Source organism: Capricornis sumatraensis, chromosome 2 (genome assembly GCF_032405125.1).
Source record: "Capricornis sumatraensis isolate serow.1 chromosome 2, serow.2, whole genome shotgun sequence".
NCBI classification, from domain to species: Eukaryota; Metazoa; Chordata; class Mammalia; order Artiodactyla; family Bovidae; genus Capricornis; species Capricornis sumatraensis.
The window spans coordinates 76,036,824-76,168,026 of NC_091070.1; the positions used below are offsets into that span (position 1 = coordinate 76,036,824).

The 131,203-nt window shown below is 41.9% G+C and overlaps 5 protein-coding genes, 13 non-coding genes and 1 pseudogene across 18 annotated transcripts; 4 read left to right on the forward strand and 15 right to left on the reverse strand.

Moving 5' to 3' along the window:
* Window positions 1-3,892: 3,892 nt before the first annotated feature.
* Window positions 3,893-5,003, reverse strand: LOC138096845 (inactive ribonuclease-like protein 9). Its single transcript, XM_068993102.1, has 2 exons — window positions 4,971-5,003; window positions 3,893-4,540 (listed from the first exon to the last, which is right to left on the reverse strand). Exons 1-2 carry the CDS (start codon window positions 5,001-5,003, stop codon window positions 3,893-3,895), a joined length of 681 nt encoding a protein of 226 aa, XP_068849203.1.
* A 15,045-nt stretch (window positions 5,004-20,048) lies between these two features.
* LOC138071386 (inactive ribonuclease-like protein 9) lies at window positions 20,049-20,675 on the reverse strand. Its single transcript, XM_068962921.1, has one exon. It carries the CDS (start codon window positions 20,673-20,675, stop codon window positions 20,049-20,051), a length of 627 nt encoding a protein of 208 aa, XP_068819022.1.
* A 10,826-nt stretch (window positions 20,676-31,501) lies between these two features.
* LOC138096856 (V-type proton ATPase subunit e 1 pseudogene) lies at window positions 31,502-31,804 on the forward strand (annotated as a pseudogene).
* A 9,255-nt stretch (window positions 31,805-41,059) lies between these two features.
* RNASE11 (ribonuclease A family member 11 (inactive)) lies at window positions 41,060-41,656 on the reverse strand. The gene has a single exon (XM_068960882.1). It carries the CDS (start codon window positions 41,654-41,656, stop codon window positions 41,060-41,062), a length of 597 nt encoding a protein of 198 aa, XP_068816983.1.
* A 5,153-nt stretch (window positions 41,657-46,809) lies between these two features.
* RNASE12 (ribonuclease A family member 12 (inactive)) lies at window positions 46,810-47,247 on the reverse strand. The gene has a single exon (XM_068966565.1). It carries the CDS (start codon window positions 47,245-47,247, stop codon window positions 46,810-46,812), a length of 438 nt encoding a protein of 145 aa, XP_068822666.1.
* Window positions 47,248-68,521: 21,274 nt separating this feature from the next.
* On the reverse strand, window positions 68,522-68,593 carry TRNAP-AGG (transfer RNA proline (anticodon AGG)). The gene has a single exon. It is a non-coding gene; the product is annotated as a tRNA-Pro (tRNA).
* An 849-nt stretch (window positions 68,594-69,442) lies between these two features.
* On the forward strand, window positions 69,443-69,524 carry TRNAL-AAG (transfer RNA leucine (anticodon AAG)). The gene has a single exon. It is a non-coding gene; the product is annotated as a tRNA-Leu (tRNA).
* A 3,569-nt stretch (window positions 69,525-73,093) lies between these two features.
* TRNAP-AGG (transfer RNA proline (anticodon AGG)) lies at window positions 73,094-73,165 on the reverse strand. Its single transcript has one exon. It is a non-coding gene; the product is annotated as a tRNA-Pro (tRNA).
* Window positions 73,166-73,484: 319 nt separating this feature from the next.
* On the reverse strand, window positions 73,485-73,557 carry TRNAT-UGU (transfer RNA threonine (anticodon UGU)). Its single transcript has one exon. It is a non-coding gene; the product is annotated as a tRNA-Thr (tRNA).
* A 5,846-nt stretch (window positions 73,558-79,403) lies between these two features.
* On the forward strand, window positions 79,404-79,485 carry TRNAL-UAG (transfer RNA leucine (anticodon UAG)). The gene has a single exon. It is a non-coding gene; the product is annotated as a tRNA-Leu (tRNA).
* Window positions 79,486-83,181: 3,696 nt separating this feature from the next.
* Window positions 83,182-83,254, reverse strand: TRNAT-UGU (transfer RNA threonine (anticodon UGU)). Its single transcript has one exon. It is a non-coding gene; the product is annotated as a tRNA-Thr (tRNA).
* A 1,554-nt stretch (window positions 83,255-84,808) lies between these two features.
* TRNAP-UGG (transfer RNA proline (anticodon UGG)) lies at window positions 84,809-84,880 on the forward strand. Its single transcript has one exon. It is a non-coding gene; the product is annotated as a tRNA-Pro (tRNA).
* Window positions 84,881-90,199: 5,319 nt separating this feature from the next.
* Window positions 90,200-91,195, reverse strand: OR6S1 (olfactory receptor family 6 subfamily S member 1). The gene has a single exon (XM_068993123.1). It carries the CDS (start codon window positions 91,193-91,195, stop codon window positions 90,200-90,202), a length of 996 nt encoding a protein of 331 aa, XP_068849224.1.
* A 10,823-nt stretch (window positions 91,196-102,018) lies between these two features.
* Window positions 102,019-102,107, reverse strand: TRNAY-GUA (transfer RNA tyrosine (anticodon GUA)). Its single transcript is given in 2 exon segments — window positions 102,019-102,054; window positions 102,071-102,107. It is a non-coding gene; the product is annotated as a tRNA-Tyr (tRNA).
* A 1,726-nt stretch (window positions 102,108-103,833) lies between these two features.
* TRNAY-GUA (transfer RNA tyrosine (anticodon GUA)) lies at window positions 103,834-103,924 on the reverse strand. The gene is given in 2 exon segments: window positions 103,834-103,869; window positions 103,888-103,924. It is a non-coding gene; the product is annotated as a tRNA-Tyr (tRNA).
* A 2,681-nt stretch (window positions 103,925-106,605) lies between these two features.
* Window positions 106,606-106,695, reverse strand: TRNAY-GUA (transfer RNA tyrosine (anticodon GUA)). Its single transcript is given in 2 exon segments — window positions 106,606-106,641; window positions 106,659-106,695. It is a non-coding gene; the product is annotated as a tRNA-Tyr (tRNA).
* A 578-nt stretch (window positions 106,696-107,273) lies between these two features.
* On the reverse strand, window positions 107,274-107,363 carry TRNAY-GUA (transfer RNA tyrosine (anticodon GUA)). The gene is given in 2 exon segments: window positions 107,274-107,309; window positions 107,327-107,363. It is a non-coding gene; the product is annotated as a tRNA-Tyr (tRNA).
* Window positions 107,364-110,667: 3,304 nt separating this feature from the next.
* Window positions 110,668-110,749, reverse strand: TRNAL-AAG (transfer RNA leucine (anticodon AAG)). Its single transcript has one exon. It is a non-coding gene; the product is annotated as a tRNA-Leu (tRNA).
* A 1,543-nt stretch (window positions 110,750-112,292) lies between these two features.
* Window positions 112,293-112,374, reverse strand: TRNAL-UAG (transfer RNA leucine (anticodon UAG)). Its single transcript has one exon. It is a non-coding gene; the product is annotated as a tRNA-Leu (tRNA).
* Between the last annotated feature and the right edge of the window lie 18,829 nt (window positions 112,375-131,203).

A 131,203-nucleotide genomic window follows, 5' to 3' on the forward strand; every position in this document is an offset into this window, starting at 1 on the left:
TCTTTTAATTTCATGGCTGCAGTCACCATCTGCAGTGATTTTGGAGCCCAAGAAAATAAAATCTGTCACTGTTTCCATTGTTTCCCCATCTATTTGCTGTTAAGTGATGGGACTGGATGCTGTGATCTTTGTTTTTTGAATCCAACCAGAGATCAAATCTTTGTGCCCTGCATTGGCAGGCAGATTTTTAATGACTGGACCACCAGGGAAGTCCCTGCCTTGTCTTTTATATTAAATTTTTCCCATTATTTTTATTGTGGTAAAATATACATAATAAAACTTAACATTTTAAGAGTCTGTAACTATACAGTTTAGTGGCATTGAGGACATTCACATTACTGTATAACTGTCACCACTATCCATCTCTCAAATCTTTATGATCATCCCATACTGAAGCTCTGTACTGATTAAACAATAACTTCACATCCTCCCTTTTCCCCAAGTGCCTGGTAACTATTGTTCCTCTTTCCGTCTTTGTTCTTTTTGCTTTTCAATTTTAAATGCTTCTATTGAGATATGCTCAAGCTCAGAGATTCTTTCTTCAGCCATGTCCAGCCAGGATCTCAGTTTCCCAACCAGGGATTGAGTTTGGTACATAGCAGTGAAAACACGGAATCCTAACCACTTGACTACCAGAAAACTTCCAGGAATGTCTTTATTACACAGAAGAGGAGCACAGACATAAAGTAAATGATGGAAAGACTTACTTACACACAGAGACTGAATTGCATACTCATATACATGACTACAAAGAAAATCTTACCTAAAACAAATCACATAATAATAATTCCTAATGGCAAAAGACACCACAAATTTTTCAAAAACTAGCAACTTCTTATAAAAATAAATTTAAAAATATGTGAAAATGCATTTCAAACTCAGGTGCAAGAAAAGTGTGATTTTTTTTTTTTCTAAATTCAAGTGTCTGCATCAAAATTCCAGCTCTCAAGCGTGCAGCAAAACTTCCCTCAGTTCTTATTTTAGGTGTCTTCCAGCTCTTTTACATAATTAGAAAACTCAAATGATCAGAATTTGTCCTAGTAAAACAGAAAGTTCAGTTTCTTTCTGTGTGTGTGTGTGTGTGTGTGTTGCGCGCCCTGATTGGCATCATCACAGTTTCTAACCCTGTTATAATTTATCTGAATATTGAAAATAGTGTTGTTTGGTTCTCACATTTCAAACAGCTAACAAATTAAAATTTATTTGTATAAATTTTGTGCATAGATACTTGCACATCCATGTTCAAAGCAGCACTATTCACAAATGGTAGATGTGTTCACTAGTGAATGGAAGAATAAACATGTGGTATGTACCTTGAATGGCATATTATTCAGCCTTCAAAAGCAAGGAAATTCTAACATATGCTACGGTATGGGTGAAACTTGAAGACATTACTCTAAGGAAAATAATCTAGCACAAAAGGATAAATAATTGTTACCATACTTAAATAAGATGAATGTGCATTATCTCAAGGGACACCTATATAAAGAATAAATTGCGATGGGAATTTAGGAATCGATAATGCTCACCTTATTAGTTTGGTTTTATTAAAGAGAGAGTACTAATGGGCAGAGGACAATAATCTTTTACAATCTTAACATGCATAAAGCTAGAAATTACTGTTTTGACTTATTTTATGGAAGTCACTGGGTAGTGGCCGGATCTGGATTTCTTATGCAATAATAGGTAAGAGGAACAATTTGTGTAAATAATCATTGTTCTAGTTCCGTGGCTCTATTTATGGAATACATATGGATATTATCATTTATCTGGAGAAAAAGAGATATGAATACATTATGGTGATTTCAGGCCTTAATTACTATACTATACTCTCATAAATATATTTATTGTATGTTGTAGAATTCTAATATACTTGAGATGAACAGGGCCCAGATGAGATGGTCCAGAGCACATTCCTAAGCTAGTCTATGTGGAGAACTTCTTCAGCTGATGTTTAAATGGTTGGCTTTTAGAGGAAGTCATGGTGATTCTCAAAAGTTTGATGGAATCCTCATTCACTCAGATATTACAATTTTGACTGCCAGGAGTTTCCATGGGAAGAAAGGTTTCTAAAGGCTTGATTTTCTTAGTCACTGAATGGGTTCTGGCAGCCCTGGGCCCAGGGCCATATTGATAAGTGAGGACCTAGCTCTGAGTCTGAAGACAAGGAAGGGGATGGAAGACACGCATGGACTGGATTGAAATGAAATGTGCAAGAGTGACAGGCACTCCCGCTCCCATTCCCCTCTTCCATCCTCCTTATCCCATTTTCAGTAAGTTATGGGGAATAATCATCAAACAACAAGGAATTTTACAAAGAGAGATAGAAATTGTTACCAAAACTGGACAGATAGAATTCTTTTCTCACACTGGATCTCCAGACTTTTGGAAGTGGAATGTTCTCAGATGAAGCCTCAGCTACATGAAGGTGAGGAAAAGAAATGGTGAATGAAAGTGACTATGCAAGAAAGTTTGGAATTGTTTTGTGAACAGTGATAACTAAGCTAAAAAATATGTGGGAGGGATAATTTGGAAAATTGGGATTGATATATATGCATTACCATAAAAAATAGATAACTAATAAGGCCCTGTTGTATAACACAGGGAACTCTATTTAATACTCTGTAATGACCTTTATGGGAAAAGAATCTTAAAAGGAGTGGATATTATGTATAAGCATAACAGATTCATTTTTCTGTACACCTGAATCTAACATAACATTGTAAATCAACTATAATCTAATAACTAGTTTTAAAAAAACACAAAGAAAAGAGAAAAAGCCAAAAATGTGGGAATCCACAGAAGTAGCATTGGACAATTGAAAAGTACGTTGAGGAGTTTGCTATTCTGAATGTTTAGGTGTTGATGCTAAGATAGGCAAGTGAAAGTCACTCAGTCGTGTCCAACTCTTTGTGACCACATGAACTATACAGTCCGTGGAATTCTCCAGGCCAGAATACTGGAGTGGGTAGCCATCCCCTTCTCCAGGGGATATTCCCAAACCAGGGATTGAACCCAGGTCTCCCACGTTGCAGGCAGATTCTTTACCAGCTTAACTACCAGGGGATGCTAAGATGGCTCCTGTTATGTCTAAATCTTCAAGATCCCATGAGTATTGTGTTGCATGGAAAGAAGAAAACAAATGGAAATTCTATAAATACAGTACTCTAAAGATGAAGTTCATAATGTCTCAGGGCGGTCCCAATACTTCTTCTTTTTAAAAAAATAATAATTTACTTATTTATTTGGCTTCACTAGGTTTTAGTTGCAGCTCGCAGGATCTTCCATCTCTGTGGCATGCTGAATTTTTAGTTGGGGCATTTTTATGTTTATATTTGCAGCATGTAAACTCTTAGTTTTGGCATTTAGGAGCTCATTCCACAACCAGGAATGGAACCTTGGCCCCCTGCATTCGGAGCCTGGTGTCACAGGCACTGGACCACCATGGAAGTCCCTCCAATTCTTTTTGATTCAAATTGTGTCACAAGGAAGATCAGTTCAAACCCGGAAACCCCACATAAACATACCAGAGACACCTAGCTACAATGATGCACTTTATTATTTCTACTGAACCAGACATTCCATGAATACAACTTTGGAGCACACCTCAGCACCCATTTCCTAATGGCTTGCTGCTGGTCATCCTTTCCCTTCAGGCATTCATCCTCACAACACATTCAAAACGTGCTGAACTGTATGACTTGTTTGAAATCACAACTCAGAGCTATATCTTAGCCCTGCCCACCTTTCCTTTGTCTGATGCAAGAAGAAAAAGGGCAGGTGGTGAATGACTAAAGCAAATGAGGTCCAAATTTCCATCCTCAAGTTTGCTTGTAAGGATCAGTAAGGATAAGTTTCTATCTTCTAGCTCTAACGTCTTTCAGAATATACTTTAAGAATGGTGGGAGAAAGGTACTTTCCCGGTGGATGTCAACATACCAACCACAGATTCAGGGATAATTTCTCTGATATCATTTTGCCATCGACAAGTGAGAAAGACCCATCCCTTCTCATAAGAGGAAGTGTATTCACAATCTGGCATCTTGATCCCACTTGTTAAAACACAATGCACTGCTTTTATTTTTTTATGACTCGTGTAACAAGTCTCAACTTCTTCGCCACAAGACATAAACGTGTTATGACAGATCTTTTCAATGTCCTCATACGATGCTTGAAGGAAGAAATGTTCCTTAACACAATAAAGCCTACGGTGAACATTTTTTATCTTCATTTCATTGCTACAGTATGTTGGATCACGTAATGGTCTTTTACGATTAATAATGACATGGGCTTTGAATAATTCCTTGGTAGGTGCTCTGGTAGGACTTGTACCATCTAAATGCTCTTCAAATTCTTTATCTGTTAAAGAACCATCAATTATCAGCTCGAATTTCCGTGGCTTCAGGAGCAGGAAGAGCAGAAACAGGGGCAGCATGTTGATCAGAGTCCCCATATTTCCCTGAAGGGAATACAAGAGAGAAGGAGTTATGTCCACTGTGAGGCTGTGCCTTCGGTTCCTGTGTATGGGCCATTCTACCGCCTACTGCTGTTCTGAGCTCGAAGACTTTGGACAGTTTTAAAACTGACATCTCAGCTCTGTTTCGATACCAGGAAAATATTTACTCCAAAGTGGCCTTAGAGGACCTATAGTTAGTCTAGAAGAGTGTGGGTAAGAGGGAAAAGTGAAGGAAGAAGGAGAGAAAAGGAGAAAGGGGTGGAGAGAGACACGGTGAAGAGAAACAGAGAGAGAAGGTGACAAGGAAGAACTGAGGAAGAGAGCAAGAGAGAGATGAAGGCCAGGAGAGACGGGTAAATGCAGACAAGACGTCGAGAGGGCAGTGGGGCGAGAGGCAGAGAGGAGGCTCATGTGCTCGCTCTCCTTCTGGAGTAAAGAAGTTCTCTCAAGTTCTCTTCCTGGAGTTAAGAACTTGCCCTGAAAAGAGCTGCACATGATCCCCGCTTCCCCTTACCAACATCCTGCTTTTCTGAGGACCATTCTTCATCTTCTGACTTTCTCCTCTTGCTCATTTCTAAACTCCAGTGCCCTTCACAAGGGATCAAGCAAGATCCATCATGTCACGTGAGCACCATATGTGTGTGGATTGGTGTAAATACCATCACCTCATCGCCTGGAATTGTGGGTCCATGTTACAGTCTCCTCTGCCTCCTCTCCCCACTGAGAAGAACTCTTCCACTCAGGTGCATTACTGACCTTGTGAGTCTTTTTCCAATCTTTTCTTTAAAGTAGACTTCATGTTTCCTTCTCAGGTTTTCCTGTCTCTAAATTCTTCCCATCCTGTGTGCCTATCTGCCATCACGGTACCCTCACATCAGAGACTGCACAGTCACAACTTTCCCTCCACATGTGTGTGTCTCCGTGTCTATTCACCCCACTGGAGGAGCACTAATATTTCCCTAATACTTGTCATATACATGAGGAAGTGTATTTGTCACACAAATACGGGAAACTGGGTAGATGCCTTATATTTTTCAAGAATTCTACTGCTTTGAAATGAAATGGAAATATTAGTTTGGCACCTACTTCTGAGACATGTCATTATAATGCTTCATACTAATTATGTTAAGGATTTTAAGAAAAGCATTCCTTAAGGGAGCCAGGGCATTAGTGACCTGTGGCCCAGAAAACAGACCCAAGTTCTAGACACCAGGGTGCAGTTTACTATAGTGGAAAGGGTCATCATTCATAGAGGACTCCTGGGTCTATTGATCATTTTTTATTTCTATTTCAAATCTGATGGTTAAGCATTAATTCTCCTAAGAGGCTTTCTTCCCAGGGAAAGGCAAGCACTTTAGGTACACTAGGTAGCAAGCTTCTTGACCTATCTTTGCCCATGGCCTCTTTGCCTCATTGAGTCCTTGTGTAACAGGAGGGAAAAGGGCAGAGCACAACTTTTGAAAGAATGGCATAGCCCAAGGACACAATATAAACCAGTTAGAATCAAATGGGACCAAGATGGCAGGCAAGACTAGACCTTGATCTTCAATCAGCAAGTGAAATGACACACCCAGAGGTGCCACGACAGCTCCAAAGCACTGTCAAAAGACCAAGGAGTGGGCCGGTGGACAGAATCCCACCCCTTCCCCAAAATAGTTGGAATAATCCTCCTACTCATTAGCATGTGAAATTACCCAGCCTATAAAAATTAATCATGCCACATTTCACAGCCTCACTTGCCCGCTGTGATGGCCCACAATCCGTCTGTGGAGTACGCTTCTCTCTGAATCTGCATAAATCCATCTCTTACCTATCACTTTGTCTCTCACGGAATTCTTTCTGGGATGAGACATCAAGAATCTGAACTTCTTTAGGCCCTGAAACCAGGTACTGTGGGTTTTGGATGGGTTTGAGTCCCAGCACGTGAGTTCAAGTCCCAGTCTGAGGTAAACGGTTTCACTTGTATCATCAGTGCTTCAGAGAGTGGATGTGTTAAGGACTGGGCTGGAGAGATCCTGATACTGAGAATATTCACTTCCCCTGAGTGTCAGAGCTTGGAGTAGGAAAACAGAAAAGCAAGGCTGAACAGCTGAGATAAGTATATTTTTGAGGTTGCCATTAAGTAAAAATAAAAATCATAAATAACAATGGCTAAGATCACAGGCAATTATGTGCCAAGCACTAAGTTAAGCACTCTACATCCTCCTCCTCCTGGTCATCATCATCCAAGCAAGCTTATGATAAAGATATTCTTTTTAATATTGTTTTTGTTTTGATTGTATTTAGGATCTCTTTGTGAAGGGATGTTCTCTGAAATCTTACTTTAGGTCTGGCAGAATCTTTTGGTTTTTTGTTTTGTTTTTTAATTTTTATTTTGTTAACACCAAAAACATTTTGTACTGGGGTATAGCCAATTAACAATGTAGTGATAGTTTCAGGTAAAAAGCAAATAAACTTAGCTATATATATATACATAGGGCTTCCCTCATAGCTCAGTTGGTAAAGAATTTGCCTGCAAGGCAGGAGACTCAGGTTTGATTCCTGGGTTGGGAAGATCCCCTGGAGAAGGAAATGGAAACCCACTTCAGTATTCTTGGCTGGCGAATCCCATAGGCAGAGGAGCCTGGCAGGCCCCAGTCCATGTGGTTGCATGAGTTGGAAACGACTTAGCAGCTAAACCAACACCACCACCATTCTTCCCCAAACACCCCTCCCATCCAGGCTGGCACATAACATTGAACAGAGTTCCATGTGCTATACAATAGGTCTTTATTGGTTATCCATTTTAAATATAGCAGTGCGTACATGTAGGTCTGGCAGAATCTTAGTTCAAGCCCTTGTGACAAGTCAGCCTGATTTTCACATTTCTGTTCTTCAGTGCTATTCTATGGCTTCTTTCAGTCTAGTTTCCTTACCTGATGCTAGAGTGTACCTCCTTCCCTAGGCTGTCTTTGTAATCCTATGAGACTGCCAGAAACAGACAGACCACCAAAGTGACAAGTACTAAAATAATTTCTGAGCCACTAGAGAGCTGTCTATGGGGTCACACAGAGTCAGACAAGACTGAAGCGACTTAGCAGCAGAGAGCTGTTAGAAAAAAAAAACCAGATCCACTTTCCACAAGGCCTAGCTGTGCTGCTGCAGGACAGTTTTCTGTTTTTTTTTTTTTTAAACTCTACTGTTCTCTTGCTAGAAGCGAAGTCCTTCACTGGGACAACCTGAGTAATTTTCTAATATTGATAACCCAGAAACCCTGACCAAGGTGGAGATGGATATCAATATTTGACTCCAGGGTGGATCCAGTTTGTAGACATGTGAGTAGACAAGTGGTGCTACAATCAGGTCGATTTGGGGACACATATCACAAAGCATAGAGAAGAGGAAATCTGAGGATAGGAAATCAGAGAATGGGCCAAGAAAGAAACAACTGATCCTAAGTGTTGATGTGGGAGAAGGCACTCTCTGTGTGAGCATGTTCAGAAGCCATTCCTCACACCCCTGCTTTCACTCTCTCATCAGCCTCCTGAAGAAGTCCCTTCAGCAGAGTGATCCCATTGGCTCAAACCAGGGAGCTCTGCACACATTCCCAGAAAGGGGACCCTGGAGTCTCTGTGGTGTCTTGGGCTGGAGAGAGCAACGCTTTCACTCTCTCATCAGCCTCCTGAAGAAGTCCCTTCAGCAGAGTGATCCCATTGGCTCAAACCAGGGAGCTCTGCACACATTCCCAGAAAGGGGACCCTGGAGTCTCTGTGGTGTCTTGGGCTGGAGAGAGCAACGCTTTCACTCTCTCATCAGCCTCCTGAAGAAGTCCCTTCAGCAGAGTGATCCCATTGGCTCAAACCAGGGAGCTCTGCACACATTCCCAGAAAGGGGACCCTGGAGTCTCTGTGGTGTCTTGGGCTGGAGAGAGCAGGACAGGGTGAGCATAGGCAGCAGAGCTGAGGCTCCTGTAGCACCAGGGCCAGGACAGCCCTTCATTTTGTATATCCTCTAAGCTCTTCATCCTTTGTTTATGAATTCATGCTGTGGTTTCAGGCTTCTTAAAATCTTTGCTCACCCCCATGGATATGCATTTTCTCTCACTCTATCTTACTTCTTTATGGATTTTAAAAAATTTAAACCTTTCATCCATCTGGAATTTATTTTGAAGTATAATGAGAGGTGGGTTTTTTTTTCACATGGTTTCTATGTAATCTCAGCACCAGTTCTTCAGGGAATAATATTTATTGTCTCATCTCTAATTTAAAAGTTACTTATGTGTTTAATAATTCTTTTTTTCTGACTATATTGTATTTTGATCCTATGTTTACTATTCATGTGCCAACTATAAGCTTTTACTTATTATCATTAATAAAGAATGTTAATATGTAATGAAGCAATCCACGTTCATTCCTCTTCTTATTCGAAAACTTAGTACAGGGACACAGCAGAAAGTAAATCAGTGGCAGATTAGGGCTGAAGGTAGGAATAGAGATTAACTATCAATGGTCAGAGAAAGACACAGACAGATAGACAAGGACAAAGACAAACACAGAGACAGAGGGCACAGAATAGACAGTGTGACGTACACTCCAGCAATGTTTCTTAAGGTTTCTTCTGGTAACCTCACACTGCAAAATCACTTTACTTCCTGTGTAGTATATACTCGATGGTTTTTCATCCTACCTGATTAATCAGGATCTCTGTGAATGGACTCAGAAATTTGCACTTTAAACAAATTCACGAGGTGATACTCAACCCACTAGAGTTTGAGAATCGATTTCTTACTCTACATAAAAGTGTACTTATTATGAAGAAAACATCCTCCTAAAGTGGCAAAAGTGTTAGGCTTTTTCAGTAAATGTTTCTGGATAGAGATTGAGATGAATTCCTTTCACCTTTTGGCTGTTGTGAATTATGCTGCTTTGAACATGGGTGTACAAACAGCTGGTTAGACCTAACTTTTCATCTTTGTTTTTAAACTTGCTTGGGAGTGTTAAGGAAGCTTAGGTTTATAGACTGGGAAGGGCCTGAGAGAGGCTGTCTATCTAGAATGTCTCCTCCTAAAATGTGGGTACTGAGTCCCAGATCAGGACTCTTTATCCAAAATATTTTTAAAAATTGAGATGAGTCAAAGATTCCTTAGGTACATGAATATATATCTCCAAGGGATTATTCAGTGGTGTTTTCAATGTAAATCACTTTAAGAAGACAAACAGGATTTGTAAATAGAATTTAATATGAGGCATTAATAGACAGTCATCATATGATAATTATATAGCCCCAACCACAGAAGAGAAAAACTAAATTTGCATCTTTCAAACTGGTAATTATTATACTTTCAACCTCATTGCTGGTGAGAGGGTGATAAGGGGGGTAAATCCTATATTCTGGTGACATTGAAAACCTTGGCAAGTGTAATTAAAAATTTTTTAAATCTGATACTTTCCCCTCATTTTAATAGCTAGAATTCTAAGCATCATAATTTAGATAGAAATGTGGGCAGCAAGTTTTATTGCATAGGAACAAAAAGTTCAACTTTGAAAACATAAATGTCAATGAATTTAGGGAAAGTTTAAATTACCTTGGATATGTTCATGGACATGACAAAAATGCCACTACAATCATAACTATAAGGGCTAATATTTGAGATAATCCATGTTCAATATTCATTGAATCATATATTCTTAGAATGGGTTACTTATGAGAATAAGCAAATATTTTAATCAATAAAATTTTACAGATGCAGAATATTCATAATATAGCAATGGGAATGTCTGGTTACAAGTGACAGGAGTGCGGCTGTTCAAGATGGCGGAGTAAGACATGTACTCATCTCCTCCTGTGAGAGCACCAAAATTGCAACTAGCTGTTGGACAATCATTGACAGGAGGATGCTGGAACACCAAAAAAGGATAGCCCAGGTCCAAAGACAAAGAAGAGGCTGCAGCTAGATGGTAGGAGGGGTGCAATATGATAAAGTCAAATCCCATACCAGCCAGGTGAATGACCCACAAACTGGGAAACAATAATACCAAAGTTCTCCCACTGCTGTGAAGGTTCTGAGCCCCATGTCAGGCTTCCCAGTTTGAGGATCTGACAAAGAGACTGGGGATCTGGCAAAGAGACTGGGGATCCCCAGGGAATCTGGCTTTCAAGGTCAGCAGAATTTGATTATATGACTTCCACAGAACTGGGGGAAACAGAGATGCCAGTCTTGGAGGGCACAAAATAAATCTTATGAGCACCAAGACCCAGAGGAAAGGAGCAGCAACTCCACAGGAGGGTAGTAGAACCAAAACTACCTGCTGGTGTCGGAGGGCCTCCTGGGGAGGTGTGGGTTGGCAGGGGCTCAACACAGGGACAGGGGCCCTGGCAGCAGCAGGCTAGGAAGGTTCCCTTTGGTATAACAGGGACACAGTTGGGAAAATAGTGGAGAAGATTCAAGAAATGTTTATCAAAGACTTACAAGAACTAAAGAACAAGCAAATAGAGATGAATAATACACTGCTGCTGCTGCTGCTAAGTTGCTTCCATCGTGTCCGACTCTGTGCGACCCCATAGACGGCAGCCCATGAGGCTCCCCCGTCCCTGGGATTCTCCAGGCAAGAACACTAGAATGGGCTGCCATTTCCTTCTCCAATGCATGAAAGTGAAAAGTGAAAGTGAAGTCGCTCAGTCGTGTCCGACTCTTAGCAACCCATGGACTGCGGCCCACCAGGCGCCTCTGTCCATGGGATTTTCCAGGCAAGAGTGCTGGAGAGGGGTGCCATTGCCTTCTCCAGAAGGAATCAATAGCAGAATAGCTTAGGCAGAACAGATAAATGACCTGGAGGGCAGAATGGTGGAAGTCACTGTCACAGAACAGAATATAGAAAAAAAGAATGAAAAGAAACAAGAAAACCTAAGAGACTTCTGGGACAACATTAAACACACCAAACGTTCACATTATAGGCATCCCAGAAGGAGACAAGAGAAAAGACCTGAGAAAATATTTGAAGAGATAATAGCTAAAAACTTCCTTAACATGGGAAAGGAACTAGTCAACCAAGTCCAGGAAGCACGGAGAGTCCCAGGCAGGATAAACCCAAGGAGGAACACACTGAGATGCATAGTAATCAAACTGACAAAAATGTAAAACAAAGATAAAATGTTAAAAGCAACAAGGGGAAAACAAAAAACAGCATACAAGGAAACTCCTACTAGCTGATTTCTCAACAGAAACTCTCCCAGCCAGAAGCGAATGGCAGGATATATTTAAAATGATGAAAGGGAAGAAACTGCAACCAAGAATACTCTACTGAGTAAGACTCTTGCTCAGATTTGCTGGAGAAATCAAAAGCTTTCCAGACAAGCAAAAGTTAAAAGAATTCAGCACCACCAAACCAGCTTTACAACAAATGCTAACGGAACTTCTCTAGGTAGGATACACAGAGAAGGAAAAAACCTACACAAAATAAACCCAAAACAATTAAGAAAACTGTAATAGGATCATGCATATTAACAATTACCCTAAATGTAAATGGATTAAATGCACCAACCAAAAGACATAGACCAGATGGGAGGATGAAAACATGTGCGTGTACGCATTTCCACTTACCACATCACTCTGTTTGACCCCCCAAATTGTATGTAATTATTTTATACTGTTAGGTTAATCATGTTCCCATCATGGCTTGCAATTGTTATTACTTTTTATTTTTGTCTGGATATGATTGTGAAAACTGATAAACATCTTTTCCTATTGTGGTTATGTAACTACTCAGTACCATTGTATCATAACTGATCAACAGAAAAATAGTAGAACTCTATATCACCAAAACTACGATTTAACAGAAAAACCTGAAATCACTTTTTAAAATCCAGATGCATATCAGAATTATCTTGAAGTTTTTTGAAAAATACAAATGCCCAGGTGTTACTTTTTTTCCTCCAGAGCTCCAGATTAAGTGTCTAATGAGCGGTCATGTTTAAAGACAACTGGACTGACTATATGATGATCTTTTGCTTTTATCTAGTTTATTTCACTTTTTCTATTTCATATTCAGTGCTTCCATTTCATTTAGTTGATGTTTTCTAATTTCTCCAACTTGTTAAAAAAATTAATTTATTTATTTTAATTGGAAGCTAATTACTTTACAATATTGTGGTGATTTTTGCCATACATTGACATGAATCTGCCATGGGTGTACATGTGTTCCCCATCCTGAACCTCCCCTCCCACCTCCCTCCCCATCCCATCCCTCTGGGTCATCGCAGTGCACTGGCCCTGAGCACCCTGTGTCATGCATTGAACCTGGACTGGCAATCTGTTTCACATATGGTAATATACATATTTCAGTGCTATTCTCTCAAATCATCCCACCTACGCCTTCTCCCACAGAGTCCAAAAGTCTTCTTTACATCTATGTCTCTTTTGCTGTCTCATATATAGGATCATCATTGCCATCTTTCTAAATTCCATATATATGTGTCCGTATACTGTATTGGTGTTTTTACTTCTGACTTACTTCATTCTGTATAATAGGCTCCAGTTTTATCCACCTCATTAGAACTGATTCAAATGTATTCTTTTTAATAGCTAAGTAATATTCCATTGTGTATATGTAACACAGCTTTCTTATCCATTCATCTGCCGATGGACATCTAGGTTGCTTCCATGTCCTGACTATTGTAAACAGTGCTGTGATGAACACTGGGGTACACATGTCTCTTTCTTTTTTAAAAAAAGTTATTTATTTTAATTGGAGGCTAATTATTTTACAATATTGTAGTAATTTTTGCCATACATTGACATGAATCTGCCGTGGATATACATATGTTCCTCATCCTGAACTCCCCCTCCCACCTCCCTCCCCACCCCATCCCTCTGGGTCATCCCAGTGCACCAGCCCTAAGCACCCTGTGTCATGCATCGAACCTGGACTGGCAATCTGTTTCACATATGATAATATACATGTTTCAATGCTATTCTCTCAAATCATAACTTTTTTTTAATGTTCTTTCTCAAGCCTTTATGAAGAGTAGTAGAAAACTTTTGTATACATATATATAAATAATACGAACAATATATACTTTAGAAAACTTATAAATTTTTGCCTAACTAAAAATTTTATGACATTTTGATTCTACTAGTTTGACTTAGTATGAACACAAGGCCAGATTTCTAATTAAAAAAATAGATATGCAATGACCAACAAGGTTTACTGTATAGCACAGGGAACTATAGTCAATATCTTGTAATAACTTACAGTAGAAAATAATTTTTAAAATAATATATGTGTATATGTATAATCATCTTGCTGTGCACCTGAAACATTTTAAGTCAACTATGCTTCAATAAAATATATATATTAAGAGAGGGGAAAAAAAAACCCAAAAACTAGCGACAGGAGTGCCAAAGAAACTAGTGACAGGAGTGCCAGGAGGACCTGTACTGACTCACAGAAACAGATGTCTGAGACACACAGCAGGATGAAGAAATCCAATCCTTCACTCTTTGTTTTCTCTCTCATTCCACTCTGCTTTCTATGCTAGCTTCATGCACAGGCAGGGCCTCTCCACAGACTAGCAGAGACATTTATCCAACACAACAAATATCTTTCCTGATTGGCCTCATTTCTGTCACGTGCATAAATCCATGGACCTGAACGCCCCTGATTGGTCCACCTGAAGCTCAGGTCTGTCTCTGAGAAGAAAAGGCAAAACCACAAGTTAAAACCCGAGTAGAATTGCAATTGCTGACAGAAAAGCTGTTCCCCTACAAGGCAAACAAAGGAATGGACACCCAATACAAATGTAGCAAATGTCCATTTGAAAAAAGCAGGGGGAAAATCAAAACACAGAAGATATCTGCAACGTGGTCCCAAATAATGTTTGAAATAAAGACTACATGGTGAGGGAGGAGAAGCCCTAAACATAACCTTATTCAGCTGCTCTTTCTAAAGGGTTAATTTCTTGTAGTGATTTTGAAAGCTGTCAGTTTCTCAAAACTAAAATAATTCTGAGGAAGCGTCATTGAAGAAATGTATCTTTAAGAGCTGGTTTGGGCATGTTATCCAATATTAAGTGCCAATTTCTCAGAATGCCACGTTCTCGTATCAGCGAACTCCTACCCTTTATCACCATCAGGTAATGTCAGTTTCTCAGTCTGGATAGTTAAACTACAAGAGAGTGCCTAAACACTTAGTCCTTACAATTAGACTTACCTTTGTGAGTAAATTCCAGAGTATTTCTCTATTAAATTCTGGAAGAAAAATCTCACCTTAAGCAACTTTAAATTTATACTTTTTACCATCATATAGAGGCAATAATTGGAGAAGGCAATGGCACCCCACTTTAGTACTCTTGCCTGGAAAATCCCACGGACAGAGGAACCTGGTAGGCTGCAGTCCCTGGGGTTGGTAAGAGTCAGACATGACTGAGCGACTTCACTTTCACTTTTCACATTCATGCATTAGAGAAGGAAATGGCAGCCCACTCTAGTGTTCTCGCCTGGAGAATCCCACGGATGGGGGAGGCTGGTGGGCTGCCGTCTATGGGGTCGCACAGAGTCGGACATGACTGAAGCGACTTAGCAGCAGCAGCCGAGGCAATAATTATGCTTCAGACCTTCAGACCTATAACTAAACTGAAAATGGGGTCAGTTTGAGAAAACCTGGAGAACAATGTGATCCTTATGGGCCATTAGAGGATCAATGGGTTCACTGAAATGCACACCTTTTGGTGAATTCAAGACATTCCTTCCCCTTAGGGTCACTGTGATGACTTAAGTATCTGGAGCTTTCAGAAGTGCACAGAGTAGAGACACACTAAGGAAAAGTGTCTCAGCAATTGAAAATCAACCTTCAGAGCACAAATGTAGAGTAATTTTAACATCTTATGTTGCAACAATGGAGTCAAACTAGGTCTCAGATGACAGAATTCTCTCTCCATTGTAGCTTTCTGCAAATTTATACTTGCTCATGCCTTGTTTAGCCTTTTTGTATGATTTTGCAAAAATGTTTAAAGATTTGCTGCATTGATATCTAGTATATCTTCATGTAATGTCAATGTGGATTTATTTAAAGGTTTTTTAAAGATCAGATGACAAAGTAAGTATTTATTTATTTAGTTTTGGACACGCCAGGCACAGGTGGAATCCTAGATTCCTGATCAGGGATTGAACCAGTGCCCATTGGAGTGGAAGTGCTGAGTTTTAACCACTGAAAGTGAAAGTGAATTCACTGAGTTGTGTCCAACTCTTTGTGACTGTAGCCTACCTGGCTCCTCCATCCATGGGATTTTCCAGGCAAGAATTTTGGAGCGGGTTGCCATTTCCTTCTCCAGGGTATCTTCCAGACCCAGGGATCCAACCTGAGTCTCCCGCATTGCAGGCAGGCTCTTTGCTGTCTGAGCCACCAGCCTGGAGCACCTGAAATGTCCCTCAGTGTGAGTTTAGAAGGAAATGACTAAGATATCCAAGATATGGCCACTGGTTTGACTGATTTCATTATCTGGTCCTTCTGACAGATTAGGATTAGTAGAAAAATAGAAGTATGGAATATGGTGGGATAGATTATCCCATAGATTTTCTTGGGAAAAGAAACATGAATCTAGTGGGACAATTGGCTGCATATCAGTGAAAACAACAACATAGGTTCCAGTGTTCATTCCATGTAGCCCCCCCCCACACACACACACACACATTCTCTCGCTCCCCAATGTATGTTGGACTTGAGATCAAAGTAATATTTAGGAAACATTAAGGATATTGATACAAGTATAGTAGCATTTTTTTTTTCATACTTAGGATTGAATAAGATATGTTTCTCGTTTCTTTTCTTCTGGCCATGCTGCCCAGCAGGCAGGATCTCAGTATTCCAATTAGGGATTAAACCCAGGACACGGCAGTGAAAGCATGGAATCCTAGCCACTAGACTACCAGGAAACTACCAAGAATGTCTTTATTCTACAAAAGAGGCACACAGGCATAAAGAAAGACTTGCTTGAAAGACTTGAAAGACTTGCTTACACACAGAGACTGAATTACATACCCATATACACAAGCACGCAGAAAACTTTGCCTGAAACAAATCACATAATATAATAATTCCTATGGCAAAAGACACCAAAAAAATTTTTTTACAAGCCTAGTTACATCTGGTTTAAAGTAAATTACATTTAATTTAAAAACATGTGCAGTGTGAAAGTGTTTCTCAAACTCAGATGCAAGAAAACTGTGAATTTTTTTTCTTCTAAATTCAATATATCTGCATCAAAATTTCACCTCTTAAGGGTGGCAGCAAAATTTACCTTGGTTGTTATTTTAGGTTCCTTCAACCTATTTGGCTTTTCCGGTGGCTCAACTGGTAAAGAATCCACCCACAATGCAGGGGAGCTGGTTTCAATCCCTGGGTTGGGAAGATCTCCTGGAGAAGGGAAAGGCTACCCACTCCAGTATACTGGCCTGGAAAATTCCATGGACTGTATAGTCCATGGAGTCACAGAGTCAGACACGACTGAGTGACTTTCACGTTCAAACTATTTTACATAATTAAAAAAGTCAAATTATCTGAATTTGTGTTACTAAATCAGAAAGTTCAGTTTCTTTCTGTGTGTGTGTATTTTGATTGGCATCGTTACAGTTTCTCATTCAGTTATAAATTATCAGCATATTGAACATAGTGTTGTTTGACTCTCACATTTCAAACAGCTAAAAATCTAAAAATTTCACTTCCTGGTATATACTCACAAGAGTTGAAACTAAGAACTGGAACAGATATTTGTACATCTCTGTTCAAAGCAGCACTATTTACAATAGGCAAATTGTGGAAGTGTTTATCAGTAAATGGAAGAATAAACAACATGTGTTATGTACATTTAATCAAATATTATTTAGCCCTCAAAAGGAAGGAAATTCGAACATATGCTACAATGTGGATGAAAGCTGAAGTCATTATGCTAAGGAAAATAAACCATCACAAAAGGATAAATAATTTCACCACATTTAAGTAAAATTAATGTGCACCATCTCAAGGGACACTAACAAAAAGAATAAATTGTAATGGGATAATCTTCACCTTAGTAGTTTTGTTTTATTGAGAGGAGACTGTGCTAAGGGCACAGGACAATAATCTTTTGCAATCTTAATATGCATAAAGCTGGAAATTACCATTTTACCTTATCTTAATTGTATTATTAATAAAGAATGTTAATATGTAATAAAGCAATCCACATTCATTCCTCTTCTTATTCAAAGGTTTAGCACAAAGACACAGCAGAAAGTAAATGTATTCATCTGACAAACACTCATCAACTATCCTCACGAACTGCATTATCTTAGGGAATCTAGTGGGTAGCAGTCAAGATCTAGATTTGTATGTAATATTAGATGAGAGGAACAATCTGTGTAAATAATCATTGTTCTGTTTCCATGGCTTTAATTACAGAATGTGTAATGATCTGATAATTTACCTGGAGAAAAAGAAATACATTATGATGATTACATTAAAAATAAATATATTTATTGTATGTTGTAGAACCCCAAGATACTTGATGTGAACATGACGCAAATGAGATGGTCCCAGGCACATATCCAAGCTAGCCTATGTGGAGAATTTCTTCAGCTGATGTCTAGAAAGGTGGTTTTGGAAGGTATCATGGTGACCTCAAATGTTTGATGGAATCCTCATTCACTCAGAAATTACAATTAAAAGTTATGAGTGTCCATGTAAAAGTGCTGTCTAGAAGTTTGATTTTCTTAGTCACAGAATTGGGGTCTGGCAGCACTGAACCCTAGGCCCTTGTTGATAAATGAGGACCTAGCTCTGAGTCTAAAGACAAGGATAGGGAATGGGACATGGAGATGGGCATGTCCCATGGATGTCCCTGTAGAGACGGGGATGGAGGACATGTGCAGATTGGATTGCAATGAAATGTGTAAGAATGATAGGCACTCTCCCTCCCATCTTTCCCCACTCCTTTTTATTCCATTTTCAGTAAGTTATAGGGAATAATGATCAAAGGATATCAAGGAATTTTACAAAGGGAGGGAGAAGTTGTTACCAAAACTGGACAGACAGGTTTCTTTTCTCATACAGGATCTCCAGCCACTCTCGGAAGTGGAATTTTCTCAGATGAAGCCACAGCTACAGCAAGGTGAGAAAAAGAAATGGTGAATGAATGTGACTATGCCAGAAAGTTTGGATTTGTATAAACAGTGATGGCTAAGCTAAAACAAAGATGTGGGGGGGACAAATTAGAAGATTGGGGTTGGCATATACACGTTGCTATAAACAGTAGACAACTTATAAGGACCTAGTGTATAACACAAGAAACTCTACTCAATACTCTATAATGACCTATATGCAAAAAGAATCTTAAAAGGAGTGGATACTATGTATAAGCATAACAGATTTACTTTTCTGTACACCTGAAAGCAACTAACATTTATATAGTAAATCAACTATAATCTAATAAATAGTGAAAAGAAAAGAAACCAAGATGTGGGGATTCACAAAAGCAGCATTGGACAGCTGAAAAGTACTTTGGGGAGTTTGCTATTCTGAATATTAGGTATTTATGCTGAGATGGTTCTTGTTATATCTATATCTTCCTGTCCCCATGAGTATTGTATTGCATGGAAAGAAGAGAACAAGTGAAAATTCTACAAATATACCAACTAGGAATGTGAATTTCACAGTGTCACAGGGGGTTCCCAACTCTTCTTTAAAACAAATCATTTATTTACTTAATGTGCCAGGTTTTTCTTGTAGCATTCGAGGTCTTGATCTTCTTTGTGGCATCCAAATTTTTAGTTGGAGCTTGCAGCATGTTTACATTTGCGGCATGTAAACTCTTGGATTAGGCATGCGGGATCTAATTCCAACACCAGAACAGGAACCCAGGGTTCCTGTATTGGGAGCCTAGAATCTTAGCCACTGGACTACCAAGAAAGTCCCTTCAATTCTTTTTGTTTCAAGTTGTGTCACAGACGAAGGTCAGACAAACCCAAAAACCCCACATAAGCATTCCAGAGACACCCAGGTACATCGATGCACTTCTATTATTTCTACTGAACCAGAAATTCGCATGGATACAACTTTGGAGCTTCCGTTGTGGCTCAGCTGGTAAAGAATCTGCCTGCAATGTAAGAGACCTGGGTTCAATCCCTGGATTGGAAAGATCCCTTGGAGAAAAGAAAGGCTACCCACTCCAGTATTCTGGAGAATTCCATGGACTGTATAGTCCATGGGGTCACGAAGAGTCGGACACGACTGAGGGGCTTTCACTTTCACTTATCAGGAAACATTTCCTATTCCTCTTGGTGCTGGTCATCCTTTCCCTGCATGCATTCATCCACATAAAAAATTCAAAGCGTGCTAAACTCTGTGACCTGTTTGAATCCATGTCTCAGAAACTATCTCCTAATCCAGCCCACCTTTCCTTTGCCTGGTGTAAGGAGAAAAAGGGCAGGCAGTGAATGATGAAAGTAAATGGGATCAAAATTTCCATTCTCAAGTTTGACTTGTAAGGATCAGTAAGAATAGGATTCTATCTTCATGCTTTAACATCTTAGAGAATATACTTCTAGAGGGGTGGAGGGAAAGAGATTTTCCTGGTGGATGGTTCTTTATATGGCCAAAATATCAGTTACAGACACAGGGATAATTTCTCCAGTATTATCTTCCCATTGACAAGTGATAAAGACCCATCCCTCCTTGTAAGACGATATGTATTCACAAAATGGCATCATGACCCCACTTGTTAAAACACAATGCACTCCTGATATTATTTCCCGGCTCCTGTGACATTTCCTAACCCCATCTTTACATCGCACAAACATGTTATAACAGATCTTTTGAATGTCGTCATATGATGCTTGGAGGAAGAAATGCTCTTTAGCACAATAAAGCCTATTGTGAACACGTTTCATCTTCATTTCGTGATTGCAGTATTCTTGGTCAGTTAACGGCATTTCAGAATCAATAATGACACGGGTTTTGAATGTTTCCTTGGTAGGTGGTTTGGTAGGCCCTGTAGCATATAAGTCATCTAGATAGTCTTCTAATTCTTCTCGTCTTTCAGCTGATAAATAGGGATCAGTTATCCTCACAAACTGCAGTGGCTTCAGCAGCAGGAAGAGCAGAAACAGGGGCTGCTTGTTGATCAGAGTCCCCATGTTTCCCTGAAGGGAATACAAGAGAGAAGGAGTTATGTCCACTGTGAGGCTATGCCTTCTGTTCCTGTACAGGCCCATTTCTACCACCTTTTGCTGTTCTGAGCTCTAAGACTTTGGACCGTTTAAAATTTGACAACTCAGGGTCTATCTCAATACCTGTGAAATATTTACTCCAAGGTGACCTTAGGGGAGCTATATTCAATCTAAAAGACTGTGGGTAAGAGAGGGAAAGGTGAAGGAAAATGGAGAGAAAAGGAGAAAGGCAGAGAGAGACAACAGTGGAGAGAGAGAAGGAGACAAGGAAGAACTAAGCAAGAGAGCAAGAGAGAGGTGAAGGGCAGGCAGGAAGGGAAAGAGGACAAGAAGTCAAGAGGGCGCTGAGGCAGGAGGCAGAGAGGAGGCTCATGCACTCCCTCCTTCTGAAGCAAATGTATCTGTTCTCTTCCTGGAGTTAAGAACTTGTTCTAAAGAGCTGTACATGAGCCCCCTTTCCCCCTCACCAACATCTTGCTTTTCTGAGGACCATTCTTCATCTTGGGCTTCCCTCATAGCTCAGTCAGTAAAGAATCTGCCTGCAATGCAGGATACTCGGGTTTGATTCCTGGATCAGGAAGATTCCCTGGAGAAGGAAATGGCAACCCACTCCAGTATTCTTGCCTAGAGAATCCCATGGACAGAGGAGCCTGATGGGCTACAGTCCATGGGGTCGCAAGAGTTGGACACTACTCAGTGATTTCACTTCACTTCATTCTTCATCTTCTGGCTTTCTCCTCTTGCTCATTTCTGACCATCAGTACCCTTGCACAAGGGATCAAGCAAGATCCATCATGTCAAATGAGCACCAAATGTGTGTGGATTGGTCTAAATACTATTACCATCACTTCATTGCCTGGAATCGTGGGTCCAAGTTACAGTTTCCTCGGCCACCTCTCCCCACTCAGAAGAACTCTTTCACTAAGGTACATTACTGACCTTGTGAGTCTTTTTTTAAAATCTTTTCTTTAAGGAAGACTTCATGATTCCTTCTCAGATTTTCCTATCTCTAAAGTCTTCCCATCCTGGGCGCCTATGTGCCATCATGGTACCCTCATCATCAGAGACTGCACAGTCACAGCTTTCCTTCCATATATGTTCGTCACCATGTCTATTCACCCCACTGGAAGCTGCACTAATATTTCCCCAATACCTGTCATATACACGAACAACTGTCTTTACCACACAAATATGGGAAACTGGGTGGTTCCTTATATTCTTTCAAGAATTCTACTATTTAAAAAGAAATGGAAATATTTAATATAGCACCTACTTCTGAGGCACATCTTTATAATGCTTCATGCTAATCATGTTAGGGGACTTCAAGAAAAACATTCCTTAAGGAAGCCATCTTACCTGTCTCCAGAGAAACCTGGATGGGGGTCAAGAAGCAACAGTTAGAACCCTGTATGGCACAACTGACTGGTTCAAGATGGAGAAAGGAGCAAGACAGGGCTGTCTTCTGTCACTCTGTTTGTCATGAGAAATGCCAGGTTGAATGAGTTACAAGCTGAAATCAAGATAGGCGGGAGAAATAGCAACAACCTCAGATGTGCAGATGATACCACTCTAATGGCGGAAAGTGAAGAGGAACTAAAAAGAGCCTCTTGATAAGGGTAAAGGAGGAGAGTGAAAGAGCCAGCTTAAGATTCAATATTAAAACACGAGACTAAGATCATGGCACCTGGCCCCATTACTGCATGCCAAGTAGAAGGGGAAATGTGGAAGTTGATACATTTCTTCTTCTTGGACTCCAAAATCACTGTGGACAGTGACTACAGCCATGAAATCAGAAGACAGTTGCTTCTTGGCAGGAAAGCGATGACAAACTTAGACAAAAGCAGAGACATTACTCTGTTGACAAAGGTCCATATAGTCAAGGCTATGGTCTTGCCAGTAGTCACGTATGGTTGTGAGAGTTGGACCGTAAAGAAGGCAAAATGCCAAAGAGTTGATGCCTTCAAACTGTGGTGCTGGCGAAGACTCCTGCAAGTACCTTGGACAGCAAGGAGATCAAAGCAGTCAAACTTAAGGGAGATGTAGCCTGAATATTCACTGGAAGAACTGATGCTGAAGCTGAAGCTCCAGTATTTTGGTTGTCTGATGCGAACAGATGACTCATTGGGAAAGTCCCTGATGCTAGGAAAGAGTGAGAGCAGAAGAGGGTGTCAGAGGATGAGATGGGTGGACGGCATCACCAACACAATGAACATGAACTTGGGCAAACTCCAGGAGATGGTAAGGGACAGGGAGACCTGGCTTACTGCAGTCCACGGGGTCACAGAGTCGAAAATGACTGGGTGGCTAGACAACAACATCAACAACAAGGGAGCCTGAGCAGTAGTGACCTGTGGTCCAGAAAATAGGCCCAAGTGCTAGACATCAGGGCAGAGTCTACTATTTAGTGGAAAGTGTCATCATTCATAGAGGATTCTTGGGTCTATTGATCACTTTTTAGTCCCTGTCCAGATCTGACTGTTGAGCAAGAATTCTCCAAGGAATATTTCTTCCCAGGGGAAGGCAAGTACCTTAGGTACACTAGAGAGCAGGCTTCTTGGCCTATCTTTGCCCATGGTCTTTTGCCTCATTTATTCTTTGTATGGTCAAAGCTTCAGAGAGTGGATATGTTAAGGATGGGGCTGGAGATATCCTCATACTGGGAATATTGACCGCCCGCAAGAGTGGCAGTGCTTGAAACAGGAAAAGAGAAGAGCAAAGTTGAACAGCTGAATTAAGTACTTTCTTGTGGTTGCCTTAAAGTAAAAATAAAAAATTATAAATAACAATGCCTAAAATCACTTCAGACGGTGACTGCAGCCATGAAATTAAAAGATGCGTACTCCTTGGAAGAAAAGTTATGATCAACCTAGACAGCATATTCAAAAGCAGAGACATTACTTTGCCGACTAAGGTCCATCTAGTCAAGGCTATGGTTTTTCCTGTGGTCATGCATGGATGTGAGAGTTGGACTGTGAAGAAGGCTGAGCGCCGAAGAACTGATGCTTTTGAACTGTGGTGCTGGAGAAGACTCTTGAGAGTCCCTTGGACTGCAAGGAGATCCAACCAATCCATTCTGAAGGAGATCAGCCCTGGGATTTCTTTGGAAGGAATGATGCTAAAGCTGAAGCTCCAGTACTTTGGCCACCTCATGTGAAGAGTTGACTCATTGGAAAAGACTCTGATGGTGGGAGGGATTGGGGGCAGGAGGAGAAGGGGACAAAAGAGGATGAGATGGCTGGATGGCATCACTGACTCGATGGACGTGAGTCTGGGTGAACTCCGGGAGTTGGTGATGGACAGGGAGCCTGGCGTGCTGCGATTCATGGGGTCGCAAAGAGTCGGACACGACTGAGTGACGGAACTGAACTAAAGATCATAGGCAAGTATACACCAAGCCCTGAGTTCAGCACTAAACATACATCATCATCCAAACAAGCTTATGATAAAGATATTCTTATAGCTTTGTTGTTGTTTGATAGTAAACAGTATCTCTTTGTGATGGGACATTGCTTCAAATTTTACTTTAGGTCTGGCAGAATCTTGGTTCAAGCCTTTTTCACAAGTCAGTCTGATTTTCACATCTCTGTTCCTCAGTGCTATTGCATGACTTCCTTCAGTCTCGCTTCCCCACCTGAGGCTAGAATATACCTCCTTCCCTAGGTTGGCTTTGTAACTCTAGGAGAAGAGACTACCAGAAACACACAGACCACCAGAGTGGCCAGTACTAAACTCGTCTCTGAGCCACCGGAGAGCTGTAAAAAAACTTCCATTTTCCACAGAGCCTAGCTGTGCTGCTGCAGAACAGTCTTCAGTTTTTTTGTTTGTTTACTCCACTGTGCTCTTGGTAGAAGAGAAGTCTTCCAAAGGGGAAAAAACAAGTTATTTTCTAATATTGAAAATAACCCAGAGACCCTGACCAAGGTGGAGATGGATGTCAATATTTGTGGTCTCTGTGGTATCTTGGGCTGGAGGAAGCAGGACAAGGTGAGCATGGGCAGCAGAGTTGAGACTCCTGTAGCACCAGGGCCAGGACAGCCCTTCATTTGTATATCCTCTAAGTTCTTCATCCTTTGTTTATGAATTCATGCTGTGGTTTCAGGCTTCTCAAAATCTTCACTCACCCCCAAGTATATGTGTTTTCACTTACATGCTATCTTATGTCTTTATGGATTTTCAGAAAGTTTGAGCCTTTCATCCATCTGGAATTTATATTGAAGTAAAAGAGGTGGTGATTTTTTTTTCACATGGTTTATATGTAATTTCAGTACTGATTATTTGGAGAATAAAGTTCATTCACTCATCTCTAAGTTAAAAATTGACCTTATGCCCTGTAACAACCTAGACAGGTGGGATGGGGAGGGAGATGAGAGGGAGGTTCAAGCGGAAGGGGAAAAAAGTATACCTATGGCTGATTCATGTTGATATTTGGCAGAAAGTGACAAGATTCTATAAAGCAATTATCTTTCAATTAAAAAATAAATTAATTTTAAAAAGTTACCTTATGTATTTAACGGGGCTTTCCTTGTGGCTCAGATGATAAAGAACCTACCTGCAAAACAGGAGACCCAGTTTGCTCCCTGGATTGGGAAAGTCCCTGGAGAAGGGAATAGCTACCCACTTCAGAATCTTTACCTGGAGAATTCCACGGAAACAGAGCCTGGCAGTCTACAGTCCATGGGGTCACAAAGAGTCAGACAAGACTGAGCAACTAACACTTTCACTTATGTATTTGATAATTCTTTTACTGAATGATTCACAGGACTGGAAAAGGTTAGTTTTCATTCCAAACAAATGAAGGGAAATGTCAAACAATGTTCAAACTACCTTTTTTTTTTTTTCATTTTTAAATAGTAAACTTAATTTTTAAATTTTCAATTTTAACATTGAAAAATGTTCAAATTGTGCTCATTTCTCATGCTAGCAAGGTAATGCTCAAAATCCTTCAAGCTAGGCTTCAGAGTTCATGAACCGAGAATTAATCATACATAGAAGCTGGGTTTAGAAGAAGCAGAGGAACCAGAGATCAAATTGCCAACATTCATTGGATCATAGAGAAAGCAAGGGAATTCCAGAATAACATCTACTTTTGCTTCTTTGACTGCGCTAAGGCCTTTGACTGCGAAATCACAACAAAGTGGAAAATTCTTAAAGAGATGGGAATACAAGACTACCTTACCTGCCTCCTGAGAAACCTGTATGCAGGTCAGAAGCAGCAGTTAGAACCAGACGTAGAACAATGAATGGACTGGTTCAAAATTGGGAAAGGAGTATCTCCAGGGTGTATATTATCACCCTGTTTATTTAACTTCTATGCAGAGTACATCATGTGAAATGATCAGCTAGAGAAACCCAAGCTGGAATCAAGCTTGCCGAGAGAAATACCAACAATCTCAGGTATGCAGATGATACCACTCTAATGGCAGAAAGCGCAGGGGAACTAAAGAGCTTCTTTGATGAGGGTGAATGAGGAGAGTGAAAAAGCGTTTTGTTGTGTCTATGAATGGACCCAGAAATTTGCGCTTTAAACAAATTCACAAGGTTATTCCTCTTTACTTTTAAACTTGTTTGGGAGTGTTAAGGCAGCTTAGATTATAGGCTGGGAGGGGCCTGAGAGAGGCTGTCTGTCTAGAGCATTTTCTCCTAAAGTATGGGTCCTGACTTCCAGGTCAGAACACTCTATTTACAGTTTAAAAAAATTGAGACTGGTCAAAGGCTCCTTAGGTACATGAATATATATCTCTGAGGGGTCATTAAGTGTTTTCAGTGTAAATCTCTTTAAAGAAGAAAGGCAGGATTTGTAAATACAGCTTAATATGAGGCATCAATAGACAATAATCATGTAATAATTTTATAGCCCCAACCACAGAATAAAAGTGAAATTTGTATCTTTCAAACTGGTAATAACTATTAAAGTTTCCAAATTCATTGCTGGTGAGAGTGTGATAAGGGGAACAATCCTATATTTCTGGTTATAATGAAAACTTTGACAAGTGTAATAAAAATTATTTTAAAAATCTGATACTTCCCCCCAATTTCAATATCTTGAATTCTATGTACCATATTTTAGATGGCAATATGGACAGCAAGTTTTACTGCATAGGAACAAAAATTTCAACTTCAAAACAAATGTCCAAGAATTTAAGGAAAGTTTAAGTTGCCATGGATGTATTCATGGACACAACAAAAACACCACTACAATTGTAACTGTAAGAGCTAATATTTGAGATAATCAGTGTTCTATATTCATTGAATTATAGATTCTTAGAATGGATTATTTTCCAGACTATACAGATATATTAATCAATGAAATTTTACAGATGCAGAATATTCATAATATTACAGCAAGGGGAATGTCTGGTTTTAACCAGACCAGGGGCAAGAGTGCAAAAAATTAACTTAAACCCAAGAGGACCTGTACTGACTCACAGAGGCAGATGTCCAGGGCACACAGCAGGATGAAGAAATCCAGTCCTTCACTAGACTCCTGTTTTCTCTCTCACTCCACTCTGCTTTCTTTGTTAAGTTCATGTGCAGGCAGGGCCTCTCCACAGAATGGCAGGGTAAATCATTACCACCTTTATAACACTATGTAGGGTCACTGAAAGATATGCCATCCTCTCTCACATTCATCCAACAGAGAAAATAACCTTTCTGATTGGTCTTGTTTTTGTCATGTGAATAAATCCAGAAATGTGAGTTCCTCTTTTTGGTCCACCTGAAGTTCATGCTTTTTTCTGAGAAGAAAAGGCAAAATTACACAGTTAAAACCCCAGTAGAACTGCAGTTGCTGACAAAAGGCTGCTCCCCTGCAATACAAACAAAGGAATGGACACCAAATACAAAAGTAGCAAATGTCCATTTGAAAAGGCGGGGGAAAATCAAAACACAGAAGATATCTGCAACGTGGTCCCAAATAATGTTTGAAATAGGATTACATAGTGAGGGAGGGGGAGCCCCAAACATAACCTTATTCAACTGCTGTTTCTGAGCAGTTTCTTATTGTGGTCTTGAAAGTTGTCAGTTTCTCAAAGTTAAAATAAATAAATCTGAGAAAGTGTCATTGAAGAGATGTGTCTTTAAGAGCTGATTTGGGCATGTTATCCAATTTTAAGTGCCAATTTCTCAGAATGCCACATTTTCATATCAGCAAACTCCTACCCTTTATCAGCATCAGGAAATGTCAGTTCCTTAGTTTGAATGGTTGCATAAAAAGAGAGTCTAAACACTCAGTCTTTAGAATTAGACTTACCTTTGTGAGTAAATCCCAAAGTATCTCTCCATTAAATTCAGGGGGAAAAAAATCTCACCTTAGGTATATTTAAATTTATACTTTTACAAACATATGGAGGCAATATTTATGTTTCAGGCCTTCATACCCATAACTGAGCTGAGAATGGGGTCAAAATGAGAAAACCTGGAGAACAATGTGATCCTTATGGGTCATTAGAGGGTCAATGTGTGTGTGTGTGTGCTCAGTCATGTCCGACTCTTTGCAGCTGCATGGACTGTAGACTGCCAGGCTCCTCTATCCGTGGAATTTTCCAGGCACAAATGCTGAAATTGGTTGCCATTTCTTACTCCAGGGCATTATGCCAACCCAGGGACTGAACCTGTGTCTCTTAGGTCTCCTGCATTGGCAGGTGGATTCTTTACCATCAGTGCCACTTGGAAGTCCCAGAGGGTCAATGGCTCCACTGAAACACAGTTGTTGCTCAGTTCAAATCATGTCTTCCCCTTAGGGTCACTGTGATGTCCTGAGTATCGGAGCTTACAGAGGTGCACCGAATGGACAGAGACAAAGTAGAAATGAATTGTCCAAGGAGACACATGTGCTGTCAAAGCAAGAGATTTTATTGGGAAGAGGGGCCTGGATGGAGAGTAGTAGGGTAAGGAAACCCAGGAGAAATGTTCTGCGTGGGATTGCAGCGTTGGGCTTTATGGTAATTGGGTTTACCTTTGGATCCTTCCTGGTGGAACATGTGTCAGTCAAGATGGAGTCCAGCAAGGATTCTGGGAAGTTGCTGGGCCTTATGGACAGGAATCTCCTCTCTCCTTTTGATTTTTCCTGTATTCTTCTGGTTGCTGGTAGCTTGTTGGTTTTGTATTCCTTACTAGACCCTCTAGTTTAAGTTAACTCCTGTAAGTGATTACTATGATGCTGGGCCAGGGTGGGCAGTTACAGTCAGTGGTTCTGTTAGTGGTTCTAAATTGAAAGAAATTTAATTTAAAAATTCACTTCTTGATATATACCCAGAAGAATTGAAAGCAAGACCATGAACAGATATTTGTACATGCATGTTCAAAGCAGCACTATTCACAATAAACAAATGATTGAAGTGTTCATCAGTGGAAGGATGCATAAACATGTGACATACATTTAATCAAATATTCAGCTCAGTTCAGCTCAGTCGCTCAGTCATGTCCAACTCTTTGCGACCCCATGAACCGCAGCATGCCAGCCTCCCTGTCCATCACCAACTTCTGGAGTCTATCTAAACTGATGTCCATTGAGTTGGTGATATCATCCAAGCATCTCATCCTCTGTCATCCCCTTTTCCTCCTGCCCTCAATCTTTCCCAGCATCACGGTCTTCTCAAATGAGTCAGCTCTTTGCATTAGGTGGCCAAAGTATTGGAGTTTCAGCTTCAACATCAGTCCCGTCAATGAACACCCAGGACTGATCTTCTTTAGAATGGACTGGTTAGATCTCCTTGCAGTCCAAGGGACTCTCAAGAGTCTTCTCCAACACCACAGTTCAAAAGCATCAATTCTTCAGTGCTCAGTTTTCTTTATAGTCCAACTCTCGCATCCATACATGACTACTGGAAAAACCATAGCCTTGACTAGATGGCCCTTTGTTGGCAAAGTAATGTCTCTGCTTTTTAATATGCTCTCTAGGTTGGTCATAACTTTTCTTCCAAGGAGTAAGCATCTTTTTATTTCATGGGTACAGTCACCATCTGCAGTGATTTTGGAGCTCCCAAAAATAAAGTCTGCCACTGTTTCCACTGTTTTTCCATCTATTTGCCATGAAGTGATGGGACCATATGCCATGATCTTCATTTTCTGAATGTTGAGCTTTAAGCCAACTTTTTCACTCTCCTCTTTCACTTTCATCAAGAGTCTCTTTTATGTACTCTTTGTGTGTAAAAGGGATTCCCTGGTTGCTCAGATGGTAAAGAATCTGCCTGTAATGTGGGAGACCTGGGTGCGATCCCTGGGTCAGGAAGATCCTCTGGAGAAATAAATGGCAACCCACTCCAGTATTCTTGCCTGGAAAATCCCATGGATGGAGGAGCCTGGCCGACTATAGTCCATGGGTCACAAAGAGCTGGACATGACTGAGTGACTTCACTTTCACTTTTCACTTATGTGCAAAAAGTTAGATTCATGAGCAATGTAAAAACCCCAAAGACAGGACCAAGATGGCGAAGTAGGAAGACCATAAGCTTACCTTCCCACTAGAACACATCAGACCTACAACTACGTAGAGAGGCACTTTTGCTGCAAATGACTTGAAGACTAGCAGAAAGGTTCTTCTACAACCAAAGCTGTAAAGAAAGGCCTGCATGGAGTCTGGTAGGAGGAGGAAATGCAATCTGAAACCAAGTGGGACCCTGTAGAGGCCTCTTTGTCTCCCATTTCTCACAGGCAAGACTCCAGCCTCCATGGCCTTCCCTGAGTTCCAAAGGGCAGATTGCTAATCAAGAGGGAGGAGCAGCCAAGAAACCACCTGAAGACTTGAGAAACTCATCGGGATTAAAAGACCCAACCATCTGAGACCTGCACACAACCTAAGCTTGTCACCAACCCCATCCTTGGGCACTGTTGTTATAAAACTCTTCATCAACTCCTCCTGGGTAGGGACACATAGTTTCTCAAGCCAGGAGCTGTGTTCCCCTTTGCCTGGTAAAGTAATAAAGCTATCCAAAAGGCAACCAAAACTCTCTCTGAGATTTGATTTGGCACTGGTGTAGACAGAAGCTGAGCTTTCAGCACCAAATCTCATCAAGACCTGTAAGTGACACAGAATAGGAAGGAGATATCACAAACTTGAAGATCCTCTCAGAGGAGTGACAGAATGAGTCATATACTAGACACCCCAGCACTGGGGCCTGACACTGAGAAGGTTAACCCCTTTAGCTAGTTTGAAAGCCGGTGGGACTTGGTCCCCGGCTAAGAAACTGAGTTTCTACTATTGAAGAGTAAGACCAAAGAGTCTTCCCTGGTGATCCAGTAGCTAAGACTCAGCTTGCAATGTTCAAAGATTCTGAGTGTTCAAAGATTCTGAATGCTGCTATGAAGATCGAAGGTCCCGAGTGCAGCAACTAAGATCCAGTGCAGCTAAATAATTGAGTAAAGAAATGTTTTTTAAAAAAGAGTCAGAACAAAGACTTTCTTGTTTTCAGTCCCAGTGCAGAGACACCCAATTGATAACTGCCTAGTGTTCTGACAAGCCTGCCAGGACCTACCCAGTGTGCCCTCCAACACACATGGGGCTCCTGCTCTATCTCCTGCTCCAGTGCTGCTCCCCATTGCTCAGACTCACGTCCACTGAGTCAGTGATGCTATCTAACCATCTCATCTTCTGCTGCCCCCTTCTTCTTTTGCCTTCCATCTCTCTCAGCATCAGGGTCTTTTCCAATGAGTCGGCTCTTCACATCAGGTGTCCAAAATATTGGAGCTTCAGCTTCAGCATCACTTCTCCCAGTAAATACTCAAGGTTGATTTGCTGTAGAATTTACTGGCTTGTTCTCCTTGCAGCCCAAGGGACTCTCAAGAGTCCTCCCTAGCACCCCAGTTCAAAAGCATCAATTCAGGATGGGATTAAAGTGAGGTAACTTGGCAGGCAGGCACCTTCCACAGCAACCATGGTATATACTGGCCTCACCGTGTCTCTTACCATGATGAGTGTGTTCTTGGGCATCACTGGCTTTCCAGATGCTCTGATTCATCTGTAAGGATCCCAAGCAGGGAGTTGTTATCACTATGTTGGTGACCTGTTCCATTTGCTGCTATCTCTTTTGGCTGATTGCAATTCAGGCCCACCTCAACCCTCTCTTTGGACCACAGCTGAAAATGAAACATTCTGGTACCTCAAGTATCACTGGCCTTGGGGAACTGGCTTGCTCACCAGTACTGAGTCATTGAGATCATGCAGAGAACTCCTCTAGATGAAAAAACACCTCCATACCCAGACCACATCCCTTGACTGTGGCCATCTGCTGCCTTAAATTTTCACCCACATTTGAATATCATATTCTACAATGTAGTACTTTTTTCCTGTCGCCCTTTTTATGCTTTGATGAATGATGTGCCTGTTTAAACTACGCTGCCTCTGTAAAATATTTATGTATACTCTTCTGAGATCTTGCTGTTCTCCTGAGAAATAACATTACTCTCTCCTTGGAATTCTGTGGATTTGAAGATGGCTCCTGCCTGCTCACAACATGAGAATCAGGAAAATGTTTAAAAACTGTTACATGATAAAAAGTCTCCAGTGGGGCAGTCAGTAGGAGAACATGTTCAAGAGAAAATCTGTCCCACAAATTTATATCATAGTTTATTATACCAAAGTATGAGTGAATTTCAGGATAAATTCCATATTTCTGCCATTTTTTGGAATAAATTATTTTTCTGCTTTCTATGGGGGGAAAAAGCATCAGTTCTTTGGCACTCAGCGTTCTTTATTCCAACTCTAACATCTGTACATGACTTCTGGAAAAACCAGACCTTTGACTATATGGACCTTTGTTGACGAAGTGATGTCTCTGCAAGACACTGTCTAGGCTTGTCATTGCTATTGTTTCTCTTGTCTGAAGAGACTGATCCAAAAGAATATTGCAAAAGTTAACAAATGGGGCCAAATCTTAAAGTTTTTGAACTGTGAAGGAAACTGTCAACAAAATGAAAAAACAATCTATTAAATGGGAGAAGATATTTGTAAATGATATTTCTGATAAGGGATTAATACCCAAAATATATAAGGAATTCATATAACTCAATAGAAAAAACAAACAACCCAATTAAAAAAGGGGCAGGGGACCTAAATAGACATTTTTCCAAAGAAGACGTACAGGTGGCAGGATTGAACATCAACATTTTAGGAATCAGTGAGTTACAATGGATGGGAATGGGCGAATTTAATTCAGATAACCATTATATCTACTACTGTGGGCAAGAATCCCTTGGAAGAAAAGGAGTAGCCAGTAGGAATGGAAAATGGCAATTGTTTTAGAAGACATTTCACATTTCCTACAAAACCAAACATACTCATTATACTATCTGGCAGTTGTGCTCATTGGTATTTGCCCAAAGGAGATAAAAATGGATATCTACATGAAAACATGCCCACAGATATTTATAGCAGCTTCATTCACAATTGCCAAAACTTGGAAGCAATCAGGATCTTCTTCAATAGATGAATGGATAAATAAACTGTAGTTACATCGAGAAAATGGAATATTTTTCTGTACTAAAAAGAAATGAGTTAACAAGCCATGAAAAGATATTCAGGGACCTTAAATGTACCTTAAAGTCACACAACATTTTATGTCCATTATATCCAAACAAAGCTGGAAAAAATACGTGTGAATGTGTGCGTGTGTGCTGCCAGGGTGAGGGGAGGTGTAATGTACTTATAAAAGGAGATCATGAGGGATATTTGCCGTGACAGAAATGTTCTGTACCTTGACTGTGTTAATGTCAATATCCCAATTTTGATATAGTACTGCAGTTTTATATAATATTATCATTGGAGAAGTGGGTAAACAGTACATAGATTGCTCTTGATTATTTATTATGTCTGCATGTAAATCTATAATAATCCCAAAATAAAAGATTTAATTTAAAAACATAAACAGAAAGGCTACACACTATATGCATTCCTTTACCTCAAAATTAAAGAATCATAGATATGGAGAACAAATCAGTAGTTACCAAGGGTGGAAGAGTTCCTTGGTGGTAAGGGAACAGTTCTGTATTTTGACTATCATAGTGATTACATGAATCTATACACAAGATAAAATTGCATATAACTACACCCACACTCACACTTCTGTCACTCAGCTGCTCAGTCGTGCCTGACTCTTTGTGACCCCATGAACAACAGCACGCCAGGTTTCCCTGTCCTTCACCATCTCCCAGATGCCAAGTTTGCCAAGTTCATGTCCCATTGAATCAGTGAAGCCATCCATCCGTCTCATCTTCTGCTGCCCTCTTCTCCTCTTGCCTTCAGTCTTTCTCAGCATCATTTCCAATGTGTCAGCTCTTTGTATCAGGTGGCCAAAGTATTGGAGCTTCAACTTCAACATCAGTCCTTTCAATGAGTATTTAGGGTTGATCTCCTTTAGGATTGACTGGTTTGATATCCTTGCAGTCCAAGGAACTCTCAAGAGTCTTCTTCAGCACCACAGTTTGAAAGCATCAGTTCTTCGGGACTGAGCCTTCTTTATGGTCCAACTTTCACATCTGTACATGACTACTGGAAAAATCCTACCTTTGACTATACGGACGATTGTCAGGAAAGTGATGTTTTTGCTTTTTAATACACTGTCTAGGTTTGTCATAGCCTTTCTTCCAAGAAGCAAGCGTCTTCTAATTTTGTGGTTGCAGTCACCATCTGCAGTGATTTTGGAGCCCAGGAAGAGAAAATCTGTCACCGCTTCCACTTTTTCCCCTTCTGTTTGCCATGGAGTGATGGAACCAAATGCCATGATCTTAGTTTAGACCCTTACATAGAACCTTATATGGAACAACTGACTGGCTCGAAATTGGAAAAGGAGTATGACAAGGCTATATATTATCACCCTTTTATTTAACTTATATGCAGAATACATCATGCGAAATGCCAGGCTGGGTGAGTTACAAGCTGGAGTCAAGACTGCAGAAATGTTAACAACCTCAGATATGCAGATGATACCACTCTAGTGGCAGAAAGTGAAGAGGAACTCAAGAGCCTCTTGATAAGAGTGAAGGAGGAGAGTGAAAAAGCTGGCTTAAAACTTACACTGATTGCATGTAAAAACTGATGACATCTGAATGAGGCCTATAGTTTAGTTAACAGTATTGTTATTTGATATTGCACTGTAGTTACATAGCATGCTACCACTGGGGGAAGCTGGGATGAAAGGGACCTGGGATTGTGTACAATTATTTAGCTTCCTATAATGTAAAATTATTTTTAAAATGATAAGTTTAGCACAATGAATGAATAGATCTTTCCATTGATGTAGAAAGAGCACCAGGACATATTTTTTGTGGGAAAAACAAGTCTCAGAATTAAAAATGTATAATATGATCAAATTTATGCTTTAAAAAAATCTATCTGGGAGTGCACCAACCTATGTATATGTGGAAGAAAAGGCCTACGATTATACACAATAAACATATTGACCTGATTATCTCCAGAAGCAATTTTCAAAATGTTTAAAAGCTCAATGACATGAGCAGTAATCAGAAGGATTACTTTAAAATTAGACACCAGAGTGGATGTGAGAGTGAAACCGGACATTTACTTTCTCCTGCTTTGAAATTTTTACAATGAACATGCATTGTTTTATAATTTAAACTCAATAAAAATAAGCTTTAAATATAAATACATCATAAAAGGAATTAGTGTATGTCTCAGACAACTATATATTTGGGACAACTATGAAAGTTATATAAATTATGTGTAGATGTCAATTGGGTGTCAACATGGCACATAATTCAAAAGTCTCATAGATATGTTAAAAAGTAAAGTAGGGAATGGAAATTCTTTACTCTCAAAGGGGTGATTACCTAATCCTTTTTCCTTGGGAAGAAAGAACAAGAGGCTTCGCCAGCTCCTGGCCCTTCAGTGAATATTACTGTTTGATTATGGAAACAAACTGAAAAAAAAAAAAAAGATTAAAACAGAGCGTATTACAGCCAGTGTATGCATTCACTACTTCATTTTCTCACTATTGAACACTGTTCTGAATAATGAGAAGAGATGTCAAAGGTCAAGGGATACTAGTGAAGATGTGGAGCAATTGGGACATTTCTAGTAGGAATGCAAAATAATGTACCACTGTGGAAGATGGTTTGACAGTTTCTTCCAAAGCTAAAGAGAGACCCACCATACAACCCAGCATTCATGCTTCTGGGTATTTACCCAGCTGACCTGAAAAGTTATGTTCACATAACAACCTGCACATGAATGTCTGTAGCGTGAATCTGACCACATTTCAAATCTGACTGTTATGACAAAACCTCACTGAACGGGATACAGAAAAAAAGAGATCTAAATAACTTAAATCTTTATGTAACCGCCCCCCATTCATATGTTGAAATCCTAATTCCTAATATGGTGGCATTAGGAGATGGGGCCTTTGGCAAGTGATTAGGACATGAAGATGGAGCCCTCATGAATGGCGTTAGTGCCCAACACTTCAGAGACAATTTCTGTTCTTTCTTTTTTAATAATTTTTATTTATTTATTTACTGGTTGTACTAGGTCTTCGTTGCTGTGTGGGCGTCCAGTGGGGACTGCTCTCTAGCTGCAATGCTCAGGCTTATTGCAGTGGCTTCTCCTGTTGCTGAGCACAGGCTCTAGGGCACACAGGCTTCAGCAGTTACAGCACGAGGGCTCAGCAATTGTGGTTCTCAGGCTGTGCAGCACGGGCTTAATAGTTGTGGCCCACAGGCTTCGTTGTTCCCTGGCATGTGGGATCATCCTAGATCAGGGATCAAACCCTTGTCTCCTGCATTGGCAGGTGGATTCTTTACCACTGAGCCACCAGGGAAGCCCCATTCACCAGTTTTATAGATTAGGACCTGGATATCTTTGAGAGCCATTCAGCCTTCTGCAATCTTATGAGGAAAAAAAATCATTCAAGTTATTTATTCTAGCATTCATCTCTCGACAACTATATTTCCACCTACTCTTTTCATGTTTCTTCCCACTCCTGGTACTGTTTTCTCTTTATTCATTTTTTAGCTATTTTAATGGATTGTCCAACAAGTTCAAGGTTTTAAGTCTTCATTTACAAGTGCCTGCCTTGTTCACTTCAAGCAACAGAGACATGTTCCTCTCTTCAGGTACGATCTTATGAGCCTGTATCCAGTACAGGCTACACATTTCTTTCATTATGCTTTTTTCCCACAGTAGCTGGTATAATGCCTTACGTAGGAATGTTTCTCAATTGCTTGCCTGTAAATACATTTTACTCATTAACCATTCTGTTATTACTGTGCTTTCATAACAGGCCATCTCACATAATATCATCACATTTTTCCCCACTGGGCCCAAAGGTCTACTCGGCCACTCTAGGCCTGCATGAACATACCTTCACTTTTATAATTAATTTATAGGTGACTGCCTGACATGAGGACTAAAACTAGAAAATAAAAATATATATATAATGAATGTAATTTTGAACTGTGATTAAATTTACGTCAATATAATTTGCCACACATTAAGTGATGTTCATATCCATTATCATGTGTGGGTGCTCTGTTGTGTATGACTCTGCAAACCCCATGGACTATAGCCTGCCAGACTCTTCTGTCCATGGGATTTCCCAGGCAAGAATACTGGAGTGGGTTGCTCTTTCCTCCTCCAGGAGATCTTCCTCATCCAGGGACTGAAACTGCATCTCCTGTGTCTCCTGCATTGACAGGTAGATTCTTCACCACTGAGCCACCTGGGAAGCCCAGCTATTATCATCAGTTCAGTTCAGTTCAGTCACTCAGTCGTGTCCGACTCTTTGTGACCTCATGGACTGCAGCACGCCAGGCCTCCATGTCCATCACCAGCTCCCAGAGTTTACCCAAACTTGTGTCCATTGAGTTGGTGATGCCATCCAATCATCTCATCCTCTGTTGTCCCCTTCTCCTCCTGCCCTCAATCTTTCCCAGCATCAGGGTCTTTTCAAATGAGTTAGGTATTATCATAGTGCCTGGTAGATAGGCCCCAAAAGAAGCAGCTCATAAAAATGTTAACAATGAATATGATTTTTATAAAGACAGTTGAGCAATTTCAGAATTTTCTAAAGGAAGACGAGAGAATTTCCGAAGCAGACACGGGAGTGATTCGGAGGCACTCCTCTTAAAGGGCTGGATGTGTTCCCAGAGTGAGGTCAGCAATTCGTGCTGTTCTTGTCCTTTTCCACCTGGGCAACTCAGGGCTATGTGTTCCTTGAGCCTTGGATGAACAGGTTGCTCCACTGGGGTTGAAGTCAGGCCAGATTGAATATTGGCCTTTGAGTAAAAGCCTTGTGGGTGGCTGGCCTGGTTCTAGAAATCTGTCCAACTCATCACTCTTTATCTGAATAGTGACTTTGAATACAAGATACACAAAGAAGAAAACATAGAGTTAAGTGGTGCAAAGTCTGGAAGCCAAATAAGCAGAAGACACAGAGTATAAAAAGGCGACGTAAAGTTGAGGACACGATCTGATCCACAGAAGAAAACATGAAAGTCAGATGAGGAAGGGACAGAAGATGAAGGCAGCAGTAAGAGCCACTACTCTTTGTGGAGGTGTGTTTTGAGAGCTCATCTTCCCAACTTTGCTCCTCCAATACTTCCACTAACAGACTCTGCCTCCCGGGCCCAGCAGAGCTCTCAGAAGGGGCCCTGATTGTGACAGGACAAAGAGCTCAGCCCACAGTCCTGTCACGAAGAACACGGGGTTCTTGGAACAGCCTGAGCTGGGGAGACAAGGAGAGCACACGCCAGCAGCACAGCCTGCAGCTCTCACACGCCCAGGGCTCTGCCGGCTCACCTGGCCCTGCTCTCTGACCTTATGCAAGACGAGCCCCACGGCCTACTCAAACTCTCCCATGAGGTCCCACACTTAAAGTCATCAGAGCCAGCTCCAGTCTTATCTCTAATACACAGAACTCAATTGTTCTGGATTGAGGCCCAGGGATTTGTATTTAATATCAGTTCCTTAAGTTTTAAAATGTGTTCGGGTAAAGCTAAGAGGATGGAACAGAATCTCAAAGTAGAGTGGATTTTAAGATATGTTTATTTCTCTCTCGTATATCAGACCCAAGTTGAACAATCCAGGTTGGCAAAATAACTCTGCCTCACACAATTGTTTGGGCACATGGGCTTTTGCTCCCCTTTCTCTGCGGCTATTCCTTGAACAAATCATCATCTTTATCAGCAGTCTCAACCTTTTTGGTTCCAGGGACTGGTTTTGTGAAGGATAATTTTTCCACAGACAAGGGCAGGGGGCAGGGGGTGGGAGTGGAGCAGGGGCCTCTGTGGTTTGGAAGCAGAAAAGGTGAAAGTTTTCATGATGAAAGCTTACTGTTGTAGAATCTGAAATCTTCTGCCTGTTGTCACCATTAGGGATCTTCAGATGCTATCATGTTGAAGGGGTGACTGACTTTGAGGGTGAGGAGTGCTAGCACTCGGAAGGTCTAACGGTCTATGGCATCTTCACATTTGACATCTTTCAGGCTTCATAGTTTGATGATTAGGTAGATTCTGAGAGATCAAATCACCAAAGACTTGGAAGCAAGAGCTCCTGATTTCTTCTGAGAATTGGAAAGGTTTGGTCTTAATTAAGACCCTTTAGAAAATGCTCCTGACCTGGAAAGAGGTATCTGTTCTGCTGGGTCATTGTTCTTATTTCCTGATCAAGGAATAAATCTGTACTAGATTCTGAACTAGGCTGAACTTACTTTCTCTTGTTGTTGTTTAGTCGCTAAGTCATGTCCGACTCTGCGACCTCATGAACTGTAGCCTACCAGGCTCCTCTGTCCATGGGATTTCCCAGGCAAGAATACTGAAGTGGTTTGCCATTTCCTTCTCCAGGGGACCATCCCAACCCAGGGATCGATGTCTCCTGCATTGGCAGGCAGATTGTTTACCACGAAGCCACAAGAGACGCCTTACTTTTTCTTACATATTACCAAAAACCTCTCTTAGAGCTAGTATCGTTATTGTCTCTGGGGCTAGTATGCCCATCACCCAGAGCTGAACTCTATAGCAGGAAAGAAGTTACTCAAATTTGAACCAAGCTTGAGCCAAGAGGAGACCTACTAGACTGCTCCACTACGGACAGAGCCCATCTCATGCTTGGTGAGTGGGTGGTAGCACCAGCCTGGCTACATGGAACAAGCCCTAGAATGGAAACCAGTGATAGGGCTCTCTTCCAGGCCCTTGCAGTCTCCCCCCACAGAGAAGAGGATCTCAAACTCTAGGCACTTCTATAAGTTTCTTCTCCAGCTGCCAAGTGAAAAATAATTGCTGATAACATAGCTATCAATATTTGGCCAAGATCATAGTGATTGTTTATTTAAGCAGCTATCATATTGACAAGGAAATTTTCAGCTAAAAGATATAAAAACACCTGCCCTAATGTTGCATTTTGGTTGATTGTCAGAGTTTTGCAGTTTCAGTATAATGAGAATTCTGCACCAGATATGAAAAACATTAGGAACATTTATAGACAGAGTGATGTACAACATTCTATTTACATGCATTTACTTAAAATTAGGACATTGGAAATGGTTTTTTGGGTATACCAGTCTGCCGTCTTCCCAGTCTGCCAGCTTTCTGAATAAAGTCACTATTCCTTGCCTTAAAATAAAATTAGGACATTAAAAAAGGGTCTCAGGATAGAGGGAGGATGTATGATGAGGAATCGAGAACACACACACACACATTTGTGAACAAGGTAACTGTTCAATTTTACGTAGAGTGTTGAACCATAAAGATTTACAAATAGACTTGGCATAGACTTGCTATATCCCTTCTTTCTAGCTCCTTTATCCCTCCATGGCTTGCCATTCCTCTCCCAGGGCCCCTGGAAATCAAGACTATGCTTGAGTAAAAATTACAATAGGGGTTTTATTTTTTCTCTCTGTAGCAACTTGTGAAATAGGGGAAAAGATGGAGGAATGGAGATTGGATAGGGCTGGAGCTGTTGACTGAAGGCAACAGCTAAACCAAAGGATCTTTTCTTTTGGCATCTTCTAGAGACCAGGCAGATCCCATGGCTTCATAGGTGACACTCACACCTGTGTGCATGCATAAATGTACATTTTCTTTGAAGAGAAACAATGATAATAATATCCCCCTGTCATTCACTATTTCTCTGAATCATCTCAGTGGCAGTACAGTTAACTTTCAATACTCTGTACTGGTTTGGAGCCTTCTCTCCTTAATTTTGTCAAGTTGGGTAAACTCTGCTTCTTGGCTTTATAGCTGAGCTAGGATGGAATTCAGTTTGGTTCAGAGAAAGTTTGTACATGCATATGTGTATGTGGGAGAGAGAAAGAGGGAATGCACTACACTCCAGCATCAGTTACACATTTCAATTGAATTATCTACAGTTGTAGATTTGTTTCATCTCTCCAGTTGGTATAAATAATTAAGAGTTTCCTATAGTGCTGAAAGGATAGATGTGGATAATAGAAAGCAATAACCAATAATGAAAAGTTCTGTGGGATTTACATGTTAGAGACACTAACTAACCAGCTCATCAGAGAATGACTTGTCAGCACCACCAAAATTTTCTTTAATGAAGTAACACCATGGTGTTGGCAACTGGGGGATTGTTTGCCCACAGTGAATTGGCATGTGGTGGTCCTTAGTTCTGGAGTCTCAGAGCAGCTTATGCCTGAAGTCTGTCCACACTTGCAGCTGGGGGCTGTGGGGACCCCATCGACCACTTCCACGGAGCCATGGATGAAGTTATTGCTCAACTTGAATGACCCATTAGCTTCTGAAACTTTTCTCCAGACTGTAATGTCATTGCAGTAATATTTGTTATTACCTAGGTTGCGTTTGGGGGACAGGCTATAATGTAATCTTCTGAAGGTCAATAATGAGGAAGACAAATCTTTGGACATCCTGAGGCTGGTATTTTTATATGACACAGTCAAATTTATTAATACCTCGATGGTGTGTTTTTCCTGGTCACTTTTTGCCATGTCATATTTCATCTCTTTCTCTAAAAATTCTTCTTTAATTATCTCCATTATACTTTCTGAAACTCCTGCAAAAATTACCCCCAGGCCAAGTAGCAGCAGAAAGATGATCTCCATCTCAGATCTAGGGCAAACTCTTCTGCAGTAAAAACTAAAAGATAAAAATGAAGAAAATATTAAACAAGTAGCTCTCTTTTCTTTATGACATTCCCAGGGTTGATTCCTACATGTAAGCTAAGACATCTACATCTGTTAATGAAAGGATGAGATAGGAAAAAGACAATCAGCTGTGTAGTCTGAAGATCCAACTTCAAACCCCTGTTTATCCACGAATAAGCAATTTGTAACTAACTTCAGTTTCCTCTTGTGAAAAAAAAAGAAAATATGAGAATTATATAAGATAATATGTTTAAAGTACCCAGAACCAAGTAGTCATTTCTTTGCTTTCATCTCATCTATAATCTCACTGGTGAAATCTGTAATCTCTGCGGCAGGTCCCGATAATCTCACCTAACACATTCCTCACTATTGCTGTGGACCCTCTAGCCTCACACAGTACCTGGCACGTGGCAGCCACGTGAAAAGCCACCATGATATTTTCCCATCTCTCATTTCTTTTCCCACTGATTCTCCGTCGTGGAATTCCTGTCTCTACCCGTTCATTTGGCAAGTTGATCATGTGGAGAAAGATTCCAGATTGTTGCAAGGCAAGAAGTGAAATTGTCTTCATTTCCTGGGCGTTTCTCTTACTGGGTCTAGCAACGGAAGGGGGTGCAAGAAGGAGAAGGCAGAATTGTCTGAGACAGAAGGAGGAGACAGAGTGGAACCAGTGATGCTCGGAGAACTGAATGCAGTGTCCCCTTGGCTGTCAGAATCCCAGTGCCCTTGGGCAGTATCATTGCTTCTTCTCTTGTGAAATCTTCCTTGTTTATTTCTACTTCAACCCAAAGTAATTTTTGTTGTTGTTTTTGAAACCCTGCAGAATAGATAATATTGTGCTTGATTTTATACATAATTTTTTTTAATTTTTGAAGATAGTTGGTACAGTTTTTCTCCTTTTTATTAAAGCTGGAAATTTCTTGAGCCTGGAAAATAGCCTCTGCTTCTTTTCATTCTCTACAGGAAGAATGAACTACATATGTCCTAGTTTCTCATAATGTTTGCCAACAGCATAACATAGTTTGACTACTGTAGAAAAGTCCTTTACTTGAGGTCAGTGCTGGAAAATTCACAATGAGAATCCCAGAAGGAATGGTTATTTGGGGGTAATAATTCTTTCTCTTGCTCTAGAATGACATCCCCCTTTTTTCCCCTTTTTTTCTCTCCTGCCTCTAAAGCCTCCTTCCCTTCTACTTGTATCTACTGTATTACCTCCTAATCACTAGTCCTTGCCCCTCTAATTCCTTCAATACACCACTTTTCTAAAAACACACTTGCAGTGACACTATTTCAGGATCATTGAGATATTCCCCATTGTCTCTACAAAGTAATCTAATCTTCTGAGTCCACTTGGTCAAAATTCTATTTGATCTAATCCCAACCTGCCTGTCAAGGATGATCACCGATTATTTTGGTATACAGACCTGTTCCAGTCAAATCAGTGTGACCCACCCTCCTGTGAGTACACCCTATTCTGTCCTGTGCGTGAAATTAGAGCAAAGACCCAGCACCAAAAATACATGAGCCTTAGTAATTGGGTTGATTGATTATTGATAGATTATTAAGAATTCAGTGGATGTTTTCATCTGTGTGCCTTGAGCACAGACTTGGTACAGGTTGAAGGGAGGAGGGAAGAAGGATTTGAACTGCGTCCTAAATATCCTCTACCGTCACATCAATAGTGAGGTGCTAATCGGAAAACAGGAGACAACAAGGAGAAAAATAAACAAGAAGGGCAGTACAGAAACACCCAGTTTTTCTAAAACATTTTACAAGGGAAGAATTCACAGCCACCTGGGTTTGACTGGGGTTGCTGGTACCCATTTTAAAAAACTATGCCCCTGACTCCTTTCAAACTACAAATGTCACAATTCATTTGAATTGGGATTTGATCTTTGGAAAATGAAAATACTCCAAGGATAGATTCCATTTTACAGTCTCGGTTACTTACTTTAATGGGAATGCATTTATCTGCAAGATTTTGTTTTTAAATAGAAAGAAGGAGGTTAGGGGAGGAAGGGAAGGAAAAGTACTGAGAAGGAAAGAAAGGACAATTAAGCCTAGGGAGAGAGATAGAAAAAGGAATCAGAAATCAGAACATAGAAACATAGGCCTAAAGCATGTTAAAAAAACAAAAAGCAAAACCCCATTTCAGCTACATTTTCCCAGGAAATGATTCTGCTACCAGGACCCAACCTGTCACACGATAGGGGCCAGCTGCTCCTTCTCATCTTCTGTTCTGACACTGGGGGCTCTGCTTCCTTGGTGACACCGACACTTTCATAAAGACAAGGACCATGGGATTCATTACTCACAGAGAAAGGAGTAAGGGAACTCAGCTGCAAAAGGGCTACCCCAGAGTGGTAAGCCTCTACTTACAAGGTTGCCAAGTGTTCTTTACAAATGACTGTCACTCCCTGTCCTCCATAAATGTCACCAGTCTGTTAGAACTTGATGTTTACCAATGACAGAGTACCAACTAGCATAGGTTGATCCGACCTTGAATTAAGTACAAATAAATAATTGAATAGTTTGAAGTCTCTCAATTGAAAAGATAAGAACAGACCAGGCCCTCTAAAGCTTATGTATTGCTTGTGTCTGCTTTAGCTCAGTGTATGAGTGTCTGGCTCTCACAGGACTAAACTGTCATAGCTCAGATTTAGTGACCCCATAACCTGGCCCTTACTTGCCTATCACCCCTTGTTTTCTTACTACTCCCTATCTCTGACAACTCCAAAAAGATTCTAGATTCCCTAAGAAATAGAATTGTGGAGTAATAGACCTGGCTGCTGCTGCTGCTGCTGCTAAGTCGCTTCAGTTGTGTCCGACTCTATGCGACCCCATAGACGGCAGCTCACCAGGCTCCACCGTCGCTGGGACTCTCCAGGCAAGAACATTGGAGTGGGTTTCCATTTCCTTCTCCAATGCATGAAAGTGAAAAGTGAAACTGAAGTCGCTCAGTCGTGTCCGACTCTTCATGACCCCAAGGACTGCAGCCTACCAGGCTCCTCCATCCATGGGATTTTCCAGGCAAGAGTACTGGAGTGGGTTGCCCTTGCCTTCTCCGAATAGACCTGGAAAGAAGCTCAAAGATGACCTAGTTTGATCTCTTCACTTTACAGATGAGGAAACTGATATAGAGGAACAGAACTTAATAAAATCCCCAGAATTAGGAGTCTCTATTTCCCTTCCTTCTCTTCCTTTGCCCTCTCGTTCTAAAGACCCTCTGTCCATAGCAAATGAGGAGGAACTAAACAAGCAGTCCAGTTGTAAGAACTAAAAGGGGAAAGAATGATTAGTCTGAGTCAAAGTAATCTCTGTTCCTTCTGGGGACACAAAGAGGAAATAGACTGAACCCTGAGAGTCTTGATCCTTCCCTGGGAAATCTTTATCCATTTCTTTCTAGACTTTAAGGGAAATGGCTTCTGACCAATTAGGCTTCTTCTGATCTCCTTTTCCTTTTCTTTCTAGGCACAGAGGCAGCTGTTGAATAAGAGCAGGTACAGCTTGAGTTATACACGTCATCCTTAAAGAAGACCTTAAGAGATGACCCCCTACTCCCTCTACTCTTAGGATAAAGTCTAGGATGAATGTGAGATGAATGAAGTACTCACTCTGCAGGTACAAACTGTTAATAGCCCAATAATCAAGATAAACAGTATTTTATTGCAACATTAAAAAATAAATTTAATGCATATGACACAAAAGAACCTATCTATGAAAGAGAAATGGGCTTCACAGGTGGTGACAGTGGTAAGGAACCAGTCTGCCAATGCAGGAGATGTAAGGGACAAGGGTTCGATCCCTGGGTTGGGAAGTCCCCCTGGAGGAGGGCATGGCAACCCACTCCCTTTTGTTACCTGGAGAATCCTATGGACAGAGGAGCCTGGTGAGTTACAGTCCTTAGGGTCACAAAGAGCCCGAAACAACTGAAGCAATTGAGCACGCACACATGAATCAGAAACAGACTCACAACATAAAGAACAAACTTGCGGTTTGCCAGAGGGAGGGGACGAGGAAGGGATGGATTGGGAGTTTGAGGTTAGCAGTTGCAAGCTATTATATGCATTTAGAATGGATAACAACAAGGTCCTACGGTATCAGTTCAGTTGCTCAGTCATGTCTGGCTCTCTGCAACCCCATGGACTGCAGCACACCAGGCCTCCCTGTCCATTCCCAACTCCCAGAGCTTGCTCAAACTCATGTCCATCGAGTCAGTGATGCCATCCAACCATTTCATCCTCTGTTGTCCCCTTCTCCTGCCTTCAATCTTTCCCAGAATCAGGGTCTCTTCCAAGGAGTCAGTTCTTTGCATCAGGTGGCCAAAGTGTTGGAGCTTCAGCTTCGGCATCAGTACTTCCAATGAATATTCAACACTGATTTCCTTTAGGATTGACTGGTTTGATCTCCTTGCAGTCCAAGGGACTCTCCTATGGTATAGAGAACAATATTCAATATCCTAGGATAAACCTTAATGGAAAAGAATATATGTATAACTGAGTCACTTTTCTATACAGCAGAAAGGACCACAACATTGTAAATCAACTATACTCCAATAAAAACAAAGAAACTAACAAATAAATTTAATGCAAAATAAACCCTGCTGAACAAATATCAAAATTTTAACTAACAGGATCTGACCCTACACTGTTATAACTCATGTACTCCATCTCATCCTAAATCCAGCCCTGTCAGAATGGGTCTTAATTTAAAATTCAGATATTTTGCTCATCGGGGATTTTTATATTGATCCTTAAAATTTTACTTGTCTATATGACTCTGGGGATTTGGGTGTACCTCAAATTTTGGGTGTCAAATGAGTACCTTACTTCCCTTACCTAATTTCAGGCCTGCATAGGATTCACTCTGGGTTCTCACCAAATGACCCACAGAAAATGGAGAAGGAATTAAAACACATACAGAGTTTATGGTTTAATTCAGTAGATTTTTTTTATTGAAGCAAAATAAAAAGATTCCAGCTCAGCAATAGTGGAAGGATAAATGCATTTCACTCTAGCCATGACCCCATGTCCACAGGATGCAGGAAAACCAGCACCAGTGCCTCTGAGACAGGAGACGAGAGAACAGCAGACTCTGATGCTGGTCTCAGATTACTCAGTGTATCTCTGGATTTTAGCTGGCCCCATGTCATCACAAGTGACAACAATAAACCCCTCTGTGGCGAAAACACGGTAGTTGCAGGCAGGATATCTGGTGCCTTCAGTGAGCTTACAGACTGTCATTTTGAACTTGATTTCACTCAAGAAGCAGAGACTGGGGGCATGGTTTTGGCAAGTCACCCTCCTGGGAGAACTGCAAACACTATTGATGTTTCGAGGCCTCTCATGGATGAAGAAATGTTCTTTTATGCAGGTGTTGTTGGGTTCCTTGATGACTCTTTGTATGACCATGTGGTTGCAGTACCTTATCGGAATGTCACTCTGAGGGTAATCCACATGCAACTGCTCTAAAGTGGCCGCCATTGCTTCCTCATCCAGCTCATTTTCCCAGAACAGAAGCACCAGGAAGATTATCACCATTAGTATCATCAGAGGTATGAGATCTTTCACATGTTTTGGTCTAATTCCTATAGAGGAAGAGAAGACAGCAAATATCGAAGAGTGATCAGATTCCACCAGCCCCATCCACTGACTTTCTCCCCTGTGCATGTCTGCTCAATCATGTTCAACTCTTTGTGGCCCCATGGACTGTAGCCCACCAGGCTTCCGGAATTTTCCAGGCAAGAATACTGGAATAGGTTGCCATTTTCTACTCCAGGGATCTTCCTGACCCAGGGACTTTCTCCCCTAGCCTTTGATACTTTATTTCCTTCTCTCTGTTAATAAAACCATGCTAACCCAGCAATGTCCAGCTAGAGGTACAGCTCCCCAAGAAAGCCCTTTCTGACCATTTCAGCTCTCAGGCTGGCATTGAACAGTACTCTAATTATTTCTGGGTTTTGGTGGTGGTGGTGGTCTCCACAACTTCTTAATAGTTGGTATCTCATCACCTATTTCTCCTAAATCCATCAGAATGCTTAAATACAAAGCAGAACATACAGAAGCTATTAAAAGTACCCCATATCTGATTGTTTTATTCCTATTAGTAAACAACTTTCTCTCCCATAATTGTCTTAACCTTGATCCTACCCAATTCCATATGCTTTTTAGCACTGTCTACTAATCCTTCTCTCCCAACCTCTTCTTCTGTCCATCTTACTTGGCTTTGTGCTAGACCCTCTCACCTTTCCTTTTTGCTGTAACTCTCATAGACAACATATCCTTGTGATCATGAATCTCAGAAAGTCCTTTGTGTCTCACTGTTCCCAGACAACAACTGGTAGGGAGCCAGCTGAGTGTGGGCAGGTCCAAGTGGAAAGAGCAGAAAGGGAGGAGCCTGTAGGAGGGGAGTGTGCTTGGCTGCCTTTAGGAAGAGAAGTTATTTTCAGAGGGACAGTTGGGTATGGCAGGTCCTGTATGTGTCCTCATTAAACAAGCAGTGACTTTTCAAAACACTTAAAGTCCTGAGTCTAGTTATTTTCCAAATTTTCATCAGTCCTTACTACAAACCTGTGAAATAGTTGTTATCTCCATTTCGTTAATGAAGAAATAAGTTGCAGAAAGTTTCAGGCACAGACACGATATGGCAAGAATAATAAAAATCTCACCATCTCAATCCTTAAGCCTTGAATTCCAGTTTCAGCAAATTTCATTCCCACGTGGTGTCCAGAACAGGGCAGAAACAATTCCTGGACATTAACACGAGTCTTGATAAAGCCTTAGGCTCTCAGACAGCATGGCAATGATTTCCAAACTCTGCTGAACTTAGGACTCTCTGAGGCATTTTTAAATGCCACCTTGAGGCACTCTGCTTCATTTAGTGTTGGGTAAGACCTGAGTGTTGAATATATTAAAAGTTTCCCAGTAACTCTAATATGCAGCAAAATTTGAGAACCACTGATTTATAGTATACATTGGACACCTACATGGAAACTTTGCAGATAACGGTGTTAAGTAAAAGATAGTGGCTCAGGTATTGAGTCAATAGAATTATTTTTTGTTGCCAAAATCTTACAGTGTTTGATATACGAATGGGAAAATGGACTTAATTTTGCTCTTTTTTGCTCTGAAATGATTTCTCTTTTGGAAAGACAGCTACACAGTCTCCTTTGTATGTATCTGTATATGTCTTTCTAATTGTCACGTAGAAAGCTATTTGGGGGGTAAAATTTGTCTAGGAGACAGTTCTGGAAAAGTCTTCAAAGAATTTGTCTCTTTCTATTCAATAAAAATAAAAGCATAATTCCAGACCATGAAAATGAACATACAGGAGGTTTTTATTTACTTTCCCCAAATTTTCACTCTGGCTGTCCTTTCACAATTCAAACTGTCCTGTTTTTGGTGTGTGCTGCAAAAATGTCACAAAGATATAAGTGCATAATTAATTGTTGGTAAAATTTTCAATTAACAAATTTTGATTTGCACATCTTGCAAAAACATTTCTGTTGTGTAAAAAATAACTCTATGTATTGTAACTTGTTCAGTGTTTCCTGCCAAATTGCTAAAATACAGATGTGATACTAAGTTTACAGGCGAGGAATCAACTCTTGTTACAAAACTTATCCTCAACAAATGCAACTAGGCTTATCTCTTATTTCAGAGTACTACTCTTTTGCAATAGAGTTGAGACTGGGTTTAAATGTTTTATAGTGCTGGCAGCCAAATGGAGAAAACATTTGTAACGCCTAAAACCAACCAAAGATTAACACCTGAAGTGAAGTCGCTCAGTCGTGTCCGACTCTTTGCAACCCCATGGACTGTAGCCTACCAGGCTCCTCCCTCCATGTGATTCTCCAGGCAAGAGTACTGGAGTGGGTTGCCATTTCCTTCTCCAGTGATTAACACCTAGACATAAGGAATTCCTTCTTTCAGTGGTTCAGTTCAGTCGCTCAGTCATGTCCAACTCTTTGCACCCCATGGACTGCAGCACGCCAGGCTTCCCTGTCCATCAACAACTCCCAGAGCTTGCTCAAACTCATGTCCATCAAGTTGGTGATGCCATCCAATCATCTCATCCTCAGTCTTCCCCTTCTCCTCCTGCCCTCAATCTTTCCCAGCATCAGGGTCTTTTCCAATGAGTCAGTTCTTTGCATCAGGTGGCCAAAGTATTGGAGTTTCAGTTTCAGCATCAGTCCTTCCAATGTATATTCAGGACTGATTTCCTTTATATCGACAATAAAAGACACAAACACTCCAGAGGAGAAAAGATAGTCAAAAGTTATGAAAAGTCGATTTCAGAAGAGGAAGTCAATGCTTAACTGTATTGGTAATCTAATAAATGGAAATTAACATAACCAAGAGATAAGTGGTTTATAACCACCAGATTATCACCAATTAGAAAATCTAACATCAAGTGCTGGAAAAAAGGTTAGCAGGCTTGAAAAACTGGTGTAGTGATATTGGAAAGTAATCTGGAAGTATTTGGTGAAATTATGAATGGGTATAATCTGAGACCATGAGCATAGACTCCAACAGAGTTCTTCCAGATGGAATACGTGCAGGGATGTTCATCATGGCATGATAAGTGGCAGAAAAGAGCTAACGGTAACTTAAATGTTGCGCATGACAGAAATGGACAAGTAGAGATGTTTTAGATACATAAAATAAAATAGCATAAAACAGCTTCAAATAATGCACGAGTTTTACAAATAGCAACCTGTATAGAACTCAAAAACATGGTGCTGTGTGAAAAAAGAAAAGTCACTGCCAGTTGATTTACATTGAAAACATGCATGCTCCAAAATAATATATTTTCCAAGGATATACAATATCTAAATAGGACGGAAGAACATGGATTACATACTCTAAGACAGATGCCCATGAGAATGAGAGAAATAGAAGCAAGGATCAGGCATAAAAAGGAAAAATAATAAAATTGAATAAAACCAAAGAGGCTGTAATCAGAATATGATCAACTTAGTTCTGTGCACCTGAAGACAGAAGGGAGGGAAGAAGAAAAGAGGGAAAGAAGGAAGGATGGAGATGGAGGGGGAAGAGGAGAAGAAGGAAGCAGGGAGGAAGAGCAGGGGGAGAAGGAGGAGGAGGGGAGAAAGAAGGAAAGAGATTGTCAGATGAATGCATTCAACCTAAAGTTCCCACCACTCTCCCTGTGCCAAGTCTCAGGTCTGTCTCAGAAGAAGACTGCAGGAGGCAGATAGTTGCTGGAAACTAATATTAGTGCCAGGATGTAAAACAACACAAGTAATTCCTCTCATGACTCATCCTGTCAAATTAATGAGCTCTACTCCAGGACGGCTAGAAACTGACCCACGTCCCACATTGTCTGGGACAAGGCAATGGCCTCAAAGGGACAGTGGAGGAAGCAAACACTTACTGTGGATGCCTTCAGCTGCCACGTCAGAAGTTTGGCTGTGTAGAGGCCACCAGTGGAGAGAACGCATGGAGGGAGAGAAATGTGCAAAGACCTCCAGCTGCTTCAACTCCCTCAGGAAACTGTGGAGCCTATTCATGTCTCACAGATGTGGTTGGCTACCCTTGCAAGACTTCTGCAGTTGCCCAACACCTCACTCACCTTAAAGCCATGTAGCAGATTGTATTTCTCCCCAAAATGGCCACAGTATATTTCTATCCCACAGTCTCTTCTGGAATCTTACCACTCCCATCAGTTCAGTTCAGTTCAGTCACTCAGTCATGTCCGACTCTCTGTGACTCCATGAATCGCAGCACGCCAGGCCTCCCTGTCCATCACCAACTCCCGGAGTTCACTCAGACTCACGTCCATTGAGTCAGTGGTGCCATCCAGCCATCTCATTCTCTGTCGTCCCCTTCTCCTCCTGGTCCCAGTCCCTCCCAGCATCAGAGTCTTTTTCAATGAGTCAACTCTTTGCATGAGGTGGTCAAAGTACTGGAGTTTCAGCTTTAGCATCATTCCCTCCAAAGAAATCCCAGGGCTGATCTCCTTCAGAATGGACTGGTTGGATCTCCTTGCAGTCCAAGGGACTCTCAAGAGTCTTCTCCAACACCACATTTCAAAAGCATCAGTTCTTCAACACTCAGCTTTCTTCACAGTCAAACTCTCACATTCATACATGACCACTGGAAAAACCATAGCCTTGATAGATGGACCTTAGTCAGCAAAGTAATGTCTCTGCTTTTGAATATGCTATCTAGGTTGGTCATAACTTTCCTTCCAAGGAGTAAGCATCTTTTAATTTCATGGCTGCAGTCACCATCTGCAGTGATTTTGGAGCCCCCCAAAATAAAGTCTGACGCTATTTCCACTGTTTCCCCATCTACTTCCCATGATGTGATGGGACCATATGCTATGATCTTCGTTTTCTAAATGTTGAGCTTTAAGCAAACTTTTTCACTCTCCACTTTCACTTTCATCAAGAGGCTTTTTAGTTCCTCTTCACTTTCTGCCATAAGGGTGGTGTCATCTGCATATCTGAGGTTATTGATATTTCTCCCAGCAATCTTGATTCCAGCTTCTGCATCTTCCAGCCCAGCGTTTCTCATGATGTACTCTGCATAGAAGTTAAATAAGCAGAGTGACAATATACAGCCTTGACGTACTCCTTTTCCTATTTGGAACCAGTCTGTTGTTCCATGTCCAGTTCTAACTGTTGCTTCCTGACCTGCATATAGGTTTCTCTAGAGGCAGGTCAGGTGCTCTGGTATTCCTATCTCTTTCAGAATTTTCCACAGTTTATTGTGATACACACAGTCAAAGGCTTTGACCTAGTCAATAAAGCAGAAATATATGTTTTTCTGGAACTCTCTTGCTTTTTCGATGATCCAGTGGATGTTGGCAGTTTGATCTCTGGTTCCTCTGCCTTTTCTAAAAACAGCTTGAACATCTGGAAGTTCACTTAGCAAGATGCAGAGTCTCTGTCCTTTCCTGAGAACAAGGGTGGGCTTCTGTGCCTGCTCCCATCAAGTAGCATCACGTGACCTCTCAGCCGCGGTCACAAGCTTCCACTGGGCAGTGGTTCTCCTAGGACGTTGACTCTGGGTGTCCTGCAGAAAGAAGTCTGACTGTTGAGACCACATGAGGGGAGGCCATACAGCGAGGGAGATGCCCAGACTGCTCTACCCATTTCACTTCCCTGTGCATGAAACCACATACAGGACCTCAAGCAAGAACTGCCTAGTGGAGTTCAACCTCCAGATTTAGGATTGAATGAATGTTGTTGTTCTTGGCCACCACGTGGAGTGATCTGCAAAGCAGCAATCGACAGACAGACTAAAGAGCTCACCATTCTCCCAAATCTCCCCAAGCAAATCCAATTGCACCAACTTTTAGCAAACAGTATTATAGACACCGCTGAAGTTTTCTTGGATAGAGAGTATAGAGACGCCCAGGGTGTTTTCCCCGCAGGATCCAAGAACGTTCCAGACAGACCTAGGCTCACTTGCTCTCTCCTGCAGAGGAAACGTGACAGAACAGATATTTGGAGGTTGCTTTGACTTTCCCTGGGAGTGTGGGAGTCCTCCCTGGGTGCAGGGCCTCAGCTGTCACACAAACAATAACGGAAAACTAGTTTTTAAAATCTCCATCTGCTGTAAAACTCTCAAAGTTCCCTCTTAACTCCCCCATCTCTCTCCATCTCTGGCTTGAGCGCCTCCCTTCTCCATGGCGCCAGCTCTTATGTGTCTCCTGGATTCCACCTGTCCCTCTGTGCCCTCACCTTCCCATCAGTACCTTGTAACCAAAGCAAGACCCCTCCCGAGAGCGGGTTTTGGGGAAGAATGGATGCATGTATATGTATGGCTGAGTGCCTTTGCTGTTCATCTAAAACTATCACAATGCTATTAATTGGCTGTACCCCAATACAAAATTAAAAGTTTTTTTAAATAAATAAATAAAATAAAAATTTGAGGTAAGTCTGATAAATTATATTTTTTAAATCAGGTTTGCCAGGTGGCGTTAGTGGTAAAGAACCCGCCTACCACTGTTGGAGACATCAGAGACACAGGTTCCATCCCTGGAAGAAGGATATGGAAACCCACTCTAGTATTCTTGCCATAGACAGAGGAGCCTGGAGTGCTATAGCCCATAGGGTCACAAAGAGTTGGACCTGACTGAAACGACTTAGCACGCACGCATGGGCAGTTTACAATATTGTGCTAGTTAACTGATGTACAGCAAAGTGATTGAGTGATACATATGTACCCATTCCTTTTTATATTCTTTTCCATTAAGTCTGATGAATTAAATGAAAAGTTACATAATAAAGTACAAAGTATGATTTCATTTTTGTGAAAACAAATATGTTCTTGAATGTTCTTCAAAAATGTCTGGAAAGATATCAAGGGGGGAAAAAAAAGACCCTTCCTGAGAATTGATTCACTTAAAAAAATCATTGCAGTATTGTAAGTAACAAATATTTTGCTGCCTAACAGGTATAGATCTTATTCTACAAACTTAGGCAAGAAAATTTGCATCACCTTATTGCTTCTATATCAAATTAAAGCTAATTCTAGGTCTTCTGTCCTGCTAATCTGAGAGAAATTCAACGTGATCGTTATTATGGTTTTTTTCCTCCTAGGGACCCAGGGACATCTAGAAACATCTATTAGCCAATAGCACTAACCAGGAGACTAACATTCTTATCAAATTCCCTTAAAAAACTCCTTGAGTACAGGGTTCACACTCAATTCTTGACTCGTAGTTGTACTAAGACTTAGTTTCCTCTGTCACTATTTATACAGGATTTTTGTCACCTACTATAAGGAAATTTTAGAAGAAGGCAATGGGTAACCCACTCCAATACTCTTGCCTGGAAAATCCCATGGATGAAGGAGTCTGAAAGGCTGCAGTCCATGGGGTCACTGAGGATCGGACACGACTACGCTACTTCACTTTCACTTTTCACTTTCATGCATTGGAGAAGGAAATGGCAACCCACTCCATTGTTCTTGCCTGGAGAATCCCAGGGCTGGGGGAGCCTGGTGGGCTGCCGTCTATGGGGTTGCACAGAGTCGGACACAACTGAAGTGACTTAGCAGTAGCATAAGGAAATTTTATCATTCACATGTTATTTATTTACCTGTGCCAGACACTATTTTAGACACTTGGGACACATCAGTGAAAGGACAAAGATCACTATTCCCCTCTGAGTCTGAATCAATCCTCAATATGAAAATTGATAATTAAAATATAAGAGCTGCACATTTACTCTGCCTAGCCTGTGGGAATTATATTTCAGGGTAGCCAAATATCTTTCATGTGATAAAGGAAAGTTCTTCTTTAGAGAAGAATAATAACCAATACAAATCTAGACAGCATATTAAAAACCAAAGATATCTCTTTGCCAACAAAGGTCCATATAGTCAAAGCTATAGTTTTCCCAGTAGTCATGTATGGACATGAGAGTTGGACCATAAAGAAGGTTGAGCGCCAAAGACTTGATATTTTCTAATTGTAGTGCTGGAGAAGACTCTTGGCAGTCCCTTGGACTGCAAGGAGATCCAACCAGTCAATCCTAAAGGAAATCAGTCCTGAACATTCACTGGAAGGACTGATGCTGAAGCTGAAACTCCAATACTTTGGCCACATGATGGGAAGAGCTGACTCATTGGAAAAGACCCTGATGCTGGGAAAGATTGAAGGAAAAGGAGAAGAGAGCAGTAGAGGATGAAATGGTTAAATAGCATCACTGACTCAGTGGACAAAAATTTGAGCAAGCTCCGGGAGATGGTGAAGGACAGGGAAGCCTGACATGCTGCAGTTCATGGGATTCCAAAGAGTTGGACACAACTTAGTGACTAAACAAGAACAGTAACTAATAGATATGAAAAGAATGACAAAATCAGTGGGAGTTGATAAGAGCCACATTAGTGACAAGTTCGCCCCCCATCCATATCTGTTCTAGCTGTGTCTTCTGTATAGGTCGGGGGGTTCCTGCCTGCTGTGTTTGCTCGGGCCACCCCCTCCACCGGACGCCCGATGTCTGTCCCTCACAGATGCTGTGCTCGCTCACTGTCCTCCTTCAAGTCTGCCGGTGAGGCCCACGCAGACCAACCCACCTGAAATTCTAGCCCACACATTCCTGACCCGCACTTGCATGTTCTACTTTTTTCTTTTCTATTTCATTTATACCTTTTAATATATTATGTAATTTACATTTTTATTTTCATTGTTGTTATGATCTGTTTGCTGCCACTTATAAGTAGGCTCCGTGTCAAGAGTACCCTGAACAAGCTCCACTCAGGAAGGAAAACATTTCCAACTCCTTGGTCCCTTCCCTGGATTTGACTCACAACAGCTAAGAGTGTTGTGGTGAAGCACCAAGGGCTGGTGCTTAAATGCCCTCCAATTAAGAACCCAGGAAGCTTGTCTCAGGAGTGCTAAGAAACGAAGTGATGGATGAAGGAGGCATGAGGACTGGAGGGAACTTTTTGCTCACCTTACTGACTGGATGAGCTTAAGCAGCTGAGTGTATGTTCTGCACCATTCTGGACTCTGAAAGCTCAGAATTCCTGTGGATTCTGAGGAACTGTCTGTACAGAGCCGACTCATTGGAAATGATGCTGGGAAAGATTGAACAGTGGGGCCACGGGGCCAACGCCCTTGGAGACTGATTACAGTACTGTATTTGTCTTTGACAAATGAAGTTTATTGAAAGAAAAACAGTTTATTATACTCAAATACATACATATTTGTATAGAGCCCTTGGACCTACTGATAGGGGAAGGAGATCAAATATATATATGTATCAGTCCTGAATATTCATTTGAAGGACTGATGCTGAAGCTAAAATTCCAATACTTTGACTACCTGATACAAAGAACTGACCCACTGGAGATGACCCTGATGCTGGGAAAGATTGAAGGCAGGAGGAGAAGGGGACGACAGAGGATGAGCTGGTTGGATGGCATCACTGACTCGATGGACATGAGCCTGAGCAAGCTTTGGGAGTTGCTGATGGACAGGGAAGCCTGGCGTGCTGCAGTCTAGCATGCAAAGAGTAGGACATGACTGAGTGACTGAATTGAACTGAACTGAACTGAAATATATATAGAGAGAGATGTAAGCTTTAGAAGAAAATTTTTGAACAATTTATTATAATTAGTATATTTGTTAGAATATATTTATTGATTCTAAATACTCTTAATCAGCTAAGTGTTAGTGTTAGTCACTCAGTCATCCCCGACTCTTTGCAGACCCATGGACTGCAGCCCACCAGGCTCCTCTGTCCATGAGATTTTCCAGGCAAGGATACTGGAGTGGGTTGCCATTTCCTTCTCCAGGGGATCTTCCAACCCAGGGATTAAACCCAGGTCTCCTGCACTGCAGGCAGATTCTTTACCAACTGAGCTACAAGGGAAGCCCATTTAATCAGCTAAGGCCCTCTCCTATTCCAAGCATCCTTTTTGGAATATCCTTTATTATTTTTGTTAGCTTATGTGTAAATCCCTAGACTTTGTGTATGTCCTAATCTCAGCTTGTTTTGAGGTAAAAAAAAAAAAGTCTAAAAAGATCACTTTTACATGCTTCCCAAATGGCTGCTAATGATAGAAATCTCAAAGTAATAGTCTAAACAAAATGAATGTTTATTTCTTATGTAAACAAAGTGAAGTCATTCGTGTCTGACTCTTTGTGACCCATGGACTGTAGTTGGCCCAGCTCCTATAGGATTTTCCAGGCAAGATACTGGACTGGGTTGTAATTTCCTTCTCCAGGGGATCTTCCTAACCCAGGTATCAAACCCGGGTCTCCCACATTTCAGGCAGACTCTTTACCTTCTGAGCCACCAGAGAGAAACCTAAGGTAGTTAGCCTACGATTAGTGAGGTGTCCCAAGATGCTGGCTTCTTCTCTCTCATTGTGTGGTTTCTGTGTCATGGTCCAGAAGGCTGCTCTGAACACAAATTTCCAGTCTGCAGTCCAGCCAGCCGGCAGGGAGAAGAAAGGTAGGGAAAGGGCATGCACTGCCTTTTGAGGACACGTCCCAACGTCTCGCACACTATTTCCAGTTATATCTCATTGGCAATAGCTTGGTCAGACCCAACTGCAAGGGACACTGGGAAACTTGGGGTTTATTCTGGGTGGGCACGTGCCCAGCTAAAATTCTGGCTCCCTGTTACTACGAGAGAAGGAGAGAAGAAACACTGGAAGGACTTCCCTGGTGGTTCAGTGGTTAAGACTCCATGCTCACAATGCAGGGAGCATGGGTTCAGTCCCTAGTTGGAAAACTAATATCCCACATGCCACCTAGTGTGAGCAAAAAGCAAAACAAAAAACACTGGAGGGCCACCTTGCCTCAGGCAAATGTCGTTCTGTAAAATGTTAATGAGTGTAGTTTCATGACCTAAAGTTAGAAGAAACACTGTTCACTATATCCTTTCCTTTGCAGTCACAAGATTCACAGAGCGTGAGGTTCTGAGAAGCTCAGCATTAAAGAAGCTTGACCAGTTGCATTTAATTCAAGATTTTTCAAAGTGATTTGAGCTTGGAGCGTCATTTGAGGGACACCACTATTAACAGTCAAAGGAACAGGGTTCTATGAAAGATCATTTGGGAAAAAGTGCATGGGATGAGGAGACATAGATGGCAAACTAGGAGCCAGGCATCTGAGTGGTAACAAAGAAAATAATAAGCCAAAGGGAAAGTAACCTAAATAGACCCAATATTTTAGATTTGGGAGATTGCCTCCCTTGTATAACAATAATCCAAGCTCCACGCTTCATCACTATTAGAATTCTAGTGCCCTTCTGCAACTGTTCAAGAAGATCTCTGGGGAGCGCTTTAATCTCTTGTGCAAAACAGATGCTCCGATTTTCTTCTTGATTCGTCCCTGGCTTCTCACAAGTGCTTCTCCATGGGGCTGTAGCTGTTTCTGGCCTGTTTCACCCTTCTCCCAAAGCCTGGACACAGACCTGCCCTATAGTCACTAATACACACAAAACACAAGGATGTGGAGTTTAACAGACTTCCTGAACATTTTTAATTACAAAAGAGAAAAAATACCTTGACACGGATTCGTACATCTACTAGTCCTACCATCCATCAGCAGGCCCTTCACCAGGTGTCCTTTTCAAATTGTCCTTTTTCTTGGCCACTCTGATATAGGGTATGCTTACTCCCCTCATCACCCTTATATGTCTTCTTCCTTAAGTGCTGGGCCTCCATGCCCATCCACAGCGGTGACCACAGAGTTTCAAAGGAGCTCGGCCTGAGGGGTGCTCATTACTCCATAAGAAGAGGCAAGGGGCCCCCCTGAAGATGCATCTTCTGAGTACTTTACCATAAAACTGAGGAAGCACAAATTGCCCATGGCAAAGAATGGGAATGGAAGGAAGGTGGGGAGCATATTGTGGAAGGGCTGGTGACCTCACAGTCAGTCCTCAGCCACTCCTTCGTCTATCACTACCTGGCTCCCACAGATTCAAAAAAAAATGAGGTGCAGGTGGTGGTTTCTAAGGGAAATCCATCAGAGTCCCTTGGCTACTGATGAAAAATACAGAAACCTGGGCTTTACCCTAGACCCGTAGAATCAAAATCTCTGGAGATGAGGCCCTGGATTCTGCATTTGTAATTAGTAGCCCATCGCTGGTGATTATAATGCTCCCTGATATATAAGGATCTCCACACTAGATGAGCCTCGAGTTGGTAAATAGCATCATAATTTGTAGAGTGGCACCCACCCCACAACTAAGCTGAGTTTTCCATTATGATGTGGGTTACTCAACACCCTGGAGATAAACTGGAGAGATCTGAGTTCCACCAGGGAGGGAGATTGCACGGTCAGGCAGGGAGGAAGGGAGTAGTAAGAACATGTGTGTCTGCCTTGGAAGCGGGGATGACTGGCAGAGAAAGAGTTGTGAATACCTTCAATTTAGGAAGCGTGGTTAAAGCAGAAAGTACTCCTCATCCCTACCCTCCACCATTCTCTAGCTCTCTCTCCCTATTTCTTTATCATCCAGATGCCCACCTTTTAGCACTAGTCTTAAGACAGAAGGTGGGAAGTGCTTCTGAGTTGGAATCTGTTTTCTTTCTTCACTGTTCATTTTCACCAAGCAGCCCTCCCAAACCATTTTCACGTATTACTCTGATGTGGACAACAGTCAGATGATAGACAGCTCAAGCTTCTTTCTAACCTTGGAAGTGGAGCTTGCGATTTCTGCTGGTTCCCACAAATTCTCAGGCATTTGACATAAGTCCACCTATCAAGCAATATCTCTTGACTGCCAAGCAAAGGGCATGGGACTTTATCAGTTCCTCCAGGAATTTTTTGAATTAACCACTTCGTCTTATCCTTGAGTGCCATACAAAGCTTTCCTCGCCGCTTCCTGTACACAACTTAGCAGTAGTGACTACTCAGTGGTGTGGCAAAGAATGTCTTTGGCTTTCTCTCCCCGATGCAGTGTGCTTCTGTAGAGCCAGATCAATGTACTTGCTTGCTCTAGCACACTGCCTGGTACTCACAGGAGATCAAAAAAGGTTTATGGAATGGATGAAAGATTTCAAATCTTTTTCATCTTCTGGGTCGCTTCTCAGAGTCACAGTTCCTTCATCTCTAAAATAGAGGTGACAGAAAAGAATAAAGGAAGAATTTGACTATAAGATCAATAAAGGTTGTCCGGCCTCTCCAGACGTTCTTGTGCGATAAGACTCCTTCCATAAATCTCAAGCACTGTGACTTCAAAGAAGAAAGCAAGCAAAATAAATCAGGAAGGAAAGAGGCGGGTGGGGTGGTAAAGAGATACGAACAGCCTCCTCTGAACAATAAATATACGAACCACAGGCTGCGGAGGGAAGAGGAGGAGAGCGCACTATACAAAGTATATTCCTCAAGTCACCCTCCCCATCGGTCCTTGTTCTCTTAGTGGGTAGCGTGGCCGAGCGGTCTAAGGCGCTGGATTAAGGTTGCAGTCTCTTGGGGGGCGTGGGTTTGAATCCCACCGCTGCAAGCGTTCTTTCTACTTTTGCAAATAAAGGCTCTGAACTACATTTAAATGACCCCGAAAGCTATCCTCTTAAGATGAGGATTCTCTGGCCACCACTTCTATTTCCCTCCACGCTGGGGGAGCAGCCATGTGTTCTGTGCTTTCTGCCTCCCAGGCTGGGGTCAGGGCGCTACACGTGCCTGTGTGCTCAGTGTTTGACTCAACGCGCGCCTCCTCTTTCCCGTCTGGAGTCTCCTCCAGGCAAGAACACTGGAGTGGGTTGCCTTGTCTTTCTCCAGGGGATCTTCCCAATCCAGGGATCAAACCTGCATCTCTTACAGTCTCCTGCACTGGCAGGCAAGTTCTTTACCATGAGTGCCACCTGAGCAGTCAGGGTGAGCTATGCAGAAACAGGGGGCTAGAGCCCAGGCAACAGTCCCCCAAATGGGGAGCAGAACTCTGATTCAGGAGTGAGATGGAATAGCCTGTGAAACAGCTTAGAGAATTGGCATTCTGGTCACAAATATATTTCCCTAAATCAGGAAACACTATTGCAAAAAAAAAAAAACAACAACATGAAGCCACCCTATTCTGGAAGGTTTGATTGGCCACCTTCAGCAACTGCAAAGCTGTTTCCTAGACAAGCTGTTACTGGCAGGATTCATGCCAGCAGGAATACAGGAAGGCATTCATCCAATGCCTTCACAAGCCTCTGGGCCCTCTTCCAACTGCCCTCCCACTGCCTCACCTGCCTCCATCCGGGAGAGGCAGACTGGAGCTTGCCTATGTCCAAAAGCAAGCTGCTGCTGATTTGGGCAGGACGCGTTCTGAATCAGAGGCTATTAACCTCTCAGCCTTGCGGGTACAGCCCCAGGCTATGCACACAGCCAGTGGGAGGGACTGCACTCCCTTGGGGGCAAACCAGTTTTCTTTTTTTTTTTTGGTAATTTTCTTGTCTTCCTGAAATGACAGCCACCAAGTGGTAGGCCAGGGGAGGTCAGGTTGAGGGGAGATTGCCCTAACTATATCTAATAGCTACTTGGTAAGCCTTTCTGTTGCCTACTTCTGAGAAAGCTTTGAGCATAATGTACCTGACTCCTCATGTGTGTCCCAGGCCGAGCCCTGAACAGTTTCCCTTGAGTCCACATTGAGGAAGGAGCATTAACCCATCCTTCCCCTACAGCACCTCCAAGCACATTCACACCTTCCCTACCACTCCCATCTCTGCTGTCCTCTTGGGGGTCAATTCCAGTTTCCTTGAAAGTCAGATAAGATTCCTTCCAATGATGATTTCCTGATCCCAGTCATTATTAGATGCAATTTTTTAAAAAGTGAAAGTGAAGGCACTCAGTCATGTCCGACTCTTTCCGACCCCATGGACTGTAGCCTACCAGGCTCCTCCGTCCATGGGATTTTCCAGGCAAGAGTACTGCAGTGGGTTGCCATTTCCTTCTCCAAATTAAAAATAAATAAATAAATAAACAAAACCAAAAATAAAGCCCACCACCAACAAAAAGAAAAAGAAAAACACCCTCCCTCCTCAGAGGCCTCCAGCTAGAGTGAAATGAGCAGTGGCCTGGGAGTCATGGAAGCTAGGTTCCTCTCTTTACACTGGCTTTGCCACTAAATAGTTCTGTGACCCTGAGCTTAATTCCACGGGCCTCACTGACCTCTGAAGTGGCTGGGAACTGGCAGAGTTGGTGGAATGCACGAGATGAAAACAACGAACAATTTTAGAGTTGATAAAACACATTCATCCGTAAACTTCCCTGATGTGGGGCTCTGGGCTTGCTTCTTAGAAAGCTGACACAGGGGTTCTCCATGGCTTTGTTGTCAACCCTACTATGCACAGTAATCTTTGGAAAACACAAATTTAGTTCTGTGCCTGTGCTTTCCACCGCCCCCGCCCGCCCCCACACCTAAACTGTATCAGTGGCTTTTCATAAGTCTTAAAATAACGACCACAGTCCTTACCTCTTCCTACCAGGCCTTGCAAAGGAGCCTCACCCCAAACCACTCTCCCTGTCTCCCTAACCCTCCTAAAACTCTTTTCAGATCCCTGAACTCATCAGGGTTCCTGTCAACTCAAGATTTTACGTCTAGTTCCTGCGTATGTGCCTTGTCCCGTTCACCCCTCCCCTTCTACCCGCTTAAAGCCTGCGTGCCCCTCCTTTCCATGGGCCAGCCTTCCCAGAAGCCCCAGCCTAAATGGACAGTCTCTGCTCTGCTTGCAGCACACTCTGTGCTTTTCCTTCATGGCCCTTATCACTAGTATATTAAATTAACTGTGTTCCTCAGTTTTTGAAAAGTTATTTGATTGTCTCATAAGGGTAGAAACCACATCTGTCTGGTTCCCTGAAGTAACCTCTGTTCCAAGCACAGAGCCTGGAATACTGCAAACGTTCAGCAAGTGTTTGCTCAATAAATACTCTTTAAATACTGATTGAATGGAAAAATCTAACAGTGACTATCCTAAAAGAACTAGATTTCACCATTAAAAATAGTATCAAAAGCCTATCATTGGCAAAATTTAACAATCGTCTTTGATGCTTTTTGGTGGAAGCCTGTAGCCCTATATGGACATAAGATAAGAAAGATCAATAAAAGAAAAGAAAAATGTTGATTCACCTCTACCTGAAGATTTTAAATCTTTGATTGTCAGTCTGAACCTTCACTTTTAGTTAAAGAAACAACTCAAGAGTTTTGCTAATGGGTGCTAGCTCTATTTTCTGCTTTCCCTGTATATCCATGGGATGCCATGTACTTTAGTAAGTACTTCAGCTTAATCCCACACCATCTCCCTGGACAGTAATATAGCTTTTTCCCCTGTAAGACCCACCTCCATATAATGCACACGGAAGATTCAGCAAAAAGTAACGAGGTCCTTGAAAATTAGTTTTTAATCTGAAAGCTACTGTTGTTTAGTCACTGAGTCGTGTCCGACTCTTCACGACTCTGTGGGCAGCAGTGCTCCAGGCTTCCCTGCCCTTCACTATCTCCCGGAGTTTGCTCAAGCTCATGTCCATTGAGTCGGTGATGTCATCCAAACTTCTCATCCTCTGTTGCCCCCTTCTCCTCCTGCCCTCAATTTTTCCAGCATCAGGGTCTCTTCCAATGAGTCGGCTCTTCGCATAAGGTGGCCAAACTGTTGGCGCTTCAGCTTCAGCGTCAGTCCTTCCAGTGAATATTCAGAGTTGATTTCTTTTAGGATTGATTGGTTTGTGTGGATCACAAGAAACTGTGGAAAATTCTTAAAGAAATGGGAATAGCAGACCATCTTACCTGCCACCAGAGAAACCTGTGTGCAGGTCAAGAAGCAACAGTTAGAACTGGACATGGAACAGTGGACTGGTTGAAAATTTGGAAAGAAGTACAAGACTGTATACTGTCACCCTGTTTATTTAACTTATATGCAGAGTACATCATTCGAAATGCCAGGCTGGATGAATCATAAGCTGAGATCAAGATTGCAGGGAGAAATATCAACCTCAGATATGCAGATAATACCACTCTAATGGCAGAAAACAGAGAAACTAAAACTTCTCTTGATAAAGGTGAAAGAGGAGAGTGAAAAAGCTAGCTTAAAACTCAACATTCAAAAAACTAAGATCATGGCGTCTGGTCCCATCACTTCATGGGACATAGATGTGGAAAAAGTAGAAGCGGTGACAGATTTTCTTTTCTTGGTCTCCAAAATCACTGCAGACGGTGACTACAGCCATGACGTTAAAAGACGCTTGCTCCTTGGAAGGAAAACTGTGACAAACCTAGACAGCATATAAAAAGCAGAGATATCACTTCACCAATAAATGTCGGTATAGTCAAAGCTATTTTTTTTCCAGGAGTCATGTACGGATGTGAGAGCTGGACCATAAAGAAGCACCTGAAGAAAAGATATTTTCGAATTGCTGCTTTCAAACTGCGGAGAAGGCAATGGCACCCCAGTCAAGTACTCTTGCCTGGAAAATCCCATGGACGGAGGAGCCTGTAGGCTGCAGTCCATGGGGTCGCTAAGAGTCGGACACGACTGAGCGACTTCACTTTCACTTTCAGGATTTTAGACTGCAAGGGGATTAAATCAATCATCTCCAAGACCCTAATGGAAAAACTCATGGTAATATTTTGTTTGTCCACAAGGGGGCAGATTTTAACTGGTGGTCATAGCCCCTGAGAATAGAGTCACTTTGACTATTAATACCTGTCTTGTGACCATCAACAGGTTTTCACTTCTTGTTTTATATACTCCTCCCAGCATTCTCCCTACGTGTGAGCACTGTTTCTTTGACTCACAGTCACAGATCGCTTATCACGAAACCTGGTCAAGTGAAGGTGATAAAGTCCTATTGGATTATACAGCTCCTTTTCTTTCTTTCTCCTCTTCCTCTGCAGTCTCCCTTTTATGGACTTTTGTTCCTCATCTTATTAAGTCCATTATTTTACAGGCTCTAACAGAATAGCCCTGCTAAATGCAACCCTACAGTGTGACCTCAAAACACCACATGGTTCAGAATTTGCCCAAGCAACTCTGTACTTCAGCAGCTCTGCCTGGGGAGAGCTTGCTACAGAAGTCAGTGGCACTGAGGCACAATTTACAGCTGCGAGAGCCCACCTTGTGCCTTTCTTTATGTCCAGTTGGGAGAACCTTTCAACGCTTCTGTAAAGCATTTGCAGGTCCATACTGTGACCGAGGAGAGCTGCCAAAGAATATATTGCACACATGGCCCCGCTCTCAGGCTTTCTTAGAAGATGGCACACCCATAGGATACCTGACCCTGCAAGAGCCCTCTGTTCAAGCTCCAATACCTCCATGCTCCTTATTCCCTTTGGTATCCAGAATCAGGGATTCCTTTTTCTTTTTTAAATTATTTTTTAATGTGGACCATTTTTTAAGTTTTTATTGAATTTGTTATAATATCGCTTCTGTTTTATGTTTTGGGTTCTTTTTTTTTTGGCCCCGGGGCATGTGGGATCTTTGCTACCTGACCAGGGATTGGACCACCATCCCTTGCATTGGGGCAGCAAGGTCTTAACCAGGGACTGTCAGGGAAGTCCCCAGGGATTCCTTTTTGATTTAAAATAATTCACACAGGGGATTCCCTGGTGATCTGGCAGTTAGGACCTTGCTCTGTGGTTAAAAATAAATAAAATAAAACAATCCACACAGTTTATTAAACAAATATTTCTTGAGTATCTATTAGGTGCTAAGAACTGTTCCAGCCTCTGAAATAGACTTTGGCAGTGAAAACAACAATTACAATGCCCTGTCCTCACGGAGCTTCCATTCTAGTGGCTGAGGAGGGAGAATTAAACAACAGCAGGAGCGCCAGCAAAAGTTAGGTGCTGGTCCATGCAAAGAATGTAATTAAAGTAGAGACGGAGGAGCAGAGAGCAAAGGGGGTGGGTGCTATTTCATACAGAGTTCACTCTGATAACATCTGAGCAGAGATCTTAAAAGCAGGATTGGCTCAGTAAGATTGGCTCAGGTAAGATTCAAAGCAGAGAGAAGAGCACGTGCAAAGGCACTGAGGTGGGCATTTCTGAGAACGACCATAGGCTAATGTAGTAGTGAGAGGAGTCTAAGAAATGGCAGAGTCATGTAGAGATTTTTGAAGTCATGGCAAGAAGTTTGATAAAATATGAAATGAAACAGAGATGTATCAAAGGATTTTCAGCAGAGCAATGATCTGCTCTCTCCTAGGGTTTAATCCCCTCCATGGATCACAGCCGTCTCATGGTGAAGGGGCTTGCATAACTTGATAAAGCTATGAACCATGCCGTGAAGGACCACCCAAGATGGACGGGTCATAGTGAAGAGTTTCAACAAATCATGGTCCACTGGGGGAGGAAATGGCAACCCACTCCAGTATTCTTGCCTGGAGATCTACATGAACAGTTTGAAAAGGCAAAAAGATATGACAGCAGAAGATGAGCCCCCCAGGTTGGAAGGTGTCCAATACGCTACTGGAATGAGATGGTTAAATAGCATCACCAACTCAATGGATATGAATTGGAGCAAACTCCAGGGGATAGTAGAGGACAGAGGAGCCTGGCTTGCTGCAGTCCAAGGGGTCACAAAGAGTCAGACATAACATAGCAACTGAACAACAACAAAGGTTTTAATAGGATCGTTCTCTCTGTTAACACAAGTTTGTGTGCCTGACTCACCGTGAGGTGAAACAAACTGAAATGTTGGAGTTTGGAGCAAGAAAAAAGTTTATTGGAGGGCCATGGAAGGAGATGAGGTGGCTCATACTCTAAATTGTCTAAGCTCCCGAAGGGTTTCAGGAAAGCATTTTTGTTTTTGTCCGCATAGTGCAGTATATGGGATCTTAGTTCCCTGACCAGGGGCTGAACCGTGTCCCCTGAGTGGAAGCATGGAATCTTAACTACTGGACCAGGAGGGAAGTTCCTAAACAAAGCATTTTTAAAAGCCAGGTGAGGGAAAGGGTCACAGGGTATGCGATCAGCTCATGCACACTTCTCTGACTGGCTGATGGTGAGGGAACAGGCACTGTCACAGGGGTTAACAGTATCAGTTCTTAGGCTCTGGAGGCTGGGGACTATGTGCTCATGGTCATCAAGTAGTTAACATCTTCCATTTGGTGGGGGGTTTTAATATCTCTAAAACAACTCTGAAAATACTATGCATCAAATACTGTTATCTAGGTACTTCAGCAGAGAAGGCAATGGCACCCTACTCCAGTACTCTTGCCTGGAAAATCCCATGGGCGGAGGAGCCTGATGGGCTGCAGTCCATGGGGCTGAGAAGAGTCGGATGTGACTGAGCGACTGAACTGAACTGACTGAACTGAAAAATTACTTGTGGTTTCTAGGTCTTGTTCATCAGGTGAGTCAGAGTGCATCTGACTGAAATAAGGGGGTGTGAACACTGCATATCCAGCAGGCAGGGAGCGAGTAGGGTGAAGGTCACGAACTGAGAGTCTAGCCCTTGTGTAGAGGATGAGAGTTACCACTCCTCCCACCCCATATCCCAGAGAAAAGATTGTACTCAGAACTAAACTTAAGGAGTGAAGAGGAAGTACCAGCTGGAAGCGGGTGATTCTGAGGCAGGTGGAATGGGATGCAGGATGTCTAGTTGCTGGGATACTGGGTGTGGTCTCCAGCTGTGGCCTGTAGAGCAACTAGGTAGCATCTGTAACTCCCAGGCCAACCTTAATTACATTTGAAGATCTGTTATGAAATGACCATCCTCAAAGACTTTGGTTTAATTGGTTTGGGGTTGGACCCCCAGTGAATGGTTAAACAGATTTACAGGTTGAGGCTAATTTGCAGGCATGTATGAGCACCCCTGTTAAGAAGTTCTTTCCCAGGGTGCTACTCTACAAGAAACTCCCACACCCCTACTAACACACCCAAGGGCCCTGGAATGTTAGGTTTGAATGAGGGAGGGAGTCCAGGCTTTCTGTGACAAGACATGTGGTCACACTTGTTGACTTGTGGAGGTCCCAGTAACCCAGTATGGGCCACAGGCTTACTGCAGAGGAAAATTTCCATCTCCCTAAGTTCTGAAAGAACACTTCCTGATTAATAACAAGAAACTACAAAAGAGAAATGATACTTGACTTTAGAAATAATGATTTTGTAGAAGAAATTTTATATGAAATATGCTTAATAACATCTGGCATTTATCCTCGTGATTTAAGAATACAACAAGGAGTATTTGTCTAAAGATATGTTTAAATCTGTAATAGTGGAGTATAAAATGGTGCTCCTTACTGTACTATTAGCTACATAGGGTGCTTGTTTAACGTGATGGTGTTTAACATCAACAAATCAGAGGCTTTATGGGAGGCAGGCAAGGGAAAGACAGCTGACTAGGAAACATCAACAAGTCACAGGCTTTATGGAAGGCAAGGGAAAGACAGCTGACTAGAAAAGGAAAAGAGATAGGGCTCGTCCGGGATTTGAACCCGGGACCTCTCGCACCCTAAGCGAGAATCATACCCCTAGACCAACGAGCCACACAAGTCATTTCTCTTTTTCAAACTTTAGTAAAAAAAACTTTCAGCCACGTCTACAGTTGGTTGTAAAATTTTTTGCTATGTACGTGGGTGACACCTAGTGGAAGAATAAATCACTGCACTCTCGTCCACATTACGGATTGCTATTCCACAGATCTTTTTTAAGAAAAAAATTCAGGATCAACAAAAAATAATTGCGCCGCATGTTTTCGCTTCTGAGTGAGCCAAAGACGCTGCGGGAACGAAGGCAGGCAGTTGCATTAGGGACAGTCACACGCCGAGGGGTGATCCTGTGATACTGGGGAGGGGAGTGGACCCGTGTTGCTGACAGAACATCTGTTTTCGGTCCTCTGCGGGCTGGACACTGGGGCCCAAGTGGGAGGCTTCTTCAGGCTTCGGCACATTACTGACTGGTTCCTGGGCTCGGTCAGGCTGGAACTTTTCTGGCTCTCCCTTGTAAGCTATAGAACTCATCGCCTGGCGAGGTTCTGCGTCTCCAAGAACCAAAGGCTCTTGCCATGTGGCGCCTTCCACGAAAAGCAACCCCAAGACCCGGAAGGGCCGACTCTCCCGGGCGACCAGACTGTGCCGGGCCCAGGCAGGCGCTCGGTACCCGTTAGAGCTAACAAAGATTGTCCAGCCTCTCGAGACGCTCTTGTGCAACAAGACTGTTCCCATAAATCTCAAGCACTGTGGCTTCAAAGAAGAAAGAGAGCAAATCATATCAGGAAGAAGGAGAGGTTAGATACGAAGAGCCTCCCCCAAGCGATAAATATATAAACCACTGAGTGTGGAGGGACTGAGAGGAGAGAGAATCATATACAGTATGTTTCCGACCTGCCCCCGATGGGTAGCGTGGCCGAGCGGTCTAAGGCGCTGGATTAAGGCTCCAGTCTCTTCGGGGGCGTGGGTTCGAATCCCACCGCTGCCAGGTGGTTTTTGAAACTATGCGAATCAAAAATCGTTGACTCCGCTGATCCTGCCACGTTAATACAGTTTCTTGACTTTCCTCTCGCGATAGACAATCTGGACTTGTCTAGTTTTGCGACTTCCCCAGTTTCTGTTCGTTGGAAAAGACCCTGTTGCTGGGATTGAAGGAAGAATGAGATGGTTAAGTGGCATCATGCAAGCTCCGGGAGACTGTGAAGGACGGAAACCCGGCGTGCCACTGTCCACGGAGTCGCAGAGTCGGACACGGCTGAGCGCCTGAACAACAATCATTTCAGTTTCTCCGCTAGAGATGACCTTACCCTAGATGAGTGTTTGGTTTTTTGTTTTTGTTTTTGTTTTTTTAATTTTGGTTTTTGTTTGTTTGCTTGCTTGTTTTTTAACAGGCAGTGTGGAGTAGGAGAAAGAGAAAAAAAATACAGACACCACAGTATGTGATACTGCATAAAAACTCTTTTAAAGGATAATATATCACACACCCTTAAAATGGTGATTATGTTAGTACATTTCAGACCCGCGTTCCTTCAAGGGCGGGAAAAGCAGTTTGTATTTAGCTCTATTTGAAGTTTCCAGGCAGTTTTGTTACAGCCAAACGCTCTGGGAAGCAAACTCACTCAGAAAAACAGCCTGTATAGTTGAGTGCAGTTTATTACACACCAGTCCCAGGCAGAGTTTCCTCCTTAGCCAAGGACCCCTATTGACTTGGTGACAACCTTTTATACAAAGTGTACATGCCCAAGCCCACACCTCCAAATTCTCTAAAATCCACTCTGGACAATGTTAGTAAGAGATACAATCAGGTTACAGCCATAAATTTACATTCTAAAGCTATCTGGACATAGAGTTTCAGTTCAGTTCAGTTCAGTCGCTCAGTCCTGTCGGACTCTTTGCGACCCCGTGAATCGCAGCACACCAGGCCTCCCTGTCCATCACCAGCTCCCAGAGTTCACTCAGACTCACGTCCATCGAGGCAGTGATGCCACCCCTTTAGTCCACATCAATAAGTATTATTAAGATTACATAGTGGACATTGCATTCCTTCTGGCTCCAGGAGGTAGAGGTACCGGGTCTGCATGGTCTGGTTTTTATTCTCCAGGGAGGCCTGCTTGGCTGTTGGTATTTTATCTCTATGGCTTCCCAGGTATGCAGTCCAAAGTTCGCCGAGAGTGTAACATGGAGTTTCTCTTCTTTTAAAAAATGGAGTCACTCATTTGGTATGTTAAAAGTACAGGGGAAAGAAGTCAAAGTGTTAGTCGCTCAGTCGTGCCTGACTTTTTGCAACCCCATGGATTCTAGTTCCCCAGGTTCCTCTATCCATGGAATTCTCCAGTCAAGAATATTGATGTTGAACCTTGGGTTTCCTGCTTGGCAGCAGATTCTTTGCCATCTGAACCAGCAGGGAAGTCAAAGTCTTTCATGTAGATGCTCACAGTGTTCCAAATTCTACGGGATGATGGTATAACTGTTATTCAGGCCTGAATCCAAGCAGCAGAAGTCTATCCAGATTCCAGTGACTTAAAAGGTTTGACTCTGTGGGCACACCAGAAATGTGGCCATCTGGGAGAAAAAGCAACATACAGACTATTCTTCAACTAAGCCTGTAATGAGGATTGTCATTCACACCTCAACCTTCAAGGATAGGCTACAATTAAAAGACAAATATGAAGGAAGCTATTGGGGAATCTTCAGGCTGGAGAAACATGAGCCAGATACAAACTCAGGATAACTTCTCCTGCCCTGCCAACAAGGTCTGTCCTTTCTTAACTTTGACTGTCTATGGACAAAATTTACCTGTTTTCTAGATTATAAAGCACTGCTAAAGATACAGCTCAAGCCTTGAATACAAAAATTATGTGCCAATTTCATGTGCTACTTTAATAACTGTACCCACTTACTGATAGACTGTGGCAAAGCTACCTAAGGACTGCTACGGGGACCAACTTCTCACATTTGAGGAATCATGCTTATTGGAGTACTCCACCAACTATTGTGAATGGACTATCTTCCCCAAATCCTTTAATATGTTTTTTGAAATAGCCCCTCAGTTTATAGGTATTGTAACCAATGATGTAGAAACTACTTCTATGTATCAGTTAGGAACCCCTTTTTCCAGAAGCCTAACACATGTTGATCATTTATATTGAAACAGGACCACCTATTATTTTCCTCCTATGAGAACTTTTTATTAAGGACTCAGATGTTATTTCCTACTTTGTCTATTCCTAATATTAGATTTTCCTTAGAACCTGTATGTAAAATTTTGCAAGGAACCAAAGAGTTACAAAATTCCATAGATAACTGCAATTGTGCCTTGATAGAACATTCTATCATTACCACTATTGCTGCCAATAAGATAATGGAAGTAAGAGTTGATGTATGAAACCATACTTCTCATTTATGTTGAAACTTTGTCTTTACTAAATCCTCTACTGCTCAAAAATTGTTCTCTGCAATGTTTAACCCATTACTTGTGTCTTTGGTCACTTTATTTCTGTTGACTATCTGCAATTGTTACTTGACTTATAGAATTAAGAAGACTGGTTGTATTCTTTTGCCTTATTTCTATGCTCTCCAACCTAAATAATCCTGAGGTCAACTTTTAGGGAAATTAAAATGGAAGAAGTCTTGTTCAAGCTTCAGAAGCAGGAGAACAAGCCTCCGACCTTGTTTCTGACCTGCCTGGACACTGCCCAGATTCTGTACCTTTCCTCAAGCACAGGAAGTAGGCAGTGCTTTAGATAAGAAAGAGAGTAGATCTTGGAATCCTTGAGCCCCTGAGAGTACGGCCAAACCTCTGAGGTCTAACGGAATCCTGTGACTCACAAGGGGAAACAAACAGCATCGTAAAAAGGTGAAAGTCAAACCAGAGCTGCATTTGGGGACACAAACCGATGATGATATCACTTTGCGGCCTGGGATTATAAGTAGGAACCCCCAAAATAACAATTTGAAGTCTCACCTGTGGCATGGACACGCTGCCTGAGACCTTTTCCCATTTGGGACTCCCGATTGCAGTTACTCAGGACTTCCCAGCACACTGTTTAAGTCTAGGTGTTGGCTGGCCCAGTTTGTTGATGTATATGTATTGTTCCTATTTCTCTTTTCTTTTAATGATTGCATATTGAAATTAAGTTGAAGAATCCTCTAATAAATATTGAAATGGTTGTGTGTAGAAAAAAAAAAAAAAAAAAGGAGTCAGTCCCGTCAGGGCAAGCTGTTCCTTCCTTTCTGCAGTTTCCCATACACTGTTTTATTTTACTGAACGGGATCCCTGGCGCTAGGCAGGGAAAGGGAACGTGCAACCATTTCCCTTTCACAGCAGATGCACTGAGAGGTCTAGAGACAAGCGCTCGGAGCTGCCACGTCAGCCTGCCAGCCAGGAGAGTGAGGAATGGATCATCTGACAGAACTCAAAACTAACTCGTAGTTCTCCGTAACTTTACCATTTCTCATCCCTAGGGGTCCTCTGCCGCAACTTTTCAAAGCAGAGTGGAGAGAACAAAATACGACAGCACATGTATTTTAAATAAATTACCGGAAGCAAACAAAGAAGGGCTCGTCCGGGGTTTGAACCCGGGACCTCTCGCACCCTAAGCGAGAATCATACCCCTAGACCAACGAGCCACAGTAAGACGGCCTTTTATTTCCGCCTCAAGGCTCACGCACGTCACTAGGCCACGTCACTAGGCGTTTCTCAAAGAAATACGAGTTTGAGTGCCTTCTACCGGCAGAAATGCGTGTGTTTCCCCAGCGAGCGTGTGCCTGACGCAGCGGAGGATTTATCAGCTGTGATCCAGACCAGGACAGCAGCAGGGGAACTACGTCCACTTGGCCTGAAAGTCTTATCACGCTCTGCCGAAGACAGGGGAGATCTGCCGGAACAGCCGCATGGGTACCCTTGTCCTGCAGCCACTGCTTAGGAGGGGGGAAAAAAACGAGTATTAGGCCCCAGCGAGATTTGAACTCGCGACCCCTGGTTTACAAGACCAGTGCTCTAACCCCTGAGCTATGGAGCCCTCGCGTGTATGCTGGTTCTCTATCTTCCCTGTTATACGTGTTTTCAGTAAGTTTACTGTGTTAAATGGGATTTTGACCCAAGCAAAAATCCAAGGTATGCTGCAAAATTGAAAACTTTCTGCGTCGTGTCAACCACTCGAAAAGACTCTGCTTTGAGCAGAGTCGCTACTAGACTGTCTTCTAGTCCCTTACCTTGATAGTCGGCTGAGACATTGCCTTCTGTTCCTCTGCTGCCCAGAAAGGATGCATATTACAGAACTCCAGATACCTGGGCACTCCAGAGACCCACCTGAGAATAAAAAGGCGCATATCCGACAGGCAGGGAGGTTATGGTGCACTCCCTTTATGTGGCGGTGAAATCCACAGAGAGAGTGAGAAGAGGTTTACAACGCGGTTTTTTGTATTTTCTGAAGCAAGAGCCCCTAACTCTTGCTTGTATGCTGGAATTATTGCCTCTCAAAGGTCCAGGGTTAGGAGTAAGCAGGGAAAAGAGGTGCTAGAGAGGAAAATTTTAATATTTCCTTAAAGACATACGGATTTGCATGTATCCTTGGTATGAATAATACAATTTTTTTAAAGGATTTTGTTTTCACTTTTTAGAGATCCTGTTTTTCTAAGCTAGTGAACAGGAACTAAAATTGTATTTAACTACAAAAAATCTTGTACTTATTTCTTACTGCAAATATAGCCATAGACTAGAACTTTGGGGAGGAAAAGGACTGATTCATGCAAGCCCAAGAAGTGAACCACTTTTATTTAGTAAGGTTTAGATTCTCTCACTATAGGCCTGCTCGTGTACTCATTAATTTTTAATGTCATTTGCCCAAGATCATTAAATCTGCAAGAAATCTGAAAGTTACTGTAACCTTTAAATTCCATACCTAAATACTTAACAGACATCTCCTAAAAATAAGAACTAAGAATAAAAGCATAACTTCAGTACCATGTTAGACCTAACAACATTTATAATAACTCCGTAATTTAATAGTCCATATTTTCAAATTTCCCCAACTGGCTCCCTCCAATTTTTTTTTTAAACTAGATTCAAACAATGTTTCTCACTGCTTTTAATTTTAATGTTTCTTTCAATTCTTTCTTTTCAATTTGAAAATTCCCCTCCTTTCAGCCTTTCTTTTTTCATAGCAGCTCTCAGAAGTCTCACATTCTGCATGCTAAGTCGTTCCAGTCGTGTCCAACTCTTTTCGATCCCATGGACTGTAGCCCACCAAGCTCCTCTGTCCATGGGATTCTCCAGGCAAGAATACAGGAGGGGATTCAGTACTCCAACTGGATTCAGCCTATATATTTTTGTCAGGAACACTACCTCACAGCTTTTTAATACCCTAAGGAACCAAATAATTTTCCAGAACATATTGTCTAGGCTGTAGACAAAAATAAATTTCTAAGTGCCCAAGCAGAAAAATATGAGGTCAAATAAGATCATTTTATCTACTTGCATGAAAATGCATTGTGTGCCATTCAAGGAGCTTTTTTTTCTCCCACAAAAGAGACTTCCTTGATATCCTTGGCTGAAGACCCTGCATTTTCACTGACCTTAAAGTACCTTAAAAGGTCAAGAATTTATATAGAAAAGTAGGCACAATTAAGAGAATCCAATCAATTATTCATCTTAGTAGCATCCAAGTACATCTATGGATAGATAGACTTGTTTCTAAGGTACATAGATTATTTATCCAGAATATCAAGGAGCAAGGCTTTGCAAAATTTTAGCCAAAAAAAAAAGTTGTACTAGCCTCAACGTATGCTTTCTTAAATTTATTTTCTTTAGTTTCCCTACACTTCTGACCCTTGGGAAATTGAGGCTGCACTCACTCTAGCATATCAGTTACTACTCGTGTTACCACCTAATGGTGGTGCGTATGTGGGTATTCATTCTTCTAGATTTATATTGTATGTATGACAGAAAACATCTTCTTTCACTCAACTGCAAGCATGCTACAACAGGGATAATAACCTTATTTATTTTCTGCACCTCCTCTAACCTGACCAAATGGAGAGCACAGATTTATCTGGTGGATGTGGGGTCGGTTGTAATATACCTTGAAGAACCAAAAGAAGATTCTTTCTCAATTTTCACAGTGCTTCTTGGTTCGTGTTCCCTATTACCTAATCCTAAGTGCCTAAATCCATTATAATTACTCTTGTGTGTTCATCAAGAAGCTGCCCTCTGAGTACTTGGATACTCTGGAACCGGAGTCAGAAGCTAGACAAGGTAGTAGAGAAATCAAAGAAGAAAATGAAGTGTACGTCAGATTTTATCTTCTTAAACCCAAAGCATGCTTGCCAAGTCTCTTCAGTTGTGTTCAACTCTTTGCAACCCTATGGACTGTATTCCACCCAGCTCCTCTGTCCATGGGATTCTCCAGGCAAGAATACTGGAATGGGTTGCCGTGACTTCCTCCAGGGGATCTTCCCAAAACCCAAAGTAGCCAGACTATTACAATATTTTGTAGTGACTGAGTTTGGGGGGGTTGGGTGGAGGAGAAGGAGGTTATTACTTCCAGCGGGATGAATAGAAACAAAGAAAAAAGAATGTCTCATAAGTTTCCTCTTTCCCTTTGGCTGAGCATGTTCAGGGTTACATTTCTTTTCACCTGAAGCTTGCAGAGGCAGTCAGCCTGGTGAGATTGTTCCCTTTTGTCCCACTTCTTCCATAAACTTCAGTAAACATTATAAAGACAAATACAAATTTAAAATAAGAGGCTTAATTCTTCCTATTGAAAATAAGGGGAAAGATTTCCCTTTCCCTTCTCTCCTTTTTCTTCAAATAGTTATTTTAGAAAAGTTGTAGGTATAAATACATCACAGTATTTTGTATTACTCTGATGGTCAATGTACTAAACACACGAGACCATGAAAAAGCTACTAAATATTTAAGTAGGGACTCAATAAATGCTGAAGAGACTATCTGATACATTCATCAAAAGGAACACACTATTTACCAGTATTTAATTTTTAGTAAGATTTTTGTGGGCTTTCCTGGTGGCTCAGATGGTAAAGGATCTGCCTGCAGTGCAGGAGACCAGGGTTTGATCTCCTGGAGAAGAGAATGGCTACCCACTCCAGTATTCTTGTCTGGAGAATTCTATGGAATTCTGTAGCTTGGTGGGCTACAGTCCACGGGGTCATAAAGAACTTTTAGTGAGATTTTTATAGCGCATGCAGATGGGAGCCAAGCCAGTAATTGGATGGCTCTCTACTGGAGCTAGGGTGAGAGACTTACATTGAAATGTAGTGCAAGTCTGGTGGGAACTTTAAAATGCCCTAAATAGAGAATAGAACAGTTGAAGCATAGATTGGAAAGTAGAGTACTTGTAACAATTCTCTAACTTTGGAGGAATTTATTAGGATTCCAATTCATGGGCCTGAGATTGTGCATTCCTAATAAATTACCAGGAGATGCTGATGCTGCTGGTTCTTAGACTGTACCTTGAGCATCAAGGTCTTAAAGTAAATTTCCCACTTGTGTGTAAATTTTCATCATTTACACTATTGACAAGGTATGGATAGCAGGAAATCCAATGTTAAATTCTCCTATAATGTTGCAGAATGTTAGAGCCTAAAATACTAGTACCCAACACTGAAAACGGAAAGAATAGGCATGTGCCAGACAAACATCACACTTACCTCTATCAGGCATTTTTCCAAAGGGCTTCAGATGTTTGTCAATTAAGTATTTGGCAAGGCTGGCATTCCACTAGGAAACCTAAGACTTCTGATTTCAGGTCTCTATCAGTCTAACAGATGATCCACTTCGGTGATGAACAGATCAAAATACTTTCCCCATTGAAGAATCCTGTGAGTTTAAGGAGACAATGAGTGCTCGAGCAATAACAGGTGATTGAATAGGGGAGGCCAGGCACACTGGTTAGTAAAGGAAATTCAGAATGGCAGGTGAGACTGTGGTACTTTGTCCTGATAAGAAAATGCTTTGAAGCTTGTCAGTTTGTGGAGCCTGAACATGCAGTCCCTTAGAATCAAAGGGACCTCTGCTGTAATGATCAAGTGCTTTCTTGTCAGCTGGTTCCTTTCACTGCCCTGACCTAGAACTAAAAAATAAATAAATAATCAAGGGTTCAGGTCACTTCCAGGTCACTTCCATCTTACCAGAATCTCTGTACTTTTTTTGGAATCCATATTTGTAAAAAAAAAAAAAAAAGTCAAAACATTTACAGAAGCTGTGGTTTATTTAAATGTGTATGTTTACCAAATTAGCACTGAGACCTAAATATGATCTCACTTAATCTTCTAATCAAAAGCCTCCATGTGAGATTTCCCAGGACCAATCCATAGACCCTGAGTTTCTCACCTGGTTCACTACTAGACAAAATAATTTGATAAATATGGCCACGCTCGTGACTCCGGTACCTTCTGGAGAGAAAGAACTAGGTGGGAGCCCACAGGTTGACACCCAGTTCCACCCTGGGAGCTCAGATTGCCTGTCAACTGGGAGCAGAGGGAGGGAACGAGAGAGCGAAAAAGAGCGATCAGGAAGCATCTAACCCAGTGTGGGAGAGGGGTGAGATGAGGTGGGGGGTGGAGGGGACTTGACCCAGAGGCACCGGGATTGGCGGCAGTAGGGAGCTGATGGGGAGTGCGAGGAGAGCCCGCCTCTGGCCTTGAACTCTTCCTAAAGTGGCCCCAGCTTTTCCCATTTCCTGCTTCCCCGTCTTGGTTCTACGTTCATCCGGTGCTTCCTGAGCCCTATTTCCAATCAGCTTTTTTAGAAGTTCTTCCGTGTTCCTCGCTCCCCACCCCACCCCGCTTCCTGGCATCGAAGATGGGAACCAGCAAGACCTTCGTCCCAAGAAAATACAGAGAAGCACGCCTGACCCTGACCGCGAACCCTCAGGCCGCCGAGAAAGGACCTCCGAGGCTCTGGGGCAAGGGCAGGCAAGAGCAGGGTGTGGTTTTTTGGAGTGATGGAGGAGGGGAGTAAGAGGAAGTTAGGAAACTTTAATGAGACTCCTAGGAGAGTTTCTGCTTCCAGAGACCCAGAAATGGTCAATCAGAAAGAGCAATGAATAAGGTGGCTTGTAATCCAGGGTTTACCGCGGAGCACAGATCGACAGGTATGCGATTCCACTGGGGTGCTGAAGATCCCTGGCTGGGAGCATTCCTGAAACTTTTCCTTTCCCTCTACTCCATTCGAAAGAAAAGATCTGAAGCTTAGCTGCTCGGGAACCCATGGAAACTCGGACACACCCCTCCCCGGTGTGAGAAAGTTCTTGGATGTAACCACCCTCTGGGAGTCAGTCACCCTGGTCCCTCTGTAAGGGAAATTGTTCAGAGGCTACAGCAGTGCGCGTGTGCGTGGGTCTATCCCAGAGTGCTACTTTCAGGAAAAGTAGACCAATCTCTCTCTCTGACCGAACCTGCAGGGAATGCGACCAAGGATTTTCCTGTCTATCGGCGACAGGCTTGCCAGATCTGTCAACGGAAGCGAACCTGTTGTTTGATCTGATCTCCGACCTGATTCTCTCTGTGAGTTTCACAGCCATAGACCAACGACCCCACAGAGGGGAGTTTCTTAGTCTTCTGAAACCACTTGCAATAAGTCTCCAGTGAGATTTCCCCCCCCACCTTTCTGCGTGGTATTGCCTCGGTTAAAGAAAAGGTCTTTCAAGGAAATTTGCGCTAATAATCATTGACAACTTTCTCAGGCCTGTGAGAATACAATGGGTTCTCCTCTCTCCGAGTTTGCTCAGGTCCTTAGGGATAAATGAAAACACTGAGGGAAATTCCACCTACTCAAGAAAATTCAAAATTATGAGCACGGGTACTGTAGTAAACAGCTCAGGGATGAGGTATCTGCACCACCCGTGGTAGTGTGGCCGAGCGGTCTAAGGCGCTGGATTTAGGCTCCAGTCTCTTTGGGGGCGTGGGTTCGAATCCCACCACTGCCAACGGTGTGTTTTAGTATAGCCGTAAATCAGAAGTAGTATAATTCAAGCTGAATCCATGAAAACCTCTCTCTGGCAAGAATTTCCAGGAAACCTTTCAATCCTGCTCTGAAATACTTATTTCAAACCAGGTTAGCTCGGTTTCTTCTCAATAACTTGTGCTTAAACTAGTTGTTTGCACCTCACTTTGCTTGTATCTAAACTTTTGCATTCTCACAAGGGGGAATTCTTTCTGTCCTCCTCTTATAAAATCCACACTCACACCGAATCATTCTCATGACCTGGCTTAGGCACCATCCAGTAGGAAAGACTTCCTAGATAGTGCCCCATAGCCCCCATCAGCCCTGGTTTGGGAGCCAACACTGGTTTAGGAGCTGCAGCTCTGTGCTCTGGAAAGAACCTGCACAGACTTGATTTGGTTTTAATCACATTACTCTTATAACTGAAGATGATGAATGAATGCATCCATGCAGAAAGCCATTTCCTTCCAGGCTTCCAGCTCTCAGTCAGGCATCATTGCCTTAAGGGTTGGGGCAGGGCAGGTAAATGGTTCTTTTGAATTTGACTTTGCAGTTGGGTTTGTGATTCCAAAACTCTTAAAAGCTGATTTTTGGCTGACTCCGGGTGTCAAGCCCAGTGGAGTGTTCTGTGAATGTTGGCTTAGCCACTGCTTTGCCCCTTCTAAGTGAATTCACTTACCTTGGAGACTGTCCCGGTCTCTGAATCACCCAGTTTCAATGCCTGTTGAGAACCTAACTCAGTGTGGGAAAGAGGAAGGGATACACTCAGGGTCTATTTAGTAGTGCCCTATCAGAATGGTTGTCCCATTGCCCTTCTCAGCCGTTTCAGCCCGTGTTATCCCACAGGCTGTACAGCTCTCTCAAAGAGGTAGAGTATTTCCCTGCAGCGCCTTGAAGAATGAAAGGTACAGAGCAGACAATGAGGATTCTGCACAGGAACCAAAGTCTTGGGATTTTTGGTGACACATTGATTCTGCCTTCCTTTTTATGTCATTCCCTCTCCTCAATCAAAATTATCTTCTGTGTCCTCACAGGTCATCTTCTTTGATGACTCCTCCAGATCAGTGCCTTTCCTTTCAATCCACCTCTCACTAAGAAAAATCTTAAGACACCGATGTTCTTCACACACACATATACACAATGATCATATTTTTGTGCTTTGTGAAGAGGGGGGAAAATCCTCTAAAATCTTTAGTTTACACTACGGTTTACTCTTAGTGTGGCACATTTTATGGGTTTTGACAAAATGCACAATGATATATATCTACCATCATTAAAGTATCATACAGAATAATTTCACTGCCCTAAAAATACTCAGGGCTTCCCCAATGCATTCCTCCCTCCCCTATAACCTCTGACAACCACTGACCCTTTTATCATCTCCATAGTTTTGCATTTTCCAGAATGTTGAGTATTTGTGGTGGTTGTTGTTTAGTCGCTAAGTCATGTCGGACTGTTTGTGACCCCCATGGACTGTAGCCTTCCAGGCTCCTCCGTTCAAGGGCTTCTCCGGGCGTGAATATTGGAGTGGGTTGCCATTTCCTTCTCCAGCTGAATAGTTGGAATCATACAGTATGTAGCCTTTTCAGATTGGCTTCTTTCACTTATACACATTTAAAGTTCTTCCATACCATTTCATGGCTTGATACCTCATTTCTTCCTGGTGCTGAATAGTATTTCATTGTATGGATGTACCACAGTTTTGTTTATTTACTTATTGAAGGACAGCTTTACCGTTTCCCAGTTTTGAAGATAATACACATATAAAGCTGGTTCATGGGCAGGTTTTTGTGTGGATATCAGTTTTCAACTCATTTGAGTAAGTACTTAGGAATGTGATTGCTGGATTGTATGGAAAGAATATATTTAGTTTCGTATTCTTCCACTGTGGCATGGTGTATTTTTAAACATCATTTATAAGGTTAAAGCTCTGTTTTTTTAAAAAATGTCCTTTGCATTATGTAGCATATTTTTAAAAAATACTTATTTATACAGAACACAATTTACCCACAGATAAACATCTTTTGCCATATTTCCTTTTTTCCAAAAATGAATGATAAATTTCTAGGAGTAGGAAAAGAATACTTGATGAAACACGATGTTCACTTTTTTTTTTCTAAAACACAATGTCTTTTTAAGATTCCTGATTTATTACACCCGATTGTACTACTCCAGAAAGTAGTGACAATTTTATGAGAAAGTCTTTGTCACTGTACCCTGGCCAGTATTAAACAGTAAACACTGTGTAATTTGGTGGTAAAACGAAATCCTCTAGTTTGAATTAGTATTTATTTCTTATTATTGAAAGAACATTCCCACATGCATATTTTGCTTTTTTGCATTGCTTATTCTCTACATTGTTTGTTCACACTCTTTTGAAGGACAGATATTTCTACAGTATTTCTCTTTAAACTCTGAATTGCTTAGTATAAATTATTCATAGTAAGGGAATATTGTAGGGCTGGGGGAAGAGATTGAGGGATATTACCCAATATTCAGTTAAGACTAGCTGGTCTTCAAGATTAGGAGATACCATTCAAATCTTAAAAGGGTACCGTTATTTCATGCTGCTGCTACTGCTAAATCGCTTCAGTCGTGTCCGACTGTGTGCGACCCCATAGACGGCAGCCCACCAGGCTCCTCCATCCCTGGGATTCTTCAGGCAAGAATACTGGAGTGGGTTGCCATTTCCTTCTCCAATGCATGCATGCATGCTAAGTCTCTTCAGTCGTGTCCGACTCTGTGCGACCCCATGGACAGCAGCCCACCAGGCTCCTCTGTCCACGGAATTCTCTAGGCAAGAATACTGGGGTGGGTTGCCATTTCCTTCTCCAACCGTTATTTCATATCTCCTCAGTAAACCGAATCACCTATAATGCATGATCACAGAGAGGACATATAACATTAAGTTTTATGGTCGGCAAAAAGTTGTTCTTTTGTTGCCTGAAAATCAAATTAAACATTCCACAGTACTGATTTAGGAGATAAAACCTAGTTGAATAGGAGACTGCAACGAAAAATTAGGCACTTCTCTTGGCGGAACCGAACCAGCGATCTAAGGAAAACAGAAGCTTAATCACCAATACAGTCCTCCCCTCTGCCAGCTGAGCTACCAAAGGGTACGTCTAGTGTGATAAAGTGTCGACTACTGAGGATTATAGTAACAGCCAGTGAGTGGCCTAGCTTCTTTGTATTTGAAGTTCGGGCTTAAAGTGGAGGTCAAGAAATCTCCAGAGTTGAATCTAGGGTAGACTGAATCCTGGAGTAGCCTGGGGCAGGACACAGAGGCTGAGTCGGAGGAAGTAAAAGAGCAGAAACCGTCCGGATTGGGGTGTATCTGCATAGCTTCTGGGCTGAGCTGTTCCAGAGTAATCGGAAAATCAGTTCTCGCTCCAGAAACAAAGGAAAAACTGGGAAGTCAGGCAGGCTGCAAGTGGGAAAATGCGCAGGACTCCACGCTCCGGTGGCAGCCGGAGGATCAACCTGTTGGCCGAGGTTGATTTATTCTTGACCTTAAACGTAGTTATGTGGACTCCGCCAATCCTATTATCTTTCCTCTCAAATCTTCAGAAGATAATTTTCCCTGAAACTTCACACACTGCTTCCTTTATTTTCAAGAGTCAGTGTAAGAAAGAAAAGCGCAGGAAGCACCACCCTCATTAGGAAAGGTACTCTCTCTAGGCCCCAGCGAGATTTGAACTCGCGACCCCTGGTTTACAAGACCAGTGCTCTAACCCCTGAGCTATGGAGCCGACGCGCAATGCGTTTTTTACCATCGACTTCCCTAAGTTTTGAAACCTGCAACTAGATGACATTTAAATAAAATGTAATAGATATTTAAAAATTAAAAGAAATTTCTTTGGAAGGAAGCGCTTCTTTATATACGAAGAATAAATATGTTCTTGACTAGGCCCAAACGGGAATGTAAGTCACTGGAAGAGCACTGGTAGCGCCCACACTGCGTGCTCCTCAGGCTCAGGCCTGACAAGTCCCTGAACTTGGGCAACACAAGAGCCACCAGCGCGGCCCTGGGATAAAGTGGGGTAGGTGAGGGTGCGAGACACGGCATCACGTCATTGTCTCCTATCTGCTTGGATTCTTGTAAAAGTAACTGCTACAGCTCTCGTAGACTAATACTAGGCTTTGTTCTTGTTTAAAGAAAGGCGGACTTCTCAAAGCCCAGAGCGTGCCCGAGGTGAAGACATTCAAGGGTCTAGGCCGTCCCCACCACGATCTATCCGTGGAACCAGGTTCAGTCTTAGTCAGCCTGGGTCTGCGATTCCTCCAGGTTTCCTGAAGCAGAAATAGACTAGAAGAGGAGTAACCTTTCCCTCGGTCCTTTAACACTCTTTGCCAACAGCTCGGAGTCTGAGCGGCAGCTGCTTCTCCCTCGGTCTCAGAGCTCTTCTAAATAACCAACCTGAATTCTAGAATCAACAGAGAGTGGCGATGCAGAGAATGGTTGGGAAGGGGGCGGTCCCCTTCTTTTCTCTCACATCTTAGCCCGCCCAGCAATCTGGCGCGGATATTGAGCTCTGCGTTCGTTGTTTATCAAGTTTGTGCCCTGAGCCAGGAATATGCTCGGTGCGCGGTGCACCGTGTGACCAAGGCAGACAAGCTAGAGCCCAACAGCTTCGTTCCCCAAGTAGAAGAGACTGCGGAGTAAGGACAACGCTCTCCCTTCCCATTCCACCCACCACCTTCTGGGTGCTGGAGAAGCGGGCCAGAGTAGGCTTCTAAAGAAGACGGTATTGGAAATGGTCGACTCTTCCCGACGTTTGCCGCCTTCCGCGCTCCCTTGAAGAGCGCCTTAAATCTAGATCTATAGTACAAAGTTCATTAAATTAAGCTGAAAGAAAACAGCAAGAGCATGATACAGGGCGTTGACATAGTGGGCAGGCTGAGGCAGTGGTTCCAGTATTTGACCTCCGCAGGGGCGTGGTATCGAGTTCCTCAGCTCTAGACGCTGGGCGGGAGGGCTTTCGATGAAATCAATGTGGTTTTTTGTCTTTACCTGTCCTCTAACTCCAGGCCACCTGCAGGGAAGTTTGTCCTAACTCTGTAAGAACTCAGACCCTCGCAAGAGGGTCCACAGGTGGACTAGTAGCTCAACCTGAGTCCCTTACTGAACAGATCTGCCTCTGGAACGCTGTGGCTCAGGTTTCCCTGAATCCGCACGCTGATGCTCCTAAGTCTGGAGAAAATCGCTGGGCTTAGGAGAGGAATCAAAAATGGTCTTCATACAACGTGATGCAGCGAACAGAATAAATGAATAATCTTAAATAGGAAGACAAACCGGAGAGCTTGGCTCGTTGGTCTAGTGGTATGATTCTCGCTTTGGGTGCGAGAGGTCCCGGGTTCAAATCCCGGACGAGCCCTGGTGCTTGTTCTTTTTTTTTTTTTTCCTTTTCCCCGTCTAAAGCTAAATGAAGCCAACACCACTAAGCCTAGATCCACTTAGGCGAAGTCCCTTTCAACCTTGACCTGACTCAAGGACTTCGTTGTAAACAGAGGCCCCGCTAGATATTTTGTCAGGAATATCTTGCTCAGGCAGATGTTACGTCGGCACTTCGAGCGGGAGAGAAAACTAGTGCGCTTTTCATTCGGCATTCACACGGAGTAGAGTGGTACCCGGAGGTGTGCTGGGGCTGCAACTCCTGACAGAACTCTCTTCCTGAGGCCCTAGTCTGTCTTCCCCAGAGTCGCAAGTGCTGTACGCGGTCTTCCCAATGCTAGTTAGGAGCTCCGGGAACCCTTGGGCTCAAGGGGTTCAGGCATCCACGCCGTCCAAAGGGAGTACAATTGAATCATTTTAAGGCATTATTTTCCAAAACACAGTATAACATAGTGACAATTGTCTTGCCGTTTCTGGCAAGAATCCACCAGACTCCACCAGACTCTTCACTTTGATTGCTCACTTGGAAAACCAGTGTCTACTTGTGACCTTAGGGTATGGTTAATCCCGATTTGTGGAAGTCGCTCAGACTTAGAAACCACTGGTATGATAAGCCTTCAGACTTGCCTGTCTTCCTTAACTGCTTCCAAACAAGGGGGATGTTTGACAAGATTTCTGTCTGACTTGATCGTATTTGTCCTTTGCAAGTTTCTTCTCTTAGAAAGGTTTTGTGACCAGGCAAGAATAAAGAGTTTTGTGATTGGTGATTGGAGGGAGGGGAGAAAGTAGAATCTGCCAGGACGTCCTGACAGATTGACCCTCCACTGAGAAAGGTGACTGTCTAGCCTGGGCTTTAATGTGTTTGCTGAATGACTACCGGTGGAGATGCACAGTGAGAATTTGGATATAAAGTCCTTAGATTCAAGAGAAAGATCCGGAAAGGAATTTTACAAATAAAAAACATAGAGCAGTTAACAGTGATGTGGGTAAGAACCAACAGGGAAGAGCGATTATATAGAGAAGAAGAATTTAAGGACAGGCCCTGGTGATCATTAATGTTTAAAAATGTGAAAACAAAATACCCATGAGTGAAGAAACTAGAGAAGGAAGGCTCATGACAGTCACTTGCTCCGATGGCTTCTTTATTTGCTTAGGGCCCACTAACAATCTTTACCAGCATTTAAAGCAAAAAGTTTAGGGAAGATGACTGTGCTGCATGGAATGAAGAATGAGGGGAAGGTGTGGACAGATAAGTAAATCTTTCTTCTTAGTATCTTGAGTGAGAAGGGGAGGACCTAGACAGTTCACACATTTAGCTTGGAGGACTTGGGAGAGCTTCACAATTATTTAATTGTCCACTCAAGGACAATCAGTGGATCTTTTGCTGCCCTGACCTGAAACCTGGGCAAAGGTATCTTGGGGTTGCCAAAAGTGCACTCCTTGACCTTGGTATGTTCTGACTCTTAAGGGTTTTTATCTGGAGCACACATGAAAGTGGCATCTGTGCCACTTTCCTTCCATTATCCTCCTTCCATCCTCCTTCCATTATCATGGTAAGAAGCAGAAATACTGGCTACAGTCAAGACAAGGAACTCTTTAGCACTTGAAAAAAAGGCTTGAAGGAGCAAATTAAAGAATACCCAGGCAGCTTGAAGGGGGAGATAAAGGAAAATTAGTTCTGAAAAGCAGAAATAGTTTAAGATGATCTTATGTGGGAGAGATGTGGGGATTTCTTATCTCAAATAAGATCTTTTGATCTTTGAGAAAGTAATGTCCATTGGGAATCAGAAACAGAGCACCTGGCTAAAGATTCAGTAGGTACTTTTTTCTATAGTGGTGGAAATTGGGACTTTATCTTCTGGGTTCTACTTGAGAGGAGCAGCACCAGCTTCTACAGCTAAGAGTCTGAGTTCAGAGTTTATTTTACTGATGACACTTCCAACAAGTAATTTTGTTGCTTGTTGGTGTTGAGACCCACTATGTCATCCTCACTGCTTGGGGAATGTTAGGAGTCACAGAGAACATCTGGAAAACTTGTCAAAGTCTTTACTGCTAAAATCTTTTCTGTATTGGCAGATCTTGAAATAGTTCCTATAGCCGCAATGCTTTTTTTTTTTTTTTTTTAAGATGGGGAATCCAGGGGAAATATCCATATGCAAAACTTCACAAAATCATGGTTTTCCTGGAATGAGGATCTTTAAGGAAGGTCTTGACTATGTATGTATAGCTACTGAACTCATCTGCTCCAAGGCCCACTCAGGAGCTCAGCCATAGACTCAGGGCCTGTACAATCTTAGAGCTACTAAACTGTCTTCCTCACCTCCTATGGTGCCTATAACTATGTTACTCCTATGCCAATATGGGCCTTTAATAACCTATTGTCAGCATGATCCCCTTTGAATTATACAAAAGTGTCCCCAGCAAATCACTATTGAGCATACTTATTTGACACTTTTTCATTCCTTATGTAATTTTTCCCTACAAGAAACAAAAAAGTAATGAGACTTTGCTGTGTTCCAAATTACCAGGTACTCTTCTGGATGGCATGGAAACAAATTCAGATATGATCCAGTCTCTGTCTTTAAGAAGTTTGAAAAATAATGGGAAACAGGAGAAATGCTGCAGCTTATTATTGCAAAAAAAAATTGTATCATTTAGGATTCAATCAAAGTGGAAGCACTGTAAGTAGTGATGAATAAGAGATTTATTACAATTCTGGGAACTGATGAAAAAGTTTATATCAAGCTCTTGCTTATGTGACAAGTGTTGGGCCTGAATCTGTAACCCTGGGGGTGAACAGGTAAGGACAAATGGGCATTGAAGTGAGGGGAGAATGATTCAAACTTACACCATGAAATCCATAAAGACAAAATGAAATAAAAAGGGAAAACTGGGACCTACATCCGTCTCTCACTGTCTCCAACCTTGTTGATATGGGAGATCTGCAGGAGAAGCTGGCTGCCTTCATCATAGAACTACGCATGCACTTGGCCCAAGAGATGGAGGAGGAGATTCATTTGTGCTAGAGGAGTTGTGGGTCCAACAGAAGCCCATACCAAGGAGTAAAAAGCAGACTAGCAGAATAGCATCTCTGTTGCATCGACAAGTGCAAGCTGCAACAAAGCCTGGCATTCTATGCCAATCTTCAGAACACAGTGGTTGTTGTGTGTGACATTTTCATCTTCTAAATCTCACTGAAAATTTCACCACATCCATATAGAAATTTAGATCCATATAGAAAGGAAAATTCCAGATAATGTAGTTCCTGCTTAGACAGACACGGTACAAAGTCAACTTTCTTGGGCACCTCCTAGGTACCAGGCTGTGTTCTGTGTGTTTGGAACACATTCTTATTTTTAGCTTCCTCTTATTTTGTGATCTCTGGGATTGACTTCCGGTTTTTATGCTCCATGAAATTAGGTAGCTTTTAAGGCAATATCTCTTCTGCTCTCTGGGCAACACTTCTAGATCATTCCAGAAGAATTCTTTTTCCCCTCTCAAATTAGTGCTTATTCTTATTCTTTCCACTCGTCTAGTTCTCAATCAGGAATCTTTCAGGATCGAAATATTTAGTGTGTGTGTTTGTGTATTACTAATAGAACCAGATAAAAGCATCACTATTTCTAGTGACCATTGAAACTTTATGGCTATTTCTTTGCATATTAATGCTCAGTTTGCCAATTTTGCAACATTATTTTGAGGTTAATGTCCTGTCCATATTTTGATACTTATTTTTTCTAAGCATTATGTCTATGTATACAAATGCACTCCAACATGGAGTTAATTCCCATGTAGTGAACGATAGCTTCCGAAAGCTTCTCTAACAAGAAAATACTTAACAGGATAAATCAGTTTTCATATGACCTCCAATGTTATTTTGTAAACCTCCTTATCATCCCCTGTCTTTGAATTATTATTTGTCTCTTAGTCTTCCCCTTTAAGATCAAAGTCGCTTGAGGTTAGGAACCATTGCTTATTCTTCTTCTTATATATAATAAAGACACTATATATAATAACATATATTACTGTATCACAGTATCCAACAAAGATGCTTAAAAAACCTTTGTTGAATGATTGAATACATACATACATATATACATACATAAACATTTGTCCAAGATTTCAAGGTCACCACAAATAAGAACCTCCATTTCCTTTCAAATATACAATGAAGTAGATAAAATGTAACACAAAATCTGATTCTTGGTAGGTACAACAGTAGCTGATATTCTTAATTTTTTTTATATTGAAAGTCCTCATTCCATCCTCATTTTACTAAAAATAAAAGATGAATGAGGACAACAGATATTCAAATGTAATAAAAAGATGGACAAATGAAAGCAACACAATCTACTGATACAGGAGATCTTTCCAACCCAGGGATCAAACCCAGGTCTCCTGTATTGTAGGCAGACGCTTTACCATCTGAGCCACCAGGGAAGTCCACAGCTGATATTCTTAATAGTTTTATATTGAAAGTCCTCATTCCATCCCCATTTTACTAAAAATAAAAGATGAATGAGGACAACAGATATTCAAATGTAATAAAAATATGGACAAATTAAAGCAACATAATCCACTGAAAAAATGAATGAATATATCTTTAATTCACCTTTATAATACAGTGTAAATTAGGAAACCACATTAAATGCTACTATGCATAAGCTTCCTTTTTGATCTGCTTTTCCAAAGGCATCTGAAATTGCCATGAAGAGGAAAATAAGTCCCTTCTCTTTTCCACCTAACAGTGAATGCAATATTTTTCAGAAAGTATGTACAAAAATATACAGTTAATCTATTTATTTCTATGATTATAGGACATTTTTCTTAAGATTCTTGATTTTCATAAATAATTTAAAGACTCTAATGAGAATTAGTTTTTAACTTTTGGTGACAATCCTACATGAACTCTTTAGGAATTGAATTAAAGCTATATATCCTCTTCCCAGACAAGCGCATATAGGCTCAGATATATATGTTTGCATAATAATAGTGCTTATACACTTTCTGAAGCTCATTCTTAGATTCTCTGGTGACTATGGACCCATAGGTTAAGATTGCACAGGTTGGAGGTTCTTATAACGGTATTGACTACAATAAATCAATAATAATGTGAATTTATATGAGATAGAATCAAGGATTTTTGCCTGAAAGAGAAGAAGGATGGATTTGATGCCTTTGTAGTTCTTTAGTGGTTCCAAAATTTGGTCATGTGGTAATATCCATGATGAGGAGACAATGAGAAGATAACAAAGAAGGCTTGGACTTAGGACATCCCTTAAGTGATGACGTCCCTTCACTTTCACCTCACTATTTTCTTGTTGAAACTCTTTGCAAGTGAAAGATGCCACCAAAATCCTGCTATTACCTTCTTAAACGTGTCCTTCAAAGCTTGTCTTACTCGCTCGTTCCGTAAGGCATAGATGAATGGGTTCAGCAGCGGTGTCACAAAGGTTGTTACCACTGTCACTGCCCAGTTGGTATCCACAGAGCCACTCTGTGATGGCCGCACGTATAGGAAAATGGCACTTCCATAGAAGAGGGTCACCACCATCAAGTGGGAGGTACAGGTAGAGAAAGCCTTCTGCCGGCCTGAAGCTGAGGGGATGCGCAGGACAGCTAGGACTATGTGACCGTAGGACACGGCAGTAATCATCAGTGAGGCTATGATGACAAGAGAAGCTAAGACAAAGTCCGTTTCCTCCAGCTCCTTGGTGTTGGTGCATGCCAGGCGGAGCAGAGGGCCACTGTCACAGAAGAAGTGCTGCACCACAGCATCCTGTTCACAGAAAGGAAGCAAGGCCACAGCCACTGTGGGGCCAAGCACTGCAAGGAGCCCCCCGACCCAGCAGGCCAAGGCCACTCGGAAGCACACAGCCCCGTTCATGAGCAAGGGGTAGCGCAGAGGATGACAGACGGCCAGGTAGCAATCCACTGACATGACAGCCAACAGTAGGAACTCAGAGGCCCCAAGAAAGAAGTAGAGATAGAACTGGGTAATACATGCAGCAGAGGAAATAGTGTTTTGCCTTGAGAGGAAATTGCTCAGCATCTTGGGAATAATGACAGAAGTGAGCAGAATCTCTAGGCAGGACAAGTTGCCTAGAAAGAAGTACATGGGAGTCTGCAGGTGAGTATCAGCTCCTACCACCCCGACGATCAACACATTACCTGTTAGAGTCAGCAGATAAACAAGAAGGAAGACAGAAAACAGTTCTGCTTTTGTGCTATTGAGATTTGGGAAACCCGCCAGGATGAACTCGGTTATACCACTGCTATGGTTTCCACCAGGAGCCATTATCTTTCCCATCTGTGCAATAGCATGAACACAGTCCTGGTGAGGATTCTCCAAACAATCCTAAAATTTATTTTATCATGATATGGCACACGAAGCTCCACTTTCTCTAGTCACAGATCCTATTAATACTTGAAGAACCTAAATGTCCATCAACAGACAAATGGATAAAGAAGATGTGACTCATATATGCAATGCAAAATTACTCAGTCACAAAGAAGAATGAAATAATGCCATTTGCAGCGACGCGGGTGGACCTAGAGAGTGTCATACTGGTGAAGTAAACCAGAGAAAGAGAAACGTTGTATGCTATGACTTAAATGTGCATTCTAAAAAAATAAAATGGGTATGATGAATGAATTTATCTATAAAACAGAACTATAGTTGCAGATGTAAAACAAAAAACCTTATGGTTATGAAGGAGTCGGGGGAGGGATAAATTGGGAGATTGGGATTGACATATACACACTACTATATATAAAATAGATAACTAATAAGGACCTACTATATAGCACAGGGAACTCTACTCAATACTCTGTAATGGCCTAACTGGGAAAAAATCTAAAAGGAGTGGATATATGTACACGTATAACTGATTCAGTTTGCTGTACAGCTGAAACTAACACAACATTGTAAATCAACTATACTCCAATAAAAATTTTTTTAAATGATTTGAAGGACCTGAGGTCCTCATCTAATTGATTTTTAGAGCTGAGGAAGATTTCCTATAAATGGTAGCTAAAACTAAGGTGTGAAGATGACAGGAGGTTCCATCTTCGCATCTACTATTCTAAGATCCCAAATGGTGATATCTCATTATTATAATAACAATATCCATTGAGCTGGACAAAAATTAAGAAAAATGATTTTGTGAAGAATGTGATTCCCATTCAACCAGAACTTAAGCCAGACTGCCTGGCTTTGAATCCCAGCATCTACACTTACTAGCAGAGTAGCCTTGGAAAAGTTACTTAACATTTCTGCGCAACTCAATTGTAAAATGCTGTAAGGAGCAAATGAATTCATAATGCAAAGAGTTGCCAGCACTTAGCTGACAAACGATGTGATAGAGAAAGCTCTGGACTCTAAGTTAGGGCACCAGAGTCTACGTTTGTCTTGCCACTTCCCTTGGAAGATAGTCAATTAATCCAGCCTTGTTTGTCTTTCATCTGCTCAGCTGTAGAATGAGTCACAGGAATCTAGGCCATTAGTACATTTATTATACAATATTACCTTTTCATGGAGACTTTCTCCTGCAACCCAACGGTCTAACAGAACTCAGTTTGTCACGAAGTGCTTGCCTATTTAAAGCAAGTTATATTTAAAAGGGAAAATAGGGATAAACCACACTGATTCAATCAGTCAGTTATCCGCATATTTTAATTTAGTGCCAACTTCAAGCCAAATATTCTGGGGAATGTTAAGATGAGTTTCTCAAGCTTTTTCAGTCCATAATACCAAGCTAAGTCTCTTCAAACTTGGGCCCTATTAGATGACTTGCCAGAGACAAAATTAGGAATTCCTGAATTTCTAATAAATTCAGAAATTAAGTCCTTACCAACTGATTCTCGTAATTCCAATTCTGAAGACTAACGCCAATTATAAGAACAAATCAATGATATTCTGAAATTTGTTTTTAAAGCCTCAGTTACTAGGAGAAAACTGATCACCATTAGCCATGCAAAGCATGAGAAATGACCTTAAGTCCTTGGTTCTCTGTCAGCCCTACATTCCTCTAGCACACCCAGCAGTCTTCATTTGCAATAAAGTTTGTGTGTTAAGTTGCTTCAGTCGAGTATGAGTCTTTGTAACCCCATGGACATGACTCTTTGTGACCCCCATGGACTAAAGCCCGCCAGGCTCCTCTGTCCACGAGCTGGAGTAGATTGCCATTTCCTTCTCCAGGGTATCTTTCTGACCCAGGGATCAAACTCATATTTCTTACGTCTCCTGCATTTGCAGGCAGGTTCTTTACCACTAGTGCCACCTCTCTACTTACAATCTCTCACCTGTGGCTCCCACCCAAGCAGGAAAACTTTTGTACGTTTTGTTTAGGATAAAGCAATTCTGTGGTCTTTTCCTCTAGAGATTTCATTCAACATCTCATCTCCCTGTAGCCTCTATAGAGATTACCTTATTAGCAGTAAAACCATTCAGCTTTTGTTCTAGGTTGATTATGTCTCAGGTGCTAGGTTCGTTGATCCGAAGGTAAGGCAATATTGTCACTACCCTCATGCAGCTCACTGCCTGATGAGAATGACAGAAAAGGTAAAATGTGTCACACGTGAAGTGTCACAGGTAAGCCCAGGGGACTTGAGGGGGCACATGGGAAGGAATCCGAGCTGAAACTTAGACAGAAACTATTCTGGAGAAAGGTGATACCTAAAATAAATACTAAAAATAAGTATAGATTTGATAGGAGAGACAGGAGGTTTTTAATGGAAAAGAGCAGTATGTGAGCATAGTACGTGGCAGTTGAAGCACAGAAAATAAGTAATGGAGTGAAATGCAATAGGACTGGTCCCCTCATAGAGGATTCTTTGTGGCTGTCTGAAATACTGAAACTGATTATCCCTTAAGTGAGAAGAAGATGAGCCCCAAACCAAAATATAGAAAGGATTCTTCCTACCTGCCCCTAAAATTCTTGATATCTCCATGAAGGTGAGGATCACCCTGCAAGCATTTTCTTTCCCTTTTTATGACTGAAATGTCCTGCTCCATCCTGGAGTCCTTCCCATGACTTCTACTGTGAGGCTGACAATAGCCTGGCACACTTGGAGTTCCTGAGGATGGGCAAAGCACTTGGGAAAAGAGGCTGCAGGTGGATAATCTGCTGCTTCTTTTGTGCGTTCCTCTTGGGTATAATTCTTCAAAGCTTTTCTTCTGCCTCGTAAATAAAGGGACTTTCTGATCCTAAGGAGGTCGCATCACATTGTCCCTTCTTGTGGCCGTGGCCAGGTCAACCGTTAGGGTCCACCCTCTCCTCCCTGTATAAGGAGTTTCTTCCACAATCTGATCACTGCCTGAGGTTTGAACAGGTACACTTCAAGTGAAATACAATGATCTCATAGTGCTCCAAGGTATGTCACTAAAAAAATAGCATGAGGCTTGAAGGCAAGGAGTGGATATGGAGGGTTTAAACCACTCATCTATCTATGAAAAGACTTCATGCACTTACCTATAGCTCCTTTCGTCTCTAATGGTTGAAAAATGTTCCATTTAAATCCAGATATTCACCTTTTTTGCTGGTGAGTTTTATGTACAAACTATCAGTTTTTCTGTTTGAGACCCTGTCCTCCCTGGCTCCTGGCATGAGCCTGAGTGCAGGGAAGAAGACTGAAGAAGTGGTTGATTTCTAACCAGTCCATCTATTGACAAGTAGGATCCTTCATGCAAAACTTGAGTTTCAGCGCGGGAAGGAGAAAGTGAAAGAAAAGTGAAATTGCTCAGTTGTGGCCGACTGTTTGCCACCCCATGGACTGTAACCTACCAGAGGAACCTGGTATGGGATTTTCCAGGCAGGAGTACTGGAGTGGATTGCCGTTTCCTTCTCCAGCAGGAAGGAGAGGTTAGGACAAATGCAGAAAGTAGCAATGACACCTATACATGATCATGTATAAAATAGATAATTAGCGGGAAGCTGTTGTATAACACATGGAGCCCAGCATGGAACTCTGACAACCTAGAAGGGTGGAATGGGTGACAGAGGGAGGGGATATATATAATATATGTATAATATATTACATATATTGTATATAATTATGACTAATTCGCATACAGCAGAGACCACCGTAACACTATAAAGCAGTTATCCTCCAATTAAAAAAACTTGAGTTTCCAGTGGTGATGCCCCAAAATGAGGATTTACTGAACCAAACATTAGAAGCCCAACTAGCAGCAGTGCCTGCTAAAGAAAAGAGATCCAATTGGTGAGGAAATAAAGCCATAAGAAAGAGAGAAAATAATTCCTTGAAGACACAAGAGAGATTTGCAATTCAACAGAAGTTTCTCAGACTTCATGCTTGATGAAAAGGAGGCTGATCTTTAACAAAGGTTGAGTGGGAATGCTTCTGCTTTCATCTGTCACTCATCCCAAACCAGCAGCTGCGAAAGTACTGGGCAATACAGTACAGTAATGAGAGAAAGAATGGAGTTTGACCAGTTGTGGAGGACCATAGCCAACATCCGTCTTTCTCCTGCACAGCACTCATGGGAAATATTTATATCCCAATAACAGAAGCATTGTGTTTTCTCCCTGAGGATTTACACTGGTATTGAGAATCCCTCCCCTGGCCTTTGGGTTGGGAAGCAATAGTAGCCCCAAGGGTGGGATAAGAGAAACTTTCCTGCACCATCCCTAGCTTTTACTGCTTCTCCCAGCCTTGGACCTTATCTTCTAATAAATAACACACACACCTAAAACACTGTTCAGAATTCTGAACCACTCTTCACATTTTTCTATCTGTGTCCACTTTATGTCCTTGAATAAAGACTTGACAAATTCCTGTTCATGTTCTAGAACTCAGTTTACTCTGACACACATCAGCTTCTTTTCTGAGAAGCTTAACCCCACCTCCTGCCCACTCTCCAACCTGATCCATGGCTGGTTCTGCTAAACTAAGTCTCAATACCTAATTGGAACTCTACTTTCTCATTTGTGTCTCATGCCAGATTCTGAACTTGTAGGACAGGAATTATATTTTAGTATAATAACAACCACCAAACATAGTGCCTGGAACACATTAGGTGCTCAATAAATAAGTGAATTAAACTACTCTGAACCCTAGGCTTGAGGAGCAGCTGGTATTGTGAGATGAAAACCAGTTAAGTCAAGCTGAGAGGAAGAAGAGTAGAGTTGTCTCTTATTATCTCCATCAGATTGGTTCCAGAACCCCCTGGGGATATCAAAAAAACTATGAGTGTTCAAGCCCCTTGATTAGAATGGAATAGTATTTGAATATAACCTGCACATATCTTCCATATAAAGTTGACTCTTGAAAAATGCAGTGGGAGGGAGGTTTAGGAATGCCAATTCCTGTGTAGTTGAAAACCCACATACTGATATTTCTGCCTCAAAAACAGAGGAATTCATAAATGACTTACCCAAGAGCAGAAACCTGAAACAGTTTGGTCAGAATCAGTACTCAAATCCTTTTGATTTATTTTGATTCCACATATTGTGATCTTTAAGAGAAAAGAAACTTACTCTCATAGCTAGTTAATTTAAGGATATGTAAAATGAAAAAGTAGGTACTATATTTATTGGAAAAATCCACAAGTAAGTGGACTCATTCAGTTCAGACCCATGTTGTTCAAGGGTAAGCTATACTTTAAATCATTTCTAGATTACTTATAATACCTAATGCAATGTAATGCAGTAGGAAATGGCAACCCTCTCCAGTATTCTTGCCTGGAGAAATTCCATGGATGGAGGAGCCTGACGGGCTATAGTCCATGGGATTGCAAGAAGTTAGACACGACTGAGTGGCTAACACACACACACACACACACACACAACACAATGTAAATGCTATGTAAATAGTTGTTGGTATAGCAAATTTGCTTTGCATTTTGAAACTTTCTGGATTTTTTTTTCCTGATTATTTTAAATCCACGGTTGGTTGAGTTCCCAGATGCAGAACCCATGAGTATGGAGGATTGGTTGTACAGAGGTCCCCCTGAGACTCAGTTTGACTGAATTCCATTCTTCTGGACATATTCTTTTTTAGAGAAAAGAAAATACCTAACTGGAAACATGAATGAGGCATGAGAAGTTTCCTCACTTTAGATTCTGAGGAAATAGTGAGATCACAAACAGGTAGACCTGGTTGAGGTAAGCTGAACAAAACTAAACGAGAAACTGAGGCTCCTGTTTGTTGAGCTGCAAGGAAGACAGGTCGAAGTGAAGAGAGACGCATGAAATCTGAGCGCTAGTAAAGCACACTTAAGCCATATATGTTTTTAACATTTAATTAAACTATGAAACTTAAGGCTCTAACTATAAAGTCAGGCAATTTTTAAAAAAACGACATAGCTATCTGTCCAATTAACAATGATCTTGGTATTGTTATAATACTTTCAAACTGACTTGATCATAGGAATATCCTAGTTTTTGCATGAGATAGTACATTCTAGAAGAAAAGATCATATTTATTTTAAAAATATAAAACATACTCAAATGGCTTAAAAATACAACAATGTATAGATTTTTAAAGTTCTAATTCTCCTCCTCCCTCCACCCATCCTATATCCCTTCCCTAATTAACCATTTTCATTATTTTATTGCACAACTTTCTACTGTTGTTTTGTGTATATGTAAGCAAATGTCAAAATGCTTAATTCTTTACCTGTGACTTTCTTACTCTGTTCTGTACCTTATTACTCACTTTTAAGATACCCTGGAAAACTTTCCCTGACATTATATGGAGAACAGAAGGAAAATATTTAAACTAAGGAGACTACTAGCTTGACAACTCTGTTGAATGATGGAATTTCAATATTCTCGAATTATACTTCTATTTTAATCATCTTTTAATATCACTTTGACTTTAGTTTTCCTCATCAGTAAAATTCCTGTTGTGGTAACTGTATAGAAAATAATTTATAGCAAAATGATATGATACTTGGGATGTGCTTCCAAAAAAATGAGTGGAGGTATAGATGAAATTAGCATGGCCATGATTCGGTAATTCATGGAACTATGAGTTTGTTACACCGTTATTCATTATACCATTTTCTCTATTTTTAGAATGTTTGAAATTTTTCATAATGAAAAAGTGTCAGAAATATGTAGCAACAATCAGGTATATATTTCGAGAAAACTCAAAGTTTTTAGATTAAATACAAAATGTCTGCAGTTAAAAATTAATGAATGTCAGAAATATTTCCCTAAAGATGGCAACTCAATTTCCACAAAATTAGCCAACCAACCACTGGGGAATGTCAGATACCATGTGGCCTACTCTGAGCCAGGAAATGTAAAACTCTAATGAACTATCAACTCCAGGAGGAATTCAAGCTTCCCAGAAACAACTTGCTTTCTGACCCAAAAGTAGTGGAGGCAATATAGAAATACCGCTATTCACACGGAATCACAGTTCAGAATGGGGAGATAGGATTTAAAGAAAATATTGAATACAGAAGATTGTCTTTTTCATTTATGATAAAATTTCTTAAAATAAAGATTGCTTTTCTCTCCCTTCTTCTTTCTCCTTTTCATATTTTAAAAGGGTAAGTAAATAACATAGGAAAACAAGATTGAGTTCCATTATTAAATTTTACATAAGAGGAACTTCCAGGAGAAAAAATAGCACATAGAATTGAATAAAAAGGACAAGAAATACGATACAAATCTAAAATATGAATGGGAGATTATTCTGTAGTCCTTAATTCATATATGTTAACTCATACCTATGTATAATCTGGCCTTGAGTATAATAACCACAGTGTGAAAAGAAGGATAAAACAGGACAAGCAACCTTAGAGAAAACAGGTACTTCAGGATTGGCTGAAGACTATCTTAAAGAACATAGAACTAAGAGACAAAATATATGAGAGAAATGTTAGGTGACATAAGGGCAGACAAATATCTATGAAACAGAATGGTGCAGAAATAGACCCACACATGTATGGCCACTTGATTTTCAATGAGAAAAGGAAATTCAGCGGAAAAAGTATAGTCTTTTCAACAAATATCGAAAGAACAGTTGGATATTCATATGATAAAATGGACTTTAATCTACATCTTAGACTTATAAAAACTAAGTAAAAAATGATTCATAGACTTAAATGCAAAACTATAGCAATTTTAATTTCTAAAAGTACAAAATAAGATATAACCTCTGTGACTTTGATTTAGGCAGATTTAAGAGAAACTAAATCAAAAGCACAGTTCATAAAAGAAAAATTGATAAATTGAACTTCATCAAAATTACAAGTTTTCTTTTTCAAAAAAATACTATTAAGACAACACATAAACAAATTATAAGTTGGGAAAATTATATATATTAAAATCACATATCTAACAAAGGTAAAATAGTATCCAGCTATATTAAGAACTTGCAAAACTTGTTAATAAGAAAACCTACCTCTAATTTTTTAAATGAAAAAAAGATTTGAACAGCCCTACAATGATAGTTGGAGACTTCGACACCCCAGTGTAAACAATGGAGACTAGACAAAAGATAAATAAGGAAATAGAAGACTTCAACACGGTAAGCTGACCTAACAGTGCAGATCTCAGAGACCACACATAGAACATTTCACCCAATGACAACAGAATATATCTCCCTCAGAAATACAGATGGAACATTCTCCAAGACAGACTTTGGGCCACGAAACTAGTCACAATAAAATTAAACTGTTGAAATTACACAAGTGCCTTTTCTGATCTCCATGTAATGAAACTACAAATCAATAGCAGAAAGAACTTAGACCACACAGTTTTGAGCAACAAGTGTGTCAAATTAGCTAACACAAGAGAAATTAGAAAATACTTAGAGATAAGTGAAAAGAAAGTCACAACATACCAAAACTTAAAGGATGCAGCAAAAGCAATGTTCAGAAGGAAATTTAGCGCCATGCTGCTGCTGCTGCTGCTAAGTCGCTTCAGTCGTGTTCGACTCTGAGACCCCACAGACGGCAGCCCACCAGGCTCCCCCATCCCTGGGATTCTCCAGGCAAGAACACTGGAGTGGGTTGCCATTTCCTTCTCCAGTTCATGAAAGTGAAAAGTGAAAGTGAAGTCACTGAGTCGTGTCCAAGTGTCCAACTCTCAGCGACCCCATGGACTGCAGCCTACCAGGCTCCTCCATCCATGGGATTTTCCAGGCAAGAGTACTGGAGTGGGGTGCCATTGCCTTCTCCATAAATGCACATTAAAAAAAAATCTCAAATCAATAACCTAACCTTCAATCTGAAGGTTGAAAAAAATGTTTAAGAAGAAAAGTTTTAAGAAAAAAGAAGAGCAAACTAAACACAAACAAAGCAAGCAGATGGAAGGAATAATAAAGATTAGAGGAGCGATAATGAAAAATAATTTAAAAAACCAAAATCAACAAAACCAAAAGTTGATTTTTGAAAACGTGAAAAAAAAAATGACAAATCTTTAGCTTGACTGACAAAGGAAAAAAACAAAAGAAAAAAAACCCATCAGATTACTGAAATCAGGAATTAAAGTGGAGATGTTACTACTGACCTTATAGAAATAAAAAATACTGTAAGAGAATACTATTAACACCTATATGCCAACAAATTAGATAACCGAGATGAAATGGAAAAATTTCTAGAAACACACAAACTATCAAAACTCACTCAAAAGTTTCTTTGAAAAATAGAAAATCTGAACAGATCTATAGCAAATAAAGAAATTAAAGAAATAATTGAAAACCTATCGAAGAAAAATTCAGGATCAGATGGCTTTATTAGTGAATTCTACCAAACATTTAAAGAAAAATTAACTCCAATCCTTCTCAAACTCTTCCAAAAGGCAGAGGAGGGAATGCTTCCAAACTTGTTCTATGAGGCCAGTACTAGCCTCATATGAAATTTAGAAGAAAAATAAAAAGAAGAAAAGAAAATGATACACCATTGTACCACATGAATGCAAATACAAAAATCCTCAACCAAATACCAGTAAACCTAATCCAGCAGCATAGTCAAAAGATTATACACTAAAACCAATTGGGGTATACCCCAAGAATGTAAGAGTGGTTCAACATATGAAAATGAATATAATATGCCATGTTAACAAAATAGAGGGGGAAAACACATCATCATTCCAATTGATAAAGGAAAAGCATTAGACAAACTTGATATCCTTTCCTGATAAGAATACTCAGCAAACTAGGAATACAAGGGAACGTCTTCAATACGATAAAGGACACCTATGAAAAATCTGCAGCTAATATCAGTCTTAGTGGTGAAACACTGAAAACGTTCTCCCTAAATTCAGGAACAAGAGTGGACAACCACTATTCAACACAAGGAAGTTCTAGCTAAGGAATTCAGGCAAATAGAATGGAATGGAATAAAACAAAATGAAACAAAACAAAATGATATATAGTATATACCATACTATACAGTATAATCAGAGAAGGCACTGGCGCCCCACTCCAGTACTCTTGCCTGGAAAATCCCATGGACGGAGGAGCCTGGTAGGCTGCAGTCCTTGGGGTCGCTGAGGGTCGGACAGGACTGAGCGACTTCACCTTCACTTTTCACTTTCATGCACTGGAGGAAATGGCAACCCACTCCAGTGTTCTTGCCTGGAGAATCCCAGGGATGGGGAAGCCTGGTGGGCTGCCGTCTATGGCGTCGCACAGAGTCGGACACGACTGAAGCGACTTAGCAGCAGTAGCAGCAGCATACAATATAATGCATCCAAATTGGAAAGGAAGAAATAAAACTATCTCTGCTAGGAGATTTTATGATTTTTATATGTAGAAAATCCTAAAGAATCCATCCGCCCTAAAAAACTATTGTAGCAAACGAATTCAGAAATGTGGGTATCAAAGACAGCACTGTGCTAGGCAGAAGATGCAAAAGCAAAAGGGCTCGAAGGTTGGGGTACTGTCCCCTTAAGTGGGAGCGATGGTTGGGGGACCAGGGGCTGTTGTTTTGCGCTGAACGCCGTGGACTTGAGAAGAAGCAAATGTATTCCTTGGCGCCAGTTCACAGGACGCCGTGAGGGTGGCTGCAGAAGGGCTTTCCTGCCCCTATTCTGTGAGAGTTCAGATGCTAACCTGCTTTGCAAGGGTAAATTTGCGCTGTTGGGCTCCCGGGGGTGGCGGCGGCCTTCACGACGGAGCAAAATCACCAACTGCACTTCCTTCGAGCCGGAATCGAACCAGCGACCTAAGGATGTCTACAGCTTTGTATCTACAGTCCTCCGCTCTACCAGCTGAGCTATCGAAGGGCGCACACGCGTTCGTGCTGGGTCTTTCCTTTTTGGAGAAATGGCAAAAGCCAAAAGGCTTTAACAGGCTCCGGGTACAACATACTCTGGGTTGGCTGGAAGTCCTTTGGCAAAGAGCCGTGCACACGCCGGGGATCCGTGGTGGCCAGGCATCCCGGAGAAGCGATTTTCAGAATCTGAGCCCAGCCCGCCACTTGTTGACTCATTTTCTCTCCCTTGGGCTCTTTCTTCAGAGAGAACAGGAGAGCACCCCTCTGTGGCCAGAAAACTGGAAAGAGGGTGAGGAGAAAGGGGCGTTACTGAAACCCAAATGGATGCGTAGGTGAGGTGGGAGCCGGCTCGCGGAGGAAAGCAGAGGATCCTACCACCCAGGTAGGATCCGCTGAGGGGCCCTCGAGGAGTGTCTGAGCGTCTCCCCCAGCCCTTACCCAAACCCAGACCTGCCCTCTGGTGCTGACCTGACCCTGTTGCCACCACGAGCTGGGCTCACTTTTCCTCACGGTGAGGTTTCCTGGGAAGTGATGGGGAAGGATGTCGGGCTAGACGGGGAGACCACACCCTTAGGCACCCAGAAGCCTGGTTATGCTGCTGCCAGTCTGGGGACTTGGCTCCCCTTCTCTGCCCACAGACCCATATCTCTTTGGCAAGAGCCGGCTGCTCCCTTATGTAGCTCCAGATTCTGAGGGCTTCCTGGCAGGCACAGCAGATGAAGGGAGGACCAGAGCACCCCAGTGTCAGGCTTGGACCTCTTGCCTTTGCTCCGCGTCTTGGACAAATGTTTAAGATCCCGTCTGGTGTGAGCCTGCCACCCCGACAGTGCTTGGTCACCCACCCAGCTCATGTCGCACAGAAGTATGGCAAGCCACACCCAAGTGTGGCCTCCAGTGCCAGTGTGGCCTCTCCTGATCCAGATATCCGCAGGTTTTCACCTGCAAGGACGAGGTCCATGTTCTCGAAGGTCTGCTACTGCTCGCTGTAAGTTCCCAGACAGGAGGAGTGGGGTCATGGCAGGGCTCACTCTGGAGTGTCCAAGTCACCAGCGTCCACCTCCCAACCATGGTCACACTCTCATTCTGTTATACCCCCAAATATCAAAGCTAGTTCCCCCAAACCTGGTAACCTTCTCTCCCTTTCTGGAGAGTGAGGAAGAGAGAGAGCTAGAGAGAGAAAGAGAAAGTTGGAAAGAGAGAGATGGACAGAGAAACAGAGACAGCCGTTGGGCTAGACGGAAGAGAAAAGCTAAGGACCATTCTAGCACTAGGCCAAGCAGAAAAGGGAAATTGAATGGGAGGATTTTCAAGAAGAACGCCTTGGTTGTCCCTGACCCATGTGATGGCAGGGGTGCTTGTCAGGCTCCAGGGCTTGTGGTGGGTAGCTCCTCTGTGGCCACTTATCTGTCACGGATCTGTCCATGTTGAGTAAGTGGTAGCGGAAGAGCAAGTGCAGCTTTCCCTGGGGAGAGATATATGAATAAAAGTTTAAAGGGTTTGGGAGGTTGAGAGGGTGGCTAACTAGCCTGCTAAGGCAGGAGCAAAGGGGTGTTGTTAGGCTGAGGGGCATTTGTCCGTGGATTTCAGGAAGGAGAGGTAGGTAATTGGCTTCAGAAGGGCTCTGTCCTGTGAAAGTGGGGGTCATCTACTGATGAAAGGGCCAAGGCCAATATACAGGGCAGAGGTAGAGGGCGCTAGCGGTCTTCGTGACGGATAAAAAAACAAACCCAAGCACTTCCTTCGAGCCGGAATCGAACCAGCGACCTAAGGATGTCTATATTCATGAAATACTACAGTCCTCCGCTCTACCAGCTGAGCTATCGAAGGGTGCACACCTAGGTACTTCCACTGACAAGTACTGGGGCTTTCCTTTTGCAGAAATGAAGGCGGTCAAGAAAATGGAGCTTCACTGCTTGTTAAAGAGGAGCATGGGCCTCCATGGGTGTTCCTTCCCCCTTTCCATCTATCTCATCCCCAACCCCCATCCCTGGTTCTTATCTCCTTTACCTGTTACTCACTCCAGAGAGGGGCCTCGGTGCCCACCTAGATCTAGTCTTGCTTTTCCGTGCAGTGAGGCTTCCTGGGAAGTGATGCAGAAAGATGTTGATTGGGCTAGCCCAGTCTGGGGCCTTGGTGACCCTCCTTTGCCCACAGACCCGGGATTCCTTTGGCAGAGGCGGCTGCTCCCTGAAGTAGCTCAAGATTCTGTGGGCTTCCTGGATAGGCATGGGAGACGAAGGGAGGAGCCAGAGCACCCTGCTGTCCGACTTGGACCTCTTGCCCCCACTTGGAGTCTTTGAAAAACCTTTCAGATCCTATCTGGTGTGGGCTCGCCACCCCAGCAGTGCATGGTCACCCACGCAGCACAGGTAGAACAGAGGTGTTGCAAGCCACACCCAAGTCACCTGCCCTCCAATGCCTGTGTCACCACCCCTGATCGAAAGACCCACAGGTCTGCTCCTGTGAGGATGAGGGCCATGTCCATCGAGGTCCCCTACTGCTCACTGTGAGGCTCCAGATAGGAGGATTTGACCATGCTAGGGCTCACCCTAGAGTATCCAAGTCATTAGAGTCCATCTCCCAGCTATGGGTACTCCCCTGCCCCTGCTACATCCCCCAAACATCAAAGTTAGTTCCCCCAAACCTGGGAACCTCCAATTCCCATGGAGAGGGGGAGGGAGAGGAGGTAGGGGTGTCTGTGGACATATCCAACGAAAGCCGTAGCATCTCTTTTTGGTCCCTGCCCTCTGGACTCTGCAGAAGGTCACATTCGAGGCTGGGGACTCTTTGTGGCCACAGAGCAATAAAACCTTTCTCCTGAAGGTCTCCTGTGGGACAGCAGTGGCACCACCCCCATGGAGACACCACAGCCCTGGGCTCAGCCCCTTTTAGTCAGCAGTGGGACATGGGAAGTCCTGGGGCAGCTCATCTGGAGAGGAAAATGTGTGGGGAAATGCAGTCTGAATGCAGAGGCAGAACCTAACTGAAAAGGAGTTTGTGGGCTCAGGGGTCAGGGGAGGCCAGCAGCTGGGCCCCAGGACTGCAGAGTCACAAGCCCATCACCGTTGTAGTCTCCCATGACAGTTCTCTTTCCCATGCTTTCCAAACATATCTCCCACCTTCAGAAGTTTCCCTCCCACAGAGGGGTAAGAGCAAGGGCCACACCTTGGCTTTCCTCTCTGCACCCACAAGCCTTGACAACCCTCCCCCCGCCACCACCGCCTCTTCAGCCTGGCTCGGTGGGGATGGATGGAGGTTGGTGGGAAGGCCCAGCGTATGTAGCCTTAGGGCCCAGCCCTTAAGTAAGCCAGCTGGTCAGAAAGCACAGGCCACTGATCTGTGTAAGGAGAACAGCTGGTGTATCCCTCGAGACCACACATCCAGCCATCAAACCCTGGCCCCTTCTGCTAGCTGCTTTCAGCCACCACTGTCTGCCCTCCCCTCCACCCCCACTTTTCCTACTCTCGGGGCTCTCTCAACTCTAAATCTTTCCTTTTGCTCACAAACTCTGCTCCTCTCTCTTTATCTCCCCCTCCGCTTGCAGTCAATCACCCTTGGTCTCTTTCTGTCTCTGTCTTTATCTCCATCTCTATTTCTATGTCTTCCATCAGAAGCAGCAGGGGAGTCCGTGCACGTGTTTTTCCCACCATTGTACAGAGTAGGAGCAATCATTAGTCTTTCAGAAGGAACTCAAAGCTTCCTATAGCAACCAGAAAAGCTGTGAAGTTTCAAGGAATTTGAAGTTTTCCCATGGCCTCAGCCTCGTTCTCTGACAGGAGATGTGAATCGGGCCTCTGAAGTTTTCATCATGACTTCAAGCCTTCTCCCCCATCCTGAGAGCCCTGGTGTCTTTTGCTGCTGCCAATGCCAGTGGCTCTCAATGCAGGTGTACAGTTGGCAGTGGCTTGGTAAATCTCAGAGTGGCAGTCCTGTCCCACAGTATATAAAACGAATAGTGATGGAGGTTTTCAGTCTCCCTATGTCTATATATTTATGGATTATTCGAAGGAAACACAGAAAGAGAGAACAAACATGAGAATGAGGGAGAAAGAGAAAGAGAGAGAGTCAGAGAGAAAGTTGGAGAAATGGACAAGGACACACAGAGATTGCCGTTGGGCTAGACAGAAGAGAGAAGCAAGGGACCACCCTAGGACTAGGCCGAGTAGGAGAGAGAAATTGAATGGGAGGATTTTCAAGAAGAATGCCTTCACTGTCCATGGCCCATTTCACGGCCTAGTGCTTGTCTGGCTCCAGGGCTTGTGGCGGGCAGGTACTGTGTGGCTGGGTCTATCCATGTTGAGTAAGTGGTGCTAGCAGAGCAGGTGCTGCTGTCCCTGGGGAGAAGTGGGTGAATAAAAGTTTAAAGGGCTTGGGGGGGTCAACAGGGTGCCTTGTTGGGGCAGCCTCCTAAGGCAGGAGAAAAGGGGTATTTGGGGCTAGGGGGGCATATGTCAGTGGACACATTTCACTAGTGGCCCTTATGATCGGGCAAAAGTAACCAGTGCACCTCCTTCGAGCTGGAATTGAACCAGCGACCTAAGGATGTCTACATTTATCAAGTCTACAGTCCTCCGCTCTACCAGCTGAGCTATCGAAGGGTGCCTATCTATGTTCTCCACTGACAAGCACTAGGTCCTTTGTTTTTGCAAAAATGAGAGGGGCTAAGGAACGGGAACCTCACTGCTCCTCAAAGGAACACCACCTCTAAGCGCCTCCTTCCATCCCACCCGCTAGGAAACTGAGTGGGAGGATTTTCAAGAAGAATGCCTTGGTTTTCCATGAACTATGAGATGACCCAAGTGCTTGTTGGGCTCCAGGGCTTTCAGTGGGCAGCTCCTGTGCGGACACGTGTTTGTCAGGAATCTGTCCCTGTTGAGCAAAGTGGTAGTGGGAGAGGGGGCACTTGTCTCCCCAGGAAGAGGTGCGTGAATAAAAGCTTAAAGGACTTGGGATGCTGAAGTAGTTGGGGCAGTCTACTTAGGTTGCTTTTGGATGAAGGGCATGTGTCCTTGGATTTGGGGAAGGGACAAGAGACTCTGGAAGGGCTTTATTGGCTTTGTCCAGTGAGAATGAAGATGCTCTTGTAGTGCACGGGCAAGGGCCAGTTTGCAGGGCAGAGGCACTAGGTGCCAGGAGGTGGTGGCATTTATGATGAGGCAAAAGCAAGTGAGGCACTTCCTTCGAGCCGGAGTCGAACCAGCGACCTAAGGATGACCACATGTAGTAGACCTACAGTCCTCCGCTCTACCAGCTGAGCTATCGAAGGGTGCGCATGGACTCATGCCAGGTCCTTCCTCTTTGCAGGAAGGACAGAGGCCAACACTCTGGATGACCCTGGGTACATCAAGCCTCTGGTTAGTTGCAAGCCCTCTTGTCAAAGAAAGATATACATGCTAGCTCCGTGATTGTCAGGCACCCCGGGTGGCTATTTTCAGAATGTCTGGTCCTGGACAGTCACTCGTTGACTCATTTTCTCTCCCCTGCTCCTTTCTACATGGAGTGGTGGGATACCGGCCATCCTAGGTCCGAAACTCTGTAAGAGGTGAGGGTAAAGGGGGCGTCAGCCAAACGGAAGCGTGGGTTGGTTGGTGGCGGGCTTGCGGAGGAGTGGAGAGCAGAAGAAAGCATCCTGCAGGGTCGATGAAGACCTTTTGAGGAGAATCACTGCCTCTAACTGCCTCTCCCCATCCCACTCAACTGCCGCCCCAGGTTCGGTACTCACCTCGCCTCAACACTCACTCCAGACCGGGACTGCGCTGCTCTCCTAGACCTAGTCTGACTTTCTGCGCTCATGACTCTTCCTGCGAAGGGATGGAGAAAGTGACGTTCGGTTCTGCGGGGACGACCACGCCCGTCGATACTCTTCTGCCCTGCTCGCTGAGGCCAATCTAGGGACTTGGATCTTCTTTTCTGCCCACAGACCCGAAATTTTTGTCAGTAGCTGTTTCTCCAGCGTCTATCTCCCACTCCCTGCACCTCTCAGTTCCCTTGCTTCAGTCCTCTTTATTTTCCCCACCACCTTCCTACTACCAGATGTATTTCTGATCCCTTTTTGATCCCTAAGTTCGTGCTTTTCTCTTAAACTTTCCCCCTTCTTGAATTGCTGTATTTGTTTCTCATTTTCTTTCTGTCTCGCAGACTGTCTAGCCCTCTTGGTCTGATTTTTCTCTGTAACTTTTTTTTCCACTGTTTTCTTCCTTGTTTCTATGTCTCTTTCTCTTGCTTTTGGTCTCTCTCTGTTTTTTTTTTTTTTCTTTTTCTGTCTTTCTCTATTTCTATTTCTATATGTCAGAACTTGCAGTATATTTGTTCCTAATTCTCCAAGTTTCAGCACTCATTGCTCTTACAGATGAAACTAACACTTTCTGGGTGCGAGGAGAGCAGCGTATAGGGTAACAGATATTTGTCTAAAATGCAGGCTGAGACAAGCCAGTGGGAAAATAAAGTAAGTGTTCCTAAAGTTCAGGATAGTTATCCAGGGTGTGTTTATAATTAGGCATGCTCAGATTCTCTTGGACTTTCATTGCAAGACTCTTTTACTCTCCAGGTCTGAAGAAATCTTTAATGGCAAACAAAGAAATTTTGCTAGGATGATGCCTGGATTTAATTATTAACAAAATGGTACAATTGGTTCACCAAATGTAACAAAATGTATTATACCAATGCAATTTGTCATTAGAAGGGAAAATACTGGAAGAGGAGCACTGAGAGCATATATATGAGAACTTTCTTTACATCGTGCTCAGTTTTCTTTTAAATAAAACTGCCTCCAAACAGAAAAAAGTATTAATTGAAAAATTCATGAATTGATTTTTTCCATGTATATCCATTTACATGTATACAGCTACTAGAAAGAATGTTCTTGGGTAAGCAATAAAGGATGGCTTCTAGGGTGCAGTTAGAGCGGATGGTCTTAGCTAGGTCTTAGCTAGGTCATCCACAGTAACAGGAGGAATGAAAGTCCTCAGATGCCTGTGGATGGGTACCTTGTAGTACTGTGCATGCTGACATTCTCCTGTGAATGCTTCTGTCTCCTTAGTGAAATAGAAAGCTGAGAGTGAGAATGGATGCTGAGGTATTGCTATTTTAAAGACACTATAGAAGGAATGAAAGATTAGCCTTTAAGAATGATACAGTGAAGCGACTGAGAAAAATAGTAAGATTATTATGCAGATGCACTTGAGATCATTGTCATGAATTTAAATTGAGACCGTTTGAACTTTACTGGGTTTCTCTTCATTCTAGTTCAGCTCGGTGAGTGCAGGGGTGCAATGTTTATGTTAAACAAAGACTGCAATTTTGTTATGTGAGTTTTCTAAGCAAAAGAGGAATAATCATATGCAGACCCTTAGACTGAGAATTCAGCCAGGAACTGGAAACTTCTCTTGATGTTTCTTTTAAGGACATGGGCCATCTTTGTCCTTTCACCACCTCCTGAAGGTGTTCTCTCCTTTGCCTAAGGGTGCTCTCTCCTGCAAAATGGGTCTCTCCAAAGACAGTAAGAAAGGTGTAACATTTTAATTCAACCTGGATTGCAGTGGACACCAAATTCCATCCATACACTCTCCTGGACCCCTGAAATGTGGGCAAAGATTCAAAGTTCACTGTATTCACAGTTCAAGAGGTGAAAATGTCTAACAGGCGTTCAGATTATGGGTTAAAACATTTTCGGACTTTTTGAAAGCAAGCTGTAGGGGCAGTGAGATAATTTTCTAAGTTAGTTGTCCAAGATCCTTGATTCAGGTCTACAAGAATTTAAACACCTCCCTCCTCCGGTGGACATTGCCTTTTTGTTGAGTCACACTCCAGACAGTCTCCCTCAGACCCTCCCTGTTCTTCTCGCTTCCTGGTAGAGAAAGATGCAGAGTCTGCATCAGGAGACCAGAAATGGGGCTTGGGCGTGGGGAGGCAGATGCGTCCCGAGCAAACAGACCAACGGAGAGTTGAGGACCTGAGGAACTGACTCTAAAGTCACCGCTGTACTCTGACGACAGTATGGACCCAACGGCTACAACCTGCACTTTTGCCAAAAGAGTTGCCTCTTGAATTTCGGTTTTACACTGCCCGCGACGCCTCGGTGAATTTCCCTCTGTGAAAATGTGTGTGTGGGGGGGGGGAGGGGGGGAAGGGGGGAGGGGGGAGGGGGGAAGGGGGGAGGGGGGAAGGGGGGAGGGGGGAGGGGGGAGGAGGGGAGGGGGGAGGGGGGAGGGGGGAGGGGGGAGGGGGAGGGGGGAGGGGGAGGGGGGGACACCACTCCCCCTTTCCCCTGCCCTTTATCAGTCCCTTGTCGAATGTGACAGCTTCCTCCTCCGGAGTTGCGTTTGAACCTAAAGCTTCCGTTTGAAGGTTTTAAAACTTGTTTCTGATGACCCCTATGCCCTTGGTGAAATCAATTTTTGAAGACTAATCAAAATGTTACTAATTAGCAAAACGTTCTCGCCAGAAAACGGGTTTGACTAGTCTTAACTGGCCCTCGCTCCCACAAGTTCCGTTTCTCGCCTCTAACCTAGTAGGTGCAGCGTCTGTCTCATTTTAGATCTCAGTCTTCTGCAACTGGCAAAACCTTTCCTTGGCAGCGGTGGGATTCGAACCCACGCCCCCGAAGAGACTGGAGCCTTAATCCAGCGCCTTAGACCGCTCGGCCACGCTACCAGACGCTGGACACATATTCACTACTCTTTCTGATAATACTTTCCTTACATCTCAATTTTGCTTTATACAAAGCGTTCTTGAAGTCCTAACTTCAAACGTCAAGAGCAAGGGGTTCAGGGCACAGGGCACTTATCGCAAAAGTTTACTCGCCTCGTTGACTCTGAATTTTTCATCTTCCACCCAGGAAGGGGAAGAATTTAGTGAATGAATAAATGAGTAATGAATAAATTAAATCTGTACCACACACTAGGCTGTGGGCCTTCTGCAGTGTTACTATGTTTTATTCCTTGCGGCTTCCTCAGTCTGCCATAAATCTCTTACAAAGATAAACGAAGGCTGTTGCTAATTAAAGCTACGAAAATCTTATCTTCAAAGGAACATGACATCCAATGGCGTTTTTAGAGCATTTGCAAATGCTCCAGCGCTTATTTGGAATCTAACCAGCAACCCAAAGATGTCAACAGAATTCTATAACTCCCCCTATTTCCACCAGCTGAGACATCAAAGAATGCACACATGTGGCTCTGCTTAATTATTTCTTTAGAAAAGAAGCTTCTTATATTTTTTTCTCTAGAAAACAATCAGCTGATTGATTCATGTGGAAATTTCATATGGAATTGTCCAAACTATCACTTGTCTGGAGAATTCCATGGACAGAGGAGCCTGGTGGGCTCCAGTCCATAGGGTCTCAAATAGACAGGACTGAGCAACTAGCACTTTCACTTCACTTTCAGAAGCTGACTAGTGACAAGTCAGATGAGTCCAGTCAGGACCATCACCACCTACTAAAATGAACCAATGACTCCTCAAGGGCTTAAGGAAGAGAAGATGCCTGGATTCAAATCTGAGTGCAGTAGGTGCCAAACCATACCCAATGCACCCTTTGGGAACCAAAGGTGGTGCACATTGGGCAGAAAAGGCACTGCCCTCTAGGGTCAGAAAGTGAGTGTTCCTTAAAGAGCTCAAATTCTGACTTTGAACTCATCCTAGGACACTATGTGCTAAGTAGGGTCAGAGCACTCTTCCTTGGCTGACTCAAGCCTAGGAATTAAATCACTTCCCTGAGCTGATGGGGCTTCCCTGGTGGCACAGATGGTAAACTGAGGAGCAATTGCCTCTCTCGATGATTCTCTTCCAGCTTAACCCATCTTCTTTACTGGCCTGACTTTATCACCCTTGCCTGGAAGGGAAGGAAAGAGAAAGGGTGAGTGAGGGAGGGGGTGCCGTTTAAGTGAGGAGAGCAGCAGATAAATAGAGATCATCCTGTAGGAAACAGTAGGGATCCCGGAGGCAGTCAGCAGCAGAAAGTGTGCACGGGGACATTCTGCAACTGCCCGAAGTTTGCTGGCTTAACAGCAAATGATGAGACCATGTGACTTCACTCCCTGCTCCCCTCGCTGGGGAAGCCCGCTGTGGGGCACGTGCACTTTCAAGGCTCTCCAGCTCTCTTCTCTCAACTTGAAAAAGCCCCAGCTTAAATGCTATCCCTTTGGCAAGTCCTTATCCGGTCCTGTAGTGAGGACGTGATCAAGAAACAAAACCTTGGCAGCGGTGGGATTCGAACCCACGCCTCCAGAGAGACTGGAGCCTAAATCCAGCGCCTTAGACCGCTCGGCCACGCTACCGTACCCACATCAAGAATTTCCCTACACTTGCTAGTTATACCTTTCTGCCTTGTTTTTCAGCGTTGTCCTCTACTCTGTGATCCCAAACCTTGATTCTAGATATCACCAGAGGACACTAAGAAAGTTCTTCTCTGCTCTACTAGAACTCGAACCTGTATCCACCCAACCCAAATAGCTTCTCTCACTCGAGGAACTAAAAGGGAAATAACTTCAAAGCCAAGTATCGCTCCGGAAGCGCAGCTCTTAGGGTGTGGAATGAAACAGCTTCCCGAAGGTGGGTCACATCAGCTTCTGCTTTGCGTCCAGTAAGCGCTCAAAAACTACTTGTTGATTGGACAAAAAGTGATTAGTATCCATATCGCTTGGGGATACTGATGGTGGTGGAGTGAAAATGAGCAAAGCTGCCTTTCCCTGTCAGCTCCGCGTGCCTGGACTTCAATTTTTTGCTAAATTTTGAGTTCGATACTTTTTTATTCTGAAGCTAGGAGAGCAGTCTTGAGTCTCCAGGAGGCATGGATAGGGCGTGCGTTAAAGGATTAACATAAATAAATAAACAAAAACCAAAACGAAACAAAACTTATATCCTAGTTCCCTTTTGCTCTTAGTGGCCTAGAGCTCAAAAAGCCGACGCCAATCAATGCCCGCTGCCTAGTTGTCAGCCCAAGCAGAATCTTCCCAACTCAACCTGTTGCAAGAGAAGGCTGTCTTTTGGGTTGGATCGGTTCCTGCTTCCAGGGAGCCTTCAGTCCCTTTCTTTGGAACATACATTTCTGCGTCTCCCAGAGAGGTCCTGTCTCCCCTGCGCAGTTGTAGCCATGCCGCGGTTATTACCACTGGCTACTGCGGAAGGAGAAGCCAGACAAGCCCTTCTCCAGGGACTGAGGTATGATTCTGAGCCCAGGCTGGTACTCTGCGTGCTCCCGCACCTCGTCCTACCCAGAACCCCGAGCCTGCAGGCCTACGGAGAGGAGCCTGGGAACGGAGTCGGAAAGAGAGAAAGTTAGCATTACACTGTCACTCCTTTTGACACAGAGAAGAGTAGCCACACACATCAGTTTTCCAAACGCTTGAGCATCTGTTTAGAGTCCACACACTTGAGTCTCCGTGTTCCCTATGCGGAAAGGAACTCTTGCTTCTTTTCCTTACAACGAATTGGAAATTACGGAACGACCAGATGCTGCTATCTCTTTCGCTAGTGTGGCTGTAGCAGAATTATTTCACAACTACTGCCTAGACTTGTTGGAGGTGGTGGTGGGGTCGGGGAACAGGTGGCAGCAAAAGGCTGGGTGGTGGGACTGGGGGATATTTGGGCCAATTTTCTGCCTTCTAAGAAAGTAGAAATTGTGGCTCCCTGATGACATCGGATCACACCCTCCATTTAATAACATTAAAGCTATTTGGGGAGCACATTTCCACGAAGAGCTTTAAATAGGGAGATTGTATATGTTCATGTTCTGTGCACCCCTCTCTCTTGCAAATATACAGTCTATGTTAGGGAAGAAGCACCCAGACCTGGCTTACTTCCTTAAGAACAGACACTTGTCACTGTCTCTTAATTTCCCCCAAGAGAAGAGAAAATTAATCCTATGGTGGTGTTGGGGGTTCCCTGGACATATAAAGTGTATTTTCCCAGAGCCTCCTGTAAAATTCTGTGGTCTTTGTTCTAGGTGGAATTGTGTCCCTCCAAAAGGTTATATAGAAGTCCTAATCCCCAGTGCCCCAATATGTGACCTTATTTGGAAACAAGATATTTACAGAAGTAACCAAGTTAAAATGAAGTTATTAATGTGAGCATTAATCCAAAATGGCTAGTGTCCTTATGCAAAGGGGAAATTTGGGCATAGAGACAGAGATCTCTTCTTGAAATCCAGTAAGTTTTAACATAAAAGTGAAGGGAGCAGGGATTGGAGCAAGACTGCTAACTCAGATCCTCTGCGGGATCTCTGTCAATGAACCACAATGCATTTTCAAGGGTTAAAGAGGTAGGCATATTGGGGCCAGAGCTCCCTGCTGCTGTGGAGAGAGACATCACTGGAGAGGGGCATCTCTCCAGCGGTAGAGCACTGACTCTCAAATGTCAGCAGGCATCATAGTCACCTGAGAGCTTATTAAAAAGACAAATCGTTGGACTCAGCTCTTGGAATTGCTGATTTAGAAGACCAAGGGCCTAAGAATTTATATTTCTAACAGGTTTTTAGGTGATGCAAATGCTACTGATCCAGGGACCATGCTTTGAGAACCATTGATTGCAGCAGAGATCAGTTTTGTAGAATTTTTGAATTCTAGCAGAAATGAGGAAGGTGAACTAAAGAAGTTAAAGATCTGCAGATGTCTTGAAAGCAGTGTGCAGGGAAGAGATACTGCTCACTGTGGCGGCAGTGGGGGAAAAAATGAGAAGCCTTAGATATAAAGATCTGGAGATGTCTTGAAAGCAATGTGCAGGGAAGAGATGGTGCTCAGTGTGGTGGCAGTGGGGGAAAAATGAGAAGTCTTAGATATAAACGACAGGGAAAAGCAGAAAACCTTGGCAAAATAGTAAAGACAACTGTTAGGGACAAGGAGAAGTTCTTTCCAATACTAAGGAACAGTACCGACCACTTTATGACCCTTAAGACATGAATAGACTGTGAACCCAAAGATGCCCAGGACTAGAAACACTGGTGATCTCAGATGAACTACACAAAAATGGAACCAAATTGTGCTATCTTCTGAGGCCTCTGGCCAAGTGTGTTTGTTTTGCTGGGCATGACAGGTGAGTATGCAGGCGAAACTAGGAGAAATGCTTGCACCGTTACCCTCTCTTGGGCCACATGGACAGCTCTTCACATGTTCAAATTAATCAAATGAGATCATCCTGGAAACGCAATACCAGGGGTCTTTCTCATCTGTGGAAGAACCTCAGAGATTTGAAATCTAGAAAGTCTGAAGTTCATGAACAATGAACCTGCAAGATCTTGGTGCAAGAGCAGGGAATCTCAACTACCTTGATCTTCTAAGTCCAAATGTGCTTTTTATTATGCCAGTTTCACAGGCTTCAACAAGGTGGCGTGCACACCCTTGCCAGTGGTGTGCAAAATACCTGTGTTCTCCTTTGAATCATACAGACCTAAGAATGTCTGCCAGGACACGAAACCTACACTCCTCCATTCTGTCAGCGGAGTGATTGAAGTTTGTGTGGACTGAAAAAATGTACAACGTGGGAGTTGTGAGTTAAGTTTTATCTCGGGAGACTATAGCTCAGGAGACAGTGTCTCAGAGAGCTCTGAGGAACTCTCTGCTCTGAAGACGGAGGGAAGTGTGAAGTGTGCAGTGTCGCTCAGCTGTGTCTGACTCTTTGTGGTCCCATGGAGTATAACCCACCAGTCTTCTCTGCCCATGGGATTCTCCAGGCAGGAATACTGGAGTGGGTTGCCATTCCCTTCACCAGGGGATAGGGGAAGTCAGTATTCTATATGATTTGAGTGAAGGGGGATATGTTCAGCCAAGCACACATTTTGGCAGAGGCCTACTGCTAATCACAAGGAGAAAATGTTTCTGTTAATGATTTTAGTGCTTTTCCAGATGTGAGAAGATCCAAGAATTTGAGCTCATAAAATCTCCTGAAAATAACTACCTGAATACCCTGTTCTACCAGTTTTTCCTAGAGCACAGAGTGCCTCATTCCTGATCCCCACCCTGAGCTCCTTTCAGGATGTGTTGAAGCTCAGTGACTGCAGCAGCTAGTGACTTAATCCTTGTAGAGGCAGAGGGCAAGTGGCAATTTTTGGTTGACATATGCATAGTAAACTTTATTTAAAATTTGTTTTTTAGGAATCTATCCAGTTACCTCTCAATACCACGTATTGGTTACTGTGTTTATGAAATTTTCAATGATCTCACTGAATATTTTGTCTACTTGTTTAACACTTACTAAGAGAGGTTTGTTCAAATATCCAGTCATGATTGTGTGTTTTTCTATTTCTATTTCTTCTCTCAGTTCTGTCTACTTTTGTTTCTTACCTCTGACTATGTGTTATAAGACTATTGTGGGAGAGCTTAAATAGAATTCATTTTTAGGGAAGTTTTAAGTCCACAGCAAAAGTGAATAAGTGCATAGAGTTCCCCTATACCTCCTGCCCCTACACATGCACAGCCTTCTCCACCATCAACATTCTACACTAGGGTGGTGTCGAATGGTACATTTGTTACAAGCAATGAATCACACTGATACATCATTGTCACCCCCAGCCATGGTTTACATTTGGGGTCACTCTATTTTTTTAAATTTTTTATTTTGTATTGGGTATAGTAGGTTAGCAATGTTGTGATAGTTTCAGGTGAACAGTGAAGGGACTCAACCATATACATTTGCATGGAGCCTTTCTCCCCCAAACTCTACATTAGGGATCACTCTTGGTGTTATAAGTTCTATGGTTTCTGACAAATGTATGGCGTATATCCACCGTATCAAATAGAACAGTTTCACTGCCCTAAAAGTCTTCTGTGCTCTGACTATTCATCCCTCTCTCCCCACAACCCTTAGCAACCAATGATCATTTTGTCGTGTCCATAGTTTTGCCTTTTTCTCAGAACATCATGTAGTTGGAATTATGTAATATGCAGCCTTTTCAATGGACTTCTTTCACTTAGTAAAATGCATTTGAGCTTTTTGTCTTAGCTCTGGCTGCCATACAGAATACCACAGATTGGGTGACTTGAACAACAGAATTTTATTTACTCACATTTATGGAGGCTAGAAGTCTAGAGTGCTAGGATGGTTGGATTCTGATGCAAGCTATCTTCCTGGCTTGCAGTCAAGCATTTTGTCCTCACATGGTACAGAGAGAGAAAGAGAAAATTAGCTTTTTGGCATCTCTTCTAAGAAGGACACTAATCCCAGCATGAGGGCTCCATCTTCATGATGTCATCTAACCCTATGTACCCACAAAAGACCCATCTCCAACTACCATTACATTGGAGGTTAGTGTTTCAACATATGAATTTGGGGGAAATATAGGCATTCAGTTCATACTATTTCTGCCGTGTCTTTTCATGACTTGATAGCTCATGCCTATAGGTCTTAGTGCTAAATAATAGTCCATTCTATGTACCAAAAGGTACCAAAAGGAATATTGTGCTTTGTATAGAATTGACCCTTTAATAATAAAATGTTCCTCAATATCTCATATAGTATTTCTTACCGTAAAGAATCTATTATCTTTGACTTAAAGCTCAACATTCAGAAAACGAAGATCATGGCATCTGGTCCCATCATTTTATGGGAAATAGATGGGGAAACAATGGAAAGTGTCAGACTTTATTTTTTGGGGCTCCAAAATCACTGCAGATGGTGACTACAGCCATGAAATTAAAAGATGCTTACTCCTTGGAAGAAAAGTTATGACCAACCTAGATAGCATATTCAAAAGCAGAGACATTACTTTGCCGACTAAGGTCCGTCTAGTCAAGGCTATGGTTTTTCCTGTGGTCATGTATGGATGTGAGAGTTGGACTGTGAAGAAGGCTGAGCACCGAAGAATTGATGCTTATGAACTGTGGTGTTGGAGAAGACTCTTGAGAGTCCCTTGGACTGCAAGGAGATCCAACCAGTCCATTCTGAAGGAGATCAGCCCTGGGATTTCTTTGGAAGGAATGATGCTAAAGCTGAAACTCCAGTACTTTGGCCACCTCATGCGAAGAGTTGACTCATTGGAAAAGACTCTGATGCTGGGAGGGATTGGGGGCAGGAGGAGAAGGGGACGACAGAGGATGAGATGGCTGGATGGCATCACTGACTCGATGGACGTGAGTCTGAGTGAACTCCGGGAGTTGGTGATGGACAGGGAGGCCTGGCGTGCTGCGATTCATGAGCTCTCAAAGAGTCAGACACGACTGAGTGACTGAACTGAACTGAACTGAACTGAGGTAGCTACATCACCTTTTTTTTTGTTAATTTTCATAGTATGTCTTTTCCATTTTTTACTTTTAACATATCTGTATGATGGAAAAAAATTTCATATATTGAGGTATAGACACATTATTCTAGCTTATACACAATTTGGCTTGAACTTTATGCTAACTAGAACAGTCTGTCTTATGACCTGTCAAACATGGGTTGTACATCTGCTTTAACCATTAAAGAAAAGAATAGATTTTTAAGTCAAAATGGAGTAACTGTGGTTTAGGCATTCCAAATGGAGCTGGGTGGCCGTTGTGGATATGGTTTCAGACATGTTCCTGAATCTAAGAATTAGAATTTTGTTGTTGTTTGCTTGTTTTAACTGTATGGGACTCAAAGACACCACCAGCTGTTCTCAAAATAGCATCTGCTAGCAGCAATCAGCCTGTAACGGAAGAACCGCAAACATGCCCTTGTAGGTGGATTGGTAAACATTTACTACACATGATACTGGGAGTGAATGTTCCCCCTTAACACAGAGACACACACACACTCATTGGTGTTAGTTACACATTTTGTCTATATTATATGAATATTTGTATACTATGTGCAATTATTTAGAAATATTTTTTGACATCTAACGTATAAAGTAATAAAATAATATGATTCTAACTCTACAATAGTCCTTCATAAGATATTAATAGCATGAATAAAATTAATTTATTAAAATAAAACTCATAGTATTTTACTTTTTTGTGAAATATGACTTTCATAGTTCACTGATTTTAAGAAGAAATTAGTTGACAAAAAACTGACAGTTTCAGAGTTCTAAGAGTTACAAGTTTTTCAAATTACAAAAATTTCAAGTAATACTTGGTTTAAAATTACAGGGAGCAGTAAGAGGATTTGGAGGAATATGGATTTTCAATGAGTTTTTCACACTGTAACTGATTCTTTTAATTTTTCCTTAGTGAGCTAATTTCAGAATTTGGATTGGAACTAAATACTGAATTTATTTTAGCAACTTTAAAGTTTTACTTTAGAACGTATCATATATTCTATCAGAATTGTGAATTAGGAGGATTGATTAATTGGGGATTTGAGATAAGATTCCTGGAAATTGAGAAAACCCCAGAAGTGTAATCTAGATTACTATCCATCTTGCTGTCCTGTACTCAAACTTAACAGTCAAGGTAAAATATTGTAGATTGAGAAGTGTTGATTTTTATAGTTTTTGCTTTAATTGTTATAAAATTTATAGAATGACTGAGCTTGTCATCAGCTTCTAGCAGCTGACCTCACAAGCACAGGTGAAGAAAAAGATACATGGAGTTCACTATCCATTTTATTTTATTCTTGTTTTAGGTGGTGATACTTCTTTACATCAAAACATTGATTTACAATAAAATGACTTTCAGTGTTTTAAACTAACTTAAGTATGCTAATAGCTCTGATTAACCATTTTGGAATCTTTTTTAAAGTGAAATATTTCTAAGGTGATTTAACCTCCTTGTGTATATTTGACTTGAGTTACACTTTTCAGCGTTTTCTCTGGTTTGTCCCCAAACCACCACCGTTTAGAAGGATTTGATCAAGTAGTCAAATCAGTATTATAAAAATAAGTCTTCACAAATTCTTGCTAAAATTACAAAACTTTCAAACGTGTATTCTGTCTACTGTAGTTTCATTTATCAGACTTTATGATGATTTTGAGATTTAGTTTTTAATATCATCTAGCAACCTAGGAAACAAGTACATATGGTTGTTTATGCCTTTTTTTTCAAGTTTTCAGAGTGTTTTATTTCTACCCTCAATGTTAATAACAGACATAAACATTTTGCTCTGAATTATGGTTTAGTCATGATGCAGAGTTTCTCAAGTTTTTTTCCTTTTTCTGCAGCTAGCTTCTGACCACACCTTCTGTACTCTTCATAATAACTTATTTAACTTTGGAACCCAGTAGTTTAACAGTCAAGTGTAGCATTCAATTTCTTATAATTAAACATTTAATTGGTTTGTAACATTTAAAGCATAGTTTGCCAGTTTAAAGCTTTTATGATTTAGTAAGTGTAATGGTAAACTTATGTGAAAATGGATTCAGAGGTTTCTTTTGGAGTATGTTGAAATATCAAGATTATGTTTATTGGCTTTAAATTGATTTCTTGAAAATTAAAGATCTTAAAGTTTAGAGACATAATACTAGTTGGAATATGTGCTTTGCATCCTTTTGAACAAAAGATCTATTAAAACATGGTCTGAGGTTTAGAGGAGAGAGAAACATTGGAAGACTTCTATTTAATATTAAGGAACTTGTCTCACTTTGAGAGATGGAGCCAATTACTGGTAGTCATTTAGGAAGGGTCAGACCTGTGTCTGTCTGGCTCTGTTTTTAATCTCTGTAGAATGACCTTCACTTCAAAATAGGTGGTAAGTGAAAAGTGCATTTGTATGAAAACATGAAAAGCCTTTTCATGGAAAACTTGTCATAGTTTTCAGTGACAAACTTGGTTATGTCATTAGGTATAATTGCATTTGTGATATAAGAAAAAAGCCAGGTGTATAGATTTTGTTTGATAAGTAGTACATACCTGAGAGGTAGGTTTGATAAATTTGTGACATTCTGAAGGATTTCAAAGCATTTTTGAAAGTTTGAGAGTAATGTATAATGGCATTTTATGTATAATGTTGGCATTAATGTATAATGGCATTTAATGTATAATGTTACTGAGAGTAATGTATAATGGTATTTTCTTGATGTAGGTATGTATAAGTGTACTCCTAACCTTGAAAAGGGATGGTTAATAGATATTATTATGAGTAGGAGAATCTAAGAGTGTTCATATAACTCATAGGTGCTTAAACTTGTCTTGGGAAAGAGTTTTTCCTTCTTCAGATTAAAACAGTACTTGAGTTAACGAACTGGTGTTATCTGTTGAACACAGATGGCCCTTCTTGGTTTCTTACAAAGAGGAAATAAACTCAAAGTGACTCTAAAAAGATAGAAGATAGAATGTAAGGGAGATAAAATTTAGATATGAGGAGCTTCCTGTTACTTTTACTTACTTTAGGTTACCAACGCAGTGAGAAGTAAAAAAATTGGTAGAACTTAATAGTGTTTAGTCTGTAGGCTGCCCCACTCTTGTGTGTGTGCTCAGTGCTCGGTGCTGTCTGACTCTATGTGACCCCGTGGATTGCCGCCTGCCAGACTGCTCTGTCCATGGAGTTTTCCAGGCAAGAATATTGGAGTGGGTTGTCATTTTCTACTTTCCAGGCAGGAGGCCCAACAAAATAGACAAAATCCTTGCCCCCAGAGATCTTATGTTCTGATAACAAACTCTTCCTTAGGTTACAGCTGTGCTCCCTTCATGCATGACTTGAATTATGAGTGGGATTTGGCATGTGTGATGTTTTGTACCCTTTGCTTAGAAGCTGTGATTAGAGCTTTACTATTTTTAACAAGAGAGAAAGAAGAGGAGGTTTTCTATAACTGGACAAAAACTGGAATGTGAAAAGAGGAAATAGGACGAGGGAAATAGTGTTGTACCTAAGATTAAAATGTGAGCCAAAGATTAAAAAAAAAGGAGAGAGTCCTACATTAGGCATGTGGGAAGCTGGGGAAAACACCATTTACTGTCTAATCTTGGATAGAGGAGTTCTTGGACAGGAGAATGGGAGAAAAGATGGAACAGTGGGAGAAGGGTAAACAGGGCTTTTAACAAGTCTGGTTTAAGTAACTTGGGATGTTCCTGTAAATATATATGTTATTTGTTTTAGAAAAGATCCTTTTCCTTTTTTTTGTGAACATAGTTGAAAGATTAGTGGTTGGCCAGTAGTGTCTGATGGAGAAGGCAATGGCACCCCACTCCAGTACTCTTGCCTGGCAAATCCCACGGATGGAGGAGCCTGGAAGGCTGCAGTCCATGGGGTCGCTGAGGGTCGGACACGACTGAGTGACTTCACTTTCACTTTTCATTTTCATGCATTGGAGAAGGAAATGGCAACCCACTCCAGTGTTCTTGCCTGGAGAATCCCAGGGACAGGGGAGCCTGGTGGGTTGCCGTCTATGGGGTTGCACAGAGTCAGACACGAGTGAAGTGACTTAGCAGTAGCAGCAGCAATCCTTGTTTAACAAACACCTTTATTTCTTGCCAGATCTAATCCTAAACCTTGACAAACAACTTACACAACTTTGCAGTTTTTGCCAATGTAAGCTTCTCCCATTTTGTAGGCCACTGCAACACAGTTCAAGAGCTTATTGAATCTGTGTCTCCTGGGTTATAGTCTGTGGTTTGGCACAGATCAAACTCTTTTTTATTTCTGTTGTTTATTGATTATTTCTGTTAACACATGTAGTTACATTTAAAATATTTTTTCTATAAACAGCATAGAGTTAGACCTAATTTTACTCAATCTAGCAATTTTTGCTTTTAACAACAGTATTTGTTTCACTTATGTTAAATATAATTTCTGAAACAAAGGAGATTAAGTCTCCTGATTGCTATTTTCTTTCTATTATTCCCATCAATACTTTTTAAAAACAACTTTATTGAGATATGGTCTATATACCTAAATTCATCCTTGTAAGTGTACAATTCAATGACTCTTTTAGCAAATTTATCAAGTTGTACAACCATCACTATAATCAAGGTTTAAAACATTTGTATCATCCTACAATAAGATCCCTCTTTATCTTTTCTTTGTTTCTTATTCCTTGTTAACCAAGAATTCCAGGAACAGAGACCTGGTTGAGACCCAAAAAAATGCTTTTTTGAGGGTTTGTTAAGACAGCAGCCCAGGAGGCACAAATTCAAAGAAGCGCTTGAATTGTGTCCCACTGGATTACAAAACGAGGAAAGCTTACAGAGGCAAAAAGTGTGGGGTTGCATAGGTTGTTTGTCAAGAATTAGAAGAAGTAAGGGTGCTTATTTCATAAAGATTGATTGGGGTTTGAAATGATAACACAGTTGTGAAATGGGTGGGGGACACTTTGAAACTACAAGCTTGTAGCCAGAACTTGCTATCAGATGTTGTTTTGAAATTGACTAGTGATGTCCTTGAGTTTGATACAGGTCAGAAAGTTCAAGCTCTCACCTCTTTAGTTTATTCTTAAGTATTTTGTTGTTGTTATTGCTGTTGTGCATGGGATTGTTTTCTTAATTTCCTATTTGCATAGTTATTGTGTATAGCAATGCAACTGATTTTTGCATGTTGACTTTATATCCTGAAACTATACTGAGTTCACTTATTAGTTCTAACAGGTTTTTTTGGTTGTTGCTCAGTAGGATTTTTGGCATATATGACCATGTCATCTCTAAACAGAGATGATTTTACTTCTTTCCAATTTGGATGCTTTTTATTTCTTTTTCTTGTCTAACTGCTCTGACTAGGACTTCCTGTACTATGTTGAATAGACGTGGTGAGAGTGGGCATCCTTGCCTTGTATCAGATCTCTGAGGGAAAGATTTCAGGTTTATTATGGTGTTAGCTGTGGAATTTTCATATATGACCTTTGTTGTGTCGAGATAAGTCCTTTCTATACCTATTTTAGTGAGAGAATTTTTTTTTTTTATCATGAATGGATGTTGAATTTTGGCAAATGCTTTTTTTGCATCTAGAGATGGTCATGGAGAAGGGAATGGCAACCCACTCCAGTATTATTGCCTAGAAAATTCCATGAACAGAGTAGCCTGGAGGGCTACAGTCTATGGTGTCCTAAAGAGTTGGACTGGAGGAGGAAATGGCACCCCACTCCAGTATTCTTGCCTGGAGAATCCCATGGACAGAGGAGCCTGGCAGGCTACAGTCTATGGGGTCGCAAGAGTCGGACGTGACTGAGCGACTAAGCATAGCACAGAGGTGGTCATGTGGCTCTCTTCTTTTTCTGTTAATATAGTTTATCACATTGATTGATTTGCACATGTTGAATCATCTCTGCATCCCAGAGATAAATCCTACCCGGTCATTTTGATGATCCTTCTAATATACTGTTAAATTCAATTTGCTAGCATTTTGCATTGGTAGTGGCCTGTAATTTTCCTTTCTTGTAGTGTCTTTGTCTTTTGTTGGTATCTGCATGATACTGGCTCCATAAAATGAGATTGAAAGTGTTCCTTGTTTTCCTGACATGTGTATTCAACCCTGCGGCTGCTGCTGCTAAGTCACTTCAGTCGTGTCCGGCTCTGTGTGACCCCATAGATGGCAGCCCACCAGGCTCCTACATCCATGGGGTTTTCCAGGCAAGAGTACTGGAGTGGGGTGCCATTGCCTTCTCTGGTATTCAACCCTACTAGGGCAAATTTCCTTTGAGAAATGCCTGACTTTCCTTCACAGTCCTAATGTGTGATGCCAGACCCTCAGGAAGACATACTTTCCACTGAACAAATGTGTAGGAAACAAAGGTTGCCCTGTTCGGCAAATGAGTTTTTTAGATGGGGCTTCTCTCACTGAAAAGTGTGCCTGCTTGAGGCTCTGAAACTATGAATTAGCCTGAGAAAGAAGATCAGACATTTTTCAAAGGAAATCTGCCCCAGCAGGGCTAAATGCACATGCCACATTAAACGGATTTCACCCAGTCTTTTGTTATAAACAATATCTTATATATTCTCAGTCTCAATAGGTAGCCATGTGTTTATTTTTAGGTAACTTCTCCTCTTTCCTGTAAGGATGCTCTGTGTGTGTTGGGTGGGGGGGCATTCATCTCTGTTAGTGTTAGGTACACTGTTTAGTGACCATATAAAATGAGAACTGGCCCCTGAATTCAGACTAGTATCCTGGAATTTAAATTAGATGAGAGCTGGAAGTCCCTTAGAGATTTTCAGTGCTTGTTTTACCAACAATTTCGGGAGGAGGAAACTAAAAGAATCTATTGGGTTCCAGATTTCTGGGGGCAATAATATCCTTTACTCTGAACATATCTGTGTAGTAGTTTGCTCTCCATTTCAAGTATTTATTAATACCACTGTGTGCTGGTCACTTTGTTAGGTATTTTGGAAACCCATACAACCTTCCCCTCAAGGAGCTGAGAATACAGTGCATAAAACTGCTTGTTGTTGTTGGTCAGTCACCAAGTATTGTCTGACTCTTTGCGACCCCATGAACTGCAGCACGCCAGGCTTCCCTGTCCTTCACTATCTCCCTGAGTTTGCACAATATCCATTGAGTTTGCACATATCCATTGAGTTTGCACAATATCCATTGAATTTGCACATATCCATTGAGTCATTGTTGCCATCCAACCATTTCATCCTCTGTTGCTTCCTTCTCTTCCTGCTCTCAATCTTTCCCAGCATCAGGGTCTTTTCCAATGAGTGATCAAAATATTGGAGCTTCAGCTTCAGCACCAGCCCTTCCAATGAATATTCAGGTTTCATTTCTTTAGGATTGACTGGTTTGATTTCCTTGCAGTCCAAAGGACTCTCAAGAGTCTTCCCTAGCACCAGTTTGAAAGCATCAGTTCTTCGGCGGTCAGCCTTCTTAATGGTACAACTCTCACATCCATACATGACTACTGGAAAAACCATAGCTTTCACTGTGCAGACCTTTGTTGGCAAAGTGTGTCTCTGCTTTTTAATACACTTTCTAAGTTTGTCATAGCTCTTCTTCCAAGCAAATGTCTTTTAATTTCATGGCTGCAGTCACCATCCACATTGATTTTGGAGACCAAGAAAACGAAATCTGACAGTTTCCACATTTTCCCCATCTACCTGCCTTGAAGTAATAGGATCAGATGCTATGACCTTCATTTTTTGAATGTTGAGTTTTAAGCCAGCTTTTTCACTCTCCTTTTTCACATTCATCAAGAGACTCTTTACTTTCTCTTTGCTTTCTGCTATTAGAGTGGTGTCATCTGCATATCTGAGGTTGTTCATATTTCTCCCAGCAATCTTGATTACAGCTTGTGATTCATCCAGCCCAGCATTTCGCCTGATGTACTCTGCATATAAGTTAAATAAACAGGATGACAATATACAGCCTTGACATACTCCTTTCCCAGTTTGGAACCAGTCTGTTATTCCATGTCCAGTTCTAACAGTTGCATTTTGGCTTGCATACAGGTTTCTCAGAAGGCAGGTCTGGTATTCCCATCTCATTAAGAATATTCCACATTTTGTTATGATCTACACAGTCAAAGGCTTTAGAGTAGTCAATGAAGCAGAAGTACATGTTTTGTGTGGTTTTTTTTTTTGGAATTCCCTTGCTTTTTCTGTGATACAGCTTATGTTAGCAATTTGATTTCTGGTTCCTCTGCCTTTTCTAAATCCAGCTTGTACATCTGAAAGTTCTTGGCTCACATACTGCTGATAGTGTACTAAAACTGCGGATGGTATACTAACACACTGAATTCTAAAAACAAGGTAAAGCAGTTTATAACTAAGTGTAGTAGAATCTCCTTCCCTTTTTCTTCTCCATCTCATTCAGTTCTTTCTTTGTATCTTTTGTAGGATTTCCAAAAGGTGGACATAGATAGGAAAACAGAATTTAGAAGTAATTCTGGAAGATTAAAAAAATAAAAAGGGTGCATTCTTTCAACAGTATATCATATAAGATGAAGAAATTCGGGAGGGAGAGAACTGTCTGATAATTCCATAACTGACTGAGTGTAGTTGAATGAGTAATGGCACCCTGGATGCTTACTTCTGGGTGCTAGGGAACACCTCCATTACATGGGTCCTGTTCAAAATCCTGAGAGAGAGAGTGAAGACGAAGAAATAGCAAAGATGAAAAAGGTTCATAGGTTTCAGAGGGGAAATGAGATGAATCTACTTGGTAAAAAAACAAAGATATTGTGAATTAGAACACTGAGATAATCTTTCCAGGATAAGTAGTGTTTGACAGGTATGGAGAAATTAAAAATCATTCTAATTGAAGAAATAATAAACAAATGATCATAACTGGAAAAGGTGTGAGTTATATTTGGGGAATTATAAGTGGACCAAATGGACTGGAGCAGAGATCTGTATATGTGGCCAACATAAAACTGCCATTTGATAAATATTGATCCAAATATTAGAAGATAAAAGCTATAATGTAGAGACATGTATTAATACCTTCAGTGTTATTTAGGAGTATTTTAAGTTGAAAATAATTTTTCCTAAAATAGAAGGGAAAATTGCTGTAAAAATTCAGGGAAGTCTCATAGATTCTAAGAGGGAACACAGTGAGGCCTCTGGAGTGAGTCATAACTAGGGACTTGGAAGGTACACAAGCTTCCTTTTTTTACTATCACTGCTCTCTTTTTTGTGCTTTCTCTCCCTTAGGCCCTTTCTAGAGTAATACATTCTCAGCTTCTCAGTCCATGTGGTAGAATACGATTGATGTTATAGCTCCTACCACTCTAACCTCCTTTCTAGTAATTGTGGGCTAATTAAATTGGACCAACCTCCTTGAGGAAAAATGATAAAAATATTGGATAAGATTTTACCAAATCTTTGTAAAGGCATCAAAGTTCTAATATGATAACAAGAAACTAATAGGCCAGAATCTAAGGAAAAAATGAAATCTGAGAGGTAAGGAAAGCATTAATCATTGCAGCTCTTAAGACATTTGCTAATTACTGCAAAACTGGGTTATAGTTTTGGCAGCATCTTTGGGTGGGAGAAAAAGGAAGGGCAGATGTCAAGGTTCAGCACCCACCAAAAGTGGAAATTCACTAAGATACTCTTCCAAATATTAAGTTGGGACCCCAAAGAGCTATGCCCACAAGATAAGAATGAATAAGAAGTTAACCTTTCACTTACAGTAATTGTTGTGGAGCTCAGCAGAAATCAGCTGAGCTTAGAAAGGGAAAATAAAAAGAACAGCTTTCAACTTTTACTGGGAAGCTAGGACCACAGGTATGCTTTTTCTCTGATTTGCAGTTTGGCCTTACATCATCTTGGGGGCACAAGGAATGTCTGACCATGAACTTTTTTTAGAGTCCTTTTGGGCTGATAATGGTTCAGGAACATATGAGAAACAAAAGCTATGTAATTTTTTTTGTTCCAGGAAGAAACTTTCATCTTGACCTCAAAATTCACTGCTTATAATTTTGCAAAGATATTGAGCAGTATACATTCAAAGATGAACAGTTACACAGGAAACAATTTGACATGAGTTAGAATCAACTATAAGCAACAGATAGCATAATACAGATTATCATAGATATTAAAACAATATAATTGCTATGTTTAAAGAGATTTTTAAAAAGCTGGCAGATATCTGCAAATAATATGAAGTTATAGAATTTGGCTTAGTAGTTTTGAAAAAGAAGCAAAACGTCTAAAATTGAAAATTACAATTTATAATTACAGTTGACTCAGTGGGTAGATTTAACAGCTGGTTAAATACAGCAGTAGTTAATTGTGAGTATGGAGACAAAAAGACAGTAAATATGAAAGAGAGGCTAAGCGATGAAGGACAGGGTGTGAAGGTCTAATATACATTTAATTCGTTTCATGAATGGAGAAAGAAAAGTAGAGAAAAAAAAAAAAACTTAAAAAGATAATGGATGAGAATTTTCCAGAATGGAAGAAAGGCAACAATCTATAGATTTAAGAAATCCCAAACCCAAGAACCTGACACCTTCATCACTGGGCAAATATGGGATTTCCCTGTGGAATTATTAACTCCTGGATTAGAGGAGTAAAGAAGATTATTTATACCTCTAAACTGAAATCTTCTCTGGATGCACCTGATAGGTGGAGCTAGGTCACATCCTCACTCTCAGCTGCCAGGTGGGAAAGCAAGTTTTCTAGGACAATCTTACTAATAATATTGAAATTACAAAAAAGTAAGGAAAATGTTTTAAAAATGTTGAATGGAAAAAAAAAATGTTGGACACACTCATATGACAAAGGCCTGCTGCTGCTGCTGCTGCTAAGTCACTTCAGTCGTGTCCGACTCTGTATGACCCCATAGACGGCAGCCCACCAGGCTCCCCCATCCCTGGGATTCTCCAGGCAAGAACACTGGAGTGGGTTGCCATTTCCTTCTCCAATGTAGGAAAGTGAAGAGTGAAAGTGAAGTCACTCAGTCGTGTCCAACCCTCAGCGACCCCATGGACTTCAGCCTTCCAGGTTCTTCCATCCAAGGGATTTTCCAGGCGAGAGTACTGGAGTGGGGTGCCATTGCCTTCTCTGGACAAAGGCCTGCAACGGGGCTATTCAGAAAGCTTATTTTCAGGTGTTTGCTGTTTTCTCTTTGTATTCTCTTCCTTCAAGAGCACATAATTCTTACAGGCTCTGACTCAATGAATGACCTCTGTAATTTGATCTAACCTTGACATAACAATCTACAGAACTCTAGACACAAGAGTACCTTAGCTGTCATAAATTCCTATATCCTCCATCTCCACTTCTAATCCAGCCTGCCGAAATTCTAACATTTCTTCACCCCTCTGCCTTCTCCAGACACCCATCTCTCCTTTAGATTTTCTTTTTTCAGTATCATTTTGCTTCTTCAAAGTATGATATTTGAGAATCATCCTTCTTTCCTCTTTATTGTCTCTTATTTCTTCTTCATTCATATCTAGCTTCAGCAGACTTTCCCTTGCCTGTATCTCTCCCATTTATTCCTTCCTTTCCAATCCCATAACTATAATTCTCCTACATCTTATGTTTGACAATATGTACCATGGCCAGCCTCCGGTGTCCCCTTGACTTTGGTTTCTCTCCCCTTCAATCCAATCTTCATATCCATGCCTTGTGAATTTCCCTGTTCAATTTTTAAAGGGGTATAACTTCATTCCAGAATTTTCTAAGTCTCCTGCTAACCTATTTTGCAATACCTCACTTCCACAAGGGCTGGCATCTGCCCCAGCCACTTTAAATGCCAAGGTCTTTTTCTCCAACTTTGCTCATAATTTTTTTCTCTACCAAGGATCACTCAGTCCCCAAACTTGTGTAAGTCTTAACTAGCCCTCAAAGTGCAGTTCAAGTTCCATCCCCTCCTGAAGGCCTGCCTCTGTGATGGCTCACTCTGCAGGTCTGTGAACCTTAGCACTGTTACCACTCTCTCACAGTCGGCACAGCTACTTCTCACTGTTCTCTTTCATGAAAACTAACATTTTTTTATACCACAAGGCTGTGCCACTGGCTTCAAAGTAAAGACCAAATCTAGATGTCTCATTCCGCCTAGCACAGAATTGGAGTTCAGTGTTTATCCAATAAATGGATGAACGAATTAACGAATGCCTGTTCTGGCACTAAGACTTGAGCTGTGGAGAAATCGCTAATCTAATGAACTTGGGTCAGGCAGTTGCCCCTTGGTGCATGTCCTAAGTCAGGCAGAAAACCAAATGTGGATGTCGAAATTTAGTCTGAGAGATCTGTGGTCGACAATTTCCTCTATGTAGAATTTCCCTTCTTGGTTTTCACAATCAGCAGAGGGTGGAGGGTGGAAAACTTTCACTGCATTAGACTATGTTGGATTGGGCAAATTTCTGCATTCTTAAGCTACTGGTAGTTCCTGTCACTGACCCCATATTGTGCTGTCCCCAGCAAGAGACTACAGAGTTCCAATAGTGACCTAAATCAAATCCCTTATGATTATACAGTGGAAGTGACAAATAGATTCAAGGGATTAAATCTTATATAGACACAGCTCCTGAAGAACTATGGACAGAGGTTTGTAACATTGTATAGGGGGCGGTGATCAAAATCATCCCCAAGAAAAAGAAAAGCAAAAAGGCAAAATGGCTGTCTGAGGAGGCCTTACATATAGCTGAGAAAAGAAGAGAAGTAAAAGGCAAAGGTGAAAAGGAAAGATATATCCATCTGAATGCAAACTTCCAAAGAATAGCAAGGAGAGATAAGAAAGCCTTCCTAGGTGAGCAATGCAAAGAAATAGAGAGAAACAATAGAATGGGAAAGGCTAGAGATCTCTTCAAGAAAATTAGAGATACCAAGGGAACATTTCATGCAAAGATGGGCACAATAAAGGACAGAAGTGGTGTGGACCTAACAGAAGCAGAAG

Coding starts and splice junctions, on each gene's coding strand:
- LOC138096845 (XM_068993102.1), bottom strand. CDS start 5,003: ATGAAGAATGGTCCTCAGAAAAGCAGGATGTTG. Junction 4,541..4,970: donor CTCAGAAAAGCAGGATGTTG/GTAAGGGGAAGC, acceptor GAACAGCAGTAG/GCGGTAGAATGGCCCATACA.
- LOC138071386 (XM_068962921.1), bottom strand. CDS start 20,675: ATGGGCCTGTACAGGAACAGAAGGCATAGCCTCACAGTGGACATAACT.
- RNASE11 (XM_068960882.1), bottom strand. CDS start 41,656: ATGGAGATCATCTTTCTGCTGCTACTTGGCCTGGGGGTAATTTTTGCA.
- RNASE12 (XM_068966565.1), bottom strand. CDS start 47,247: ATGATACTAATGGTGATAATCTTCCTGGTGCTTCTGTTCTGGGAAAAT.
- OR6S1 (XM_068993123.1), bottom strand. CDS start 91,195: ATGGCTCCTGGTGGAAACCATAGCAGTGGTATAACCGAGTTCATCCTG.